This window comes from Nyctereutes procyonoides, unplaced genomic scaffold (assembly GCF_905146905.1).
Source record: "Nyctereutes procyonoides isolate TBG_1078 unplaced genomic scaffold, NYPRO_anot_genome, whole genome shotgun sequence".
Taxonomy (NCBI): Eukaryota; Metazoa; Chordata; class Mammalia; order Carnivora; family Canidae; genus Nyctereutes; species Nyctereutes procyonoides.
In genome coordinates, this window is record NW_026575030.1 from 39,970,792 (window position 1) to 40,114,970 (window position 144,179).

At 34.4% G+C, this 144,179-nt stretch overlaps 1 long non-coding RNA gene across 1 annotated transcript; it reads right to left on the bottom strand.

Moving 5' to 3' along the window:
- Window positions 1–25,265: 25,265 nt before the first annotated feature.
- Window positions 25,266–103,007, bottom strand: LOC129503904 (uncharacterized). The gene is made up of 4 exons (XR_008663256.1): window positions 102,806–103,007; window positions 101,357–101,380; window positions 96,464–96,568; window positions 25,266–25,714 (listed from the first exon to the last, which is right to left on the bottom strand). It is a non-coding gene; the product is annotated as an uncharacterized LOC129503904 (long non-coding RNA).
- Between the last annotated feature and the right edge of the window lie 41,172 nt (window positions 103,008–144,179).

Genomic DNA, 144,179 nt, shown 5'->3' on the forward strand with positions numbered 1-144,179 from the left:
AGGTGATATAAATTAGACTAAATTAAGGTAATAAATGTGGCTGTGTCTAAGTTTCATTTGACTGTGGGTTACATCTCCCTGATTCTTTGTATGTCTTATAATTTTTATCATATTATACATACCATTATGCCTTACAGAGCTAGATGTCAAAATTATATCTATATCTATACACTTACACACACACGCATATTTTTTCCCTCTCTCTCCTTTTATTCCAAAAGTCAGCATTCTTTATTCTAAGCAGTTAGAATGAAGGACTGATCATGGTGGCCAGAAATGGAGGTTGGAGGTTGCAGTTAAAACAGGACTTCAGAATATAGGAAACTTGGGAAGACTGAATTTCAGCTCAGTATGCAATTTCTTCTACCTCTGCTGGGTTAATATCTTTGATCCTATTGAAAGTTGAACTGGATTTGCTTATCATTGCGACTTTGGTTAGACAGCACACCTCATTTTTCAAATACTTTCTTTCTTCTTTTAGGATTTTATTTAAATTCACATTAGTTAACCGACATCGTAGTATTAGTTTCAGGGGTAGAATTTAGTGGTTCATCACTTGCATATAACACCCAGTGCTCATCCCAGCAAATGTCCTCGTTATAATTCATCACTCATAAAAAAAAAAAAAACCTCATCACTCATTTAGCCCATCCCTCACCCACCTCCTTTCCAGCTACCTTCATTTTGTTCCCTATATTTAAGAGTCTCTTATGTTTTGTCTCCCTCTCTGTTTTTATCTTATTTTATGCTTCCTTCGCTTCCCCTATGTTCATCTGCACTTTAAGGATGAGTTAGGACTTTTCTTCTGGGAAAGCTATCTTACTAGATTCTGTGGAACTGACTGATCTTGAAACAGTAAGAATACAAATCAGTTGGACTTCAAAACTGTAAGATTATCAGGATGCTAGACTTGGAACCTGCTAGACCTCAAGAATATGAGATCATAAGATTTTGAGATGAGTACAGATTAAAAGTAATAGGGGATGCCTGGGTGGCTCACTGGTTGAGCATCTGCCTTTGGCTCAGGGTATGTTCCTGGAATCCCAGGATCGAGCCCCATATCGGGCTGCCCGTGAGGAGCCTGCTTCTCCCTCTGCCTATGTCTCTGCCTCTCTCTATGTGTCTCTCTTGAACAAATAAAATCTTAAAAAAAAAAAAAAGAAAGTGATAGCTGACTTGCAGTGCCATGTAACTTAGAGATTGCTAGATGTTGATGGTGTAAGACTGAGATACAGATGTCAGGAGACTGGCGACTACAAAATCCTATGACTTGTTCCCACCATCCAGGCCTGTCTGGGGGTCTCTGCTTTCTCAGCAAAATTCCCATGTAGGAGAATCTTACAGAAAGTATAGTCTTTGCTTCAGGCTACTCTAGATCCAACATGTCAACCAACTGATTTGTCAGGATTTGCTGGGGTTTCCTAGTCTAAGCAGAAAGTATTTTTCTATGCTAGGCCTGCTTTTCCTGCTCAGCAGTCAACATTATCATCTGGCTCCAAGTATCAAAGCCTGTTTCATTTCTTGCTCATCTAGGAATGACTCATTCCTATGCAATTCAGTTCTTTCAGATTTCTTCATATCCATAGCCATCCCATGGTTTTTAAGAGAAGGGTGATCAAAACATATATCTGTATTGTTATTGTGATGGTATGAAGACTTTCATGTTCATTTGGTTTATAACTCTACCAGAACCTGTATCATATGGTTTAATATTTGGTAATTTTATTGGTCAGGGATCCCTATAGCTACAAGTAGTTTTGTTTTGTCTTTGTCTTCTAATTGCTATTTTATCTTTCCGAAAAATAAATTTAAAAAGGTAGCAGTATTAAGAAATAACTACTATTATATTTGATAAGAATGTATCATATGATTTTTAAACCTTATTTTGACATGTCCTACTTGTATCTAAAACTAGAGTTTCTTTATAACTGATGGCTGTCCATAAACAACAAAAATACCCAGTTAATACACTTCCATGTCCATGCTATACTTGTCATAATTTTATAATAGTGTATACCTCAGGAGTATGAATGAATTTTAAATAAATGCATTATGTCAGTAACATGAAGTGCTGTCCTCCTACAGGGACTGTTACGGGCAAAGATCAGAAAACTTTTCTCACTGGTAGTAGACAGCAGCGATCCCAACAGTGGATATGAGAATCTGGTGCCCTGGGTTCCAGTTCAGAAACCACAACCAACTGTTTGTAATCTTGACCAGTTTATCCTCTTTATTCTCTACTATTTCGTTTCTTTATCTGCAAATTAGACATAGTGACACCCTACAACATTATGTGGGATGATATGATATAATGCTGACAAAGTACTTAGAACTATGCCAGAAAGAAAAATCTCAGTAGATGTTAAATATAATTATTTTCAGGAAAACAACAACAGAAACAATAAAGAATGACTCTTTTATGAATGGTGCACAACTTTAACTGCTATGCCTGTATTCAATAGATTTTCATTCTAACTCACTTTCTGTATTGTCTCCAGAGAGATATTTCTAAATGAAAATATGATCCTGTCATTCCTGTATACTGCTCTTCTTTTGATCCCTTTGCCTTTATAAATAGATAAAAAGGATGCTTTCCTGAATTTTTTCTGTAAATAGTTTTAAACTAAATTCTAATTATCTAGTAGTCTTTTTTAATTCTCACAACTTACAAAGAATAATGCTTTGGTAGGAAAATATAAACTAAGTTACTTAATGTTTTAAAACATTAAAAAGATTCTATGATATATTTTCTTCAAAAAATATGTTCTTGAGGCTTGGAAATAGTCTTCAATTTGTAATTTGCTAAAATGGTATAAATACAATTTCATGTCAACTGCTCATATGACCTTAGATTTTCTCTGTTATTCTCTGGCATATGCTTCTTTGACTATACATGAAGGAATTTGAAAGTTTTGATGTAAGGTTCTATTCATTTTTTTAAAGTGCTTTTAAAATTAGTAATATTTTCTCACTATGGTTAATTAAAAAAATCAATTTAATTCTGTTAAATCATGAGTCTCTGAGAATATTATTTAAATATTGGTTGCTTAAAATTACTAATTATTTTAGTAGTTACTCAAAACTGTGTCTTGCCATAATTAAAATATGTATGGAGATTTTGAAGTTTTAGATTTTCTTAAAACAAACTGGTCATTCTTGAAAATTGTTATTAAATTGAGGGAATCTAAAATTACTGTAATAGTAATGTTATTTGACAAGGAATATTTAAGTGTGTGACAAATAATAGTAACTGTAAGCCTTTGTCTTCAAAGGAAAGAAAATTTGGGGCCTAGAATGAAGTCTATGCAATAAGCTTACCTGGAGCAAGAATTATAATCTTTGATCTTTCCCTTTGCTTAGTAGAACTCAAGGAGCATACAATAAAGCCCGGTAGATGTATGAATGCTGAAGGCACAGTATCATCAAAGTAATGTGCTCACCCTTGCCACTGACAGGGATGCCTGACTGAATCCTGCCCGAAGCACCCAAAGTGAGTTTTGGTGGTCACAACTGAGGTATTATTTAGGTCCTGTTCAAATGTGACTTGTCCTTTTGTGGAAGAGATTACCAAGTCTTTATTTTTCTAAACAAGCTATTAAAATTTGAGTGAGGAATATATTCAGTACTTGGGACTTTCTTCCTTCCATTGCCAGAACTTAGGAAGACTTCTTAACCAGGTAATGTTTAATATAGGTATTCCTATTACAGAAAAAGTTAAATCTATCAGTAGATAATATTCTAAAGGTGTATGTATGTGTGTGTGTGTGTGTGTGTGTGTGTGTGTATAAGACAAGAAAATCCCTGTCATGAGAAGCATTATCTAGGGAGCATAAAAGAATCTACCTAATAATGGCAAATATTTCTGTGGATGGATGGACTTGGGACTTACAGCAATTCAAATAACTTCTTTTTTTTACTTATGAGCTATGAAATATATATTGCTTTTCATTTATTTTATTGAAATTGTCTTTTTGTAAATTGTGGGTTTTTTCCTAAGTGTGCCTGAGTATAGTGATCTATAAATTAATATCAAAAAATTACATAGTTGTAGTTATCACCTAGGAGAAAGAGCACATTTTATCTCTGTGGCCGTGTATGGTATGGGCTTTCACTTAAATCTGTGTGATGCTCTTAGAGGTAAAACAAGCAAACAAAAAAGCTTCAACCTCCAAGGTTGGTCAAACTATGGACAGTTAGGGATCTCAAAGGGAGATTCATACCATTCAAGTCTATTACGTGGCTTTATCATTTTGTTAAAAATATGTAAATGTTGAAGAAGATGTACTTCTTTGTTTAGAAAGCACAGAATATTGAATTGATACTTGAATTGTTTGAAAAAGAGAAACAGAAAGGATATAATGAAATTCATGGTATAGTTTTCATAGTTTTATTTTCAAACACTGAGATAATATTCTTTCTGCTGCCATTATGAATTCTGTTCAAGAATGACTTCTGTTTCAATCAAAAAATTGAGATAAGGTTGGGGAATGTTGTATACTGAATTATATCTCCCCAGAATTCAAACATGAAGCCCTAACTCCCAAGTGAGTATATTTGGAGATAGTAACTGTAAGAAGGTAATTAACGTTAAGTGAAATCATAATTGTGAGGCCCCAATCCAATAAGACTGTTGCCCTTATAACAAATGGAAGAGACACCAGGAGTGTTCACGCACAGATAAATGGCCAGAGGAGGACAGGCAAGAAAATAACTCTCTGTAATCCAAGGAGAAAGTTCTCACCAGTAACCAGTTCTGCTAACACCATTAACTTAGAATCCCAGGCTCCAGAAACCTGAGAAATTAAATTTCTCTTGTTTAAGGAACTCAGTCTACACGGTATTGTCATGGTAGCCCTAGCTGACTAATACAGAGGATATAGGATTCTTCGCTGGAAAGACATAAAAGCCAACAAAAGGTTATGGTGCTAACATCTGTTACATAAGATGCTACAGATAAACACACGAAGCAATATTTTCTTGTATTTTCAGTAGCTATTCTCAGTAAAGTGAGGAAGTCAAATGAACAAATAATTTTTTTTTTGATATACCGACCTCCCACATTGTTACGGAGTTTTGAGCTAACTCAGCAAATTAAGATTCAGTACTTGGCAGACATAGTTCTTCATATAGTACTTCTGATTTAACTTTCCCTCTTAGAGCACAATGGGATGCCTGAATGGTATATCAGCAGAGTTGGCTCATCTCAACACAAAACAAGATCCCTTTACTTTAGCATAGTTATCTGTTTCTGAACAGAATTTCACATATCATGGGCTCTTTGTTGTGTTAACTAACTGACTGCCATGGAGCTGTTCTTTTGTAATAAATCTAGATACTCTATTGATAAATGCTCACTGCAGTGACTGTCTTGAGAAAGAATGAAAAAAGAACATTGAATATGAGCCATAATCTGTTGGTGATGGAGAGATACTTTCTCCAACAGTCCAGACCTTAGTAATAATACAGCCTTATGATCTTCTGATTCTTGACAAAAGAGAGGGGAAAAAAAAGTTAACAACTGATAAATTCAACTTTGGAGTTGGTGTGAAAATATGAGGTTATCAGCAAAAGATGAGTTTATTGTCACCTGAATTCTTCCCACTGTATTTTTATAAATTTGTCTTTATTTATAGTTGTCCAACAGAGACTTCTGGCATTTTTTTGCCCCTTCACATGAGCATATGCTAGGCACTGGATTTGTTGACTGTTATCATATTTGTCTCTTTTGAGAACTTTTTCGTTTATGAAATTTTACTTTATCTATATGATTTACCAGATGCATGACATATCAATACCATAGTTACCACTAGGAACTCAAAGTTCTGACAATATAGAATGCACATTTTACAAATATTCTATAATCTAAATTCATAGCAAGAAATCATTACAGGAAAAATTCAGGTGTTTCAATAAGCCATCAGGGATGACATTTTTAAGGGACATTTGACCTTTTTAATTTTTTTTGTCAATTTATTTTTTTAAGTCACAATCCTGAGGTCAGGACCTGAGCTGAGATTGAGTCAGATGTTCAACTGAGTGAGCTACCCCTGCACTCTTCAGGGACACTTTATCTCTTACATTTCTTACTAAATATAATAACAATACATTCTATTTATCTATGGTGTCCCTAAAAAATGAAAGGAATTTACTTATCTATTATAGTTTTCCAGTGCTCACTTTGGGAACATATATACTAAAATATTATAGTGTTCCAAGGGCAAATCATATCAATATCAGACTAAGGTAACAAATCATTTGCCTGGAAAAGATAATACATGAAACAACAGTAGAAAGAGGAGACATGACATTGTTTATCCCCAATTCTTTCATGTTTAACATGTTTCTCACACATACATATGCACAAATGTTTAGCAAATATTTGTTGAATAAGTGAATGAAAATATACTTTAAAAGACTATGCAATAACAAATTTCCAAATAGCACTGGTGGGGGGGTAAATCTATTTGTAATATATAGTTGGGACTTTCAAAGGAGTATTTGGATTAATACACATCTTAAGTAATAAGTGATGAATTGTTAAAGCAATGAAAAAAATACTTGAGACATGGAAAACTGATAAAAATAAACAATAACATGTAATTAATAGCAGCAACTTTAATAGATGCAGAGGATAATAATGAGTGGTTTTGCACATGGCATTAATACCAACATGGTTTTTGTGACTAAATGTGTTAAAACATGGACTAACATTCAAAGTCAAAATTTTGTTCTAAATGATAACTTTGTAGAATGAAATTGGCTATATTTGCTAGAGGCAGCATCTTTTCCTCACTGATCAAGTTCCTACAACTTCTTCTTATAAAAAAAAGGAGGGCCTGGCTCAATGTCTTAGCATATTGTGGGCATAATTTCTGAATTTGTTCATTAAACAAATCTAGAGCAAGAGATACGTCATTCTTGTTCTTGATAACAAGCAGATGTTCAGAGCAGCTTGTGTCCAATTATGATACAAATATTTAAAATCTGCATTGATATACAGTCTTCAGTCTTTGTAATCAGAGGCAAAGATGAGAGTGCTTTTCCATAGAATTTATTTTAATGATACTTTAATGGATAGCAAAAGCTACAATGAATAAAGTCAGTGTTGGCAGGTGGCATAAAATCCAAAGATGAACTATCCTCCCAAGTTCCACAAGGAAGGTTTAGTGGTTGCATTTTATTCACGCTGCTTCTTAATACCGCTTAACCACAATGGCCACATCAACCACCCATCACCTCCAATGTTTTTGAAATTATATTATGGAATAAATGGCTTATAGTTGAATCTCTTGTGGAAAGCAACCAAATGCCACAAGATAAATTAGGTTACCTTGGGGGAATCATATGCAATCCCTTGGTGATGGGATTTCGGACCTATTATTCCAAAATATGGCAGCTTAGCATGTTGAATATTTTAAGATGAAAAAGTTTTAGAAAATAGCATAAGTAGGAAGATCACCCTAGTTTTCCCCTAACCCTTCCCTCCTGAAGCAGATTGTTGAGACTTGTGTGAGGTGTCCTCCCTACACCTGGAGGAGAGAAGCATTTTTGTCTTGGAAGACAGGACTCTGAGAAGAATCCAAACAGTCCTTGCTAAGTTTTCCACAGTTTACTATACCTACGTCATATTTTGCCCTATCATATTTCTCCATAACAACCCACTCTTCATCAAGCCTGGTATAAAAATACTTAGGTTTAGCTGTTTCTGTGGGTCTTCATTTCCTAATGAGAGTTCCTGTGTCACATTTTTTCCATCAGTCTCTTTGTCAGTTTAATTTTCAGGGCCTGCTAGGGACCCTAAGAGTTTTGGGGAAGACATTTTCCTTCCCTACTCTAGGAAAACCAAAACAACAGAAATTAAGAACATACCACAGACACATTTTCTTTAGTATTTACAGGTTTAATTCTCATCATTTGTATGAAAAAGCTTGGGTGTGTAAATGTGTGATGTGCGTGAGTTACGATGTATGGGCTTTCTGGACTTCGTACTAACAATTTAAAGAGTTTGTCAGGTTGGAATGCCCTTTACCCAGCCAGAACTCTGTCAAAAGATTGTGATGTGCCTACCAGAGAGCCTGGAAGACAGATGCTTAATAAGTATTTTTAGAATTGTATTTTCTGAGGCCTTGGATTATTGACTGTATTCTCTTTTAGTAATTCACTCATAAAGACCAAAGTTCCATTTAGAATTACTTAAGAGCAGAAAGCTATTGAATTTCTCAGGATTACCTTCATCAATCCTGGCTTATAATGATCTTTTATTTCATCCACTATTCATACTTTTGTAAGGTTGTCTCATTTATCAAATAAGTTCAAAATCAATATTAATTAATTGAACAATTAATTTACCAGTTAAATTCCTTAGGAATTATTGAAATGAATAAAATCTGGTTTTCTCTGTTATGTAATTATTTTTGAACATACACTGTAAAGATTATATTATATCATTTCCGTTAGATTCCACTAAGTTTGAAACATTTTGAAACCATATGTAAGATTATACTTGACCCAATCATTCATTTGTTTTGTTTTGTTTTTTAGATTTTTTTACAAAGTATTAGTAGTATAAGTGAAATGCAGAATATGATAATTATCAGGTAAAACTTTTATATCTAATAATGGTAAGAAAGGCTACATCATGATTGTGTAAGACTATGTTTATAGTGATTATTTTCAAAGTGTTAGTTTATTAGTCCATTATTATTAAGTAGTTTCAAAATAATTTCAATAATAAGTCTATTTATTGGAACAGATGACTCCAGATAGATTAGTCATTTTTGTCTGTCTATTTGTGAAAGAAATTATTTAACCTTGTTAATAGGCCTTCTGTCTAGAGCAACATTTTCATATCTGTATCCATAAATAAAATTTATTTAAAAACATTATATTTTACAAGCGAAACATAAAGTAGAAGTACTAATTAAGTAATGTGATAGTTGTTATCACATTTATAAATATCTGATGAACATTCTGCCCTAATAGCTTATGGTATGTGGCATTAGGTTATAGAAATATTTATATTATGCTATACTGTATTATACAATAATATTAGGTTTCAGAATTATTTGTATATGTTTCTTTACAAGAAAGATTCAGTGATTTTATGCAACCCAACAGTGTCTAGAAACAAAATATTTGAATAGAAGAGGATAACCAGATCACTTATGAGATAATCACTGTCCTAATAAGTCAACCACCATAGGAAGATCTGCAACAGAAGGAGAAACTACTTAAAGGTGGAACATTTAATAATCACCATGATTGGGGCAAAACAATATTGATATGTGAGTGTTTCTTAGCATTTGCTTTTCTTCTCAACTCATTCTTAGGTAGTATGTACCACTGAATTAAAACAATAAGGAAAAGACAAAGGACATTTGCTTCAGAATAGGGTGGAAATTACTTAGGCAGTCCAGGAAAAGTGATGTGGAATGAAAGAAATCCATATGAACTAGATAACGGGTTGCTAATAAGGCTGTTGAAACCTGAGCAGAAACCTTACCATGTAGAGAAGAGGAAGAATGGTTGAGATTTTGAGAAAAGTTTTTTTACAGATAACTTTTCATGCATTTAAATTGTTTTCACCCTGATTTCCTTGTCCTCAAGAAATGATTTAGAGATTAAAATGAGTTTTAACTAAGTGTTCTTTGCTGATTTGTGATTTTTTGAAACTACATTACTTAGGGACTCTGCTAGCTGAGTATCCACTTATAATTTGGTTACATGTGATGATGTCCGTAATGGAAACTAGGCATTTCAGTTTGTTAAAATTACTTAATATTTTCAGGGGAAAGGGATTGTAAATTAGCTTTCTTTGGAGGATTTTTTTTTAAAATATGAAGATGATTTCATTAATGTATTTTGGTTGTTGGAAATAAAGTTTGGGGCAGGGAACAGTTGGATTGCAAAGACTGTAAGTGTCAAACTCTTGCTTTTGGCTCAGGTCATGATCTCAGGGTCATGAGATCAAGTCCTTTTTCTGGTTCCATGCTTAGCATGGTGACTCCTTAAGATTCTGTCTCCCTCCGCCTCTGCCCACCCCCTCAAAATAAATAAATCTTAAAAAAATAGAAATAAAGTTTGGATAAAAATGCCACTGTTGGTATCATAATAAACAACGATTGTATGACAAAATGGGAAAATGTTAATCAAACTGAAACGATTGCAGTGGAAACAAGAATGTTAAAATTATGAAATATTTCACATAAGTTCAAATATATAGAAGCTGTTATGTATAAGAAGCTAGGAAATTATCTATATCAATATCTGTCTACTCACTTACCTACCCAACTATTTATGTAAGTTTATAACAGAATTTTTCAAAGGTGCAAATATCTGGAAAAACATGAATGTTCTATAATGGAAGAGTGATTAAATAATATGATTCATTCATAGTATAAAACAGTATAGGAGACTTTAACAAGTAAGTTAGATATTTATAGATGTATCAGAGACAAATCTATGATTTATTATTAAATTAAAAGGCTCTTTATACTAGCGTGTTTAATAAAATTTAATTTTTATTTTTCAAGAAAGCAGAGTATGTATATGTTTATGTATTTCCTTTTTTTTTAGGTAGATAATTATATACATGACAACACACCAAGCTAATGAGTAGTTTTAATTTGAAGGAGTTAAAATTTGAGTATATAAAAAATATATTACCAATTATATTACCAATTTCTTTCTTTATAAATTTTGTAGAGAGTTTTTCTTACAATTAACATTTAAAAATTATTTTACAAAATTCAATAAAGTGGTAATCAACATATTTTTGACAACCTAAGTATTTGTAATTGCTATAAAAACAAATACTGTTTAATTATAAGTATTTTTAAGCTAAGTATGCTCTCTCCAAATTTAAGTGGCTTATAGTACGTTATGTTACAATATGTTATATTACCTTACAGTACCCAAATAATATCTACTAATATTGATTAGAGATTAAATATAACTTCCTTTATGATTGTACTATTTTAGTGGAATTATACTTTAGCCAAGATCAAGTTTTATTACTTTCTCTTTCCAAATCCAGACATTGGGTAGAGAGAAAGGAGAGCAACTTTCTATATTTTGAAAGTAATGGTCTCCTGGTAAACATTGGAACTGTAGAATAAAAACAAATAGAGAAAGTGAAGAACAATGGCTAAAAATTTACTGTGCAAATAGAGTGACTTTTTAATTTATCGTCAGAAAGTGAAAAAAAAGGTAAAGACATTTTTTCTTCTTCCTCTGTTGACAATTATGAGCAGATATATGGCCTTCCCAGATACAAAGTTTCATATTCTGAGATTCCCTGGTATTTCACCCATTTTAGAGTTGCAGAGAACTTTTAAAGTTATCTGTTGTTTCTTCCTGTCTTCTCACCCTAGGCAGCAGCAGTTCTGCCTTTCTATGAGAGCAAAACTGGAAACTAAGGTGGCCACATAGACTTTTGTCTCCTAAGGTTTTATAAGCAAATAATTTGCTATTTCTCTCTTAAATCAATCCTAAATGATTGAAGCACAATTAGAAGCAAATAGATTAATTCTGTGCCTGTTGTACTAATCCAGATGGGAAAAATTGATAATTAGGGAAGTAGCAATGAAGGTCTTATTTAGAAGTGAAGGTAGAGGCAATAGGACTTTCTTTTTTTTATTATTTAAATTTTGTTAGTTAACATACAGTGCAATATTGGTTTCTGCAGTAGAATTCAGTGAATCGTCACTTACATACAGTACTCAGTGCTCATCACAAGTGCCTCCTTAACATCCATCACCCATCCAGTCCCTCCTCCCACCCACCTCCCTCCATCAACCCTCAGTTTGTTCTCTATAGTTAAAAGTCTCTTATGGTTTGTTTCCCTTTCTCCTTTTGTTTTTGTCTTTTCCCCATCCCATATGTTTATCTGCATTCTTCAATTTCACATGTGAGTGAGATCATACAGTGTATGTCTTTTCCTGACATATTTATTTCACTTAACATAATACACTCTAACTCCATCTATGTCCTTGCAAATGGCAAGATTTATTTTTTTTTGATGGCTGAGTAATATTTTATTTGTGTGTATACATGCATATATATATTTATATATATCACACCTTTATCCATTCATCAATCGATGGACATTTGGGCTCTCTCCGTAGTTTGGCTATTCTTGATAATGCCACTGTAATATCGTGGTGCATATATCCCTATGAATCTGTATTTTTGTATTTTTGGGGTGAATACCTAGTAATGCAATTGGTGGATCACACAGGGTAGTTCTATTTTCGACTTTTTGAGGAACCTCCAAACTGTTCTCCAGAGTGGCTGCCCAAGTTTGCATTCCCAACAACAGTGCAAGAGGGTTCCCCTTTCTCCACATCCTCATGAATACCTGCCAACGGGACTTTCTGATGAATTAAATGTAGGATTGGAGAAAGAAGCCAAGGATAACTCTAACATCCCATGGAATGCCAATAGATGTCAAAAAGAACAGAAGAGATAATCAGAAGTGAAATAAAATACAAAACTTCCAGAATTTGAGAGAGCTGTGGAGAGAGAGCACAAGTACCTTCAAGGAAGGGCAAATTTCCGTTTGAGTGATGAAGTTATGAGCACGATCAGGAAGCAGTTTGAGGATGAGTATCAGAAAGCAGAAAGGAAGCATTTCAGGAGCTGAGAAGGGGAGACCTAAGGAGACCAAAGGGGTATTGCAGATTTATACAGAGATTGGCTACAGGGAATAAAGGATGACCTAAGAGTTTGGGCCATCTTATGTTGACTGATAAAAAAAAGGATAAAAATCTTAATGATTTCCTGAAATGATGTCATCTAAATATATATATTTTAATACTCAGTAATATTTCATTATTTTATATAATACTAATATGGCTATAGAATATATAGTGTATATTCTGTTATAATTTAATTTTACGTATACATTCATATACATATATATATGCACACATATGTATCTGCCTGTTTCTTATGCCCTATTCTCATCACAGCTGGATTCTGATTATTCCCTTTTCATAAATGCTAGTCCCACAAACTAATCATTTTTCAAGTGCCCTGTACCTTTCCCAGAAGAGTGAATACCTGTTACCTTCTCTCTGAGTGATTGCTTCTGTTACAGCCCTTTCTAACTGGTGCAGATCCAAAGCTGAAGGAAATGGCTGTTTGTATTGTCCTCCTTTTGTGAGCCAAATGGAAAATAGCAGTGTTTTTAAACACCTGTTTCGAGATTTCTCTAGTTACAGGAAATAGTTGAGCATGATACAGATGAGCAGTGAGAACAAACTGAACCCTTAAAGAATAATACAATGATCCTGAACTGTGAAACAAAATTAAAACAAACAAACAAACAAAAAATTGCTTGCATTTTGTAGGAGCAAGTGCACTGAATGTTAAATAAAATATATCCTAAACTGCTGTATTTCCCTAGAACCCAGGATGTCGTCTGTAACTTGGAGTTTGACTTTTCTCTTTTTGGGGACGGGAGGGGCAGGGGCCTACACGTTGATTAGAACAAACACATTTAAACTTGCTTTGGCCACATTAACCAAGATTTTCATAAGACTGAATTAAGGTGGAGTGTGCAGGAAGGGAATAGATTTTAACTACATATTAATCTCCCCTGGATAACGTATGTGGCTTTTCTGTAATCTGAATAGCATTCAAATAGGCAGTCGTATTTGACCATATATGCCTAATGAACACAGTAAAAGTACAAGTCAAAGGTGGCTTAATTGGGATCCCTGGGTGGCTCAGTGGTTGAGCGCTTGCTTTAGGCCCAGGGTGTGGTCCTGGAGTCCCGGGATCAAGTCCCATGTCAGGCTCCCTGCATGGAGCCTGCTTCTCCCTCTGCCTGTGTCTCTGTCTCTCATGAATAAATAAAATCTTAAAAAAAAAAAGGTGGCTTCTTTAACAGACATTTTAACCACTACATTTTCCTACTAAAATCACATCTGTAAATCTGGTATTTTCATGTTAAAATTTATTTTTTAAGAAAAGCTTTCTTGAAGCTGTCGAGGGGAACCTACTTTTGTGCGATATTATAGTGACATTGACTTTTTAGGAGAATCCTTGGGCTTTGAGAGAGGGTGGGATCACTGATCAGACATGTAGTATCACTCAAGTATAAACTTACCCTCTATTGCCTCGTCTCATCTCACCTATGATTAATTCAACTTGCAGTATTTCCTTAATTTACCAAAATATGCAGTAAAGACAATTCGTATCAAATTGCATTGTAGTGAATAAATGCAATCACCCACACCAGACTTAAATGCACACAGAATAAACTGTTGCCTTTCAAAGTTGTTTTTTAATCAGCCATTTCCAATCCTGGCTGTGCTTCATGAACAGATTCCCAGGTCTTTCCCCATTTGTGACAAACTAGAGTCTCTGGAAGAGTCTCATGATCTCTAAGTGATAAAGAAGCCCTAATGCACACTGGAGTTCGAAAAAACACTGGTGCAACAAAATTTTAGGTGGAGCTTAGCCCTTTTCTTTAGCATGAGCTATGTCATGCGCAATTGTGAAAATGCCTGCTCCACCCTCCTTTCTTCATAATTTGTCTTCTCTTCACCCTACACTACTTATAAGACAACTTACCACCCCAAAGAAACTATAAGATAATAAGGGTTAATAAACTAATTCAGTCTGAGGTGTCAGTGTTTCAAAATGGTTAATCATATTAATTTTGGATACTGGTTAATACTTTAACTGAAAGAAAGACATCTTACATGTATGATGGTGCATTTTTTTCCAAATGTATATTTAAGCAAGAACAACTTCTTGTACCAGCGTTTGGTTGACTTCATTACAAATACGTTTTCTAATGGGAATAATGACCAAGACAACTAGGGCGGAGGAACGACTTGCGGGATGAATGGTTTTCTAAACCATGTGCTAAAGCAGAAATAACTATTGCAAGTGATTTCTTTCTTTTTTTTTTTTTTTATAAATTAATTTTTATTGGTGTTCAATTTACCAACATACAGAATATTTCTTTCTTTCTTTCTTCTTTCTTTCTTTCTTTCTTTCTTTCTTTCTTTCTTTCTTTCTTTCTTTCTTTCTTTCTTTCTTTCTTTCTTTCTTTCAGATTTTATTTATTCATGAGAGACACAAAGAGAGAGGCAGGCAGAGACACAGGCAGAGGGAGAAGCAGGGTGTATGCAGGGAGCCTGATGTGGGACTCGATCCCGGCACCGTGGGATCAGATGCTCAACCGCTGAGTCACCAGGCGTCCCTGCAAGTGATATCTTTGTGGTCTTGACCATGTTGTAGTTATTCTCAGTAGTTAAATATCACAAAGCACTGTGTGATGTACCCAAGTAAGTGGAATCAAATGCTGCTGGCTAATCTGTCAGAAAACCCATGCCACATTTCTTCACTGAGTTATGAGAAACCCTAAACTGAAGCAACATACACAGCAGTCTGCATGGAGAGACATGACCATGACAGGAGCCAGAAAATCAGCCATCCAAATCAATAGTAGTTCATAAATTCTGAAATCCCACTGTTATTTTTATTATCATTCTGTCAAACACTGTCTTCTATGTTAAATGGAAGCACTCATGAGGATTAATATATCTCTTTGCAGGCTCATTAGTGTGTGTATTCATACACAAATATATGAATTATATATATAATTGTATAGTACCAGATAGGAATAAAAAAAATAAACACCAAAAAGAAAGAAAGAAAGATCACCATTTTTTATATTAATACTTTCTCTAGGGATCCCTGGGTGGCCAGCGGTTTGGCGCCTGCCTTTGGCCCAGGGCGCAATCCTGGAGACCCGGGATAGAATCCCACATCGGGCTCCCAGTGCATGGAACCTGCTTCTCCCTCTGCCTATGTCTCTCTCTCTCTCTCGTGTGACTATCATAAATAAATAAAAAATAAAAAAAATACTTTCTCTAAATTGGGTCCTTTTTCTTAGACCATATTACTAAAAATATGCATTTCTTCTGCCTTCCTAGAAGAAAAGGTGATATTTGGTCACTACCATTTTCTAGGCATCTTATATTCAAACTCCTCAGATACCTTTAACGAATGGCATTCCTATTCCCATCTCACAATGATGATGTGTGTTTTTAAGAAAAATTCTCCCAAAAAACCCTGATAAACTGCTTACCTTATTGGAATAAAGTTAGGTTTTATATTTTGCTTTGTGCATTTGGATATCTTTGGTTGAATAATATTTGTGGAAGAAAAAATATACTGTCTTCTTTAGAAAAAGCCAAAATAAATTTAATTATTAATATGACATTGTCTATGGAATTTAAAAAACAAATACCCTGAAACTTGCTTAATATATCCCTTGCACTGGAATTTGAACTAAATTTGTGAAGTGATGGATGTGGAGAGAAGAGCAAAAAAGCAGAGTTCAACCCAGAGACATATATTTTTCTCTGAGCTAACAGTTTGTTTTCCACAACCATGACACAACTTGCCAGGATTCTTCCTCTACTTTCTATGCCATTCCTTGCAGGGTCAGTGGTTAATAAAGTTTCTCCCAAACATTATCTAATCATGGGTAAGGCTTCTAGCTTTATTGCAATTCTTGTACTGGATGATAGAATATGACTAGTATTGGCTCAGCTTCCCTGGACTGGTAAAACATGAGTTGGGAAGAAGCGTTGCTCTGTGAATTTGTTTCAGCTACAAAAGACATTTCTCTCCTTAGTCAGACTTCTGCTTATCCTATGCACACATATAACTGGGGACAGGAGTAAATCAGTAATAATTTAAATTGATTGAAACATGTTTTGCATGCACACTTCTCAACTTAGTCCAAAAAAATCAATCTTCAGAGATAAAAAATACTCTAAATAATACAGTAACTAGTTTTCAAGATCATAGTTAAATTTGAAAGCATTTCTTTTTTTTATGTTATTGATTCTAAAAATGTTGGTCCAAAATTTCAAGTTGAAATAAAGATGAAAGTGTGAGAATGATGGTTTGAGTTAATATTATTTTCAGAATATCTGAAGGACATATTGAGTATAAGTCAGATTTAGATACAGGTTTTTATTGTTTCTTGAGGCGATTTTCTTATCTTTAGGCCTTAGGTAATCTATTAGAATTCTATCACATCCCAAAATATAAAATTAAGTATTGTTTTTCTATACACAAACTAATAATCAGTTCTACGTCTTCAATGAATGAGATTGTAGGAGTCTGACATTAAACTGGAATATTTTCTAGCTCCTAATCTTTTGTAATAACATGACCCATTTATACTTTCTTTAATGCCCCATATATTCTTTTTGATTTTAGAAGTTACCCATTTCAAAAAGAGAAAGAAAAAAATAGTTTACAGTAAAAATAAGATTAAATAGTTAAAAAAACTAAATAAATTTATTTTATTTTATATTGAATATGGAATACATAATTTATCATATATGACATAATGAAGTCGTTTTTGGAAGTCATTGATAAATACCACCAGCAAATGATTTTTTTTTAATCACATTGACAGGTTTTATACAATGTGATCAACATGAGTTTCTTTACAATTTGAACATAATGCATGTAGAAGTGAAATGGTTATTTGTGTGCTCATTGCTATTCAGCTTAAGCTACCATAACAAAATACTATGAATAGGTGACTTATGAGATATTTATTTTTCTTTTTTTTTTTTTTGATATTTATTTTTCTCACAGTTCTTAGGGCTGGAACTCTAAAAGAAGGGACTGGTAGGGTGTGGCTCTTGGTAAAAGTTCTGTTCCTGACTTACATGTGGTCACCTACTTACTGTGTCTTCAAATGACAGAATTTCCCAAAGTTGCTGGGGACAGATTTGAATATCCAAGTTCTTGAAGCTAATATATTATCTCGTTATTTCAATCCAAAATTATCTTCTCTAAGACAAATTATAATGCAACTGTCAAAAAAAAAAAAATCAAAGACAAAGAGAGAATCCTAAAAGCAGAAAAAGGAAAAAAAATTAACGTACAAAAGAACCCTTACTAGGCTATCAGTAGATTTCTCAGGAGAAACTTTGGGACCAGGAAAGAGTGGGATGTTGATATATTCAAAGTACTGAAAGAAAAAAATTGCCAGCCAAGAATACTTTAGATGGCAAAGTTATCCTTCAGAAATAAATGAAAAATACTTTTCCAGACAAAGGAAAATTGAAGAAATCTGTTACCACTAGACCTGTCTTAGAAGAGATGCTGAAAGAAATTATTCAAGCTGAAAGGAAAAGACACTAATTAGTAACCTGAGAATATATGAAACTATAAAACATGCTGGTAAAATTAAAATTATATTCTGATTCAGGAAACTATTTTTAATATTGTAATGGATTAATCACTTAAATGTACGATGAAGACAAAAATAAAAGAGTGTTTTTTTCAAAGATTTATTAATTGGAGAAAGATAGCATGGGGCAAATGGGGGGAGAAGCAGAGACAAAGTCTTTTTTTTTTTTTTAGCCATATATATATATATATATTTTTTTTTTTTTAAATGACTGACTACTATAAATCCACAAGCAATGGTTCAGACACGGTGCTTCTTAAGCAGACTCGTCACTGAGCTGGGTGCCCAACCCAACTCTGGGCTTCATCTCACAGTACTGAGATCCTGACCTGAGTCAAAATCAAGAAAATCAAGAGTCAGCCACTTAATGGACTGAGCCATCCAGGAGCCCCCAAAGAAAATACTCATTTGTCAATGAATACACAATATAAGAAAGAGGTGAGCTATGACATTAAAAACATAAAGGGGAAGAGAAAGGGGCTATTTATATGTAAAATTGAAGTCGAATTGCTATCAGCATAAAATAGATTGTTACATCTACAGCATGTTTTATGTAAAACTTATGATAACCACAATGCAAAAACCTGTAGTAGTTTCACAAATAATAAAGAGAAAAGAATCATAAAGTACCAGCAAGGAAAATCATTAACCCCCAGAGGTAGGCAACAAAAGAGGAAAAGAGGAACACTGAAACTGCAAAACATTCAGGAAGCAATGAATAAGATTACATTAATAAGTCCTCAGATATCATAATTACTCTAAACATAAATGGCTTGATTTCTCTAATCAGGGGGTATAAAAATAGGTGGATGGATTAAAAAAAAGAAGACTCAACTAGATGCTGTCCATATGAGATGAATCGATAAAGATGATATAATATGTATAGACACAATGAAATATTAATCAGTCATGAGAAAGAAGGGAATCTTAACCATTTGTAAAAATATGGATGGACTTTGAGGGCATTACATGAAATGAGGTAATTCTATCAAAGAAAGGCAGATAGTATATATCATTTATATGTGAAATGCCTGTGGAGACAGTGAAATGATGGTTACTGGGAGCTTAGGGATGGGAGAATTGAGGAGAGGCTGATCAATGGGTACAAACTCTCAGAAGATGAGTAAGATCTGGGAATCTAATACACAGCATTGTGATTATAGTTAACAATACTGTATTATGTACTTCAAGTTGCTGAGACTAGTTCTTGAATATCCTCACCACCAAAAGAAAAATAATTAAGTAACATGATGGATGATTTAGCTAAAACTATAATGGTAATCATATTGCAATATGTAAGTGTTTCAAATTAACACTTCATATACCATAAGGGATTCCTAGGTGGTTCAGTGGTTCTGCATCTGCCTTTGGCTCAGATAGTGATCCCGGAGTCCTGGGATTGAGTCCCGCATCAGACTCCCCACAGGGAGCCTGCTTCTCCCTCTGCCTGTGTCTCTGCCTCTATCTGTGTCTCTCATGAATAAATAAATAAAATATTTAAAAAAAATTAAACTGATGCAATGTTATATATTAGTTCTGCCTCAATTAAAATAAAATAAAATAATAAAGTTAGTGAGCTATGTGCATGAATACCAAATCTGTTTTAGTACTAGATATGAGTTTAGTATTTAACATAGATATTTAGAAGTCTTGTCACGTCAGTGGTTTTGAGCAGCAATTCCCATTTTCAGCTTGCATTATACTTACACATGTGTAGTTAATAGTTTAAAAAATGTACACTTTTCAAGTATCTGTATTCTTCAAAATCCAATTTTATTTTTGATTTATATAAGTCATGTCCTTAAATTATACAGTCTTCTTGATAATAGAGAATCTGTGTTATAGGGATTTTCCATCATGCAATTCAGTGAAATAAATAATGCTTAATTATACTCATTGAATTACATTAAATTAAATTGAAATGAGATCAATGTAATTTGCCATTTGCCAAAGAAAGCTGTTTAACCTTTATTAAATGTTGCTGTTTTTGCACAGGTAGTGATATTGTTCAGGATTTTTAAAATACAAAATACCACATCCAACTTAACAGAATTTTTAAATGTCATTTTTACATTATTAAAAGTAAATAGACCCCTTTTGCCAAATATTTTATAGGAGCAGGAGATTTGACCAATGCACACTAAGGTCTCAGTTCTTACCAAGATTTTCATGCCACTACTTTTACATATTTGTAAATATATGTAGATTTAAAATAATGCAAAACATGTGGAGACTATCAATTCATTCTCAAGACATATTTTTATGAACTCTGTTGATTTTTGTTTCAATAGTTTTTTTTTATTTCACTAGGAATTTAATAGTAGTCATGATAATGAGCTCATCAGGGTTCCTTCGTAGATTATAAATGAAGAACTATCTGTATTTCCAACTGTGAGAACGTTTTTTTTTTTAATCTTTTGAATAATGTTTAGGATAACTGAGAGGAAAACAAAAAACTATTTGTCAATAAGAAAATAAAAGGGTGAGGATGCTGGCAAAATAATTTCTTCAGAGCAATTTTGAATGAAGCTTTGAAATACAGACTAACAGAAGAACTCAATTCAGTTTCAATTCAGAAAAAGCTTTTGCCTGGGGTTGATTTGATATAATGGTCAGGAAAAGAACGAAGATACTCTTGAGTGTAGAAGAGATGGACAAGCAAGCACACAAAGTTCTACAACCAGCTAGAAGTGGGTACTTTTTTTTTTTTTCCTTCTCCCAGACCCATGTAGTGAAGCCAGAACATCATCCTAGGAAACTTGTTTTTATATAAGGACAAGAGTTCATTTGTCAAGAAATTGGGCAAATAAATAGAATGTGCTACATGTTAAAAGAGAGACACAAACTATAAGGAAAATTATCAACAAGAAAGTGATAATGATTAGAAGTAATATACAACTAAGAATAAATTAAAAGGAACTATACTGTTTATTGAACTATGTAGAATAGGCATTTCTTAGAAATAAATTAAAGGTAAGAACACTGATGTGTATAAGGTTAGGGTACACAATGAATAAGCATCATTGCACTTCAAAAATATTAGATTTAAATTCGTAGTGATCATATGACCTCTATAAAAAAAACTTCAATGTATTATTTTACAGGCTTCCTAAAAAATGTTTGATCAGAGGAAATCTAAGAAAATGTCAGCATGCTTTTGTGTGTGTTCAGAAATAAGTTGCACACACTTAAGCTGGTGTGTTGGGATGAATTTTCCCTGAACTTAACAAAATTCAAGCTTCAAGATCATTCACTTGTACTGGCTCTTCCAAAGCCCTGTACCTAATTTTATGTTTATAATCTTATATTCTTGTAGAGGTTCCATGATTTTAATAGACTTCAAGGCCCACAAAACTTAGATCACTAAGCAGATATGGCCTAGATAAAAGTTGCATTCAGAATAACAAAAACATTGTCTTCATTATTGTCAAATATTCATGTTTCTTTTTCTAAGTATTAATTTGTTTCATGTTAGTAAGACATTTCAGATCACTCATTTTCAAGGTGTTCTGAAATATCTTTCCAGGATCTGTGTAAGAAAGAATGAATTGCTATAATTGCTTTTAGATCAAACTGACAAATGCTCATTAGGATTGTTAACAAACAGGTGAATTGCAGCAGCACTATTCATATTTCTAATGTTGAGTACCTATAGTATTTCTGCAATAAGCCATTATTTTAAGAGAATAGTTCTAGCTTGGAGGAAAGCGATGATAATTTTCCAATAGGCAGAATGTTGACTGTAAAGAAATACGTTAAATTTAACTTGATGCTAGACATATTGTTAGACGAAATAGCAAATGACAGTTTTACCACCAAAATGCCAAAGTTTGTGTGCATATGTTTCTGTGTGTGTGCAGAGAGAGGGTGAGAAGAGGAGGGTGGAAGAGAAGGAAGAATGATAGGAGAGTAGAGATCAAGGCAAGAGGGAAAAAGGCAGCTCACAGAGGGTAAAGATGTCAGTTCTCAGATGCAGGGCTAAGCTGTTATTATCTTAGGGACTTCAGAGGAAAGCAGAGTCCTATTGTACCAATATATGAGTCTTAAGGTCTTTGATCTCATCGCTAAATAAGATCTCCCTAGAGTCCTGAGAATCATATTCACCTGGGTCTAAAGGAAAGTCCAGTGAGTAAGTCTCTCCCATTTTAGCAGTTGTTTTAGTTCCTTTGGGCTGATATAACACAAATACATAGACTGGGTGGCTTAAGCAACAGACATTTATTTCTTGCAGTTCTAGAGGCTGGGAAGTCCAAGATCAAGGCTTTAGCTGATTTGATGTTTGATGAGAGGGTCCACTTCCTGATTCATAGACAGCTATCTTTTGCTGTGTCCTCATGGCATATGTCACACAGTGGCAGAAGGGATAAGGGAGCTCTCTGTGGTCTCTTTCTTAAGGGCATTAATCCCATATGTGAGAAATCTACTCTTGTGACCAAATTATTTTCCCAAGACCCCTCCCCCATATACCATCTCACTAGGGATTAGGTTTCAACATACCAATTTGGGAAGGACATAAAAATATTCAGGCTACAGCAGAGCAGTCAACTCTTGTTCTCACTGGATTGTATCAGAGACTATCTTCTGATCTGGATATACAAATGAAGAAATTTGTCTTGGAAAGATTATTTCTTTTGCATCTTTAAAGGGTTAATTGCCTAAATTCATAGGAATTAAAAATAATCATTTTAATCCTCCTACATGCATTCTCATTACTCTTACTATTTTATTACACTTATAATAACGTCCTAAGTGTAAATTGTGTAGTGAAGGAGGAAAAATGATATTTGTGTTATTTCATGTATAAAATAATGTGGAACTATTTTTTTCCGTTGACATATATAGAACTTATTTTACAACCTGCCTGTGACCTATGTAGCCCACCCTACTTTCTATTGCTATATCTGCTATTTGCCATACATTTTAAATATTTATGCTACATTTGGATTAAATCTTTGGTTCCTAGAGGTGTTATGCATTCCTACATATATAACATTTACCTAATGTACCTGTGTAAATATCAATTATTTTTAAAAGACCGCCTCAAATGTATTTGTCCCTGAACCCCAAAGGAAAGCTCTTCTATGCTTAATCACCCTACTACTTTGTAGCACTCCTTATATAACTATTTTACTATATCTTTAATTATAGGCACACATGTGTCCTACTTTCACTGTGACTGATTGTACATGAACAAAAATCAGAGGCTGAGTCTTATTTATCTTTCCACTTCCGCCTTTGTCCTTACCATTCCACTTCTTTCTGAAAATATGCAGAGGTGATATTTAACAGATACAGGACAACTACGTGCTAGGTGACGTTTTTTATCATTTACTCTATTAGGCATTTAATCTATTATTTAATCATTTAATCTTTTATTCCTTTTAACTCAATACCTATGCAATAGGTATTAAAAGTATTTAGTTCTACAGAGAAGAAAACTAAAAGATACTCTAGCAAGGTTAAAAGAGGTGCTCAAGTTCACACAACTGGAACATGACAAGAGTAACATTCATGAATATAGGTCCACTAACCCCAAGGACCCTGAAATTTCCATATGCTCTCCTATTAAGTATTATGAGGTTAAGAATTTATTTAAACACTCTGAGTTAGTTTCACATGTCAATCTTCTTGCCATTAATAACATCTAAAGAGACAAAGGAAAGTAGTAATCAATTCAGATACTAATATGATTATGCTATGAATAACCTTCTAGGGAAAAAAGGTTAATATTTTATTATGAAATCTCTTATACCTTGCCTTTCCTCCAGAAAAAAAACACATGAGTTTAAAGCCTATTGTTTAGGCTTTTTCCTCTTTCAGAGGGAAGGGGTATACATTAATATGATGAAGCGTGCAAAATACGAAATGAATTAATCCACAAGCATTTACTTTGTATTTTGTACATGTACAAGTATTTTTATATGTGTAGATAATCACGTAACTGCTATCAAGATATGGAACATACCTAGCACTCCTGAGAGATTTGTTAATGGCCTTCCCTGTCACATCAGAAATAACACATTTTCTGTCTCCTGACCACATATTAACCTTACCGATGTTTTGAATTTCATACAAATGGAATTCCACACATGTGCATTTTTCCTTTCTCTAAACATAGTGTCTGTGAGATTAATCAATGTGGCATGTGGCCACATTTTTATCACTCCTTTGCATTTAATTCAATTCCAGTTTTTGCCAATCAGGGATGAAGATAATGAGAAAATTTTGATATATATTTTTCTTAATTATTTTATTAGTTTTTAAAAATCTTAATGTGAGTGTATATATAACACGTTATGTTAAATTAGTTTCAGGTGTGCAATATAGTGATTCAATTACTCTATACATTACTCGGTGCTAATCATAAGTGTGTTCTTAATCCCTATCACCCATTTCACTGATCCCCCACCCATCTCCCCCCTGATAACCATCAGTATATTCTCTATAGTTCAGAGTCTGCTTCTTGGTTTCTCTCTCTCTCTCTCTCTTTCTGTCTTTTGTTTGTTGTTGTTTCTTAAATTCCACATGTGAGTGAAATCATATGGTATTATCTTTAGATCAACCCATGTACCCATTTTTAATGGGCATCTCTCTAGGAATGGAATTGTTGAATCTGAGAAGCAGGTACATAAGCATCTGTAGTAAATTGATGTTTTAATGGAAAGTACAGCATGTTCATTGATAAGAAAGCAATGACCAGAACCATATATTAGAAATCACAGATTTGACCTTGGAGTTTTTCAGCACCATAGATATAATATACTGAGTTCCTTGAATTAGTAATTTTGATTTTTAATGTATTTATTGATAATCGAAATTATGCTTTTTTTTAATAAATTAATTTTTATTGGTGTTCAATTTACCAACATACAGAATAACACCCAGTGCTCATCCCGTCAAGTGCCCCCCTCAGTGCCCGTCACCCAGTCACCCCCACCCCCAGCCCTCCTCCCCCTCCACCCTCCCTTAGTTCATTTCCCAGAGTTAGGAGTCTTTATGTTCTGTCTCCCTTTCTGATATTTCCCACACATTTCTTCTCCCTTCCCTTATATTCCCCTTCACTATTATTCATATTCCACAAATGAATGAGAACATACACTGTTTGTCCTTCTCCAATTGACTTACTTCACTCAGCATAATACCCTCCAGTTCCATCCACGTTGAAGCAAATGGTGGGTATTTGTCGTTTCTAATGGCTGAGGAATATTCCATTGTATGCATAAACCACATCTTCTTTATCCAAATATGCAGAAAATAGATGATAAATATTGGTACATAATAGTTCTGTCCTCTATAAATTGTTTTTATTTTTATAAATCATGACATGCAGGATAAATAATTTAGGAGTAGCTTTAAAATTTTTATGAAATTGCTGGATAGATTTCCTTTATTGACTTTTCATCCTTTGTAGTCTTCTCATGCTTAAAATAAGACCTTGATACTTCATTACTTCATGGTGAAGGTGTGTGGGTTCTGTTTAGAAACAAAAGAAAAAAAAAGACTCGTGCTAGTGATGGATGTAGAGAAGGCTTTGGATGATTAAAAACAAAACAAAGAAAATCATCTATTCCTATCAGAAAACCAAACTTTCATCACTTTCCATTTCTGAGCTTTGGTCCATAAAGAAAAGTAGAAATTAATGAGAAAAATGGAAACCTCAGGTAGAGGGAAAAGCTAAAAGCAGATGGGCATGTGGCTTTCTCCTTTTAGATTCTGGGAGAAACAACATCACAGTGTATCATGCAGAATGTAATACATTTTATAGGCACTTAGGTCCCTTCCTGAGATAATGACACCATAGTCTGATGTAAAAGATGATTGAGAATTGAAAATGTATGCACCTGCCATAGTGTTGCTTTGGTGTGAAGTGAGACAATTTTATATCGTTAACTTTAAGGTCAACTGCTGAAGCCAGAGATGGGATGAGGCACATGACTCATGGGCAGAGAATCAGCACTATTATAAAGGCTGTAGGCATGGTCAACCTTAACAGAGTTGAGTTGGAAGGGCAGGGGAATAACCAAGCCCTGAGTGTGTGCCAAGGGAATAGAAACTTCAAAAAACAGGATACAAGATTAAAAAAAAAAAAGGAGATCAAATGTCATAAGTCAATTTTTAAGAACTGAGATAGAGACGAATTCCCTAGGATCCAGATCTCTTAACCCATCACTGTAGAATATGTACATTTTGCTTGATATCAAAAAATCAACTTCACAAAATATCTAGAGGGGAAATTTATGTAGATGGGGAAGCTAAGAAAAATGAAGATCTACAGTACAGAGTTTGAGTCATAACTTGAATGAAAGTTCAAATGAAATGGACCTATGATGAAATTGTTAACTTATCCAGCCATCTAAATATCACTGGTTTGCCATTTCATTTATTCTAAGGAGAATCTCATATTTCCCTTCCTACCCCTTTCTTTCTCTCCCTCCCGTTTTCCTATTTTCCTTTCCTTTTCTTCTCCTTTCTTGGTTTATTTAGATGATTTTGTTTATGTAGTTTATTATGATAATTTAGATATTTACTCATTTATTACTTTTGGGATAAATAACTGTACTTAGGATTTTAAGCAAACTGTAAGTTGTGCCTTGTACTATAATTATGTGATATAGTCAAAATGCCTGTTGCAAGAATATTTTAGAGGGCAGTAAATGACAACATAAAATGTGCACCTCTTTTAAATAGGCAAAGAATCTTTAAATAGATGGCATGTGGGCTAATTGACTAATTAAGTAATTGCAAAGCTTTAAATGGTGTCAAAAATTCTATGTCAAATAATGCCTCCACATTATGTTAAGTTTATACGGCCTGCCTGTAAACTTAGACTGTTTAAAATATCTATACTCCAGGACACCTCTAAGGAGGGCTAGATGGGATCTTTAACAAGCGATCAGGAACATGAAAGACATACATTAATTTTTGTGATTTCTTTCCTCCTCCCTGAGAGGACATTCACCACATGCCAGCAGCCTGCTCTGTTAGTGTTCTCTGTTGGCAAGTTCTCTTCCAGGATTTAAGGCAGAACAAAGACAGTTTCAGGAGGGAGGGGCAAGACGGCGGAGGAGGGGGTCCCCAGGTCACCTGTCCCCACCAAATGACCTAGATAACCTTCAAACCATCCTGAAAATCTACGAATTCGGCCTGAGATGTAAAGAGAGACCAGCTGGAACGCTACAGTGAGAAGAGTCCGCGCTTCTATCAAGGCAGGAAGACGGGGAAAGAGAAATAAAGGAACAAAAGGCCTCCGAGGGGGAGGGGCCCGCGAGGAGCCGGGCTGAGGCCGGGGCGAGTGTCCCCAGGACAGGAGAGCCCCGTCCCGGAGGAGCAGGAGCTGCACCAACCTTCCCGGGCGGAAAGGGGCTCGCAGGGAGTTGGAGCAGGACCCAGGAGGGCGGGGATGCCCTCGGGCTCCCGGGGACACTAACAGACACCTGCGCCCCGGAGAGTGCGCCGAGCTCCCTAAGGGCTGCAGCGCGCACGGCGGGACCGCCGGAGCAGCTCGGAGGGGCTCGGGCGGCGGCTCCAGCGGAGGGGGCTGCGGGGCGGGAGCGCGAATCCCACAGCGCAGGACCCGGAGCACAGGGCGCCGGGACACAGCCCAGGATCCGGCCTCCCCCGGGACAGGCAGAGGCCGGGAGGGCCCAGGACAGCGAGGACGCTCCTGCCCCGAGCTGAGCAGATCAGCGGCCCCGCCCCGGAGCCTCCAGGCCCTGCGGACGAGAGAGCCCCGGAGTTACTGCGGAGGCTGAATCCAGGCTTCCAGGGCTGCCGTAGCCACTGGGGCTGTTCCTCCTGGGGCCTCACGGGGTGAACAACCCCCGCTGAGCCCTGCAGCAGGAGGGGGCGGAGCAGCTCCCCCAAGTGCTAACACCTGAGAATCAGCACAGCAGGCCCCTCCCCAGAAGACCAGCTGGACGGACCAGTTCCAGGGGAAGTCAAGGGACTTGAAGTCTACAGAATCAGAAGATACTCCCCGTGGTTTTTGTGTTTTGTTGTTTTTTTTTTTCTTTTTGATTTCTGATTGCTTCCCCCACCACCTTTTTTTTCACCTTTCTTTCTTTTTCTTCTCTTTTTCTTCTTTTTTCTTCCTTTTTTCTTTTTCTCTTTTCTTTCCTTCTCTCTCTCTCTCTTTTCTCCTTTTCCCAATACAACTTGCTTTTTGGCCACTCTGCACTGAGCAAAATGACTAGCAGGAAAACCTCACCTCAAAAGAAAGAATCAGAAACAGCCCTCTCTCCCACAGAGTTACAAAATCTGGATTACACTTCAATGTCAGAAAGCCAATTCAGAAGCACTATTCTACAGCTCCTGGTGGCTCTAGAAAAAAGCATTAAGGACTCACGAGACTTCATGACTGCAGAATTTAGATCCAATCAGGCAGAAATTAAAAATCAACTGAATGAGATGCAATCCAAACTACAAGTCCTAACGACGAGGGTCAACGAGGTGGAAGAACGAGTGAGTGACATAGAAGACAAGTTAATGGCAAAGAGAGAAACTGAGGAAAAAAGAGACAGACAATTAAAGGACCATGAAGACAGATTAAGGGAAATAAATGACAGCCTAAGGAAGAAAAACCTACGTTTAATTGGGGTTCCCGAGGGCGCCGAAAGGGCCAGAGGGCCAGAATATGTATTTGAACAAATCCTAGCTGAAAACTTTCCCAATCTGGGAAGGGAAACAGGCATTCAGATCCAGGAAATAGAGAGATCCCCCCCTAAAATCAATAAAAACCGTTCAACACCTCGACATTTAATAGTGAAGCTTGCAAATTCCAAAGATAAAGAGAAGATCCTTAAAGCAGCAAGAGACAAGAAGTCCCTGACTTTTATGGGGAGGAATATTAGGGTAACAGCAGACCTCTCCACAGAGACCTGGCAGGCCAGAAAGGGCTGGCAGGATATATTCAGGGTCCTAAATGAGAAGAACATGCAACCAAGAATACTTTATCCAGCAAGGCTCTCATTCAAAATGGAAGGAGAGATAAAGAGCTTCCAAGACAGGCAGGAACTGAAAGAATATGTGACCTCCAAACCAGCTCTGCAAGAAATTTTAAGGGGGACTCTTAAAATTCCCCTTTAAGAAGAAGTTCAGTGGAACAATCCACAAAAACAAGGACTAAATAGATATCATGATGACACTAAACTCATATCTGTCAATAGTAACTCTGAACGTGAACGGGCTTAATGACCCCATCAAAAGGCGCAGGGTTTCAGACTGGATAAAAAAGCAGGACCCATCTATTTGCTGTCTACAAGAGACTCATTTTAGACAGAAGACACCTACAGCCTGAAAATAAAAGGTTGGAGAACCATTTACCATTCAAATGGTCCTCAAAAGAAAGCAGGGGTAGCCATCCTTATATCAGATAAACTAAAATTTACCCCGAAGACTGTAGTGAGAGATGAAGAGGGACACTATATCATACTTAAAGGATCTATCCAGCAAGAGGACTTAACAATCCTCAATATATATGCCCCGAATGTGGGAGCTGCCAAATATATCAATCAATAACCAAAGTGAAGAAATACTTAGATAATAATACACTTATACTTGGTGATTTCAATCTAGCTCTTTCTATACTCGATAGGTCTTCTAAGCACAACATCTGCAAAGAAACGACAGCTTTAAATGATACACTGGACCAGATGGATTTCACAGATATCTACAGAACTTTACATCCAAACTCAACTGAATACACATTCTTCTCAAGTGCACATGGAACTTTCTCCAGAATAGACCACATACTGGGTCACAAATCAGGTCTGAACCGATACCAAATGATTGGGATCGTCCCCTGCATATTCTCAGACCATAATGCCTTGAAATTAGAACTAAATCACAACAAGAAGTTTGGAAGGACCTCAAACACGTGGAGGTTAAGGACCATCCTGCTAAAAGATGAAAGGGTCAACCAGGAAATTAAGGAAGAATTAAAAAGATGCATGGAAACTAATGAGAATGAAGATACGACTGTTCAAAATCTTTGGGATGCAGCAAAAGCAGTCCTAAGAGGGAAATACATCGCAATACAAGCATCCATTCCAAAACTGGAAAGAACTCAAATACAAAAGCTAACCTTACACATAAAGGAGCTGGAGAAAAAACAGCAAATAGATCCTACACCCAGCAGAAGAAGAGAGTTAATAAAGATTCAAGCAGAACTCAACAAAATGGAGACCAGAAGAACTGTGGAACATATCAACAGAACCAGGAGTTGGTTCTTTGAAAGAATTAATAAGATAGATAAACCATTAGCCAACCTTATTAAAAAGAAGAGAGAGAAGACTCAAATTAATAAAATCATGAATGAGAAAGGAGAGATCACTACCAACACCAAGGAAATACAAACGATTTTAAAAACATATTATGAACAGCTCTACGCCAATAAATTAGGCAATCTAGAAGAAATGGACGCATTCCTGGAAAGCCACAAACTACCAAAACTGGAACAGGAAGAAATAGAAAACCTGAACAGGCCAATAACCAGGGAGGAAATTGAAGCAGTCATCAAAAACCTCCCAAGACACAAAAGTCCAGGGCCAGATGGCTTCCCAGGGGAATTCTATCAAACGTTTAAAGAAGGAACCATACCTATTCTACTAAAGCTGTTTGGAAAGATAGAAAGAGATGGAGTACTTCCAAATTCGTTCTATGAGGCCAGCATCACCTTAATTCCAAAACCAGACAAAGACCCCACCAAAAAGGAGAATTACAGACCAATATCCCTGATGAACATGGATGCAAAAATTCTCAACATGATACTAGCCAATAGGATCCAAGAGTACATTAAGAAAAGTATTCACCATGACCAAGTAGGATTTATCCCTGGGACACGAGGCTGGTTCAACACTCGTACAACAATCAATGTGATTGATCATATCAGCAAGAGAAAAACCAAGGACCATATGATCCTCTCATTAGATGCAGAGAAAGCATTTGACAAAATACAGCATCCATTCCTGATCAAAACTCTTCAGAGTGTAGGGATAGAGGGAACTTTCCTCAACATCTTAAAAGCCATCTACGAAAAGCCCTCGGCAACTATCATTCTCAATGGGGAAGCACTGGGAGCTTTTCCCCTAAGATCAGGAACAAGACAGGGATGTCCACTCTCACCACTGCTATTCAGCATAGTACTGGAAGTCCTAGCCTCAGCAATCAGCAACAAAAAGACATTAAAGGCATTCAAATTGGCAAAGAAGAAGTCAAACTCTCCCTCTTTGCCGATGACATGATACTCTACATAGAAAACCCAAAAGACTCCACCCCAAGATTGCTAGAACTCATACAGCAATTTGGCAGTGTGGCAGGATACAAAATCAATGCCCAGAAGTCAGTGGCATTTCTATACACTAACAATGAGACTGAAGAAAGAGAAATGAAGGAGTCAATCCCATTTACAATTGCACCCAAAAGCATAAGATACCTAGGAATAAACCTAACCAAAGAGGAAAAGGATCTATACCCTAAAAACTATAGAACACTTCTGAAAGAAACTGAGGAAGACACAAAGAGATGGAAAAATATTCCATGCTCATGGATTGGCAGAATTAATATTGTGAAAATGTCAATGTTACCCAGGGCAATTTACACGTTTAATGCAATCCCTATCAAAATACCATGGACTTTCTTCAGAGAGTTAGAACAAATTATTTTAAGATTTGTGTGGAACCAGAAAAGACCCCAAATAGCCAGGGGAATTTTAAAAAAGAAAACCATATCTGGGGCATCACAATGCCAGATTTCAGGTTGTACTACAAAGCTGTGGTCATCAAGACATGTGGTACTGGCACAAAAACAGACACATAGATCAATGGAACAGAATAGAGAACCCAGAAGTGGACCCTCAGCTTTATGGTCAACTAATATTCGATAAAGGAGGAAAGACGATCCACTGGAAGAAAGACAGTCTCTTCAATAAATGGTGCTGGGAAAATTGGACATCCACATGCAGAAGAATGAAACTGGACCACTCTCTTGCACCATACACAAAGATAAACTCAAAATGGATGAAAGATCTAAATGTGAGACAAGATTCCATCAAAATCCTAGAGGAGAACACAGGCAACACCCTTCTTGAACTCGGCCACAGCAACTTCTTGCAAGATACATCTGTGAAGGCAAAAGAAACAAAAGCAAAAATGAACTATTGGGACTTCATCAAGATAAAAAGCTTCTGCACAGCAAAAGAAACAGGCAACAAAACTCAAAGACAACCTACAGAATGGGAGAAGATATTTGCAAATGACATATCAGATAAAGGGCTAGTTTCCAAGATCTATAAAGAACTTATTAAACTCAACAGCAAAGAAACAAACAATCCAATCATGAAATGGGCAAAAGACATGAAGAGAAATCTCACAGAGGAAGACATAGACATGGCCAACATGCACATGAGAAAATGCTCTGCATCACTTGCCATCAGGGAAATACAAATCAAAACCACAATGAGATCCCACCTCACACCAGTGAGAATGGGGAAAATTAACAAGGCAGGAAACCACAAATGTTGGAGAGGATGTGGATAAAAGGGAACCCTCTTACACTGTTGGTGGGAATGTGAACTGGTGCAGCCACTCTGGAAAACTGTGTGGAGGTTCCTCAAAGAGTCAAAAATAGACCTGCCCTACGACCCAGCAATTGCACTGTTGGGGATTTACCCCAAAGATTCAGATGCAATGAAACGCCGGGACACCTGCACCCCGATGTTTCTAGCAGCAATGTCCACAATAGCCAAACTGTGGAAGGAGCCTCGGTGTCCATCGAAAGATGAATGGATAAAGAAGATGTGGTTTATGTATACAATGGAATATTCCTCAGCCATTAGAAACGACAAATACCCACCATTTGCTTCAACGTGGATGGAACTGGAGGGTATTATGCTGAGTGAAGTAAGTCAATCGGAGAAGGACAAACCTTATATGTTCTCATTCATTTGGGGAATATAAATAATAGTGAAAGGGAATATAAGGGAAGGGAGAAGAAATGTGTGGAAAATATCAGAAAGGGAGACAGAACATAAAGACTCCTAACTCTGGGAAATGAACTAAGGGAGGGTGGAAGGGGAGGAGGGCTGGGGGTGGGGGTGACTGGGTGACGGGCACTGAGGGGGGCACTTGACGTGATGAGCACTGGGTGTTATTCTGTATGTTGGCAAATTGAACACCAAGAAAAAAATAAATTTATTATTTAAAAAAAGACAGTTTCAGCTCTCACAGGAGTCACTTTTTCTTTTTCCCTTTAGCATTTTTAATGAAAAATTTCAAGTATAGAACAAAGTTGAAATAATGATACAATGATCACCCACATACCACCCACTACCTACCTATCCACATGATTACTTTATCACATATCTATCCTCTCTACCATCTAACCTTCCATCGTGATTTTTATATTTCAATGTAAGTAATGAAAGATTGAACTTCTGAATTATGTACACTACATGCCATAATTAAGTCAATTCTGTGCTGTACCCACTTATTCAGACTTTCAAATGTTCATGAATTATAGAATACATATATTAACACTCTGGCCTACTGTTAATCTATACCCAGAAAAACAAAAGATATGAAATGTTGAATCAAAGGAAACATCCCTCCAGAATATAAATCATATTCTCACTTGGCCAATAACTCCTTTGTAACTATATGGTACTTCTAATTTCCAAATAACTTTGGCTTATATATAATGCGTCGTAAGTCATTGTCCTGAGTCTCCGCCACCATTTTATGGCTTTGGCTTAGAAATGCCCAAGCCAAAAAATCAGAAACTGAAAGCTTATCTTTTGATTCCAATTCTGTGCTCTGTCATTCTACTCCAGCATCACCAGTTTTTCTGTTGTAGATTAAAAATAAAATTCAGTGTGTGAAACATTATATCCCACTTTGTCACACACAAAAGCCCATCCCTTTCATTCTTTATTGAAATTTTGTCACTACGTTCACATTAATATCATAGATATCTCTAGGGTTACTGGAAAATGCTTGAAGCTTTTCATACAAAAGTTACTTTTTAAGGTTTTTATAAAGTGGTTTCATTAATGAGCACATTGCTTGGAATTATCAGGTATTCTCTGTCAAGCATTTTTAAAAATCATCCCTTTTCTGCAGAACATGCTGGTTTTTGATGCAGTACACAGACTGTCTCATGTGTAAAGTTAAAGGAAGACATTTTTAAAAGAACGTGAGCAGAGTTTAGAAAGCCAGCATTTTTTTTTTTTTTTGGTGTTAAGTAGAATGTGCTAGAGTTAGAGAAAATCTCTGATATAAGGGTCCAGAAGCTTCTCTGGTACTGACTAACTCAAATGTCCAAACATGGCATCAGGAAGTAACAGAGCTTCTGGCAGTTTTCTTGTACCTGCTACAGAGGCAAACCATGACCTGTCTTCCAGAAATTACTACTTTGTAAAGAACTATTTCTGGCAGCCTCCCAGAAGACAAAAACTGCTCCCCCTGAAATGTATCACATTGGAAATTTGAGGGAGAAAATTGGAAATAATTCCAGCAAATACAAGAGTTTCTCTAGGCCATATAGCATGGGCTGACTCCGATGTTGAAGGAATGCAGAAGGTTATATGAATAACTAATTTTAATAGAAATACCAAATTGTTTTTACAGGATTTACATTATTTTAAACTTTGTTAAAGTTGTATAAATGTTGTGATTTTATTCCATCCTTGCTATCACTCAATGTTGTTATACTTTTTAAAATTTACCGATCTCCTGATAGATGTAACATAGTTTCTCTCTGGGGTACTATTTCATATTTCCCTGCCATATATGCAATAAGCATTTATTTTTGACATTTAGGTATCCTTATATTTGTATCTTTGTATCTGATGCTATACTAAACAAACTCATATACTATGAACTGGTGTATTGTGATGTAGAAGTAGAAAGTGGAGTGGTTAAGAATCAAACTCAGCAGTCAAACTACGGAATCATGCCTCCTTTGCTCACTACCACAGTGAGCTTGGGGAAGTCATTAACTTTCCGTGACTCATGTACCTAATCTTTAAAGTAGGCATGTGAATATACAAATCACAGATTTACTGTGAGGATTAAAAGTGTTATTATACAAAAAGTACTGAGATAAACATGTTGACTAAAAAAAAAAAATACTGAGACAGGTGTTGAGCACATAGTAAGCACTATATAAAAGTTGACAAAGGAACCCAGTATTTTATTAAGATTGCATTCTCCAAATATCCCAATGAAATAATTTTAAAAAGCAAACCCCGTAAGAGCTAAATAAAAGATACTTTCGGTGACCTTCTCCAAACTTCTGCTGCCAAAGCCTAGAAATAGATTGCCACTTTGCTAGATGGCCTTAGGTGCCAATTTGACATCAACTCAGTGTATACAATCAATTATCTATTAATCAACCATTAATATGGTAAAAAGAAATAACAATCATGGGTAATACTGCTTGTTGCTCCTTACCAGTATCTCATGATGTTGAAAACCATATTTAGAGACAAGTTCATTTGTAAATTGAATCAATCGTCCAAAAGTTAGCAGCTGGGATTTTTCTTTTTTATTCATGTTTTTAAATAAGATTCACTTATTATTTGAGAGAGAGAAAGCATGCATTAGTGGTAGGGAGAAGTGGAGGGAGGGGAGAGAGAGAATCTCAAGCAGACTCGCCACTGAGCTTGGAGCCCATAAGGGCTGAGATCCTGAGGCTTGGAGCCCTGAGATCATGACCTGAGCTAAAATCAAGTGTCAGATGCTTAACACTTAATGAGATTTTCTAAGATAAAGAGAAGATTTCCTCTAGGGTTTTAAAAGACATTATTTTATTTTTTTGAAGGCATTTTAAAACGGGAAAATAGTAAGTTCAAACACAGTGAATTTAATAAAGAAGACATTGATCTTGAATAATAAATGCAGTTGTTTAATTTTTTAAAGGGTTGTCTATTTGAAGATATTTATGTATAAACTGTTATTTCTTTATAGAATAGATTTTACTCCCACATGGGCAGACTTCAATTGCCAGTTTTCAGTAGGACTACTTGGAAATGGGCTGATGTCTATAGATAGACTTTACTTTTTCTACTCACTCATTTAGGTTTTTATTTTTTTAAAACACAATGTTTTGAAAAGAAAGGAATTCTTTAAATTATTTCTTATGTTCTCTTGTTGATTTATGTTTGAGCACAACTAGTAAATATTGATTATCAGGGTTCTTATCAACTGACAATTCATTCCAATCTCTAAGATAATTATGATGGTCTAAGATACTTTCATGTGTTCATTTGGCTGGGCCATGGGGTACCCAGATATTTGGTCAAACATTATTTTGGGTGTTTCTCTGAGGGTAATTTTTGATAAGATTAACATTTAAATAGAGGGATTTAAGTAAAGCAGATTGCCCTCCATAATGTGTCTGGGGGCTCATCCAATCAGTTGAATCCCTGAATAGAACAGAAAACTGGGGACACTTGGGTAGCTCAGCAGTTGTACGTATGCCTTTGGTTCACATGAGGCTCCCTACAGGGAGTCTTCTTCTCCCTCTGCCTGTGTCTCTGCCTCTCTCTCTCTCTGTGTGTCTCTCATGAATGAATAAATAATAATAATAATAATAATAATAATAATAATAATAAAGAACAGAAAGACTGGCCTCCTCCAAGCAAGAAATAATTTCTCTGGCACACTGCCTTTGGACTTTATCTGCAACATTGATTCTCCCTGGTACTATAGCAGAAGCTCTTCAGATTCAAGCTGGAGCATGGGCTGTTCTGGGTTCCAGTCTGCTGACCTTGGACTAAAACTGCAGCATCAGCCTGCCTCGGTATCTACTCTGCAGATTTTTGACTTGCCACCCTCCAGAATCATGAACCAATTCCTAATAATAATCATCACTTCCTTACTTTCTTCCTGCCCTCCTTCCCTCCTTCCTATATACTCTTCCACACACATATTATAACAGATTTATTCACTCTGATTCATCACAGAATAAGCTTTAATCTAATTTTTATGTAAATAGTTGTAGATTAATATCTTAATTCAGGGCAACGATGTAGGTCTGGAGCCAATCATTTATGTCCATCTAAAAATATGACAGATCATTAGGGTACAACATCCAAAAGGATAATCAAAGTTTTTTTTTTTTTACCCATGTTGTTTACATATTTGAAAACATTGCTTTCCAGCACTTTTTTGAAAAGACAATACAAAGTCTTTTTTTTTAATTTTTATTTATTTATGATAGTCATACATAAGAGAGAGTCATACAGAGAGAGAGAGAGGGAGAGAGAGAGACACAGGCAGAGGGAGAAGCAGGCTCCATGCACCGGGAGTCCGACGTGGGATTCGATCCCGGGTCTCCAGGATCCCACCCTGGGCCAAAGGCAGGCGCCAAACCGCTGCGCCAACCAGGGATCCCTGACAATAGAAAGTCTTAAGCAATTTCCAATAAGATATGATAAATTCAAGGCATGCTTACTCAACTCCTACCCTTGAAATCTTTCAAAATGGTCAAAAAGATGCAACGAGATAAAATGTTCCATTTGTATTTATTGAGCAGAGGCATTCTCTTTAATAGTCTTGTGTTTTTTTTTAAATAGTAATTTAAGAGAACTCTACATTTTTAAAAAGTGATTCAAAAGAATTCTTTTTAAAAATATAATGACTAAGGTTTGAGGGATTGTGATTTTTTTTTGTAGTGTCCTTGTTCCTTACCACAGCCTGATATTTTAGACATAACCCAATAGCTCTATTCATCCCAAGGCCTAATATTCCTGAAAGAAAGCTTTGCTGGAAGTGAGGCATTAAGGATAATACAGAAAACTAAAGATGCCTTTACTTGGAGGTGCTACCTGGATTTGATTTTTAAAACTTTCTAATTACCAAAAAGCAAAACAAAAACAAAACAAAACAAAACAAAACACATCCTGTGAGTAGGGAGGCAGAAAAATGAGCCCTACTAAATATTTGTCCTGGTTATCTGTTTGCTTTCAATAAGAGACCAAATCTGAATCAGAAGAGTTATCATACTATGTATAAAGGTGGAAAAGTGACCTATGTTCATATCCAGTCAATTATTGGGCAAACATACAAACAAAAAAAATGCAATTAAAACAAAAAGGCAAATTGAAATGCCCCAAGTCAAATCTGAATAAGTTGGTAGCTTTGAATAGATACTCACACATATTATAATAGCATCAAAGGTAAGAATTATTTAAAATTATAGGTGATTTGGGGCACCTGGGTGGTGTAGTTGGTTAAGCCGCTAATTCTTGATTCTCAGATTTTGATCTCAGGGTCATGATATCAAGTCTTGCATCAGGTTCTGCACTCAGCAAGTAGTTTGAGATTCTTTCTCCTATGTCCCTCCCCAACCATGTGCTCCCTCTCTCTGTCTCTCTGTCTCTCAAATAAAATAAGTCTTTAAAAACACTAAAAGTAAAATTATAGGTGATTTATGAATTTCAGACTCCAGATATAAGAATAATTTAGTCGTTCTTTAACAATCTAAAATAAATTAATGAAAAAAGAACTCTTCTTACAAATAACTTGAACAGAAGAAGCAACAAGAGGTAAAAAAGTTATAAGGAGATAGAAAAAATGTTCATTACCCTGGCAGTTATCAACAAATAAAAATAGTAATAAACTAATTACATGAACTTAAAAGTATTGGAGTTAGAAAACAGACTACTGAAATCAATTATTGGTAGTAAGATATTTGGAGAAATAAATAGAATACGGAAAGAGAGGAGAATAAAAGGCATTACAGAGAAAATAAATGACAACTTAGCAGACATATTAATAGCTAAAAACTGCATTTTTTGGCCCTGTTCTAAGCACTTTGCATATATGAACTTAATCGTCACAAAAGTCTTCTGAGGAAAATTATATTATTATTTACCATTATATCCAATCCAGATAAACTCAGTGGATTAACTGAGGCTCAGAGAGATTGAATTATTCTGTGGTCACATAGCAATTAAATTATGGAGGTGCCATTGAAGCCTAATCAAGCTTTCATCAGAATGCATTCTTAACCCTTATGCTAACTACATCTCATGAGGCAGCACAGAAATGGCCAAAGAAATTCAACACACACATAATAGGTGATCCTAAAATAGAAAAAAAAGAGAAGGAACAATTAAAATAGTTTGAATAAAGTTATCAATTTAATTACTTCTGAATAGGCACATTACACACCAGAAAAAAATCATAAAGAGAGAATTATACTGAGATATATCCTAACAAGTTACCAAACAAATTCAACTAGGAAGTACCCAGATAAAAAATGCAAGGCACCTGCCAGGTGTAGTATCACTCTGAACTTAACCTTTTCCATATTAATAGTCATTTTAGAAGACTTAGTAGATACAGGATTGAACAGGAGGAAGAAAAAGTTTCAGTTGAAATATATATATATTTAATTTTACATATATATAAATATATACATATATAGTTATATTTTACATATATATATATATAGCTAGAACAAAGACATTTCCAGTTATACAGGAGCTTATTCTCTGAGGAAAGGGGAGATTTAAAAAGTGACAAAATTCAGCTAAACAGGCACAAAATCATTATGTATATATAATCACTATAACTAACTATAACTTAAAAATTTAAAACAAAGGAAATGGAAAGCCAACAGAGGATAAAATACAAATATTGAAAACTAAATATATTTTAGTAATATCTCTGGGACTTCATATGTTGAAATGTTAATTTTTTCTTTAATCCTCAAAACTTTCATTCTACAAAAATAATAGTAGATTAAAATAGAAAATTTTGATGCATTGACATATAAAATAGGATGCCAATTTTGGGGGAGTAGGTAGGTATATTAAATTACTGGAGTGTTAAACTGTTAGCTTCAATCATTTCTGAAAAACAGAATTTGAAGATGGAAGATCTTCTAGTAAACATTTCTGTACTCTCTGTAGTTTTTATATAAGTGGTATGTGCTATTTAATAAACTAATAAAAAAGATCAGACAGCTTAGGTTCAAGTCTCATAGACCTTAGGTAATTTACTTAAATTTTCTAAGTCACAGATCCTCATCTGAAAAATAGTGATAATGAAAGTACACACCTCAGACTACAAACACAAAAGAGACATGTTTAAGTATTAAATAGTGCAGGTAAATAATTTGGCATGGTGTCTGGTACCTAATGATCATACAGTTATAGTTAAGAGTTGTTGTGATGATGCCTATTTGTTTTTCTTTTCATTTTACCTCAATTGTGTTTTAGAAATTTATGGTAAATATAAAGACAAGAAAAAATTTTAAGGCCATAATTGTGTTAGTCTGTCTCTTTTCAAATTGTATTTCAAAGCTAGAACTTTAAGTTGACTCCTTGCAGGGTATGTACCATGATCTCTGTTTGAAATTATACATTATGACTCAGGAGAAAAGGTGGGAGTTTTTCCTTGTAAGGCTCTAAGTAAAAACACAACGTACAAGCTGATCAAACACCTTCTATTCAATCCTAGTTGAACTCGAGCTGCAAAGGACAGTAGGAAATTCAATATTAGATCCTTCTATCCTGGCCCGGATCACTTGGCATTTTACATCCTAACTTGGTCCTTTTAGTGAATTCACCTGTGGTTCCCCCCACTGTTTTCAATAGACTTGAACTCTGAAAATGACTCAGCTGATTTCTTAAACTCTGTATCCTCTCACCATGTGTTTTGGAAAATACTTAATACCTTTCCTTTTTCCTAGATGTTTATATTTGCTTAGCAAAGAAGTGATTTCTGTGGTAGTTATTTAACACTCTAAAGGAATCTTGATGGAGCCTTCCAGTAGTACTTTAAATTAAATGAAACACATTTTGACAGAATAAATAAAATTTAAACTCTTAAAATTTAGACTTCATTCATTAACTTAAGTTTCTTCCAAAGTTGAGGTAGGGGTTAATACCTTGGAATTCATTGTGCTTAATATACCTCTGTATTTTATTCATTATTGCTGTTTACTCCTAGAAATCTTGCAGTATTTGTTCTTTTAGGGCATAAGTGCAAAACTTTGCAAGGACTTTGCTTCTCAGTATCACTTGACTCATTTTTGATTCCCTCATTGTGATTGGAAACACTACAACACAGTTAATTATTTTTGTTTGTTTTTACTTTTTTACGTTAATGGTGACATAAACCTTTGAAAGGAAATCTTATGTTTCAAACTGAAGAAAAGTTTTTTTTTTCTTTCTTTTTGCATACATTTTAGAACATCTATTGGCTACTGTCATTTATATAATCTCAAACGTGAGCTGCAGTTTGAGGAATATGGCACCTGCACAACTCTTACAATAATTGCTAAGAGAATCCAAAGTCACATTAGAAACATGGGATACCTGTGCTGTAGAAACCTCTACTTCTATATGCGTCAACATCTGCTTATTTTGAGCATAAAATATATTTGAATGAATAATCTGGACGGATTTAGAAGTGTTCTGACCTTCCACATGAGCATTTTTATAGCTAGATGGGAAAAAGTCATTAAATATTTTTGCATATTAATGAAATACTTTCAGAGCTGTGTTTATATTGAAGAATATGCAACCACATTTAAAACATTGAAAAGTAAGTCTTCTTGAAGCATATTTGTTATAACTACTGAAATATTTTAGGCAGGTGTTTAGAGTAGGTGATAACTTTATTTTTCAACTTTGTTCTTCTAAAGAGACTGAGCCCTGAGTTATTTACTTATAATGAGATATCAGTAACATAAAATAATTCAGCCAAAAATTAAGATAATTCATCCTTTTCTCATTATCTTGTTATTGTGGTATTGGTAACTTTTTTTTCCTTATTCTTTCCTCAACTACGGGGATAACCTATACATCAGTTTTTACTTACAAAACCCTCTTTCCATTTAAGAGTCAAGCCAATTCCAATTGTAATGTTCACAGTGAATTCAGTAGTTAAATATGTCACCTTTTGACTGATAATGACCCATATTTTTACTATAACTTTAATTTCCTGTATCTCTGCTTCTGGTTTACCTATATTTACTGTTCTATTAAAGCAATGTGCAGAGCACTTGGGTGGTTCAGTGGTTGAGCGTCTACCTTTGGCTCAGGTTGTGATCCTGGGGTCCTGGGATTGAGTCCTGCATTGGGCTCCCTGCAGGGAGCCTGCTTCTCCCTCTGCCTATGTCTCTGCCCTCTCTCTGCATGTCTCTCAGGAATAAATAAATAAAGTCTTTTAAAAAAATAAAGTAATGTGCATGTACTGGAATGTATGCAGCTATTCTTGATATTCACACAATCATGGACTAGGAGATAATCATATAATAAAACAGTATTGTTGGAAATAATGGACTTGCATTTATTTGAAAAATCAAAAAGATGAGATTAGTTGTAGATGAAAAGTGATTTGAATGTAACAACTCAGAAAAAGGGCAATGGTGATTGAAATTTAATAGCTTCACCTATATATCCCTACCACTCAGCAGTGGAACTCGGTTTTAAGATAATCAGGCTGGTACAGAGCTGTCTGAAACTGCCTCCTATTCTAACCAACTCCCTGTTTGTTCTGGTTCTTGTCTATCCTTCATACTTACTGACTCATGATAACCTTAATCCTTTCTTAATTCTCTAAGCTACAGTCTTTAACCTTTCTTAATTGGGTTTACGTAAAATGGATTCATGCTTTTGGAAATGGATATTTTTTGTGTGAAATAGAGCTTTTAGGTATGCATTTCTTAGCAAAGTGTGTTAATTGAATCTAAAGGTCTTGCTAAATACTTACTAGTCATAATTCCACAGGTATGCCAACAAGTCCAGGGTTTACAAGTCTAGAATTTGTTGGTTAATTCAGTTAGAATCTAATTTGGCACTGATTGCAAAAGCCCTGTGTTTGTCTCACATGGTCCAGTAGTCCTTAGCAAAATATAATGTATCTTCCTATCAGTCAAAACCTAATAGAGATATGAAATCTTAACTTTTGTTGAACCTAGGATATACCCTTCTTTCAATTTTTCTGTAAATTCAAAAATACCTCAAATCTTAGGGAATAAACATTTTTTTTACAGAAACTGAGCCACTTATCAAAACAAATTAAAATATAACTCAATTTAATTACATCCCATTTATTAAACATTTTCTATGTATAAGATATTAAAATGAGGGTTATGGAGAATGGTATAGTAAGGAAAGCACCGTAGTCTATTCTGTTAAGGAAATTAGATCTAGTAGTAGAGAATGATAGGCACACAATGCCTAAATTGTTAAAATGGCTTGTAATGTACTTCACTTCCAAAGAAGAGCAAAGACAAAAAAAAATAATAATTCCAACACATGTAACAGAGGAGGTGAATTCATCTAAGTAAATTTACTTAATGTTGGGATAATCTGTATGATCAAAGTCAAAATGGTCAAGAGAGTGCTTTCCCAATGCTCCTTTTTTTTCTTTCTCTATTCCTGCCCTCAACAAAAATTGAACTATATTAATATCCTTTTCTGTTATACCATGCATCTACTGATGATCTGAAAGCTATTTTAAATAAAAGAGTTAATATTGACTATGGTGTTGTTAGTAGTTCAAAATGTAGATCAATAGGAGGATAAATTTCTGGGGGATCTTCCTTCTGTAGAATGAAAGAAAAGTGTTGTAGGTTAAAATAAAAGCACAAGTATTTCAGCCTCTCCAGAAATAAGTATTGCAAGTAAAATAAGATAAAAAGAATTGGACATTTAATATCTGTCTGATGTTAAGTAATAACTTAATCTCTAATAATATTTTTAAGACAGGATCAAAGACATTAAGCAAATTGCCTAAGGATGTACAGCTAGTATTTCATAAAAAGAAAATTAAATTTGCTTCTGATGATTTACAGCAAATTTCTGATCTTTCCTTGATTTTTCTTTCTTCTTTCATTCTTTTTTTTTTTAAGATTTTATTTATTTATTTGACAGAGAAATAGCAAGAGAGCACAAGCAGGGGAAGCAGGCAGAGAGAGAGTGAAAACCAGGCTCCCTGTGGAGCAGGGATTGGAGATCATGACCTGAGCCCAAGGCAGATGTTTAATCAACTGAGCCACCCAGGTGCCCCTCTTCCTTTATTCTTTTCTGTTTTTCCTCCGTATTTCCAGTCTGATGTGTATATTTGTTTACTTCCCTTTATGGAACATGCACTGTCCTGGGCAACTGGGTTCATTTTGGAAAACTTCATATATTTATTTGGTCCCTGCTGTAATGAAAGTTAGATTAAGTTCTATGAAGGAACTTGGTGATACATATGGACTTTAAAGAATAACACAAACAACTGTGTGTGTGTGTGTGTGTGTGTGTGTGTGTGTTTCCTGATGTGACATATATCTTGAAGGGAGCTAGTTTGCTAGGTAATTATTCGTACCTAATTTGAATGATTACAGAAAATCTCCAGGACTGAAAGACATTTACCTTAACTGCAGGAGAGAGCCGATGGACCTATTCTGTTACTAAATTTGTATAAAAACAATATTTTTAAGAAAATAGTATATGTCATATACTGTAGTAGTGTTTAAGATACAATGACAAAGCTATCAAAATGGTAAAACAAAAGCAAGATTTCTATACCCACATACCTTTTAGTGGAGGGAACAGAAACTAATCAGCAAACAACATGAATGCATGTGACATGCTCTACATTCTATTCTAAGAAGTACTTCAGCATTTGAGTGTACTGATGAGTTAGGGAGGCACAAGCAGAAAACTGATGAAAAGTTTCCAGAAGAAATAATTTTGCAGCTACCCGAAGGAAGATTTAAATAGCCAAGGGAATAGAAATAGGCAAAATATTTAAGTAAGGGGAGTAGGACATAAAGTGGGCAAAAATATGTATGTTTATAGAACTAAATAAAGACCAATGTGGATAGCATGCAAAGATAGAGGTTTGCTAGAGGTACTTATAATGGGATATTATGTTATCCAACAATGAGGTGTGTGTGTGTGTGTGTGTGTGTGTGTGTTTCTGAGAGAGATAAAGGAGTAACAGATGATGATGGAGACGATGATGGTATTTTATTTAAAAAAAAACATTCCTGCAATAAAAGAAGAATTTAAATACATATTTTACATCTGTCACACACACAAAATAATTCAAAGTGGATCATAGACCTGAAGGTAAAATGAAAACCTAGGTAACTCCTAGAGGATAACATAGGAGAATTGAAGTAACTTTGGATTTAGCAATGATGTTTTAGAAACAACACTTTGTGTTTTTGTTTGTTTAAAGATTTTATTTGTTTATTTGAGAGAGAGATAGAGCACAAGCAGGGAGAGTAAGAGGGATAAGGGAGAGGAACAAGCAGACTCCCCACCAAGTAGGGAGCTCTATGCGGGGCTTGAACTCAGAACCCGGAGATGATGACCTGAGCTGAAGTCGGTTGCTCAATTGACTGAGGTATTCAGGGGCCCTAGAAGAACAATCATTGAAAGAAAAGGTAATAAGTTGGACTTCATTAAAACTGAAAATGTCTGCTCTGTGAAAGGATTGCTCAGAGAGTGAAAAGACAAGACTGATGAATCACTGACGTCTACCTCTGAGACCAATACTACAGTAAATGTTAATTAATTGAATTTAAATTAAAAAGAAAGAAAAGACAAAGCCTTGGAGAAAATGTTAGTAAGCATCTCATATAAAACTGTCCACTAATGGGAACTCTGGGTGGCTCAGCGGTTTGGCGCCTGCCTTTGGCCCAGGGCACGATCCTGGAGAACCAGGATCGAATCCCACGTCGGGCTCCCGGTGCATGGAGCCTGCTTCTCCCTCTGCCTATGTCTCTGCCTCTCTCTCTCTCTCTCTCTCTCTCTCTCTCTGTGTGTGTGTGAGACTATCATAAATAAATAAAAAATTTAAAAAAACTGTCCACTAAAATATACAAAGGACTCTTAAAACTCAATATTTAGAAAATGACCCAATTAAAAATTTGGCATGAGTTCAAAGCAACTGGAGGAAGCAAGACAGATAAGTAAGCACACAGGAGCAACAATCAAAATAACAGGTTTGTCAGTAGCAATAATAAAAAATCAAGAAATTGTGGAATAATGCTTTCCAGATTATAAAATGTATTTGGTGTCAGTTTAGAATTATATCTCAAGATAAGGATTCTTAAAGCACTCTTAAGATATTTTCAGATGAGAGAGGGAGAGACATACAGAGATTTCAGGGATCAGTTCCCAGCTAAAAGACTCCCTAAAAATATACTCTAAGACAGAAATTGAACCCAGATGGAGAAAATACAGTGACAAGAATAAAACAAAACAAAATAAAACAACAAATAAAATCCCAGATAAGCCTGTGGGTGAAGCTAAACAATATTTAATGAATAAGTATAATAATTAACATCACTAATTTATGAAATAAAAATTTTAGGTGATTCTAAAATAGTGGGCAACAGTGTCTATAAAATGGGACCAATCAGAGTTAAATAATAACAGATTTTTCATGTTGTACAGAAAGATAATAGTCATATTGATACATTTTAATGTTGAGAAAAGAAGTAAGACAAAATTTATAGTAAATCAGTTGAAAACTTCAAGTGGATATATAACCAATTCTATTTTAAGTATAATGCAATTAAAATAAACCTTAATTTTTACAAATGGGAAAAAAAACATATAGAATCAAGTCAACGTTAAGATATCAAATCAAGCTGGTAGAGATAAATGAAATACATAAGTAATAATAATGAATATAATATATTTTTCTAATAAAAGACAAATGCAAATTAAATTTAAAAAGTGAGGCTCATAAATAGTATACGAATCTTAGATCACTTACATATTTGTTCTTCACTAGATAGGAAGAAACTAATTTCTACATATTCATATTTCTATTAATTGAATCTTAGGTTCCTTTGTAGGCACATGAGTTACTTACCCAAATAAATATTAAATTCTTAAGAATAAAAAAAAATAAAGTAAAAAGTACAAATAAAATAAAAGTGAACTACGAGTTTCAAAGAGAAATGCAACATAAAAATCCCTAAAGATTGGAGATGAAAGAAAAAAAGATAAACTGAGAAAACTAAACAAAGGAACATAATCTGTGTATCTTATATTATAAAAATTTTATGAAAGAATGTATGCAAAAAATCATTATTAGAAATAAAGTGTCATGTCATGTTATAATGATAAATTTACAATTAACTAGAAAGACAATAATTCGAAATATGGTTAGCTTTATATCTATGCAGAAAATTTTGATAGAATTATGAAAAAATTGTTAAGTGTAACTATAGGTATAAAGACACCTATCTTTTTATTGTTAAGAAGAATGGAGCACTGCACTGAAAATATAGATATCACCTATTCATCTCAAGTTTTAGAATTATTTATTAAAAAATTATCGTGTCATAGGTAATTTTTTTCACAAATTTCAGTAAATCAATAACAGTTTAATTTATCTAACCATAGCTTAATAATGTTAAAACTAAATAACAAAAATATGCATTAATTAACGCTTTCAAGTTAAAAACAATTCTAAACAACACAAAATTAAAAGAGAATCATTATTAAGATCTGCAGTACTGCAGAATAATAATGATGATGCAATATATCACATCTATAAAATGTACCTGAAGCAGTGTATCGGATGGAATTTGTGGCCTTAAATGTCTGTGTTTGGCAATAGGAAAGGCTGAACATGAATGAAGAATCTTACTTAGAATGTGAGTAGGCAAAATGAACAATACAGATGAGAAAAGAGATTTCAAAAGAAAAATAGGAAAGGTTTGCAAAATCAAATGTCATTTTGAGAAGTCTAATGAAATAATAAAATCTGATAAAACTATCTTTAAAAAATCAGAGGAAAAGAAATTAATAATCAAATTACAGAAATATTCAAAGTGAAAAATGTGTGAATGCATAGGCAGTTTCATTCTATTAAATTTAAAATCATAGACAACGTGAAAAATTATTTTTTTAAATACAATTTGCCACAAGTTATAAAGAAGTAGAAATCCTGACTAGATTATAACTATTAAAGTTATTCAAGACACATTTGAGATTCTTAAAACAAACAAACAAACATAGCTACAGATACTTATGTGACCAAGTCTAAGAAACACTGGAGTGCCCAATGTAGGTCAAAATGAAATTACTGATTAAAGGACAGCCATTCCTGCCATCTAGTTTTACTGTTAGTATTCTATTGAGGACAAGATATATATATATATATATATATATATATATATATATATATACCAGCTAATCTCACTTGTGAACATAGGTACAATAATTCTAAACAAAATATTCACAAACCAAATGCATGCGTAACACAACATATTCCTGTTTGGGGTCTCCAGCTATTAAAATACAAAGGAAAAATCTTATAAAACTAGAAATAAATGGGATTTTTTAAAGAAGTTAGATAAATGTATAAAAAGTTAACAAATATTGAGTAAAATCACAGATCTAAATGGAGAAATTTTCTTTGTTTATGATTTAAAAGACCCAGTATAATTAGTATGCCAAAATACTGCACAGGGTTCTGTAGATTTAATGACCCTTATTCTACTAGAAATAACCTACTAGAATAACCTTTATTCTACTTTATTCCACTAGATATTCTGTTGTTGTTCCTTTTTGTCCCTAGAAATGGGTAAAATGTTTAAAAATAATCTCGATAGGCAAAGGACCAAGAATAGCCAAAGCAATCCTGAAAAGAAAAAAAAATTGGAAACTTAGCTTGATGTCAATATTTACTATAAGGATAAAAATATCAACACAACATTGTATTGTCAAAAGGATAGATTTATCAATATAACAATATCAGAAGTATAGAAATATGTAATTTGTAAAGTTTGTAAAGTTTCCAGAAAATCATAATAGAACAACTGAATATCTCTGTGGGGTGCAGGGAGAGAAATCCTCACGTCACTGGTCACAATTGGAGTAAGTAGAAACCTGACTCTTGCTCTGAAAATTGTCAATAGAAGAAATATTTAAGCTTCTTGTTGTCTTTCCTATTGAAATTGTATTTCAGAGTAACCAAGCGTTAAACAATAACTGTTTTGCAACTCCCATTGCCGTCTTTCACTCACTGACCATTCTTCACATCAGAAAGGTTGGAACACAAAGACTTCATGTGCCTTCTAATGTGATAGAATATAAAGTGCTTATCACCAATTGTATAAGATTTTTCCTCCCAAAATAGGACCTAGATGTAAGAACTAACTACCAGTTTATAGGAAACATGGGTTATAAAGGAATAAGTTACACACCACGAAAGAACAAAAATTCAAGACAACTGCATTCCTGGCTCCTTCCACATAACAATAACATTAAAAAAGAGGGAGATTGGAGGAGTTTATTTGGATCTTAATTGTAACAAACTGTCTCTAAAAATATTTTTTGATACAGTTGGGAAACTTTGAACATAAGGTGAGATCTCAATAATACCAAGTAATAAAGGTTAATTTTGTTAAGGGTGATAATGGCATTTTCAAACAAAGATTTAAATTTTTAAACAAAAATATAAATGTTTACATTGTAAAATACACAATACGAATAAAACTTTTAAAAATTAACAAATTCTAGTATTGTTGCTATATGCAATATGTATACAAAATTTGGTTTCTTATTATGTACCAGCAATAAATCCTAAATAATAATGATTTGCCAAGCAACAAATACCTTTAACAAAAACAAGCATAAATTATGGAGAAAAAATAAATTTTAATGAAAAATATTTAAAAGAATCCAAATAAATTGAGAAATACTGTGTTTATAAAAAGGAAATTAAATTTTACAAAAAGAATCTATCCTCCCAAGTTTGTGTATCTATTTAAGTTAATCTGATAAAAATCTCATCAAGATTTTTAAAATTTCCAGTTAGCTGGGTGGTTCAGTGGTTGAGTGTCTGCCTTTGGCTCAGGTCATGATCCCAGTGTCCTGGGATCCAGTCCTGCATCAGATTCCCTGCAGGGAGCCTGCATCTCCCTCTGCCTATGTCTCTGCCTCCCTCTCCATGTCTCTCATGAATGAAATCTTTTTTAAAAAAATATTTTTTAAATTTCCAACTGATTTTAAATTTTTAAGTTAATTTAGATATAAACATAACCAAGAAAATCAGGATATTTTGAGGAAAAACAAGTTGGGTTAAAAAAATAAACATTATATGTTCTCATTCATTTGGGGAATATAAATAATAGTGAAATGGAATATAAGGGAAGGGAGAAGAAATGTGTGGGAAATATCAGAAAGGGAGACAGAACATAAAGACTCCTAACTCTGGGAAATGAACTAGGGGTGTTGGAATGGGAGGAGGGCGGGGGGTGGGGGTGAATGGGTGACGGGCACTGGAGGGGGGCACTTGACGGGATGAGCACTGGGTGTTATTCTGTATGTTGGTAAATTGAACACCAATAAAAAATAAATTTATTTTAAAAAAATAAATAAATAAAAATAAAAACAAGTTGGGGAGAATTTCCCTATCAGAGATCAAGATTGTGTTAGAGATTTAGAGGTGAATACAGAGTATTATTTGTGCAAGGATAGTTACGTCAATTAATGGAATAAGGAAGAAAGGGTAGGAACACAATAGGGCATGTATGGATATTTGCTTTAGGGACCTTGGAAATTAATTGTGGAAAATAATACTTTTTAAGTGGTATGAGGCAGATATATTTACTTTCTAAAGCAATGGATCTCCCTCCATTCTACATCATACAGAAAAATGTATCCCACGTTGCTCATAGACATTAACTATTAATGCACATTATAAAATTTCTAAAACAAAACATAGAGACAATGTAGGACCATATTGGTCAGGCAAAACTTTGGATTTTATTCTAAATAAAGCAAAAAGCCATAAATGCCACCCCCACTCCCGCCCCAAGAATGACATAATATGAGTTACATTTTAAAAATTTCACTTTGCTGCTATCTGGAGAATTAGATATATGGGAGAAAGAGAAGAAATAATGGAGCCAGTTAGAAGACTTAATAGTCTGAGTGAAAAATTATTATTATATAGCGTATGGTAGTAGAATGGTCACATCGAAGTTAATTTTAAATGCCAACATATGGTACTTGCCATATTTATATAATCTGAATATTTTGAATTTTGGGAATATTTTTATTATAAATTAGATATATTACAACCTTAGTATCATAAAAGTCAGGGCCTTGTAACAATTCAGTAATATAAATTAGACATTTAATTGATATTTTATCTTTTTCCTAAAGCTAAATATGAGCCTTTCAAGTTCATATTTAGATTATCTCATGATAATGGTTTTGCTATGCTACTATTTTCATCAGGGTTTAGTAACATTAATTCAGATTGTATTTATTCACTGCTATATATGTGCATAAGAATCACAAAGATCCCTAAGAAGAGGAACCCATGATTTACTGGACCACTGAACTATGGTCTCACTTCACTCAAGTGTCTCTCTAAGGGAGATTTATCATTGTTGTTGATGTTCTTATTATTATTTTGCCACAGTTCATAAATCTGTGGGAAGTAGTGGCAAGAAGCTACAACATATTGTCCAGATTAAGAGTCCATCAAGATTCTTACGCTGAATGGCTTTGTTTTCTAACATCTATGGGAGCAGTTTAAGAAACTGGAAACTTTCCTAAATTCTCTTTTCTGATATAAGCAAAATGCTGTCATTGCACTACAGTTTCTCCGACCACCCAGATAAAATTTGTTTTAGATTCTTGGCCATGTCCTCTGACCCTCCACTTTTGAAGAATTTGGGGCGGTCAATTATTAGTTTATTTTTGCAGATTCACAGATACAAGGAATAAGCCACCGGCATTTGACAACACCAGCGATAGGGATATGCGTGATTGACAATAAACCGACCCCATAACCACGCCTTTTCTGAGTATATTCTAGTAATACACATCCTTCTTTTTTTCTATTTTATTTTTTATTATTTTTATTTTTTATATAAGACTTTTTTATTTTATTTTACTTTTTTTTATTGGAGTTCAATTTGCCAAGATATAGCATAACACCCAGTGCTCATCCCATCAAGTGCCCCCCTCAGTGCCCGACACCCAGTCACCCCCACCCTCCACCCACCTCCCTCTCCTTCTTTAGACTGGTACTCACTCTTCTCAGCTTTTATTTTCCCATCAAAACTTGCTTCCAAAGTTAATGTTTAATATTAGTCCCTTGCCACTTGGTGTATAGTTAAGATAGTGTTTCATTTGTCTGAACTGAACTTCATTTGCACTGAGCTTCATTTTTAATGATAGAATCGAAAGCTTTAACCCCTCAACATATATATAGTTTTGTTTTGTTTCTGGCTAAGCATCTATATGCAAATATCTCATTAGGCTTGATTTTATTCCACTGTCCCTGAAATATTAGCTTAGATTTCCAGGACTTGGAAACGTTACAGAGTAGATTAAACAGGATCCTCACTTTCCACACATAATAGTTTATAATATGGATGAACTCATAGATATGTCTAATTTTTTCGAGCCTCAAAATTGTATAATTTTATTGAAAAGAAAAATTTCCAGTTATCTGTTCCTTGTGTGTTAAGTAGCTGGAATTTAAATTTAAAAACTTGAGAAAGAATAATAGCAACTTGCTAGGGCATGCCTTTCGGGAAAAATGCGTTAAAGACGTTTTGTCTAAAACACATAAATATATACGTGCATACAAACGTATGTACTTACATATATCCATACAGTGAGCCAGTAAGAAAATATGTGTCTTTAAAAAGAAGAATATGGAGCCTGAGCATGTTTTCTTTCTTTAAAAATAAACAGAACAACTTTTTTTTAAATAACATTTTTAGATTCACAGGAAAATTAACAGGAAGATACAGAGACTTCTCATGTATTTCCTGTCCTCTGACATGCGCAGACTCACCCATGACCAATCCTGCCCACCAGAATGTCATATTTGTTACAATTGGTAAATGTACATTGACACTCATAATAATTCCAAGGCCGTGGTTTACCTTAGGGTCATACATTCTATGGATTCGGACAAAAGCCCAATGACATGTATTTATCATTATGGTATTGAACAGAGAATTTTCACTCTAAAATCCTTAAAATCCTCTGTGCTTCACCTATTCCCCCCTTCTTCCCTATTCTCTGGCAACTACTTATCTTTCTACTGTCTCCATAGTTTTGCATTTACAGAATGGCGTGGTTGATACCATGTAGTATGATATGGAGACTTTTCAGATTGTTTTCTTTTCCACTTAGCAGTGTATAGCTAAGGTTTCTTCTTGTGTTTTCACAGCTTGATAGCTCATTTCTTTTTAGTGCTGAATTGTCTGGATATACCACTGATTACTATTCACCTACTGAAGGGCATCTTAGTTGCTTCTAAATTTCAGCAATTACTAATAAAACTCTTATAAACATTATTTTCAGGTTTGGGTGTGGGCAAAATTTTTAACTACCTTGGGTAATTACCAAGGAACATGATTGCTGAATCATATTGTTAGGATTATATTTAATTTTATAAGAAAATGAAAAACCATCTTTGAAGTGGCTGCACTATTGTGCATTACCACCAGCGATGAAGAAGATTTACTGTTGCCCGGTATCCTCACCAGAATTAGGTGTCATCAGCGTTTTTGGATTTTGACTATCCTAATTTTGGCCAGGACTGTTTTAATTTGTATTTCCCTGATGTCATATGATGTGGAACATCTTACTTACCATCTGTATATCTTCTTTGCTGAGTTGTCTGTTAAGGTCTTGGGCCCAATCTCTCATTGGGTTGTTATTATTTGTCTTCTTATTGCTGAATTTTAAATTGTCTTTGTCTTTTTTGTATAGCAATCCTTTCTTTGATGTGTCGTTTGCAAATATATTCTCCCAGTCTACGGTTTCTTTTCTCTTGCTGTTATCTTTCACAAGGTTTTCAATTTTAATGAGATCCAGCTTATAGATTCTTCCTTTCATGAATTGTGCCATTGGAGTTACACCTAAAAAGATATTGCCAAAATCATCTAGGTTTTCTTTGTTATCTTCCAGGAGTTTTATATTTTTGAGTTTGGCATTTAGGTCTATCATCCATTTTAAGTTATTTTGTGTGTGTGTGTGTGTGTGTGTGTGTGTGTGTGTGAAGGCTGTAAAGTTTGCATATAAGTTGATTTTATTTTTGCATGTAGATGTCCAGTTGTTCCAGCATCATTTATTTAAAGGACTATCTTTTCTCCATTGCATGGCCTTTACTTCTTTGTCAAAGATAAATTGGCTGTCTTTATGTAAACTCATTTCTAGGCCACTGGACTATTATTTCATCAAAACCATATTGCCTTGATTACTGTAAATTTATAAGTCTTAGAGTCAGATCAGATAAGTCCTCCAACTTTGTTCTTCTTCAATATTGTTTTGGCTATAATGGGTCTTTTCCTTCACCATAAAATTTAAGAATCAGTTTGTTGATATCCACAAAATAACCTGCTGGGATTTTGATTGAAATTGTTTTGAATCTATAGACCAAATCAGGAAGAAATGGCATTATGATAATACTTGAGTTTTCCTTTCCATGGACATGTAATATCTTTCCATATATATAATATATATTATATTCTTTTGTAGCTTTTCTTATATAGATCTTGTACATATATTGTTAAATTTGTACTTAAGTATTTCATTTTTGGGGTGCTAAGGTAAATGAGATGTATTTTTAATTTTAAATTCCACTTGTGGGCAGCCCGGATGGTTCAGCACTTTGGGGCCACCTTCAGCCCAAGGCGTGATCCTGGAGACCCAGATCAAGTTCCATGTCAGGCTTCCTGCATGGAGCCTGCTTCTCCCTCTGCCTGTGTCTCTGCCTCTCTCTCTCTCTCTCTCTCTCTCTCTCTCTCTCTCTCTCTGTGTGTGTATTTCATGAATAGATAAATAAATAAAATCTTTAAAAAAATTCCACTTGTTCCTTGTTGTTATATAGGAAAGTGATAGACTTTTATGTATTAACCTTGTATCCTGCAACCTTGCTATAATAACTTATTAGAGCTAGGATTTTTTTTTCTTGGTCTATTCTTTCAGATTTCCTACAAAGACTGTTATGTCATCTGTGAACAAAGACAGTTTTATGTTTCCTTTCCAATCTGTATACTTTGCTTTTCTTGTCTTATTGTATTAACTGGGTCTTCCAGGACAGTGTTGAAAAGCAGTATGAAGACGAGACATTCTTATCTTAATCTTCACCTTTGTAGAAAAACTTCAAGTTTCTCACCAATTAAGTATATTAGCCATGGCGTTTTGGTACATATTCTTCATCAAGTTGAGGAAGTTCTCCTGCACTCCTAGTTTACTGAGAGGTTTTTTTCGTGAGTAGGTTCATTCCTTTGAATCTTTCAAAAATATCATGTGATTTTTATTTTTAGTCTGTTGATGTGTAATGGATTGCATTAATTGATCTTTGAATGTTGAGCTAGTTTTGCATGCCTGGAATAAATTTCACTTGGTTGTAATGTAAGCAAGTTGTCTCTTGGTTTAACACATCAATGATAATAATTGAGAGTGGCTATATATAATGATCCAAATGTTAGTGGAAAGTATAACTATACATAGGTATATATATAATAGTCATGCCACGTGGATTTATACCTATTTTGTCTGGATATTCTATCTTAATTTTAAATCTAAGAAATTGGGATCCCTGGGTGGTGCAGCGGTTTGGCGCCTGCCTTTGGCCCAGGGCGCGATCCTGGAGACCCGGGATCGAGTCCCATGTCGGGCTCCCGGTGCATGGAGCCTGCTTCTCCCTCTGCCTGTGTCTCTGCCTCTCTCTCCCTCTCTCTGTGTATCTCATGAATAAATAAAATATTAAAAAAAAATAAATAAATAAATCTAAGAAATTTAATATAAGTATTTTAATAAAATGTAAAGTGTTATTTTCTTAAACATCCTTATAGAAAGTCATGCAAAATTTAATTGGCTTGAAAATACAGATCAGTTAATATACATTTAGTTGCGTGCAATAGTTTTTCTTTGATTGATAATTATGTTCATCTGCTTGCAAATGTGATAAGATTTTAGTCATATGTTACCAGTTTTCAGGGAACAGTTCTTCATTTTCAGTATTTCACACAATGTCATTTGTTTCTATTTATGTTATCTTTGGCATACAGGTAGAGGTTTCTATGTAGTGAGATGCATCATGGTGTGGAATGAGAAGGCAACACAGCTACCCCAAAATTTCATTCTCACTCATTTATCCCGTGAGTGTTTGTTTCTTTTCTTTGAGTTTCAAATGTTTTGTAAAAATGTAAAACTATTATCGTAGAGATAGAATTCAGGTAATTTCTGGCCTTGAATAATTTTATTAGTTCAATCATCTACTCAGTTACTTAGTTTAAATGAAAGCCCACAAGAGGAAATCAACATCACCTTTGCCACAATTTGTTCTAAGTCTCTCCCTTTTATTTAGTATCAATGTTTAGGGAGTATTCTGGACTTACTTTTGAAAATATAAATGACTGAGATAAATATATATCATAATTCACTTAGTTTAAGAGAAGTTTAAGTTTCTTACATCCAGGAGCCAGAAGGACCTCATGTTAATGTGTTATCTCCTAAATATATATACATATATATTTTTAAATATATATTTAAAGTAATTTTAAGTATATATTTATTTAAATATATATTTTATTTAAAAATATTTTATTAAAATGTATTTAAAATATATTTTATAATATATTAGCTATGGGGTGCTAATGTATAATATATTATATGTATTAGATGCTAATGTATATTAGCTACATTATAAAATATATTTTAAATGATAAAATGAATGTATTATTATATTAAATACATTGAATATGTGTAAAGTTCATGTAATATTCAAGACATAAATATTACACATTTATGATATTTAACATATATACTTATGTTAAATATAATAGATATATTTATTTATTAATATATAATTATATGATAATTGTATATAATATAATAATATAGCTATTATATTTTATATAAACATATTAATATGAATATACTAATTTCAAAATATATATTTAAAATATGTTTATATATATACATACATAAATATTTAGTATCTTCACCATTCTTTCAGAAATCCAGTATTTATGTGTCTGTGATTCTATGTATTTTTTTTTACTATTTATGAGATTCAAATATATTCATACTATCTTTGAGGGCTTTGATACCCTTTGTATGGATAATACATTTTTTTCATACATAAGCATTAATGTACTTCCAATGTTTTAGTTTGATTTTGTTTTTCCCATGGCTGAGCAAATAGCTCATCTGCTTTAGAGTCTTTAATGTTTCTGCTGACAAATGTCTTTCAGTGGCAAGTTCCATTTTTTTATTGCTTTTATTTGTAAGCACTAGATATGATAAATGATACATTAGAAATGAAGTCTCTCTAATCAATATTTTTGAGATATAAAAGTATATTTTTATTTAAAAAACTACATTTATGGATTATATTATAGAATTCTATTTCCTCAATTTCCTACAACCCTACAATATGATAACAGAGGTTTTAGAAGCCATCTGAATAAACTTTCTCTTTTATATTTTGACATTGTGACAGTGAAGAAATAGAAACTAACTCCTTCATGTATATTTACCCTGTTAATGACAGAGCTAGAACATTAAGATAACAACTTGCAGTGCTATTACACTTGTGAAAAAGTTATCAATCGCAATAATATGCTTTGCAATAAACCATCCTCCAATCCTCAAATGTTAAAAAAATAACATTTATTTGCTTATTAGTCTGCAGGTCAGCTGGGGCATTTTTTTCTATTCAGCTTGACTGTTCTTAATTATGCTTGTTCAATCATTTGTGGTTAACTGGTTAGTTTGCTGAGGTTTTAATGTTTTGTCTGGGATCACTTATATCTCTAGGGTATGGATGGGCCATCCAGGCTGATTTTGACTCCTGTGACTTTTCCTTCTTCAGCAGGATTGTCCAGGCTTCTTCACATAGTGGAATCAACACTTTTATAGTAAATGAAAGCACAGAAGTTCTCTTGCAGCCTTATTTTTTTAACTCACATACCATCACTTCTGCTGCAAGTCACAGACTGGCTCAGATTCAAACAGCAGGGAGATAGACTCTAATTCTTGTGTTGACCAAGAAAGAGTTCACCGGAAATTAATAGACTATGATGAACCTATTAATTTTCCAACTGTATTCCTTGAAAACTCCCTTATCATTGTATAAACCTCCAAAATGTCATCATCTATCTCCAAATTTTCTGCTTTTAACTAACATATGCAATGCTGGCAGATTACTGTCCCATTATGTGCTCTTTTCAATGATTTTCTTTTTTTTTAATTTCAATCAATTAACATATAATGTGTTATTAGTTTCAGAGGCAGAGGGCAAGGATTCATTAGTCTTATATAACACCCAGTGCTTATTCCAACAAGTGCCCTCCTTAATGCCCATCACCCAATTACCTCATTCTCCCACCCACCTCCCCTCCAGCAACCCTCAGTTTGTCCTAGAGTTAGTGTCTCTTTTGGTTTGCCTCCCTCTCTGTTTGTGTCTTATTTAATTTTTCCTTCTCTTCCCCTATGTTCATCTATTTTGTTTCTTGAATTCCATTTATAAGTGAAATCACCTGGTATTTGTCACCTGGCATTTGTCTCTCTCTGACTTATTTTGCTTAGCATAATATGCTTTAGTTCCATCCATGTTGTTGCAAGTGGCAAGATTTCGTTCTTTTTGATGGCTGAGTAATATCCCAGTCTATGTGCATACACACACACACACACACACACACACACACACACACTGCATCGTCTTTATCCATTCATCAGTCAATGGACATTTGGGATCCTTCTATAATTTGGCTATTGTTAATAATTCTGCTATAAATATTGGGATGCATGTGTCCCTTTGAATCAGCATTTTTGTATCCTTTGGATAAATACCTATTAGTGCAACTGCTAAGTGGTATGGTAGTTCTATTTTTAACTTTTTGAGGAACCTCCATATTGTTTTCCACAGTGGCTGCACCAGTTTGCATTCCCCTTTCTCTGTGTCCTCACCAACATCTATCTTTTCACCAACATCTAACGGCTATAGATTTTAGCCATTCTGACAGGTGTGAGGTAGTATCTTATCGTGGTTTGATTTGTATTTCCCTGATGAGTGATATTGAGCACCATATTCTTTTTAATACTCTTCCTAAAACTTCTCTGTGGTGGATGAATAGTCAATTTTGCTACTCTGTTAAGAGCAACAGCTTCAGAGCTGGTATATCTGGCCTTGATTCTAGGTCTCCCACGTAATTGCTGTGTGGTTTGGGGGAGATTTCCAATGTCTGTGATTGTTTGCAAAATGGGGGAAAAAGAGGATGAAAATAGTGTGTACATTATGAAACTCTTGTGAATATTAAATAATTCAATATATTTTCATGGACTTAAAACAGTACCCAACACACTAGAGGTCTTTTACCTTATGTGTTACTATCATCATGTAAAATGAACTATTGGAAAATAGACATTAAAATGAAACTATGGGGATCTCTGGGTGGCGCAGCGGTTTGGCGCCTGCCTTTGACCCAGAGCGCGATCCTGGAGACCCGGGATCGAATCCCACGTCGGGCTCCCGGTGCATGGAGCCTGCTTCTCCCTCTGCCTATGTCTCTGCCTCTCTCTCTCTGTGTGTATGACTATCATAAGTAAATAAAAAATTAAAATGAAAATATGAAGTTTCTTTATATATAATTATATATGTAGACATATATGTGTGTGTGTTTAAGAGATTAGAAATATAGACTGCATGCTAAATTAATGGGGTTACAAATGTCATTTTACACTATTTTATTAGTTATTGGTTAATGGTTACTGAAAACTTTGTTTCCATTTACTATCTCACAATCACTACCTCTCACAGTTTAAAGATGTTATGTTTTTCTTTACTTTTAATAATATACACTGCAAGGGACATTATTTCTTAGTCTCAAACTATATCAAACATCCATTGTCTACATAAGGATTTATAATGGGCATGTATTTGACAAACTATAGTGAAGTGAATTCATATATTGTAGGACTTTGGGTAAGGATACGTTGTGATGGGAAAGTATACTCCTGTGGGGAGCCTGATGTGGGACTCAATCCCAGGACCCTAGGATCACAACCTGAGCCAAAGGCAGACGCTCAACCATTGAGCCACCCATGTGCCCCTCCAACTTGTGAATTTTATAATTATTAACATATATCAGATACTTCAAATAATGGGTAAAATGGATAAAGTTATAGGAAAATGTATTGGAAAGGGCACTGTGAGAAATTATACCTCATCTGCTACTTCTCAGTCAAGTGCACTTGCACTTTCTCTGCTTTAAGTGACACTGATGAGAAGGATAAATGAAGAGTTCCTCTGGATTCATAAAACAAAGGCAGCAGCAAGTAAAACATGAACTCAAAATACATAAAGTAAATCAGTTTACTTCAACTGAAAAAACACTTTGAGGAGCAATTTAAATGACTTTAATAAAAATCTATTCTAGTTAAAACTACTTACCATATATTTTTATTTTCCCCCAGCATAGTAATGTGTCTCTTTCATGGGCTCAAAAATGATAAGATTTATATTCTATGTCAACTTTAGAAATACTGTTTTTATTCATTTATGTTACTATTTTACATTTGGCTCAATCAAAGCATATGGGAAGTATTTCCGACACCTCTACCAGTGCAGCTGCCCGGGTGGCCAACTACATTAAACTCTGGTTTTGACTCCTAGAATAAGAAGCCCCCAGCTACTACATTTCAGGCAGCACAGATTATAGCTAACAGGTGGCATGAAGAGCCTGTCTTAGTCCATTTGGGCCACAATAAAAAACGTTTATTAACCACTCAACGTGGCTAATAACAGAAATTTATTTCTCACAGTTCTGGAGTCTGACCGATCAGGATGCCAACTTGGTTAGGTTCTGCTGAGGGCTCTCTGCCAGGCTGTAGACTGCTCATTGTATCCTCATATGGTGGAAAGAGCTAGAGAACTCCCTAGAGCCTCTTTTATATGGCACTAATCCCATTCATGAGGTTATCTAGCCTCATGAATTGAGCACTTTTCGAAGCTCCACCTCCTAATACAATCTCTTTGGGGTTTGGGATTTCAACATATGAATTTTGGGTGAACACAAACATTCTGACTATCTGAAATGGGCCCCCTCCTTGTATTAACTACAAAGGATAGGATAGAAGAGCAATGAAACCTCAAGGATTTAGGAAATGGAAAACTCATAGTTCTCTCAAGAGTATACAAATGACAAGCTGAGATGCCATTAACATCTAAATTCATATATCAAAACAGATGATATAGTGATTGAAAGGAAGAATGAAGAAAACTAGCCCAGAAAACAAAATTGTGAAGGAAATGAGAAAACTAAAACATGGTATATACTGACTTGGATAGTTGAACAGTGCGACAAATATATCTGAATGCTATTAAGTTTTCCAGGTTCCTGTTGTTGTGGAGACACAGCTTAAAAGCTTCTCCTGGACATTGGTGATGATAGAAAGCCTTGAAAACAGTAAGGAGGATACCGTGAGTAAATAGAAGACAATAAGCATTTATGTACATCTATAACTTCCATTAATGCTAATCACAACTTTGCATAAATCTGAGCACATCAGAGAAGATGAAGAGAACTTTCCACTAAGATTACATTTTAAAATGATGGTAAACAGGGCCTGTCTCAGGTCACTTGTAATTTAAATACATTAATATTTTAGGACATGTAGCCCTTGAAAAATTTTAGATCGCGAAAGCTTTAATTTCTTGGGTAGAATAATTTGCAATCTGCTATAACCTTATGGATTTTTCACAGCAAATGAAGCAATCAGACTTAAACTAGTCATGTTTGGTAGAGGAATCTAGTTATCTATGAAATTTACACAAACCATCATAGAGAAGAAAGCAGGAGGAGGTGGTGGGTGAGTAGTAGGAGAGGAAGGAGGGGAGGGAAGGAAAGAAGTAGGGAAAAAAGGAGGAAAGAACTCTGCAACCACATATAACAGCAACCAAAGTAGACTGTGAAGCCCTTGAGAATGAGTCTTTCTTGCCTTCATTCCTTTGAATCTTTGCAGACTTGGGTAGTGCAAGGTACAGTGTAGGTGAGCAGTGTATTCTTATTAAACTATATTGGACAGAATGACAAAAGAATTACTGATGCAAACATTGTGTTTACCCAGTCTTTTATCTTGCTGTGGATTTTAGAGAGAGAAGAAAAATGAAAACTATTTTTTCCAAATTCATTGGAGGTAAATATTACCCTTAAAATATTTTCAAGTAAAGGCTGATATCTGTGAAATAAGAGGAAATATTAATTGTAACAATACTAAGAAAGCTTTACTTGACTTGGAAATTGTGGATTTGGGGTAGTTACACTAGGAATTCCATAATTCCTCAAATGTTGTACAAACCGTAATATTTATATACGTATGCCATATTTGGGAGTGGAAGTTATATATGAGGATGACTGGTAAATTTAAATTTCTGTGGTTTAGAATGCCAAGATAAGGAAAGACGCCCTCCGTCCCTTCGTCCTTTTCTCCTTTACCTCTTTACTCATTCTCTTCCTTCCTTCTAATGCACAACTGGGGATGGGACTCTGTGCCAGAAATCGTGTTGTGCTGGGCCCTGGAACTTCTATTATGATACTTGCCACAATCATCTAGTTATTTGCTAATCTCCCTCACTCCCTCAGAAACTGGTGTATCTCTGATTTTCACATGTGTTTATTGGAATTCAGTCAACAGTTTTTGAGGTCCTGTGCCAGAATGAACGTATGCTTTACAAGATTTAAGGTGAAAAGACAACATAGTCTCTGACCTCATGTAACTTATCTAAGAGATGGAGGAGCCATTTAAACAAAAATATAAAAAGTTAAGCTGTTATATTTTTATGATGGCAATATATACACAAAGACTAGAATCTTTACATTAACTGACAGCTATTTGCTAGAAATCTTTGAAAGATCCATGACAAAGATTCAAAGCTACTAGAATTTTTTGGGGCTCGTTTTAAATAGAAATGGAAGAATATAAATGTTGGAACTCATTTTAAATCTTTCCTGAAATACAAGTGCATCTTAGACATGTTGCTCACAGAGAAGGAGCAATCAGAAAAAAATCTAACGGTCTTTTTTATTACCAGTGTTTAAGGGAAAGGACATGAGAACAAATTGGTATACATGACATTTCCTTTTGGGATAGCTGGGAATATTAATAAATTTGCCCAAGGTGAATGAATTATATTAGCTAGTTATTTACAAGTGAAATACCCTAGACATTCAGTCCCTTGTTGATATGCTATCATCAATTTTCCATTTTTTTTCTTTCGGGTTTATTACTGACAGTTAAAGCAAAGCATATAAAACTGATATGCTCATAGTTATTTGATTTCAAAGGGTTCATTTTGTTCTCCAAATTTCAGTTTAACATAATCTCTGATGGGATTTGTTTTCTTATTTTCCCTTCCTTTCATTTTTTTTCCCATGACCTCAGCAGTAGTAATGTTGTTATCTTACATGGATTGAGCTTCTTTCCTGAATATTTGGCAAGTGCCACTTTTCACACATATGTTATGACTTTTTATGGACCTCACTTCTCCATAATAGGACCTTATTATTCTTCCTAAATACTAACACTCTGCTACTGGGTCTACTTTTGAAAGAAAATTGAGCATAGACTATTTTATAAAATAGCAAGGAAAGGAGGAAGGAACAGAGTAATACAATAAGTTAGGGTACAAAGTCTGGTTACTAGAATAATATTTCAGTACATCTTGCTTTCAAGTCCAAATTGAATATAATAAATGCCTGTTTTTATAATCTTTTCTTAAAGTTCAACATACTTGTTTATATTCTTATCTTTATCCTCACCAACTAGTGTTCTAGTCCCAAAACTGTTTTATTGAGGGTCTCCAAAACAGAACTGGTACTTTAAAAAATTTTTTTTAATGTTGCCACTGTGGTTACCATTCCATTGGCCAGAATGGCATTCTCTGTTCTCTTTTTTTATATACTCACTGTATAAAGAATGGGTACATTCTTTAAAACTAGTAGTCCACTACTGGTTCTTTATGGATTTTTCTTTATAAAGAAAAATTTTTCCTTTATGATTTTTTGAAAATTTTTCTTTATGATTCTTTAAAAGCTTCCCATGACCAACCCAGCCTGAACTGATTATGCAGACTTCTAAGTTTGTTTTTATATCAAGGCAAGTTTCTATCATTGTCAAGAAATTATATACTGTTGAGTAACATCTCTACAGTAAATTTTCAAAATTTCTAAATAGATCATTTTGGGAGGACTATTCAAGTTTGCAAATATCCGTGTCATAATACCTCTCTGCGAAAGATTTTGAGGGCAAGAATAACATCTTGTGCATTATTTTTCCTTCAGAATACAAAGCAGAATGCTGAGGATGTGTGTTGTTTTTAAATCTATGAAAGCTACTCTGTGGTATAGTTCCATCTATGGAGAAATAAAAAACTGTGGTTTCTTTCATTTATGTGTTTACTCATTCTGTACTTGATCTTAGCCAAAAGGCTGAGAAATGATATGTGTTCATTCATTCTATCCATATTTACTGAGTACCTATTAGGAGGTGTAAGACGGTGGGTATACAAACACTAAAATGCCACTAATGTATCAGGACAAGGCACAGTTGTCCTTTTTACCTGCTCCACATTGGCCAGGCTCACAAGGACTACATCCTTATACATTCAGTAGCTGCTGGTCTGCAAGATCAGAGGATGAAACTACAGTAAATATTAAGCATATTAGTTTCCATTTTCAACCTACCAAAAAGAGGTTTAGTTTCTAGAAAAGTTGGATTTTCCTTTCAATATGTTGACTTTTCCATATAAAACTCTCTAAATGTGTCCCTCACATTTATTGGGAAAACTAAATAAAAGTAAATACCAACATTGTTTAATAAAATTAACGAAGCAATCATCATGTGAAAATGCTTCGCAGCCTTTTGAAATAAGCAATATTTTTATGGTTTTCTGAAATATGAACATGTTTTTTTCTGAAACATAAGGAATTGAATCAATGACAAATTCACTTTAGGAAAGACATGCCATCACATTAGGATGTTTTCCACAATTGAAGAAACTAATTCATTCTAGCTGCAGCATAATAATTTCATGGTTAAAATGCAACCATTAAAATAAAATTGGAAAGCATAACAAAATTCAAATTACCATTCTATTATTGCTTGTGTTAATAAAAGTCTACATATGCATGTACTTGCACACATATATTCCACTACAATATCTTACTTTTCTACCTCTTTTACTATTTTGAAATTTTTATTTTGAGAGGTAATTTCCTTTGCATAATAGATTATTCTTTCTCTGTTGAAATTGATGTAGAAAGCGTAAACTGTGGAATCAGATATGACTGGCTTTGAATGTCACTTGTACAATTTTACAGCTGGATAACTAGCAAATTTAGTGAAATTTGTTTGAGCTTCAGTTTCCTCATCTTCCAAATTACCACAATAAAGCATATTCATGATGAAGATAGACTAGATTGATATGTAAATTATGTGGCAAGAAGTCGGGCACATATTGTGCACTTGATAGCATGTTTTTTCAATTATTATAATGTGTATTTTGGATAAATGAAATCGATAACCCATGTGAATACTGGATTGGCAAAATGGTTATTAAGAGAAAAAACCCATTTCTTGCTCTGTTTCCTAAGAATGAGTCTGGGTTTGAAAATTAAGTTTCTCCTTGTTAAGTGGACCGATTGTTTTAATCTTTCTATTGTGAGAATATCTGCTTTAATCCAATTATTTTGACCGTTCTATAAAGTATGCTGTTTATACGGGGCAAACCAAACATTATAACCTTTGGTGGTTATTAAAGGTAGTTTAAAAAGCATAGTAAATTGACATAAGATGTAATATGCTGGGGTGCCTGGGTGGCTCCTTTGGTTAAGCATTGGACTCTTGGTTTAGACTCAGGTCTTCGTCTCAGGATTCTGAGATCAGGCCCCATGTCAGACACTGCACTTACTGGAGAGTCTGCTTCTCCTTTCCTTCTCCCTTTGCCCTTCCACCCCTCCAAAATAAATAAATCTTAAAAAGAAAAAAAAGGATGTAATATACTAGCATGTAGGAGGTTTACTGTTAATAGTTCAGTCTAGCCTTTTTTATGATCTCAAGCTATTCAATTAGAATTTTAAAATTTAAGTACTTCGATTTATCATTACTTTTAGTTCTCTGTTATGAATATTGCTTTTTTTGCAAATAACTTTTTTCCACACATTGCATTTACTGTAGGTTTCTAATTGCTACAAAAAGAATGAATAAACATTGTAAGGAAGATTTGGGATTTGCATAATTGTGTTTGCTGGGTACTAGTAGACTAGGAACTAGTAGAGAAAGGCAAAGGTGGTTACTGAAAAAAAGCAAATTATAATTTTTAGACCAACTCACACTGTGATCTTAAATGTGTGCAAAGCCATCTCGAGGTTCAGAATAAAAGCATATTCTTGAAACTGGCTACATGCATTTATTACTAAAAACAGTTTGGATAAGCCTACACTTCTAAGGGATCTTTCCAGCTTTATGAATCTATCCCACTGTTTTAGACCAGAAATGTGTGTTTATTTCCATTTATTTATGAGGCAAATGAAGCCCAAAAAGCTAAAAATCCTGACCAGTGCATTAATATAGCTTTGTCAAATACGTAAGGGTGGTTCCAAAGGAAAGAAAAAAAGTGTGTGATACTTAAAAGTGTGGCTTTTCTTAGAATAATACTAAACTTAGAACAATTAGAATTTTGTTTAGTGGTCTTATTCCTACATCATATCATCATCACTACCTTTATTAATTCCAGTTGATTAAACATCCCACTACCTTTAGTGAAGGTAGGTCTACACTGGAGAACATTAAACTTGAACGTGCAATCTGCAATGCATGTTGTTTAACAAGCCTAAATAACTACTTTCTTATATAGCTGCTTTACAGAGCCACATAAAACATCCCTCTCTTTCATATTAAGCTTTCTTGGGTTTTTACATGCACAATATCTTAGTGCTTTATCTGGATGATGACAGTGCAAAGAGAAAAAAAAATCCTTACTAATCCTTCTAATCTTTGTTCAAGATTTGTGGTTTTGGAACATTTCAGTTATTAAAATGTGTCACTCAAATTTTATATATATCTAAGTTAACATTTGAATAATCTTCTATGTCTAGAATATTTAAACAGTAAAGTTCATTTGAAAACTAAAGCAGTGTTTTAGTCATCTCTTAAAGTGAAAGTTGAAACAAGGTTAGCCAACGTTAAATTTCTGTTCCAGAAAACAATTTATCTTTACTCAGATAACAAAAGGGAATCTTCAAGCCAAAGAAACAGTGCTAACCAGGAGTTTCAGTTTGCAGAGGTCCCTCATTATCAAAATATATTACAAGAATATCTGGTATGTTCTGTGGTTTAGGGAAGGATAGAGCAGCTCCTGCATTTAGTGACCATATGGCCATTCTCCTCATGGTGTCCCTTTGCCATCCCAAGTGCCCTACCCATGGAGAAAATCCTCCCCCACAACAGCCTTCATCTGTGATTTCATCACAACCATATGTAGAAGCTGAGTCATGATTTATTTAATATTTTTTGAATGGCTTTTTACTGGCATTTTTTTTCTCCTAGCTCTTTTGGGAATCTGGACATGGTATCCTATTACAAAGATCAGCTTTAATATTAATTTTTAAGTGTTCTTTGATAATGTCAAGTATAAAATATAATTGTGCCCCTTATATATAAATATTAAATATCACAGGATAATATCGAAGTGGCATGAATGTGAACCTTTGTTTTTTTTAAATCTCTGCTGAACAATGTCAGTTTAGGGAATATTTGGTTGTATATCATTGCACAACAGGAAATCACTAATTCAGTTATACCTATAGGTATAGATAGGTAACCTAAATGCTACAGTTGGAAGCAAGCTGACTCCAGGACACAGTAAGTAGGTAGTGGGGACAGTGGTGAACTGGGGGGCACATGTTTGCCCTAAATGGGTCAGCTGTTTGTCTGCAGCAGATATTTGCCCTGGAGAGAGATGGGGCTTAGTGTTATCAAAGAAAAAATTGAAGTCCAGGGTGTTTGCATGTGTTATGTGAAATTCCACTGGAATTTACCCAAGATGAACACACATGCACAGGCCCTCACAGACAGAGACTGTGTATACCCCATAAAATGATATTTTGCAATGAAACGAACTATGAGTATCTGTTAAGTGATTAATACTCAATATATTTGGAGATGACTAATCATATAAGTTCCGATTCATAGTGTTAATTTATATTTAATTAACTTCCACCGAAGGCTTACTATATATAAGATACTCTCCTAGGTATTGTGTCAACATAACCATGAATGGATCATGTTTTTTTTTTTTACATGTCCATACACTCTGCTAGGATATAGCTAAGTAATATTGAAGAAGGGAATCTATAAAAGGAAGATATCATTGCAGAAAAAACATGACTAATCATAGGAAATTTGGCTTGACTTATGTCTCTAACACTTATTAACTGTGTGCCTGGAAAACCTATTTACGTTCTCTGATTCATACTTTTCCTATCTGTAAAGTACTACTTTGTTACAATGTGAAATTATTAATGGTTGCAAAACTCTTAAATACTCAACAAATACTAGCAAAAACGTAAGCACCCCCAAAACTACCTCCTTTTGAAGATTTGTATTAATAGAAATAGTATATATATAAAGTGCCTGCTCAGTATATGGACTATTAGGTGCTCAATAAATCACAGTTTGGGGGACTATTCTGATACCTACATTTTTATAACATGTAGATGAAGCATTCTAACCAGAATGGATCATTTCCATGTGATGACACTATCTGGTCTATTTGCCAATTTTCTTAATATTCTGAGTATCCCAGAGATATAAACTTTTTGAAGGAAAATGTTCAATATAGTTACAACAGCAATTATTTATTCTCCAATTGGGTATTGTTGTTGTAGGTAAATGCCTGTGTTATTGCAAGATGCTTGTCAGGCTAAACATGACCGATTTTTGAATACAGGTATTTTATTTCTGGAAAAGTTCTTTATAAAGAAAGATAACATTTTAGAATCCCACCCAAGAATAGAAATCTTACTTAATTTAAAATAAAATGAATAGACTTATAAATCTAGTCATTATTTTATTTTATCTCTTATAATGATGGAATAAACTCATCTTAGAAATAGGTCTTCCAAAATACTAAGTTAATTTGTTTCATAAAGCTCTCAATAAATATATATCTTAAATTTCCTGTCTAGAAGAAAAAGAGAAAACTTCAGGCTCACAGCACACTCTATCCTAGAAAACTCCCCCTGCCAATTAGAAACTGATGCATGAAGCAGAACTATATATCACGAATCCCTGACCATCAGTAAATTTGTACTGTGTCAGCCTGAGATGGAAAGGAAATATGAAAGCCAAAGGCCCTTTCTAGAAAATGCTTTTCATGATCTGGGTCTTAAATCTTGGAACCATTAGCAAGAGTGCTCTGGATGATCAAAATTGTCCATAGGTTGCATGGGGTTTTATTTATTGTACCATTTTCTACATTGAATTTCAATTCTCAGGAGCATTTTTTCACACTCTCTGATTTTCAGACACTCAGGGAAAAGTAAAATATAGGATCAAAATAAGATTAGTCTCTACGTGGCTGAATCAGTCATGCTTCATGGAATGCCTAATGCAGCTTTTGCTTCAGTAAATCCCAAGCAACATTTCACAACTTCATGTGGTGCCCTGAGGCTGGGGCCTTATTTGTCAGCTGATGTTAAGTCACTGTGCATCTGTGTGTGCGTGCATCTATGTGCATACGTGTAGAACATTCCCTTGGTTCACTGAAGCATACTATAATTAGAAGGTATTAATGAGACCAAGTGTACATGTGACATCATCATTTGAAAATGAAGTGTGGAATTACTCCAAAATTTACTTCAAAACGGTGAGTCGACAATATCTTGGCAGCAGACACAGGGGTGCCAGAGGGAACAATGTCTCTAGGGGCTATACCATCTGCACATGCAGTCCGACTTTCGTCTCTGATAATTCAACAATCTGCTCTGTACTTAAAAATCAGAGACAATCAGATTCAGAGATAATAAAGACAATTGTTTCCAAAATCAAATGATCTAGAAGTATTTGGCCCTTTGAATTACTTTATTTTTATTTAAGGGTACATGTCTTTTTAATAAAATTGTTTTTAAATATAGAAGTTGTGCTTATACACTGTGCAAAGTTTAGAAATTAGGGGGAAAAAGTGAACATTTTCTCTTCTAGATTATTTTTTAATTTTTTTCCCTTCTAGATTTTTACATCTACATTTTATTTACAAAATTAGAATCCTATTAATATACCATTTTGTATCCCTTTTTATCATGTCATAAAAGGATAATATATCCCCATGACACCAAATGGTTTACTAAAACTTGCTTTTAATCAATGCATTGAAATTTCAAAATTTTATCACATGGATCTGTTATACATAGCATTTTACCAAAATCCTATGTTCACTAGTTTCTTTTAACTTAAGCGAAACATAGGAAATAAGGGTCCCTTATTTAAAAATAAAAATATTTGTCCAAAATAAACCTGCGTTCCTAGTAGGCTATTCTCTTTTTTAAAGAAAAATAATATTTTTCTATTACTATTATAAAATCTCATTCTCAGCTATATTGAAAATCACACAACAGTCTCTACCCTAATTCTGAATTTGCTTAAGCATATTGTTGATTATTTATCAGACAATTAAGAAGAAACAATATATTAGGTTAAAGAGTGGTGTATATACATGCATTAAGTTTGTATTTTAATTCCAGTTAGTTAATATAAAATGTTATATTAGTTTTGAGTGTATAATAGAGTAATTCAATACTTCCAAACACACCCTGTGCTCTTTACAAGATCCCTCCTTAATCCCCATCCCCTCATCCACCTCCCCTCAGCTAATCATCAGTTTGTTCTCTATAGTTAAGAATCTGTTTCTTGATTTCTCTCTCTCTCTCTCTCTCTCCTATTTTCTTTCCCTTTGTTTGTTTTGTTTCTTTTTAAAATATTTTGTTTATTTATCTGAGCAAGAGATAGCAAGAGAAAGCAGGAGGGAGGGGAATGTGGAGATGGAGAAGCAGGGAGCCTCAATCCTAGGACCCTGGGATCATGACCTGAGCTGAAGGCAGACACTTAACCAAATGAGCCACCCAGGTACTCCTGTTTTGTTTCTTAAATTCCACATATGAGTGAAATCATGGTATTTGTCTTTCTCTGATTGACTTATTTTGCTTAGCATTATACTCTGTACAATTATATTCTCTCTATACCATTGCAACCGACAAGATTTCTTTTTCTTTTCTCTTCTTTTCTCTTTCTTTTTTTCTTTTGAGAGAAAGAGAGAGAGAGAGAGAGAGAGAATACATGAGTAGGGTAGGGGAAGAGGAAGAGAGAGAATCTTAAGCAGATTCCATACCCAGTGCAGACCCCAACATGGTGCTCAATCTCACCACTCTCCGATCATGACCTGAACTGATATCAAGAGGCACTTAACTGACTGAGCCACCCAGGCACCTCAAGATTTCATTCTTTTTTATTTCTGAATATTTCATTGTGTGTGTATATATGCATATGTATCCTCTTTATCCATTCATCAACTGATAGACACTTGGGCTGCTTCCATATCTTGGCCATTGTAAATAAGGCTGTAGGAAACACAGGAGTGCACGTACCCCTTTGAATTAGTGTTTTTGTATCCTTTGGGTAAATACGCAGTAATGCAATTATAGGGTAGTTCTATTCTTAGTTTTATGAGGAAAAGCCATTACTGTTTTCCACAGTGGCTGTCCTAGTTTGCATTCCCACCAACAGTGCACAAAAGTTCCTTTTTCTCTACATCCTCACCAACACCGGTTGTTTCTTGTGTTGTTGATTTTAGCCTTTCTGACAGGTGTGAGGTGATATCTCACTGTAGTTTTGATTTGCATTTCCCTGATGATAGAGCGATGATGAGCATCATTTCATGTGTCTGCTAGCCATCTGGATATCTTCTTTAGTAAAATGTCTGGTCATGTATGCAGGCCATTTTTTTATTATTAATTGTTTTTTGGGTGTTAAGGGTGTTAAGTTTTATAAGTTCTTTATACTTTTGGATACTAACCCTTTAGCAGATATGTCATTTGCAAATACCTTCTTCCATTCTGCAGGCTGCTTTTTAGTTTTGTTGATTGTTCCCTTTACTCTGCAGAAGCTATTTATTTTGATGTAATTCCAATAGTTTTTCTTTTGCTTCCCTTGCCTTAGGAGACATATCTAGAAAAAAATTGCTACAGCCAATGTAAAAAGAAGATACTGCCTGTGTTCTTCTCTAGGATTTTTATGTTTTCAGGTCTCACATTTAGGCCTTTCATCTATTTTGAGTTCATTTTTATGTACGGGGTAAGTAAGTGGTCCAGTTTCATTCTTTTGCATGTTGCTCTCCAGTTTTCCCAACACCACTTGTTCAAGAAACTATCTTTTCTCCATTAGATATTCTTTTCTGCCTTGTCAAAATTAATTTACCATATAATTGTGAGGTTTTTTTTCCTGGGTTTTCCATTCTGCTCCATTAATCTATGTGTCTATTTTTGTGCCAGTACCATATTGTCTTAATCACTACAGCTTTGTAATATAACTTGAAGTCTGGAATTGTTATGCCTCCAACTTTGCTTTTCTTTTTCAAAGTTGCTGTAGCTATTCAGGGTCTTTTGTGGTTCCATACAAATCTTAAGATTGTTTGTCCTAGTTCTATGAAAAATGTTTTTAATGTTTTGAAAGTAATTGCATTAAATGAACAGATTTCTTTGGGTAGTATAGACATTTTAACAACATTCATTAGTAGGTTATTCTTAATGGAGAGGGGATGGAACCTAGAAAAAATAATGTCAAAAGGAACTATCAAAAGGAACCAAAAACGAACATTATTCTTCTAACATAATAACATTCTTCTAACATAATTCTTCTAACATGATAAAGAAATCAAGACCAGATATTCTTGTACTTCAAAATAATATTATTGACTGCTAAACTATTAAGAAAAATTGACAAAGAGATTTAATGTTTAGCATCTCCAATAATATGCTGAACTATTTTGGCAGGAGTTGGGGTAGCTTGCAAAAACAAATTACATAATGATGATGATCACAGACTTTTCATGGGGAAAATTTATCAAAATATGAAGTCAACCCCTGCCATATTTTCCCCTCTCTTCTGTCTCTGCCTCTGCTTCTGTTTCTCTCTCTCTCATGGTGATAGTGAAGGTTAGAAAAACAAAATCCTTGAAAAAAAGCTTTTTTTTTTTTTTTTTTTTTAGAAAGGAGGGAGGGGCAGAGCAGAGAGAGAAAAAGAATCTTAAGCAGGCTTCATGCTGGGTGTGGAGCCCAATATGAGTCTCAATCTCACAACCCTGAGATCATGACCTGAGCTGAAATCAAGAGTTGGACACTTAACCAACTGAGCCACCCAGGTGCCCTGCTAATTCCTTTTTTTTTTAATTGAACGGAGTGATTTATAGATTTTCAATGAAGTATTAGTTCATGAGTTTTTTCTATCAATATGTGAAACAGAAAAAAAAAATTAAAACACTAATATGAAGAAAGAAATACCATTTTCACATCAATGATTAATGATGAGACCTTGCCATGGTTTAACAAGGGAACTTCAGTATGGTAACATGACTTATACAAGTGTAACAATCTAAAGGTAAAGTATAAAAGAATATAATATACACCAAAACTTGTGCCCTATATGCTAAGACAACAGGTCAGAAAATAGAATGATAAACATTGACTTGTTAATGAAAAGGTATGAGGAAGGAGTTAGGGTTTGTGTTGGAACAGAGGAGTTGAGGAAGGTAAAGCAATGGGGATTAATTTTCACAGATGACTAACCTATGTACATAGGAAATAATTCTCATAGACTAATAACGTTGTTTTCTCACCTGAATGGGACTTACTGAGTATTTTTGTTTTCTAAATGATGAATTTCCTGACTTCTCTGATAATTCTATTGTAGATAAGGAATAAAACTCTAAAGCTACTGTATTGAAATTTCTTGGCAGAACAAGAGGCAATTTGACTTTTCTAAGAACATTTGCATTACACTAAATTCAGCTAAACTAGGAGGGGAAAAAATCCATGTGAACCTTGGGAAAATTACTCTGATTTCTAAAATCATTTAGCAAAACTCTGTAGTTTCAGAGCTTTCTTAAACTCAATAAGCTGTGTTATAAGACGTGAAAATGTAGACAGAGAATTATATAACACATTGATCTTAGAATGGGCTGTATTTCAAATCTCATTCATCTTCACTCTTTCACTTCATTTCTTCTCTTGCAAATATTCTAACTTGAAGGTACTTATAATTTATGATGTATGCATATGAAGCCATTTAAAAAAATCTGTGTGTCCATTAAAAGTATGTTTTAGTAAAATATATAATGTCATGAAAACATCTACTCCCTAATTTTGAAACTTAGGAAGAATGATATTGGTATATAATCTCAACTTTGTATTTTCTGTTTTTCTTTTTTTTTCTTTTTTTAACTGTCATATCCCTTCTCTGATAAAGATTTCTTGGACTGTGACAAAGACACAACACCAAAAAAGACTCAGATCAGAATTGTGAACAAAGTATTTATGTAGTGGGATTAAAAATAGTATAGACTATAGTATAGTGGGCAATAATTCCCTCACAGTAAATTCTTACTACTTATGAGATATATCAGTTCAAAAAATGATCTTAAAAAACAGATCAAAACATATTTTCCTGTATATACCGTTATATCTGATCTACAAACAACTCTGCTTCCCTACCAGTTCACTGAGTCCCCAGAGATCAATGTCACTAATTCTAAATCCAGTGGTGACTCTCAGACTTACTTTCTTTGTGCTTCTCTGTCTGCTCCATTCCAATGTCCAGTGCTAGAATGTTCCCACCTCTCAGTTGACTAATGTTGGTTTGCCTCAGGGCTCATCCTCAGCTTTCTGTGCTCCTACTTGCATTTACTCTATTGGAGATCTCATGCAATCATGTGATTTTAATTCATTGTGTTTGGTTCAAATTAGATTTGACTTCTTACAAACAAAAATTCACCACAAAAGGTGGTTTAAGCAAGATGAATATTTTTCTCCCCATTTACAAAAAAAAAAAAAATCCAAAGTGGCCAGTGTAGAGCAGATATGGGACCCAGCCTCTAATAGCAGTGTTTTTGTCCATCCTCACAGTCACAATAAGGCTGCTGGATCTCTTCACATTCAGTTGGGGAGAAGATATGTGGGAGAGAAAAGCACCAAACAAGTGTCCTGGCTAAATTAGGCCCCTTGATGGGTCTTCCTGAAAGTCTCACTTAACAACTTGTAGGAACATCTAATTGAAAATGCCAATCTTCTAAAAAGTTTAGAAATTATGATTATGATTATTCCTGATAATATTGGGACTCTATTAGTAAGGTAGAATTATAAATGGATATAATAGAGTACCTGGGTGGCTCAGTTGATTAAATGTCTGCCGTAGGCTCAGGTCGTGATCCCAGGGTCCTAAGATCCAGCTCCCTGTTGAGCAGCGAGTCTGCTTCTCCCTCTGCTCCTCCCCCCTGTTTATAATCTCTCTCTTGTGCTCTCTATCTCTCTCAAATAAATAATAATAATAATAAAAATGGATATCATATAGGCAACCTGCAGTTTTGCTATAACATCTTACATCTGAGAGCTCTAAAATTTCACTCCATTCAGATAAGCCAGCCACTACTCAGCTGGCTGATGGGTGTTTTACTCAACCCTGTCCAAAAGTAAAACTAGGGATCCCTGGGTGGCGCAGCGGTTTGGCGCCTGCCTTTGGCCTAGGGCGCGATCCTGGAGACCCGGATCGAATCCCACGTCGGGCTCCCGGTGCATGGAGCCTGCTTCTCCCTCTGCCTGTGTCTCTGCCTCTCTCTCTCTCTCTCTCTCTCTCTCTCTCTCTCTCTCTCTCACTATAATAAATAATATATATATATATATATATATAAAACAAAAACAAACAAACAAACAAAAAAAAAAGTAAAACTAAATTGTACCCACAGACCTGTTCCTTCTGTGGTTTCCTCATGTTCATCTACCCAATTTCCAGTCCCTAACCTTGGGTTCCCTCTTTGTTTGTCTCCTATCATAACCTGCACACATTCTAATAGCAAATCTGTTCACCTGTAAAATAGTAACTGAATCTAACCATTCCTGAGCACAACTACTATCACAATATCCTTTTCTCTAGATTTCCATTCTTGCCATAATCTGTCATACTATTAGAAAGGTAAGTCTGATTATGTCACCCCACACACATTTAAAATCTTTCAGTGGCATACCAATAAAAGAAACTTCTCACTGGGTTTATCTGTATAGTCTCCCTCCAAGTACTTTTTCTGACATAATTTATTTATCTCCAACTCCCTACCCACTCAATCTTCATTCACTCTAGCCACACTGAACATTTTGCTAGTTTCAAACAAGCAAATTTGCCCCTGCTTCACGATCTTGTATTTTATTTTCTTGTCCCAGAAAAGCTCTTTCCTCAAATATCCACAGATATCTGCAGAGTCAGTCCCTTGCTCCCTTCTTGTTCATTCAAATGAAGCAAACCTCTCCTGAAAGGTCAGCCCTAACTACAATTTCTAATAAAACATACCCCCAGTACAAACATCATATCCTTTCCTGTTGCCCAGATTTAATTTTCTTCATAGCACTAACCAAACCTTGTCATTAATTTATCTGATTATATAGTTTTAATATATTTATTGTTTGCATAAGCTCTGTGAGGTTAAGGACTTCATCTCTTTCACTCAATATTTATCGATACTACCAGAAGAGTTCTTGGTACACAAAAGTTATGTAATTTCCTCTGTATATGCCTGATTTCCCTCATTTATATCAGAAAGTCTAATTTTTAAGGTCACTTCCAGATTTCAAATTTTGATATTCTGAAAGGAAGGTTTCTAAGCAGGAATGTGTTATGTTTGAGCGAATATTTTGGGCTGATTAATCTGATGTTTATAATTTAAGAGACAGAATGGGAATGGGTAGTTAGAAGAACTGATTATAAAGAAATAATTTAGGAAGTTTTTATAGTTGTTTAAGTATGAGGTCATTCATATTTAAATTGGAATGACAGTAGTGTCAGAAAGTGTTAAAATGAACTCCTGAAACTCAATAGCAAAAGCACCTAACCGAATTTAAAAATGGGCAAAGGATCTGAGAGATATTTCTCCAAAGAAGATACATGAAAATGAAACGAGTATATGAAAAGATGCTCTGAATCTTTAGTCATTAGGGACATGCAAATTAAAAGCACAATGAGATACTACCTTATCTTCTACAGGATAAGAGATAGCAAATGCTGACATGGATGTGGAGAAAGGAGAACCCTGTGCACTGGTAATGGGATGGTAACTGGTTTTTTGGAGACTATGGAGAACAGTATGGAGGATCCTCAACAAGTTAAAAATAGAACTTCTGTAAGATCCAGCAATTCTACTTCTGGGAATATATCTGATGAAAATGAAAACAGTAACTCAAAGATACCTGTACCTCCATGTCCATAGCAGCATTATTTACAATAGCTAAAACATGGGAAAAACCTAAAAAGAAACAGACAAACTAATAGAAAAAGAAGTCAGATTTGTGGTTACCAGAGACATGAAGAAGGATGAGGAGAATTAGAGGAAGGTGACCAAAAAGGAAAACTTTCTCTTATAAGATAAGTAGGTATTAGAGATGAATGTATAACGTGATGACTATAACTAAAGTTGCTCTATAATATATGGGAAAGTTGTTAAGAAAGTAAATCCTATGAGTTCCCATCACGTGAAGATTTTTTTTCTTTCTTTTCTTTTTTTCTTCTCTTATCGTATCTATGTGAGAAGGCGGACATTAGCTGAATTTATTGTGGAAATCATTTCCCAACATATGGGAATCAAGGAACCTGTGTTGTATGCCTTAAAGTTATTCAGTGATGTATGTCAATCATTTCTCAATAAAACTGAACAAAAATACTGTTAATGAAGTACTAGTAGAGTTTAGAGACAAATTATGTATGAGAGTCAAAGCCGTGGAAAAGAATAAAAAATAATTCCAAGATTTTAAATCTGAGTTATTAAGTACTATTTATTGGTACCATGTATAGTCTGAGATGAGTTATATACAAACTATTTTACCTAGGGATAAAACTCAGAGGTGGCCAAGGAAACTGGTTTGTCATCTTTGGAAATGAAATGAACAACCGAGTTACTTAAAAATTCCACGCATGAGTGAATACTGTTAGTTTATTAGAAGGCCTAATATTTTAACTTGATTTCTGCCCACCCACTAAAAAAACACCATATAATCAATTCCTGAAGCTTACTACACTTAATTCTTGTCAGAAAAATGAAAAAAAAACTTTTTTTCACTGTATCAAAGTTTAACTGAGTAAAATTACATTAGATTATTCACTGTATTCAAATTTATAGATAGCATCTACCTCTTTTTCTATCTTGCATACGTACATCTATAAGTATAAATTATATATATATATATATATATATATATATATATATATATATATATGTTGCTGGTGTGGCATATGGCAAAAGACTGAAGAATTATAGTCAAAACTATCCTTGGTGATGATAGTATCAACAAATAACTAGTTAACAAGCTCCTGAAAATTTAGGAAGTGCCTTTCACTACATGAAAACTTAGATAGTTCATGGTGATAGAGCATAAAGAGCGGCCACAGGATTTAGGATCTAGGACACAATGAGTGACACTACATGTGTGTAGGAAGACATCTGGAAGACAGGAGTCCATATTGTATTACTCTTCATAGACCTATTGGGGGTAAAAAAGCTATACATTAAAGTGAATTGAGTGATTACCATCATACTGACAAAAAAAAATCACATACTTATGTAAATTATCACCAGTAAAATTTAATGGCCTCTAGTCCCAACTTAGCTTTTATCACTGCTTCACCTGTTTCTTGTTCAGTTATATTTCATTCTTCTTTTTAAGATTTTATTTATTTGAGAGAGAGAGAGAGAGAGGCAGAGACATAGGTAGAGGGAGAAGCAGGCTCCATGCAGGGAGCTCAATGTGGGACTTGATCCCGGGTCTCCAGGATCATGCCCTGGGCCAAAGGTAGATACTCAACCACTGAGCCACTCAGGTGCATAAGTTATCTTTCATTCTTGACAATGGCTCCTATCCCTCCAATTCTCCTCTTGCTCTTGATTTATGCCATATATATATTTCAAATAATACTATTTATACCTAAGCCAGAAGCAACTGACAAATATCCTCTATCTATGTCTTTCCTCGCATCACTCCTCTTGCTTCCCCATCAATGTCTTTACTTCACTTGAAGTTCTTGGATTTTTCAGTTAGCGCTCTCTTAAAGTACCCACTACTGAGTCTTTCTGTCAGATTTTAAACAGGCTTATTTTCTTCCATTTTCAAAACAAACAAACAAAGCCACAACAACATACCTTCCCCTACCCCGGGCTGAACTTACCACCTTATCTCACAACTCTTGAATGAAGAGCTGCTTTCTCAATCCAAATATACTCGCATACCATTATTCATTTTCTCACACCACATGTTAACAATATGTCACAGGCAAAGATTCCACAGAAACCATATCAATCCAAGTTTCTAATTGGCCTCGTGTGATCCACTGCTGACTCTTTCATCCGCTTTGAAGCTGTCTCTTGCCCTTCCTTTACTGACGCAATGTCTGCTTGATTTCTGTTTTCTTTCTCTAGCTGGTCTCCATCTTAGTCTTCTTTGTGTGGTCCTATCTCTCTCATGGTCTCTTGTGTGGTACTGTTTACCAGAGACATTTTTTGACTTCCTTCTCTTACTGTACACATTCTCTCATGTTAATCAAACTTACCCCCTTTTTTTCTTTAACTATTATTAATATTTGATGCATCAAAAATCTGTTTATTCCTAATTATGTATCTTATCCTATGCCTAAAAATGCATATCTGTTATCTTTATTCTCATCTTTAGTTCCATATATTACCTTTTCCTGAGTTCCAGACCCGTATATTCAACAGTTGAATAGAGGGCACAAGGCATACACAAAAAATTATTTGTGGATAAATATTTTAAAAAATAAATATCAGCACAATGATACATATTTAAAAACTAACATAAATAATATTTTTGAACTTCATTTATCTCACTGAATTCTCCAATCCTATGTAGCTAAAACTGTGGATGCTCATTTTATTATACATTTTCATACATCTCTAAGCCCATAGTGGGTGCTTAGGAAATGCTGAGTAGCAGCAAATGCAAAGACAGAGTGTGTATTTCTGTTCTAATCTATTTTCAAAATGATATGCAAAATCACTTCTACTAAATATTGCTCAAATTGATGATGTAGTCTCAATATTGAATTTTGTAAGATTTCTACTTATCACAGCAAAATCAAATTTTAATCTTTGGTTTAAACAACTCTTTAGAAGCATGCAGTTCATCAACATCCTATTGGCTAAATATTTGACAAGACTTAATCACCTGAATTTTTCCATTAGGAACTATTTATGACTTTGATTTTGGAAGTAGAATCAAAATCTATCTAAGCAAATTGGATATACAGCATACAGAAACACTCTGGCATTTAGCTTACTTGATTTAGTTTGGATCAAAACATACTCCCATGGGAATCTCTTATACTATTGATATGAATATCTGAAGAAAAGAAGGCCTGTGCATTTTGGAAGATGAATAATTCACACACCAAATTAAAATATCGAGACAACTCATCTAGTTATTACAACTAAAATGGAAATCTTCAGACTAGACCTCAAAGATGGGGGATATGGGTGGTATTAAATTGTTTGAATCTTAGGAAGAGAATGTTAAGAATCAATTTTATTAATAGTACTTCTTTCTCTTTCTATGAATGAATATTGCCTAAGAAGCTAAAATATCTTCTGTACTCAGGATTCAATATCCTAATGGAGTTCATCAGGATTAATTCAACCTATAAAATCACAATATATATTCTTGAAGAAGTTGAGGTGAAAGCAGATTTTACATAAAAGATGCTTTTTTTTTGCATCAAAAATAGTTGAGCATTCCACAAATAGAATAGTTTAAAAGGAGGCAATTTATAATCAGAATTTTACTTGTTATAAAAATGGATTGAATATGGAAGAAGGTATATAACATTTATTTTGAAATGACCTTTTGAACACCAGTAGTTTCTCTGCCAGCTCCACCCCCATTATTCATGTATTTATGTTAAAGAAATTGTATTGGAGAATATTCAACTCTGTACGGATTTTTATATCATGTAAAACTATAAGAACTGAACATCAATAGGTAAGGTAGAAAAAAATAGTTTATCATGAAACGGAAAAAAATTAACTGACTTCAGAGAAAATAAACTCCTTTGGGGTCCAGTATCACATATTCCACGAATCATATACTCTTTTTCATTTTCTTCCTAATTTTTGGTTTTCAAGGTCTGATCTAAAAAAACTTCTTCTAAAAGGAAATTGGAGAAGCATTTGGGAAAATAAAAGGATAATGAAGAAGCCAGATAGATGGAAAATAGGAACAGATGCGGCAAGTTCTAGGAAAACAATCCTGAAATGAAGATACATCATATTGACAATAAACATGCAAGGAAGTTCTTAGCATTTCCATGAAATAATGAATGATCTAAATGTAGTTTGGTAAGATAGCAAAATATATAATTCTTGCTATATTGCTGACATAGTATGCACCATGAGTCTAGAATAGTGATTCTCATGATGTAGTCTCCACCTTTTTTATGGCCTGTTTCCTTCTCCTAATTGCATAGAATGTAAATTTCAGGGTCCTTTGTTTCATTTTCCCACCAAAATATCCCAAGATCTAAAATAATTCCAAGCCCTCAAAATATTTTTTGAATAAACAAAGAAACAAATGAATGAATTAATAAATGAATGAGTGCAGCTCGGATATTAAGTAATATTAATATAATTCAAAACTATGTAAAATTTTGGCAATTTGGCTAATGTAGACATATTTAAGCTTTCACACTAGCCACTTGGTGATTTATTTAATCCAATTATATCTAGGTCTTTAGTATAGTTGTTTATGTAGTAATTCATTTAGTGAAGTATTAACACACACTGATATTTCCAAATGCTTTCAGGGGTATAGGATTGTATATTAAATGCTAAGGAGTAATGGGTGGTGATATATAAATATTGCCACGGCAGAAAGAATTACTAGATTTTTTATATTGTTCCTATTTTCTTCCTTTGTTTGTTCATTTCTCCCTCCCATCCTTTAATTCATAAAATTTGTGTTGGACACATTCTGTGCTATGTCCATCATTATGTTATGTACTGTTAAGGCAGTGGTGATTAAACATATAGTCCCTGCTCAAATGCAATTACAACATACGACTGTGTATCCTGTACAAATGCAGTACAGTAATAGAGACATATTAATAAATGGGTATATAAGAAAAAATTACAGTCTGTGGCATTTCCAAGGAAAATAGTAGAGTATAGTGATTAAAACTAAATGGAAGGTAACCATTTAGAAACACCTGGCAAGGAAATCTCTTTAATGGAATACATTAGTTTATTATGGCCACCATGACAAAGTTCCAAAAGAATGAGTAGCTTAGATAATACCTTTATTGTTTCACTGTTCTGGAAGATCAAGGTATCAGCACTGTTAGTTCCTTTGGAGGACTATGAGAGAGAATTTGTTCCATGACTCTTACTTAGTTTCTGGTAGTTGGTAGGTTTTTGGCAATCTTTGACATGTTTTGGCCCTTAGAAGTGTCACCCCAAACTCTCCCTTCATCTTTGCCTGGATTTCTCCTTGAGTGCATGTCTGTGCCCAATTTCCCCTTTTTACAGAGATACCAGTTATATAGGATAAGGGGCCCATGCTGCTACAGTATGACCCCATCTTGACTATTCATATCTGTATGTAAGCCTTAGCTTAGCTAGTCTCTGTCCTGGACCCCATGTTTTAGTAGGCTCAACTTTGGCTTTTCTCTGGCCTTAACTTTCCCTACAGTGTAGATAGACCAGGTAGCCAATAGGATGTGGGCCTCCAAACATCATTCCATCCTTCCTTGATCACACTGAGTACCTGGGACACTGGATTTCTGTAGTTATAAGGCCCTGGATCTGCTCCAGCATTTGCAGAAGACTCATCTAAAAGTTTGATCCTCCTAAGACCAAACCTTACACTTCTAGGTAGGAGGAATAGATAAACTATGTCCTTCAGGGAGAAAAAGAAGGAGTGAGAATTGAAAGAAGGTGAGAATGACATTTGTTCTCTCTACTGTCATATCTGAAGTGGAACTTCAAGAAGACCTAAAATTCCAAATTTAGATCTGGCTGAAATTTCAAGGTGTCCATGGAGTGTATTTGTCAAGATTAGAGAAAAGTTATTTCTTTAACATGCTTATACTTTTTAAAGTTTAACTTATAGATTTTAAATATTAAACAAAAGCCATGTGGACACTTTTATTAAAAACTGACTTTTATGATGGATAATATTACAATACAGTTGAGTGCAGTTAAAAATTACCCGATAGAAGGAGAAATGAGAAATGTATCATTTAAAGTAGGCGTCAGACCACTACTACCCAAGAGCCAAATACAGACCACCATCTGTTTTTGTAAATACAATTTTATTGTTATTCAGCTAAATTAATGCATTTACACATCGTCTATGGTTGCTTCCATGCCACCTGGGCAGATATGAACAGCTGTAACAAGCTATTGCAACATGTCCTATGGCCCACAAGCCTGAAATATTTACTATCTGACCCTCTAAAAAACTTGCCTGCACTTTCTTTAAGAGACAGAGGAGAATACCAAAAAGTAAAACCCATAAAATATGTGAAAAGATGGCTGAGAAACACATCTGGAGTGATAAGACAAAACAGGCCCATCATCACTTAGAATAGGAAGGAGGAAAAAGAATGGTCTGAGACAGATATGTGAATTTAGTGATGATGAAATGGTACTTACCACAAAGGATGTAGTATGCACACATACAGACATATACACACACCAATATCCATCTTGATTACGGGGTGGTAGGGTAGGAGAGAAATAGGAATGAGACAATTCATCCTTATTCCTCATTAGTTTATTTTCCTTGAACCCACCTCACTCTTCTTAAATATTTTTAACACTATTATATCTATCTGTACAATTACTTATCAGACCTCCCCAGGTAACTAAGAAGCAGGATAATTAACAGCTAATCTTAGTATCAAATACTCTTATGAACACTATTTATACACGTATTTAAGGCCATTCTGAAAAGTTTAAACATAAGGAATACGGTGTACTATTTATCTATTTATTTAGATCGTATGTATGTATGTATGTATGTATGTATATATTATAAATGACCCTATGTGATAAATGTCTTATGGCACTTTTTATCTAATATTATGATGACGGGGTTTTTTTTTCTATGTTTAGTACTAGGCTAGAAATTCTATCAGGCAGAGGCTTTGATCACATTTATCTTTATTCTAAGGTCTAACAATATTTTTCAGATAGTGGATGTTTAGTAAATACTATTAAATTAGTAATGTGTAGACAAATAAGTGACAATGTTTCAAACATAGATTAGATTTTAGACTCTCTATGCAACTTTTCCCAAATTGCCAAAATGCCTTTTCTATGATACAACCCTGGCAGCTTTTCAATATATTATCCTACCAGCCTGATGTAAAAGTTTTTGTGTCTGGTCCATCTGACAAGAGTTTAGATTTAAGATTATCATTTTATTCTAATATCTTTAGTTTATTGACAGATGAAAATTTGTAGCCTATCAAGGGACAAAACCTATAAAAAAGTAGTAGGAAGAAAGTATAATCTGGAGAACTTTTTGTTTGCCTTTAAATTTAGATTAACTATTAGCAAAGAAATATTTACTTTGTACATCAGAATATATTATTAAAAATAAGAAAATCCAGTGCTTTTTAAAACAAATCGCTAATATTATAATCATTTACTAGTTATTTTTTCTCCTTTTCCTAACTTTATTGCTTTTCTGTATGTAAATTTTCTTTCAGATTTTTGTTTGGGGGACCTATTCCTCCTTTTGATCATAACATATATGTTCCCTTGTATGCTGTCACTGTGAGTTTTATCAAATATACCTCTGATTTGCATAGTATAATTCAGTTTATGAAGCTTGCTCCATCTACTGATTCATTTGATCTCATAAATGAGGAGACTATGGATCAGAGATTAAGTAATCTAAGCAATATCATTCAAGAGCAATTAAAATGTGATTCTATGTTGGACAGTTCTACCCTTTCAGAACAGTGATGGCTTCCAAAAATCTTTGTATGAACATTCCCCTATTAATATCAAAGATGTTGGTCATCCCCTTGTATCATCTAACTTCTACTTATGTTTTGATATTCAAGTTTCCATTAGTTCTTCCCATCTGTTTTCAGAGATAATGAAAGTACCTGAATGTTTTTCATGTGACCAAAAGTAATTCAGGTATTGAATTACATAATGAAGAAGCAAACATGGGCAAAATGTTATTTTATGTAAAAATCAAAATTTGTTTGGCAATAAAAATGCTTTTTTTTAAAAGATTGTCAATATATTTACTTTCATGTCAAGCAATTTGCAGGTATTTTATGAATATACATTATCATTAATTTACATGCATATGTAAATTTTTGTATAATTTACATATATGGAGAGACAGAGAGAGGGAGAGAGAGACATGGCCTATAACATCCATTGGAAATGGCCTAAATGTCAAAATGATTAAAGATTTATCTTACATATGGAAAGTAATCTAATTTGAACACTCACATTTGTTGTACTGATTTTTCAAAATTATACATGAAACATTACATTTTAGTATATGTGCTACTGAAGCGAGCACCATGAAACATCCCATATTAACTTAAAAATGTTTAATTCTGCCAAAGAGTTCTAGAGAGATTAACAAAACACAAACCCTTACAACTAAACTATATTTGAGACTTTTTAAAAAGATTATATTTATTTATTCATGAAAGACACAGAGAGAGGCAGAGATAATAGGCAGAGGGAGAAACAGGCTTTATGCAGGGAGCCCAATGTGGGATTTGATCCCGGGACTCTAGGATCACACCCTGAGCCAAAGGCAGATGCCCAACCACCAAGCCACCCAGGCGTCCCTATATTTGAGACTTTAAAGTCAGGACCTTAGATGATGTTTGTAATGTTTGTATATATTTCTGAAATTTTAAATTTAGATTTTATTCCATTTTGGCCAAGTCAAATCTCAATCAATAACTGATCCAGAAACTAATGTATAATTTCACTATTTTTTTTGTTTAAATACTTTATCTCAATTAAAAAAAAAGAAAAACAAAAACATAATTTATTTATTGAATATTATTCAGGCTAAGTACTCATTGTAACTTAATATCCAAATAGCACATTGCAAATGCTTTCCATAGTTTAGTTAGTGAGATTTGCATAAGGACCTTCTGTTGAGGGCATTATACAGGTTTAGAGATAAAGATAATGAGCCTTAGAGAAACTATGTGATTTAATCTACTTAAACAGGTTGTATGAATAGTTGTGTGGAGACTTAAGCCTGTATCATTTATTACCAAGCTCAGTGCTTTCCAAATATTAACAGTAGCACACAAGTGCTTACAAGTTGTTATGAGGGATAAAGCGACTTAAAAATGATTATTTTTCATTAATTAAAGGCCAAAAGAGACATGTAAACAAGATGTAATGAAAAAAAAATCTCCTATTCAGTTGGCAACAACAGAAAATACTTTGTTTTGGTGAAAGTATTGATGCTGTTCTTCCCACACACAATTAAAAACTTTCAATCTGGAAATTTTAATTACAACTTGTATTAGCATGCCTATTTGCACAGTGCCTATACAAGGAATCGTATAAATCAAAATGGAATCTTAGACCCCAGGTATCTTTGAGGCATTAGACATGTGCTAATACTCCTTTTTTACTTATGATCTATGGGTCTTGTAGAAGACATGCAACTTATTCAAGCAACAGGGACCTTATGAAAGAAGCGTTGTCAGTAAACACCAATCTATAAACTCTTCAGGAGAACAGAGTACTCACATTCATTGACTTAGCTGATGGCAAGAAAGTTTATTCTTCTAGATCTTTCTTCATCTGCAAATAATTGAGGCTTGAGACAGATCAGTAGTTTTAAATTTTGTTTGGTACAACTTACAGAAACTTAAATAGATAACATTTTTTCCTGCTCTAGCTAAAGTAGGGTTGAAGGCTGTCACAGAAACCTCTTAAACACCAACTCGGACTTCTTGGGTTCACCTGCATTGATTCAGTTATTCTGGTGACTAGTTTTCCATAGTTCACTGTCATTCAGATACGCTTGACAAAGCCTTGTCTCACACATCCTGTGAACCTCTAGTCTCTTGTTCTGGAGCTTCTCTCTTAAGAGCAAGTCATGAACAATGTTGGGGCAAAACTTTGTTCAGTTGAATATGGAAGCCACTGGACCAATTCTTCCCCTTTTCTTTTTCTGCAGGGACTGTCACAAGAGCAGTCATTTAAACAGCCTCTTAGAAGATGACTTCACAAAAGGCAGAAATCTATTGTTTTTAATATCACACAATAGCCAGATAGGCAGTATACCCCCAAGTGAGGTCTCTATTTCTCATTCTCTAATTCATCCTGCCTTTTTCTCCCTTCTGCTTCCAAGATTCACACCTTCTAATAGGTTGGTTCAGAGAACTTTTTTCTTCTGACTCTATTTTCAGGGGAACCCAGACTAAGCAAAGAACCTGGGCCATTTAAATAATCCAAGCTATAAGCTCTTTAGCAACTTGAGAACAAACAATTCCTGGATCAACCTTCACTAAAATTTCATCATTAACAGCATACTAACGATCTGACATACTATAATTAATTACATATTCCCTTTATGTTAGTCTTTCTCCCTCCACTAGAAGATAAATTTGTATGAAGCCAGAAAATTATGTCTATTTTGTTTACTACTGTACTTTCAGTGCCATTAACCATTCTCATTCTCATATGTTGACTGTGAATTTGATTAGGCTCAATGAGAACATAGCATATATTCTCTTGCTACAAATTTCATTGCTGAATATATGATTCAATCAAGGGAGAAATCCAAGTGCAAATGTTAGGTATCACAGACATCTATATGAGTGAGAAAAAAAATGATTAGAACATGTTTTCAGAACTGGTCACCCCCAAGGTAATAACTAAATGTTATTTTAAACACTTCATTATTTTCGATCCTGAGGGAGGAATGCTTCTTATTTCTTTTCTTTTTTTTTAATTTTTCAATTAAAACATAAAAGTGAAAAATGTTCAGACTTACAAATAGATTTTTTTTTTGCTCTGTCAAGCAACTGACTCATAAGCTGTTAGATACAATAGGGCATGTGAAAAATAAATTAGTTTAACTATGAATTCTCCCTCAAGTATTTCTAAAATGGCAGTATTATGTTTATAGGTCAAATTATTAGATAATGTGTTTTTGGTCATATTTGTGAGATTACAATAATTAGGAACTAAAAATATCATTGTAACAAACTATTTTAAAGGTACTTGATTCAATGCAAACTACTTTGGACTTTATGATGAATCCTAACAGAATATGCTGTCTGGGAGAAATGCTGCAGATATATGAACTAAAAAGAATGCTTCAACAATTTGTCCTCAACCAGTTGATTTGTAGGTATCCAATTAGGGTTTTACTTGGTGCTTTTGAGTAATTAAATCTTAAATTGCCCTTAATAAAAATACGTTGACTGATAGAGTCATTAAGTGAGTTCTTTATGGAATCCCTACTATGTATCAAGCATTGAATCTCTTTCTTCAAAAAACCTAATCTAGAAAAATAGACACTTTCGGGTAATGCATATCTAAGGTATTAGAGTTATCAAAAGGAAAGGGAAATATATAGGGAAAAAGCTTCTCACTGCTGCTCACATACTGTAGTGTATCATCTCATTGGATGTACTTTTCAGTCTCATTCCAAGTAAATGCCAGTCCCTTAATAGCCTACAGGGTGATACATCACCTGGATCTTCTTTAATTCTTGGATCTTATTTACTGTTAGTATCCTTGTTTGTTCTGATCTAGTGATACTGATCTTCCTAATGTTCTTCACACACATCAGACCTCCTCCCACCCAAAGGCCTTTTTTGCCTTAGCTCTTCCCTCTGTCCCAAAGGCTTTCCCCTGAAGTGCCACATTTAGTTTCACCACCATTCCCACTCCCCCCAACACACACACACAACCTGCATGTACTTGCTGAAATGTTAGCTTCTCGGGGAGGCTTATCCCAACTAGTTTATTTAAAATTAAGCTAACCCTTTAGACACTTTCTGATGATTTTCTAGTCCCTTTTCTTGCCTGTTATCTACATAAAACATTACCTTCTACTATATCATATACTTCACTTTACTATCTCGCTTATTGACTGTATGAAGCCAGAGGATGTTGTCCCTTTTATTTTCTGATATATGCCTAGTGTTTTGAAAAGTGCCTGGCATAAAAGAGGTGTTCAATGAACGTTTGTTGAATGAATGAATAAATAAATGTACATAATATGAACTCAAAAATTTTTGCTGAATAAATATGAATAAAAGAACAAAAAGATTTTTGAATTGGGTTTTGAGTAAAAGTTTTCTAACAGCAAGGAAATAAAAGCCTGAATGATGCTGGAGAGATAAGAGATAAGCAAAGCTTTGATAAGTAGTTGCCCTGCAGATAATAGCCACCTTAGTTAAGTGGGAGAGTAACATGATTAGGTCTCTGCTTGTAACTTTGCAGAAATGTACAAATTGGATCTGAGGGGAGGAAGTCCAGAGGCAGGAAGACCAGCTACACCATGGAATCAGGTATGAGGTCCTGAAACAATATGGGGGTGGGGGAACAGACCGCAGGGGAGATTTGAACATTTCTGAAGAATAACTGACAATTGAAATTGTCTTTGTGAAGCTGCCTTCACAGACATTTAACTTAGGCAGAACTTAATTCATTCTTGCAACCCATGATGTTAAGAATTTGACGAGTGTTAGATAACCTTATAATCCAGGAAACAGAACTCTGTGGAATGCTAGACTCCTTTGTAATGAAAATAATCTTGGAATGGGCAGAGATTATTACTAATGCTTTAGCAACTCAATAGATTCGGATTCATTGCCCTAAGGGAACAATTTTAGCATCATGAATAGAGTTCATACCTGGGAAGAAAGTCTTTATTTACTAAATAATTACCATTGAGGACTTGCTCTTTCCTCTTTCAATACTGTGGAAACTTTGCAAAGCAGGCCTGGAGATACTGTAGAGTCTTAACACATAGTCTCATCCACTCATCCCCTTGCCTTTCCTCCAGGATGAGAGAGAACATAGGAGATTAGGAAAATGCCAAGCAATAAAAATCTAAGACATAAACAAATAGTTCCTCTGAAAAGCTTTATTTGGGCATTGCATGTTCTGAGGGTTAGACCTATGATGACTTAAACAAGCTGTACAAAAGAAAATCCCATATATCTCTGCAATTTTTTTTCTAGAAGCTGACACAATATATTGAGTGCTTTTTCTAGTTATAGATACCACTGAGGAAGAATATCAATTGTGATTGGATAGTTTCAGTCATAATTTAAGAGTAAGGAAAGATAAAACTGAATATTTTAATAAATTTTAAAATAAGAAATTGAAGGAGTTAGACTTTTTGTATCTACAAAAGCCAAAAAGAGAAGAGGATCTCAATGATCTAGATTTCCGAAGCCTAGTCGGAATTTGAAGTCAGACAAAAGACTATAATCCCATGGCAAGAGTCCTTAGGACACAGTAAATCATTAAATGATGATTTTTTTTTCCAAATATGCTTTTAGTCAACTAAATTTGGAAAATAGTCCTATGCCGCATCTCCAACTCTGAAGGTTTATACACTGAAGGTTGTACAGTGAACATTAAAAATTTTGAGAAATTGCAAAAGATTGGGAGAAACCACACAAATACACAGAAATACCTTAGCTTCTCAATATGTGTTAAAGGCTTTTCAGATTTACTTGACAGTGGAGCCTTTTTTTGTCAGGTAACATGTAGCCTTCTCCAAGGAAGAATGGAAAATTATACCCTGGGTCAATATCTGGAAACAAAATTACATCTTCTTTATCTTTGCGTTTATAACATTGTCTTAGCCCTTTTGCACAGCATTAAGAATTACTGTGTAGACTGGGTGGTATATAAACATCAAACATTTATTTCTCAAGTTCTAGAAGCTGAAAGGGGGAAGTCAGGTGTCAGCATGTCCAGGTGAAGGTCCTCTTACAGGTTGCAGTGTGTTCCTATATGGTGAAAAGGGCAAGCTAGCTCTTTGGAGCCTCTTTTTTAAGGGTACTAATCATATTTATGTGGCTTTCCTTAATGTCCCAATCACCGCATAGAGACCCCATCTCCTAATACCACCCTGTTGGACATTAGGTTTTCAACGTATGAATTTTCGGCGAACACAAACATTCACACCGTAGTAAGCATCCTTCATATTTGTGGTATGAACACACATGTATCTCAAATATCTCATCTAAAATTAGTAATGTGTATAGTGGGTAATAGGCAAATATTCTCTCAAGATATTTTGTTTTCTTTCATATACCTTCTTTTGTCCTGTTATGCCATTTCTGATCCTTTTTTTAATGGCTACCAGGTTTCAGGGAATGCACATCATAAAAAAATCAGTAATTTTTGTTTCAAAGGTAGAGTTATAATACCTAATAATTTTGAAGAATTTAGAAGAAAAGTGGTAGAAAATTGCCAGTAACTTAGGAACAATATTACAGAGTATCAGCACCAAGACAAAATACTACTCTCCTAGTATTTAGTATTTACTTAAATAATAAAATAATAATAGAAAATAATATAAATTAGATACAAACATATGTGAATGTTCATATATACAAATATAAATGCAAAATAGGGAATTTTTACTATGCTAAAAGTTACTTAAATAAGTTATCAGACTTGAGCATCACTACAACTCTAAGAGGTATGACTGTTTTACAAACTATAAAACCAAGCCTTAGAGAAGTTAAATTAACTTGCCATAGTTCATGTATTAGGAGTGATATTAGGGGTGAATGAATAATTTCTGCAAGCATTCTTAAGGTGATGAGTGCCTGGAAAAATCCCAGGTTATCCATATTTTCCTGCCATGATAATTAACACTATTTCTTTTTACTGTCTGTGTGCCCGCGTTAGACGATAACTTACTTAGTCAAGCCATAAATAATGGACTGAAGCATAAGAAGAGTATCATTACATATTGTAATAAAGAATTACTTTTAGACTGCAGAAGGATGCCTTTCTAATTTTCTCATAACCTGAGGATGCATGCTGTGTCTTCTCAAAAAACAAAATGTCAACTCTGGATGTAGCCTGCAGAACTAGAGGAAACTTAGTGTTACCTGATTTAAAAGTAATCTTCACTCCTGATATTTGTGCTGAGATTGTGTGTGTGTGCATGTGTGCATGTGCATCCACCTGTCACATGATATTCTCTTTCATAGGCTCATCTGAAACTTGGTCATTATACTAATGGGAAGCACTGAGATGAGTTTTGCTCTTTCTTTTGAGAAGACATTACTGCAAAGCAAGACAATTCCCTTGTAAATAAAAACTGGATACTTCAGATAGTTTCTTTAATTAAAGTGAAAAGTCGATTAATTCTACATCTTCTCAGAGTGTGGGAAAAAAACAAGATTTTTGAACTATGTCCTGCTCTAAAATGCCCTGTGGATATTAGTTTTACAGAAAAACTTTCTCAGGACAAGTGTAAATTAATGCCTAACTAGTAATGAAGTAGATGTCTTCATTTGTCTAATTATTTGTGCCTTCTAGGGAACATTGAAAGATAACATATTTTATGGGAAATTCTGTCATAAATATCCATTAAATTTCTTAAGTATTGTTAGGTGGTCCTGTGAGACATAATAAGGTTCCTTTCACTTGAAATCAGATGCTGATAACTTGCTCAAATGTACCAGCTGGATTGTGTGAAATATATGTGTTTAAGTAGGTAAAAGGTCATTAATAGGTACATGCAAGCTGCAGTAGAAATGACTTTTAACCTGTCATGCTACTCCCCCAATCCCACCCCCACAGTTATCTTACCTACCCCCCTCTTTACAACCATACACCTCATTCAGCACATTTACTTCTTAAAAAAAGTCCCTTCCTTTTGGTGATACTTCTTATTTCCCTTCTGCTCTGCCAATTCCTTCTGTATCTTTCCCCACTCCCCTGTTATTGTTGTCTTATATTATATGATCCAAGCTTATATTGTTAGCATACTCCTTAGTCATTCTATATACTCTAAGGCCTCAGACATTATCAATAGGCAAGTGACTCCCAACTTTTTATCGGTAACTTATTTCAACATATTTTTTGAATATCCATTATTTTCCTTGTATACTGTGGTCAGATGAGAGTATGACTATTGCCTAGTAGAAGAAATATAATAAATCAATAAACTGCCCAAATAAAATAAAAATATACCCATAATTATGATAAGGCCTCTGAATAAAAATTATAGTATAATTAACATCTTGGAATCTTAGGACTTGAAGTTCAAACTGCTCCTTTGAACTGGATGTGGTCATTTTGGCCAATTTGCAAATGGGCTAATGGGGAATTTAACAAAAATATTCTGAAAATGGACAGTGCTTATTAGATGACTGCATATTAGTCACCATTAAAGCAAGCAACAGTGAAAACCCTCTTTCAAGCTCATGTGTTTTGTAAGAACGAATGAAAAGTACTGCAATTAGACCAAAAAATGCAAATTAAGGGGACAAAAAAGAACTGAGTCTGATTTGTCAGAGAAAATAATGACAAAAGCAAAGTCTATTATAGGAAAAGCTTTAGAATGAAATCCATGAAAGTAGCAATATGAACAAGGGGAACAATAATCAGGGAGGGAAAACTGGAACAATTGGATGCTTCTTGGGGCTCAGGATAAATTACAAGGCCAATTCTTACATAATGACAGTCAATACTTGATATTTGGAAGGTCTAAGGCACCCCTCCTTTTCAACAAAGTCACATGTAATAATAAAGCAATTGATGAGAGGCTTACATACATTTGCTAAAACCCCAAGGGGAAATTTTTTCCCTCTCTTATCCTAACTCTGCTCATATAATATGTTGAAGCAACTGCAAAAATAATTTTATTTTATATGTAACAATTTCTAGTTTGAATGGCTTTCATTTAGCATATGATCTGCTGAAATTAGCATTGTGGTAGACACAGGGATGTGTCACCATAGCCTTTTAAAGAATGGGTTTGCTGCTCAGCTCTGGAATAACGTCAGGAGACCATTTCTGCCTGTCAGCTAAGGGTTTGCTGCAGCAGCAGAGGGCTGAGTCACCCAAGGGCTGAGTCACCCAAGGGCTGACTGGATAAGGTGAGGGAACAAAGAAGGGATTCATAAACTTTCTCTGTAAAGAGTCAGACAGTAAATGTTTTAGGTTTATGCGGGCTACAGTCTTCGTCACAACTGTTCAACTTTGCTGTTGTAGCTTGAATACAGCCAGAGATAATAAATTACGGATGAACATGGCTGTATTCCAATAAAATTGTGTTTATGGACCTTGAAATTTGAATTTCATACAAGTTTTACATTTCACAAAATATTATTCTTCTTTTGATTTTTTCCCAATCATTTCAAAATGCAAAAACCCATTCTTAGCGTACAGGCAATACATATTTAGATGGCAGATTAGTCATAGTTTGCTGAAGGTCACATCCCTTTCACCCTAATGTGGGACAGTCTAACGGGTGATTCGTGCTCCAGAGCTCCTCACCAATTTCTTTGAGGGTTTAATGGATACATGGTGCCCTTCGACTTCTTTCTCTGTTCAACCTGCTTGCTCCCCTTCCCCTTGCAGCTGTTGACTCCTAAGAAATATCTTGCATTCCAAACTGTTTCTCGGCCTCTGTCTCTCTACAACTCAACATGAAACTCACATGAATTGATGTGTTAGGTGTTTTCTCCTCTAAAAATGGGCAGCTTTAATATCCCATTTTTATGACCATCGTTGACTCAGACAGAAATAAAGAAAGCAGAGCAGCTGTGTGCATGGAAGTCTAGGGAAAAAGGAGAACTAGAGATAAGGAAGGGGCCGGTAAGCTCCAAGCCCTAGATTGGATTTCATATATTGTTATTTACTCACCTGACTATACCCTGTTCCTATTCATTGTAGACCCATCTAATCAACTCTGTTTTCTAGTGGACTGCCCTTTATGTTCTTTATGTTCTACCTCCATCAACCATCTACCTCTAGCCACTTTTTATTAGCCTAAGTGATCTCAGTTACTATTAGCTCAGATAAAGTTTATTTTCCAGTAATAAACTTCCTTATCTTCCCATAATCCTCATTTATACAATTAGGTCCCCATTCTACCCTGCATGTTTCCTTTATCCCACCCTTGGCATCACATTGAAGCCCTTATGGATCTCTCTACATGTAGCCTATCAGTGCTTATCGACTATAAATTGTATTCCAAGTCACTTCTTGCTCTTGGCTATCTGCCATTTGGAAAGTATCTGATGTGATTTAATAACGTATTTAATATGGACAGAAGTTTTACATTTGACCTCTTCTTTATATTAGCATTCAAATACTTTATAGGAAAAAAAATTCCACTACTAGAATTTCGGGCTATGTGCAGGTAGCCGGAGGGGTAATTTTGAGTGTGGAAAGTTACCTGGTGACCCTCATTCAGACCACATGGAGGACTTGCCAACAAGAAAGAATAGTCCTGCCATCACACAGTATCTACCCATAAATTATTGACTCTGAACTCTGGATATGATGATCGTTTTATTGGTAGCCACAAATCAGACATACACCTGAAAATGGGTTCACTTTCAGCATACCAAAGATCACTTTAATCAAACGAAGAAACACAATTTCAAGTGATTGCTACTTTTATATCAGTTTTCTTCATTCATTGATTCTAAAGAATGAATATGGATGATTCCCAAATCATTGTTCACCAAAAAAAAAAAAAAAATTAAAAAACATTGTTTGCTTTTGCTACCATCACTTACTACATGATAGTTTTCATATGTCCTTTGCTTCATGGTACCTGTTATTAAGCATGTGTTCAACTCTATAATCTGTCTACCTCTTTTTTAAATTCTACTTAGTCAATAGCACAAAAATATTCAAGGTGTGTACTTACCTACTCATCTACTTTTGTGCATCAACTCATCAACATTTGCAGTTATATTTTTTCTCATTTGTTTTCCGCAGAAGTCCTCTTCCTCAAGCAAATAATGTTACCTTCCTAAGGTAAAAAGAAAGTTTGATTGGCAGCTGTGGCAGGAAACCATTTAGAGGGTCAAGTAAAAAGGCATATGGGAATATGAAAATGAGAAGCAATACTGTCCTGTCTCCTCACATCTATTGTTCCCAGTTGGCCAGGAACTCTTTAGTGCATGTGAGAATCACTGTTGAATTCTGGCACTTTCTAAACTTGATATAATCTATGAAATTCTGTCCCCTATCAATGCAAATAGAAGCAGTACTAGCAAATGTATAATACTTCCATAGTAGATTTTGGGGGGTGGGGGGAGAAAAACATAAACCTTTGTCATAAGGAAGACTTAGCATTTTAAAACTATTTATTTATTTGTTTGTTTAAAAAGTAATACCTATTTATTCTAGAAATCAAAAACATACCAAAGCCCAATGAAGGAAACAAAAAATATCTATGACCTCATAATAAAATGTATACTTTGTGCATATGTATCTGTGTGTACATATGTGTATTTACATACAGAATGGAAGTCACTCAGCAAATTCTTTTTTCATATTGTAAACTGGCCTACCCTGAGAAAATGATAAACTTATTTGCGTATTATATCTTGACAGCTAATTAGAAAGAAGAAATAAGCCTATCAGATTCTTTCTAATACTTTTTCCCATTGGTTGTAAATCTATGTTAACCAGTCATAACATGCCTATCATCCGTTTTCTGTGGCTGGAAAAACATGCTTCATTAGGGCAAGATCAGCCACATATAGGATCATTACTTTCCCAAGAATGTTAAGCACAAGTCAGGTGTTTTGTGACTATTTGTGGGTGAATATGGATGACTGATTGCAGTGAACTATCAATTGCTCAGTGGACCAGGAGCTGATACAAACTTTGTAGATCCTGAAATTTATACAATCAGAGACACTCTTTAAGAAATGCAATTAATATATAAATAAATATAAGGGACGAATACACAATTACAGAGCATTGGAGCACACGTGTGCCTCAGTCAGTTAAGTCTCCTCCTCGTGATGTCCGCTCAAGTCATGATCTCAGGGTCCTCAGATTGAGCCCTTTGTCAGATTCCACACTCAGTGGGGAGTCTGCTTGAGCTTCTTTCCCTCTTCCTCTGTCCCTCCCCACCCCCGACTCACACACACACTCTCTCTCTCTCAAATAAATAAATTTTTAAAAAATCACAAATCATCTCACAAAGCCTACAAAAGAACCCTTGGCAAGAAAGGATCCTTGAAGCTTAAGCATTATTAACTCTTTGATAAATTCATCCCTGCCTCCATTGTACTTGGTATACTAGTTTTTAGTATTTCTGTCTTGACACAATCTGTCTTGGTCCATTTTTTTTGTCTTTGTCTCTGGATTTTCTAGTTATAAGATACAGAGTTCCATTGAGCCTTCTCGTTACTGAGTGCAGAGATTTTATTTCATAAGAATTTGATTTGGGCCTTCCTCGTATTCTCCTCCTTTGAATTGCTGTATATTTTTATATGCTTCATGATTACTGTTTCTTCATGGTTATAAAAGGAATTGTATGCTCATATAGTAGTAGAAATTGAGATTAAATCTCTCAGAAATTCTATTGTTTTCTGTCCTGAATCTTTAACACCCATATAAGGTTTGAAGTGCTTGTATAGAACAGTGTTATTTTGTCAGCATCCTATGCTTGTTTGTCTTCTGCATCATTAGGACATTTTGGCACTATCTTGGACACAATGCTCTCACTCCCTGCTTTCTGCATGACATTGTTTTCCCGTCATGAGCTAATTAGGGAGTCATGACATTATGTCTTTTTGTTTTCTTAGAGAAGCACTGTCCAGTAGAAACATAATGTGAGCACTAAGGGAGAGCCACACGTATAAATTAAAATGGCTGGTAGTTGCTTTTTAAAAAGTAAGAAAAAACAAGTAAAATTATTTTAATGTTATATTTCCCTAATCAAAATGTTATCATTTCAAAATATAATCCATATAAAAATTATTGAGATACTTTAAATTTTGTTTACATGCTATTTTGTTGTTGTTGTTTGTTTTGAAATTTGGTGTATTTTTCACTACGTTAATTGCTTCCAAGTGCTCAATAGCCACAGCAGGTTGTGGGTACTGAATTGGACAGCACAGGTTTTAAATTCCTTATGTCAGCTATAGAGAGGTAGCATCGAGCTCACCTCTGGGTGAGTGATGTATTCTCCAATGTGTTTCCAATGCCCTGGGGTAACGTAGATGGTAAAATCTACCTTCCCTTTACGCAAACATGGTCTTTCCCTAGTAAGAGTTTTAGCAAGTTCATTCTATCATAATGTTTATTTAACTCCCCAAACAATAGCCATTCTGTTTACTATAGTAATTTAAAACTCCGTTTAGCCCTTTCTTTAAACTGATGCTAGTTGTATTGCATTGGTAGTATTCTTGTTTTCTTTTTTTTCTTTTTTCAGTATCTAGCACAGAACTGCCATTCTTTCTTAGTTTCTAGAACAGATGCTGATTTTTCTATATTTCCATGTAGTTTATTATTCTTTTTTTTATTTTTCAGTTCCAATAATAATATCCAGCTTTTAAAAGGTTAAATACCTGCATGCAATTTTCATCTTACCCAGTAAACCATATGAGTTTACTTTAGAAACTCAAAAGAGATAACCTGTATATATTATAGAAAAAATATTTCTTCTTGAAAATTATTTACTGTGAAACCAGGTGCCACTAGAGAAAACGAATCAGTGTGTGCCAGGCATATCAGCCTGTGGTATAGAGAAAAGCAACAGATAGCAAGATGATAATTCCAATTATGAAAAGAAATTTTGTTTTTGATGATGTTAAATTTTCTAGATTTCTTAACGTTAAAGTTACTTTCAATATAGTACATTTTATTTAACACTCTTTGACATAGGGATGCCTGAGTGGCTCAGTGGTTGAATGTCTGCCTTTGACTCAGGGCGTGATCCCAAAGTTTCAGGATCGAGTCCCACATCGGGCTCCTTGCATGGAGCCTGCTTCTCCCTCTGCCTATGTCTCTGCCTCTCTCTGTCTCTCATGAATAAATAAATTAAATAATAATAGTAATAAAAAACACTCTTTCACATAACGTGTTTTTAAGACATCTAGGGTAATACTTTCCTTCAGAACTTTCAATGTATGCATGTGTGCGTGTGTGTGCTTCAAAATATAGAAAAAGCTAGGGCAGCTCGGGTGGCTCGGCGGTTTAGCGCCTGCCTTCAGCCCAGGGCGTGATCCTAGAGTCCCCAGATCAAGTCCCACATCAGGCTCCCTGCATGGAGCCTGCTTCTCCCTCTTCCTGTGTCTCTGTCTCTCTCTTTCTCTGTGTGTCTCTCATGAATAAATAAATAAAATCTTTTAAAAAAAAGTTACATATACTAACTGACTTTCAAACCAAATATATGTTCAGTGCTTGGAAAATACACTTGAAATTGTTGGATGTCAGCTGTCCAATAACATAACCAAAAGGTTCTTGGGCAATTATCTAAAAAATTCATTGAATAAGTCTGTATGTAGTTATAAAATAAAAAAATATTATTGATAAGTCCATATTTTATTGCCATTTATACAGTTCATTCTATGTGTGTAGAACAGTTTACAAATCATCGTATGTAATGTGTGCCATAGCAGTTTGAGTTAGGTATCGTCCCTACTTTACAAATAAAATTAAAGGTTACTAAGAATAGGTATCTTGTTCAAAAATACAGAACTCATTAAGCATTTCACTTCTATACTTAAGCCCAGAGCTCTTCCTAATGCACATTTTGTTCTGAGCTTTTTTTTTTCTTTCTTCCTTTTTTTGAATAGTTGCAGTGATAAAAGAAAAGAAGACAGGCGTTACTTTCCATTGCCCTTATTTACAAATTGGCTGAAATCGTGGTGTAGAAAAATGTGTAAATGGAGCATGGTTAAAAGAAAGAGAAACACACATCTAGCTAGCAACAGGGGGTATATTAATAACAATATTAATGACAAAACAATGCATTTTTGTTACTTCTTACATTTGAATAAGCTTTTAAAGCATATTCACAAAAAAGCTTTTAGAGAAAGGACACCTTGACTTCAGGAATGTTATTTTTAAGACAGATTAGTGCCCCAGAAAAGGTGGTTTGGAAATCTCCTTCACCATTTTCTTTCCTTGTGCCCATCCTGTGCTGGATGTACATTATTCAGTTGGGGTCAAGATGTATTAAAATGTCCTTGATTTTTATCAATGAGTCAGATTCATATAGTAGCATACCTTAAAACCACTCACTAATATTACTTAGTGAAAGATGTAGAAATTTGAGTGGGGAAAGAAATTGGAAATAATGGAGGAATTAGAAAAGGAAGTGGTGAAGGACAATAAGGGGAAAAATAAAAGGATTTGGCTTGATAACAATACAATTGAAAATGACCCAAACTCCGAAGTTTGGGAAAGTGTAATCAGATCCCATTTTCTGTCAAGACATCACTTACCATTACAGAGGGGTTTACATCTCCTTCCAATTATCATGCATACTTGTGCTCCAGTCTTGCCACTTTAATTTTACAAGTCAGTGGGCTAACAATTATTTTAGCTGCTTTAATACAGATTGTTTGATGCCCTTGGTGTGACTCACGGGTAGTAGCGAGGCCTATGACAAATTCTCCATTTGTTTCAATTCCTGCGGTGGATACAGGGATTACTTGCCAAGGCTGCTAGCCAGCCTCTCCCTTCCTACAAAAAGTCAGGTCATCCACGATGACCATTTCTTCTTAGGTAACTAGAGGCAGAGAGAAGTACAGACAACCTGACCATGAACTCTTCAGCCAGTAACGTTACTCACCAGCATGGAAGTCCTCTTATTTTTCTGTAATGAAACAAAACAGTAGTTTTAAATTACCAATTGCCTCTTTGTACCTCAAAATGTTACCTGACCTGTATTTTCAGCACAAAAATTTCATCAGTTTGTATAATAAGAACTCCAGTCTCTAACAGAAAGTTATAGAAACTCTTAATGGAATTTGGGCACTAATCTATGTTCAACTGTGAAGAAATTCTTTCAGAATTGAAAATTACAGCCATATTAATACATTTCTCTTGTGCTGTGAACAATAAATGCCAAGAGGCTTTTTCCCCTTTAATGATTAACTGCTTTTTGGAAAGTACAGCCATTTACCACATGCAAATTTCTTGCTTTGTAGATCAGATGTGACTAAGAACACTAGGTGGTTGCCTCTTGTGAATAGATTTAGAAAGTACTAATTATAAGACTAACATACCACAATCATGCTTAATTTGTGTAACTCCCTTAATGCCAGATGAGTGAACTCTGTGAAGCAAATTGAGATAACAACAATAGGATTTTTACCTTTTGTCTATTTACTTTCTTACAGGATAAGATTGACAGCAGGGAATGAGAAATTTTGAGTATATAACACTTTTAAAAAATTATTTGTTACACTCAGGTAGAATTTAGACGTTTTATATATCTTAAATTAAAATGGCTTTTAAATTTAACTGTGTTTTTCAAAGTAACCAGATGGATAGTCAGTGTTGATGATTAGAATGGCTACCTCTATCAGAGTTTTAAATATTATTTGGTCTCGTGTCCTTTTTTTAAAGGTTAAATACCAAATATATAAGTATTCTATGTTAAAACTAATAAAATACATGCTAGAAACTAAGTATATCTGAATAGAATGCAAAATAGAAATGTTACAGATTTTTTGTTAGAATTTTAGTAATTATGTAATTCCATCAGTTAAAAGAGGGAAATGAAGGTATAAAAAAAAAAGGTCCTTATAAAATCTTTTTAAAAAAATATGCTGAATTGTAGTTCCATCAATGTAATTTCATGTTTGAGCATCAGGAAAACCTACCAAAAATCAGTTAATTGGAACTTGCAATTCCAAAGAAAGACAGATATGCTAAAATTAATAGATTGTAGAAATGAAAGAATATGATTTATTTAAAATAAATTAAGGTATAGATTTTCATGTTATGGTAAAATTCAAATAAGCACATAAAATTCTAAATGCATATTTCAACAGAAGTTAAGCTCTAAGCGTGGACATATGCCAAGCAGGCTTTTAAAAGCAATAAAAAGTAAGCTGAGCAGTTGGCCAAAGCAAACATACAATGAGACAATCTTAAAAATTAACTTGAAAAATTTGACATTTAGGTAACATGATAAAGATGATGATTTCCAAATAAGAAATGACTAAAAATAATAATATTTAAACCAAATCATAATAATTGTGCAAACGAACACACATACACATATTTAAAGTACCTTCTCCTATGGCGCTTAATATCTTTTGAGAAAAGAATTCAGGGCACCTGGGTGGTTCAGTGGTTGAGCATCTGCCTTTGGCTCAGGTCTTGATCTTGGGATCCTGAGATCTAGTCTCTCAGTGGGCTCCCCGCAGGGAGCCTGCCTCTCCTGCCTGTGTCTCTGCCTCTCTCTCTCTTTCTCTCTCTCTCTGTGTGTCTCTCATGAATAAATAAATAAATCTTTAAAAAAGAGAGAGAGAGAGAGAAAAGAATTCAACTCCAATTACATAATGGGATATCTTATCAAACTACCACATTGTTGTAATGCAAATATATATCTTTAAATGTTCCTGTTCTTAAAGACTGCCAACAGATCTGGTGTTTCTGCTTTTGTTTTTGTGGGGGTTTTCTGGTTTTGTTTTGCTTAGGTTGCATCACAAAAAGAGATTGCCACATAAAAGAAATATTTTTAGAAATTACTTAAGCTTACTTATTGGGAGAAATATATCAAAGGCATATCTACTTAGTACACATGAAAACAGAGTCTAGTATATGTTAGATACTCTGCTGGGGTCTGAATGCCAGAAAGAACTAAAACAATATACAATAGATAAAATGTGTTGGGTAGGAAATGTGTTGTCAACCTAAAAACAAGAGACAAGTTCAAGTGGCAAAGTATTTTTTGGAGGGGATCAAAGAATTACATTTTGGAGTAGACAGATTTAGGTAGAAACCCAAGTTGTGTACCAATTACAGTAGGTGGACCCAGGGTTTTTTCATGGGTGGGGGAAGGAAAAGAAGATTCAATATGTTGTTTTTAAAAGTTCATTGGTGGTGAAAAGCAGAGTTAGATTTCCACTTCATTGATTGGTCAGGCTCATGGTCACTGGGCAAAAGTTCATTTTTATCAGTCTTTTCAAACAGGAGTTTCTTGTCCTTGCTGACATTATCGAGATGATGCTGGTTTGGCCCAGTGAAAAGTTTTGAAAACAGAATGTGCAAGGCAGTTTCTGTGATATGGCTCCTCCAGTTTCATTTAAAATTGGTTCTGCTTACGTCGTTTTTCGCAATGTGCCAGCCATTATTCTAAGAACTTTATACATTTATTTCATTAAATTCATTATCTCTTCACAGCAATTCGGTATGTAGTAGGTGTCACCATTTTCATATTACAGACTAGAAATTTAAGACTGAGAGGAGTTTATGACTTTCCCAAGATAGGCATCAAGAATTATCCAAGATAGAAAATGTAGGGTCCAGAAACACGGTTTATAATTCCAAGGCAGAAAAGTTTAGGAAATAAAGGATCTAGGCAAATCTGTTGAGAGTACAGCTATGAGTTTGGAAGCATAAATCAAGAACATTATTAAAGTCTACGAAAATTAAACTCCTTTGACAATATCATTATAAACTTGCCGCTAGGAAAAGGTCAATTTGAATGTTTCGAGAATTTTTTTTCCAGTCCACTAGAGGGACTAGTATCCTTTGACTATGTGCTGTCTCAGCAAGCTTGTCCTCCTGTAGTCTGCTGAAAGTCATTCCAGTTTCTAGGAAATCATTAATGCCAGGTGCCTACTGTCTCTCAGTAGTCACTTGTGAAATGTCAAGGTTCTTTCCAGTCTGGTTTAAAGATCGAGGAGGAAAAAAATAAAAAAAATAAAAAAAAATTAAGATTGAGGAGGAAGAAGGACAAAGGATTACTGACTCTAGGTCATATAAAAGGACCTCCTGGAATCCACCAGCCAGCTTGCAAGAGAATCAATATACTTTTATGACTTCAACTCACTTACCCTATTATACTGGCCCAACCCTGGTTCATTCCTTAGATATCCTGGAATTTGAGAAGTTACTGTAAGCAATTACAAACACTGTGTCTTCTACAGCTTGTTACAGCCACCTTCTCTTTACATCTGGCCTCACATTTCCGCTAATAGATTCATTTCTTTGAGTTACAGCACAACGATAGGGCCATCCAATTGTCTCTAGATGTGTTGGTTAAAATGGACACATTTTGAAAGATGTGGAGAAAGTCCTTTTACTCCTATTTCACAGGGTACCTTTAGAATTTTGAATAAATTACTTGATTTTTTAAAGATTTTATTTATTTATTCATAAGAGACACAGAGAGAGGGACAGCGACACAGGCCCAAGGAAAAGCGGGCTCCCTGCAGGGAACCTGATGCGGGACTCGTGATCCCAGGACCTCAGGATCACAACCTGAGCCCAAGGCAGATGCTCAACCACTGAGCCACCCAGGTGGCCCAAATTATTTGATTTCTTAATTTCACTTCGCTATACTCCACTGAAATAATAGGAGAAGGTGATCTGTTCATGTATTTTAAAACTGACATAGCAGGAATCTGTGAGGCTAGAGAGTAGTAAACATGAAGGACCCAGGATACATCATTTATTTACTAAAAAATGTATTAAGCAAGAGTCTCTTTATAATTTGTCAGGGAAATACATAGCACAAATGTTGATGGATGTGTCCTGGATGGTTTCGTAGGTAACATGTAGAATGGGAGGAAGCAAGCATAATGACTTTTGTTTCCTTTAGGTATTAGATTCTTAAAGATAAAATAAAGAAAGCTGGAATCTTTCATGTAATAATATGGGATGTCTGCTGCTTCTCCACACTTGCGGAAAGGGTTTTATTCATCTACTTGTAAGACATGAATAGCTTTGGGAATGCTTGAGTCATCATGAAGTTGAACTATTGCTGGACAGTATAGGCAGTAATATTTTATTTTGTTTTTATGGGCCATACTTCTGAAATAATTATTAATAAACAACTTGCAACTTGAATGTATAGGAATTATACCCAAAATTTGGACTGCAATACCACAAGTTACAATTGCATCATTTTGTATAGGTTCTGTGGTCATCCTTCCTATAGAATTCCATGCTATACCATGTCCTTTCTATAACAGTTGACATTTGGGCACACTAGTTTTGGAAACATGCTAACATTTAGTTATGCTTTCTTTTAGTTAGTCATTTTTTCTTAAATCTATTATTCATATTCTCTTTTTAATAAATATTTTATTTATTTATTCATGAGAGACACACAGAGAGAGGCAGAGTCATAGGAAGAGGGAGAAGCAGGATCCCTGCAGGAAGCCTGATGTGGGACTCGATCCCAGGACCCCCCGGGATCACGACCTGGGCCAAAGGCAGACGCCCAACCACTGAACCACCCAGATGGTCCTCTATTATTCATATTCTGAAAATGTGCCACTTACTGAGAGACATTCAACTCCTTCCTCTTCTTTTTATTTTGATTCATTCCTTCCCTCTTCACTTTGTTTTCTCCCCTTCTTTCCTGCTTTTGCCTTCTCCTTTCTTTTGGCAAATAGAACTAATTCTTGAATTTGTGAATAACTTACACTGAGAAGTAGAGTCAAACTTTTTTAGCAGACCTCAATTAGGTGATATTATATTGTGTGTGCCTCAGTAAATATCATTCTCTTTATTTTTCCAAATCCAAGTTATAGCTTGATTGTGGTTATTGTTTTTATTATATAAAAATAGTAAATTATTCACTTTCTATAGTTTCATTGCATCTCAAGCAGATCTAGTTTTATTTACTTTATAAATAAATGGACTATTTCACGTGGTCCACCCACTTTTTATATAGAAACATTTTGCCCCTAATTTTGTCAGGTTTTTTTTTTTCCATTGGGCACACTTTATCACAGTAAACTCCACCACTTTTTAATGCATAGTTTTGAGAGCATCAGCAAATACATGTTTGTGATAACTACTGTAACAAAATACACAATAGTTCCCCCTGCTGCAAAATTCTCTGTGCCACCATACACTCAATCATTCATCCTATCCTCAGCCCTGGGAGCTACTGATGCCTCGTTTTGCTTTTGCAAAATGCAATAAAATGGAATCTTACAGTACCTAACTTTAAATTTGGCTTCCTGCACTTAGCATAATTCATTTAAATTTTATTCATACTTTTATATTAATAGATGGCTACTTATTCTTTTTCAAAGCTAAGTAGAAATATTTGTATTGATGTACCTTGGTTTATCTTTTCTTAATTAGTGATATTTGAGTTGTTTCCAGTTTGTGCAATTATGACTAAGGCCTCTATAACACATGCATACCAGTTTTTGAAGGACTAAATTTTTGTTTGGATAAATTCCTGTGAGTCAGAGTGTTGGTTCATATGGCAAGTGCTTAACCTTATAAGAAACTCCCAAACAGTTTTCCACAGTGGTTGTACCAGTTTGGATTGTATGAAAGTTCTGGTTGCCCTGCATCCTTGGCAACTTTTGGTGTTGTCAACTTATTTTGATTTCAGCCATTTTATTAGATATGAAGTGATATCTCACTACGGTTTTTATTTACATTTCCCTAATGACTAATGATATTGAGAATATTTTAAAATGTTTATTTGCAATCTATATTCTTTTATATATAAAGTGTGTGTTCTATTCTTTTGAGTTTTGAAATCTGTGTTATTCCTTTTCTTATTAAAGTATTTTTTAATGTGCTCTGGAAAAGGGAGTATGTATTCTGGGAATTAGCGTTAATGTGCAAGTTTTCTGCCAGCCTGTGACTTGTCTTTTCATCCTCTTAACAATAACTTTCTTGAAGAAAAAAAAATAATTTTGACAAAGTTAATTTTTATATTTTTTCTTTCATAGATTGTACTTTTCATTTTGTCTGTAACAAATCAATACCCATCTGAGGTGACACAGATTTCTTATATATTTTGTACTAGAAGATTTAAGTTTTACATTTTACATTAAGATTTCTGATCTATTTTGAGAAAATTTTTGTGTAGGGTAAGAAGTGAGTATTGAGGTTTGTTGATTGCATATGGATATGCAATTCTTTCAGCAACATTTGTCAAAAAGACTATTTTCTCACTGAATTGCCTTTAAGTCTTTGTCAAATATCAGTTCACTCTATTTGTATGAGAATTTTTTTAATGAGTTCTCTATTCTCTTTCATTGATCTATCCTTTTGCTAATGTCATATTGCTTATCATTAGAACCTAAGAGTAAGTCTTTAAATCTTGTAGTGTGAGTCTTCCAACTTTGTTCTTCAGAATTGTTTTGATTGTCCTAGATTTTTTACCTATGCCCTTAGCTCTCTTGGGAATACAAGAAAATTGTGAATTTTTAGATTATCTGGTATATTTTTGTCATGTGGATGGGAGTGAAGCTTTTCCTAGACTTTTATCCTAAGTGGAAGCCAAAAGTCTTCAATTTAGTTTGATTACCATGAAACTAATTAGAAGCATTTTGTTTGCTATTCTTTATAGGGCATTAATTTTTTAATTCTTTTCTTCTTAAATGTTGATATAACTGAAACAACTTATTTTTTATATAAAGTTTTATATTTTCTTCTTTTTTTTTATAAATTAATTTTTATTGGTGTTCAATTTACCAACATACAGAATAACACCCAGTGCTCATCCCGTCAAGTGTCCCCCTCCGTGCCCGTCACCCATTCACCCCCACCCCCCGCCCTCCTCCCCTTCCACCACCCCTAGTTCGTTTCCCAGAGTTAGAAGTCTTTATGTTCTGTGTCCCTTTCTGATATCTCCCACACATTTCTTCTCCCTTCCCTTATATTCCCCTTCACTATTATTCATATTCCCCAAATGAATGAGAACATACAATGTTTGTCCTTCTCCGACTGACTTACTTCACTCAGCATAATACCCTCCAGTTCCATCCACGTTGAAGCAAATGGTGGGTATTTGTCGTTTCTAATGGCTGAGGAATATTCCATTGTATACATAAACCACATCTTCTTTATCCATTCATCTTTCGATGGGCACCGAGGCTCCTTCCACAGTTTGGCTATTGTGGACATTGCTGCTAGAAACACCGGGGTGCAGGTGCCCCGGCGTTTCATTGCATCTGAATCTTTGGGGTAAATCCCTAACAGTGCAATTGCTGGGTCGTAGGGCAGGTCTATTTTTAACTCTTTGAGGAACCTCCACACAGTTTTCCAGAGTGGCTGCACCAGTTCACATTCCCACCAACAGTGCAAGAGGGTTCCCTTTTCTCCGCATCCTCTCCAACATTTGTGGTTTCCTGCCTTGTTAATTTTCCCCATTCTCACTGGTGTGAGGTGGGATCTCATTGTGGTTTTGATTTGTATTTCCCTGATGGCAAGTGATGCAGAGCATTTTCTCATGTGCATGTTGGCCATGTCTATGTCTTCCTCTGTGAGATTTCTCTTCATGTCTGGGTGGCGCAGCGGTTTAGCGCCTGCCTTTGGCCCAGGGCGCGATCCTGGAGACCCGGGATCGAATCCCACGTCAGGCTCCCGGTGCATGGAGCCTGCTTCTCCCTCTGCCTGTCTCTCTCTCTCTCTCTCGCACTGTGTGCCTATCATAAATAAATAAATAAAAAAAGTTAAAAAAAAAGAACAAGTTTTATATTTTCATCTGAAATGTTGATATAACTGAAACAAATATAGTTAGCTTCCTCTTCTCACTTTGAAGTAAGATTTTTACTTGAGGTATAATCCCTCTCTCAATAAAATTAGCATTACTAATACTTTTGTAATTGTTAGGAAGATATGATCAATTTATTAATAAAAACTATTTGCATTGTATTTTAACTTACATTTTCTTTTCTCAATATACTAAGTATTTTTGTGAAATAGATGTAATTTCCTTTTGTACCCAAGGAAACTAAAGCCTTTCAAGATTGTATAAATTGGCAAAAGATTACACTGTGTTAAAACCAAGGTGTTAACCAAATATCCTTAGTATCTCATCATCTATGAGGTCTAAGATCTAAAGTTGATTACTAATATAAAATATAATCACAAATTACTGTGAAATTTTAAAGAAGTAGAATCATATGGTCTTAGGGATGTATATTTTAAATGGTGACCCTGAAAATACAAGTAATTCTATAATCTTTCAAGTTGGAAGATCATATAGTTCCTCATTTTCTGTGATTATTTGGAATTGATGCTTCATAGATTGAACCTGAATTTGAAAGTAACTAGAAGTGAGAAGAACAATAGAAAATTGAAAACATTTAAAATTGTTTTGGAGAACTTCCATTATTAGTTCTTTAGATACAGCAGCTAGTTAATTTAAATTATCCATGTAATTTAAGACATATCCATTTTCTAGCATTTAAATGAATATAATGTATCTCCCAGTATTCCTATGACTAGAAAATAAAAGGTCTATTTATACTCATAGCTCTGAATTCTAAAGAAACATTACACATTAACAATCATTGTACTAATAGGTGTCCTTTGGGAAATAAATGATGATCTCTTTTTTTTTCATTTATGTTGTATAGATTTCTCAAAATATTCTAAGATTATTTTATTTAGAAATTTCTTTAAAATTAGTTTTATTATAAATGGATTATGTCACAATTTTTCTCCTATGTAAATATTCAAAATTAACATGTTTGTTTTAACCATGTATACATATAGATAGAGTCTTCTTCTAGAAACTTCTTATCTTATGAGGTTTCATCAAGTAATAGTGCATTCTCATTATATATGTCTTGAAGAAGTTATAAAATGATTCAATTGGATTGACTATTAAATATTACTCAATATTTGGACAGAGGACAAAAGAGATGTTCTTTGCAAATTACAAAACAGTAACAAAGAAGTAAAAATTTCGCTATGGCAGTGGTTGTCTTAGGCCAATCATATGGCATATTTGGTTGAATTTTTCTTCTTTGGGATGCCAAGGAAGGATTTTAAGGAGAACTTGCTTTGGGATTTAAGTGATAGGAAAAGTAGATTCAATATAGAGGAAAAGGAGAAGCACTTTTTTTTCTTTTCTCTCTCTATTTTTTTTTTTTAGATTTATTTATTTTTAGAAAGAGAGGGAGAGAGACAGTGTGTGAGTGAGGAGAGGGGCAAAGGGAGAAAGAGAATCTCCAGCAGACTCTCCTGAGTCTGGAGTCCCATTAGATGAGGGGGACTGGGGACTCAATCTCAGGATCCTAAGATCATGACCCCAGTCAAAATCAAGAGTTGGATAGTTAACCTACTAACCCACCTAGGCATCCCACACATCGTATTGTTATGTGAAATGTAATGTAGCAGATGGGCCTGAGAAAACTATGAAGAGAAATGAATAGGAAAGTGAAAAAGTGACATAGATCTATAGGTATAGACTTATTAGGGTTGAACCTTATAGTTTATACAAGATAAAACAGAAACATTTGTGATGTTTTATACAAGAAAAGTGATAATGACGTTTGAAGTGAGAAATTTTTAAAAATCACAAACTTTTGTGATTATATTTAGAGGACATACAGACTTTATGCTGGACAGATAATGAGAAAGGGTAAAGAGAGTGTCCTACTATCCCAGGCATGGTAAAGGTACAAGCAAACTACACGGAGTACCTATCTGATGCATTTAGGACTACTTGTCTTCATGCTCCTTTCCCCATATTCTAAGTACAGGCTCACGAATAGACGTGGCAGGTGCCATTGTCTGTGTTTATGAAGAAAGCCTTAGCTGCTGTTACTACAAGAACTTTCATTCTATACTAGAGCTATATATCGTGATAGGTTCAATGGTTCGTAATTCTACACTAGAATATCAAGATGAAATTTCCCCTGCCTATCCTATGTTTTCCTAAATAAATGAACAAAGTATTAAGGTCCATCCTTTCCACTATTTGTTAAGCATTTTCTGTTACGTTGTCTTCATAATTATTTACCTTTTTATAATACTCACTTAACTCCAATTTCCTCCTTTTTCTTCCCAAACCTACCACCTCAGTCTCCAAAACTCTTATATTCTAATTAGTCAAACCACTTACATCTTTGACATCTTTCAGACAGCATTTCCATCTCTTTTCCAAAAACAAAATTTATATTTACCTCAAAGACTATTTCTTGTATAACTCTATGAAAATCAGGATGGTTTATTTTCATATCCTCATGACTCAGAGCTGAGCCTGATGACTTAATTGCTTATTGATGCCAAACTCTTCCATTGAATTATTGGAAAAACTTTTTTAGCTCAGTATTTATCTCCACCTCAGTTTCTATCTTTGTCCTGGGGGGGTTTCAGCCTCAACATGACCCACACTGGACCTTTGGTCCCTTGACGTCCTTATCTCCGATGATCATCTCCATTATACCATAGCCACCTGCTTCTAATAGAGCTCCCCTGGTTTCATGAGTTCAAATATGCCACTCTAATGACATTTCTGTTTCCTGCTTGTTTGGCCAACCACCCTGATTACAACTGCTTGCTTTCTTTCTTTCTTTCTTTCTCTCTCTCTCTCTCTCTCTCTCTCTCTTTCTTTCTTTTTTTTTTTTTAGATTTTATTATTTATTCATGAGAGACACACAGAGAGAAGCAGAGGCATAGGCAGAGGGAGAAGCAGGCCTGCAGAGAGTCAGGACTCGATCTCAGGACCCTGGGATCACGACTGGAACCAAAGACAGATGCTCAACCACTGAGCCACCCAGGTGCCCCGATTACAACTGTTTTATAAAATTAAAACATAAAGTCATGGGATCCCTGGGTGGCGCAGCAGTTTGGCGCCTGCCTTTGGCCCAGGGCGCGATCCTGGAGACCCGGGATCGAATCCCACGTCGGGCTCCCAGTGCATGGAGCCTGCTTCTCCCTCTGCCTGTGTCTCTGCCTCTCTCTCTCTGTGTGTGACTATCATAAATAAATTAAAAAAAAAGAAAGTTTAAAAAAAAAAACATAAAGTCATCTTGTCTGTAACACCCACATTCCACCCCTAATACGCAGTATCGATTCTAATGCTCCACAGTTCAGGGTTGCTTTTTGACCTCTGTTTCTCTTCTGACCATGTATCTGAAGCCCAAATGTGACTAGACTCTGATGCTTGTTATCTGTTTTTATTTTTTTTTCTTATACTACCAAAAATGAGTGATACTTAAAAATATTTATACCGTGGGACAGATTGCTAACACTTCATATTCGTTGTTCACCTTATGTAACAGTGTATTAAATCTTCTCATGTTTCTCACACACCCAATTCTTGCCCATTCCTCACTGAGCAAAAGGTCCTGTATTCAGAAATAACAGAAGCTGCCAGATGGGAACCCTTTTGGATTCCTATCAAGCATTCTCCTCCACCCCTCACTCTTTCCAGTCATCCATAAAGTATTTATTGCTTGGCACTGGAAGCCTTTTTGCTGAACAAAACAGATTCAATCCTCATATATTTTACAAGGGAAAAGAGAGATTAATCATATATATATATATATACACATATATATGTATATATATCTATATATATACACACACGTATACTATCAATTATAAGTGCAATACATTAAAAACATATAGTACCCTTTTAGATTAAACAATGATCTGTAAATTTTCTAGAGGAGTGTCATTTAAATTTAGTCCTAAAGGATGCATACAAATAATCACGAGGACAGTGGGAGGAAAAGCATACCAAGAAGATGAAACAGCAAGTGGGAAAGCCTGAAAAGGAAAGGAGTTAGATACATTGTAGAAACATTAAAAATACCAGTGGGGTTAGAACATAGGGATTACTGTTCGAGAAGCCTATGGAGAACTATGCTGAGCCACAGCCTGGGTAAAGCATGTAGATTAATATTGTCAATTCTGGAATTAGACAGCCTGTGTTTGAGTTCTGACCGTAGCAGTCATTGGTTATGTGGGTAAATTGTTTGATCTTCTTGTGCTTATTTTTCTTATTTATGAAATAATAATAATAGTAATAATACAATTACATAATCGAAGGCATAAAGTCATTGTGAACTATGAATCATTTAATATATGCAGAGTACTTAGAAAAATTTCTGGCTTCAGATAAAAGGTGAATAAATGTTTTTGCAATTGCTTTTGTGTTCTTATTTAAGTTCGTATTAAGGAATTTAGTTTTCATTTTCAAAAGTATGAATAGTCATCAAAGAGTTTTAAGTTGCAAAGTGGCTTGATACTGTAGACATTTTCAAATATTAAATATTACTTGGACTGATGATAAAGACTGGACCAAAGAAGGCTATAATTAAATCTGAGAGGATATTAGGAAACCAGTCCAGGAGAGAAATGGTAGTAAATTAGCTAAAGCTAATGATTTCAGGGTTGGTATAGTGTATGTACAAAGAGAAATGAATTGACTTGAGATATGTTTTTGTGCTAACAGGTGCCAAACTTTGTGAAATATTGTATATAGGGACTTAAGAAAGGTGATATAAAAGAAAAGAAAGAAAAGAAAAAAAGGAAAAGAAAAGAAAAGAAAAAAAAGAAAAGAAAAAAGAAAAGAAATCCCCAGGTATCTGGTTACAGGAGGCATATTTATACAGATTGAAAAAGAATGAAATATCTCTCGGGCACCTTGGTGGCTCAGTGAGTTGGGCATCTGACTCTTGGTTTTGGCTCAAGTCCTGTTCTCAGGGTCCTGAGATCAATCCCTACATTAGGTTCTGCACTCAGCATGGAGTCAGCTGGAGATTGTCTCTCTCCCTCTGCTCCTCCCCCCTGCTCTCTCTCTCTCTCTCTCTCTCTCTCTCTCTCTCTCAAATAAATAAATAAAATATTTTAAAAAGAGGGAAAAATGAAGTAACTCTTAAGTTATTTTTCTCATACAATTACCTCTTTAAAGATTGAAAAATCTTAAAGTTTATTTACTGTCCCTCATGTATATTTCCAATTGTGAGCCCTTCCAGGCTTATTTCTAAGCTGATCCATTACTCTAACAATTTTGATAATTCTGCTTATCTACATTATTAGAATATGATATCCTCTCTAATTAGTGAATGATTAGTCTTCCTTATTTCTTCTCTTTAGCTCCAAATATATTCACAATAAAAGTCAGGAAAATGAGATATGCCAAAAGCAATAGCCACATAACTCCAATTCTATTTTTAAATTATGTGGGTAACACTGATTGTTTTAGGCACTCATTTTGGTTTCTTGCTGCCTGTGCCCACTCACCTGACACCAAGATGACCAGAAGCTTAGAAAAATATAAATAGAGATGGAAAGATAAATAGAGATTTCACATAGAGGAAATGTGAAACTTTCCTGATACTAAATGGTATCTTTCAGTATCACAACTCTGTCACCAGAAACTTCTCTCACAAACGCATATGCTGTCAGAATATTGCAAGAGCATTGAATAAGTTGGGTTTAAACAGGAGACAGAAACCACACAGTAACATGTATAGCATAAGCTGAACATAAAATTATTAACTCAGACAAGTGATTTGATTAATGAAGGACTGGCTCAGAGTTCTCCAGGGAAACAGAATAAATAAGATAGAGAAAGACATGGAAGGATGTGTTTCAAGGAATCAGATTGTGAGAGTGGCCAAATGAAATCTGTAGGGCAAGCTGGTGGTCTGGAGATCTAGGTCACAGTTGATGTTGCAGTTTTATACCAAAGACTGAAAACTTAGGCAGAATTTCTTCCATTTAAGGGAACCACAACTTTCTCTTAAAACTTTCAAGTGATTGGATGAGGCCCACCCACATTATGGAGAGCAATCTGCTTTTAAAGACAACTAAATGTAAATGGTAATTATATCTCCAAACAATTGTTTAACAACATCAAGAGCAGTGTTTGACCAATCAACGGGTTAGCATAATCCAGCCAAACTTGACAAATAGAATTGACCATTATGGCTAGAAGACGTAATAACTCTAAAGAATTGAAGAATAACAGTTATAAGGAGTAGCCAACTCCTTGAGCTCAGATAAACCACCTTAAGAAGAGACCTCCGGACCCCCAGAGCTGAATTTCAGACCTTGCAAATGAATGGCTGTTCCTCACTGGATGACACAGAAGTAGCTGTGTTGCTGCACAGTGGAACTTACTTGGAATTTATTTTCTAAGTTGCCATATAAAGTAATGTCACCTTAGAGTCACTCTGAAACTGCTGCAGTGGGGATCTAGGAGCCTACTGGTCACTGGATGCATCTGACTGCTGTGTACTACAGAAGCTGAGCATTGAAAAGGCTGCCTTTGCTGCAGGGGCTGGCGGTAGGAAACTGTCCACACTGTAGGAGTGGAGCCTGATAAAGCCTAATGTGCTGCAGGAGCTTGCCAAAAAGACAGCAGAACCATGAGAGTGTCTCTGTTTCCTGTATTTATCTCTATTATCCTGTACTGACAAAGCTTCATACCTTGCCAGCTGACAAAGGAAAATCATTCAAAAACTTTAGATCCCTTTTTGCCATGATAAGTGGATTTAGAGCTGAGATGCAATAAATTAAAAACTAACACAAGTATTGTGTGTGATGACTTATGGAAGCTACTCCATGCAGCAAGACCTACAACTACAGAAGCAAATTTAATCAGGGGCCACAATGGAATTGGGTAAGCAAATGTGTGCCTTGTAGTTCTGTCCTGTGTCCATAGGCTGTACGGTAGAGCTGTCTATGGGAAGATAGCAGAGAACATCACCAGTGAGAGTGTCATTGTATTGGAAAATATTGCTACAGGCAGATGCAAAGAACCAAGATTATTAAGCCAGAAGAACTAATTGTATTTCAGAAGTAAAGATTCTATCAGAGTTAGAAAATGCATGGTAAGGATTTCTCCCCTACTCACTAATTGTCAATCAGGACATGTCCTTGAACTCTTCCTTAATACAGACTGAAGGGAACTGCTTTACATTTATTGCAGTTACAGAGGACTTGCATTCATGGGTGATCTTTCTCAAAGAAGCAAGCAAATTGAACTGAGATTCAAGAGACAGAAATGGGGCAGCCCCACAAGACAGTCCAGAGCACCCTTTGGAATCCTCCTTTTGCATGTCCCCATTTTCCTCAATAAGCAGCAGGTGGATCTGCAGCATTTTGAGCTAAGGAGACCATAGGAATATAACCCAAATACTCACTGTTGAAAACTCCAGCCCCTATATCCACGTTATTGCCCTGAAAAGTCTTATAGACAATGTCAGTTTTTCTTTCCTTTGACAACAATCCTGGTATTGTGATACCAGGTGATATTGAGCTAATGCAGAAAATATTCATACGATTGATTTTTATAGATATTTTTAAATCCTACTAATCAACTAGCAATGGATTTTTGTTCTTACTTTCTCTCTAGGAGAATTGGATATATTTAGCGTTTCCTATGATTAATCTTGGTGTGTGCATAGCTTGTCACATCAGGAACCTCCAGTTCCTGACCCCTGAGGACTAGCAGCACAATTAGCAGTGACACTTATCTCAGAGACTTTTAGAGGAAGAATATAAAATCGTGCACTGTAATAGTATTTTATTTGCTCCTGCACAATATTGCACTTCCTCTTACTGCAAAACTAAATGTCAGTCCAGGATTTCTTGCCTTGTGGAATTAGGAAACTTTATTAAACGGAACATGAATAAAGTCATCTATATTTTAGTTTACATTGGTTTTTGGATGAGAAATGCTAGCGTTTTAAATAGTATTTGGCAGACTTTCCTTGAAGTGGATCATAGGTTTTCTTTTCTTTTTCTCGTTAGAATATCTTTTTATTCATCAAAACACTCTAGTTGTAACAGATATGAAATTATGCTCATTGAAGTTACACTGAGTGGAATGGGAAATGGGTTGTGAAATCACTCAGCAGCATATAGTAGAATGGGGTGCAGATGAAGCTGTATAACAATGGGAAGCAGGTTTTAAAGCCAGAGATTTAGGATCTATTTTCTTTAACCTAGATTTTGGTTACAATAGGAGTTTACAATCTTGTAGGTTTTTTTCCCCCTAGTTCTAATATTTCAGAATATGTTTTTGGGAATTAAATGATTAAATATTATTATTCTAGTATAAATGTAGAACAGAAACACTATGGAATTAGTGACTTCTAATAAATTGCACTGCCTTTTGATATTTAGTTTATGGGATATCATAATAAATAAGGAAACAAAGATGTTAATGCTTCCCTAGTGAAAGTGGACAGGAAGAGACATCTAAGCATTTTGATGAAGGGGGCTCTCTGGATCATCGGTATTGTTCTTATTTTTATGCCCACAACTATTACTGCCCAAGAACCTTCTCTCTAGGCTTTGATCTTACAGTCACAGTAGTATCTAGACCCAGCTATTACATCACCATATATATGAGAATTTTCCAGAAATAAATTGTATGCATACATAGAAAAAAAAGAGTCTAGACTCACTCAAGAGAAAAAAAAAACAGACTTTATAGAAAGATTCATTGCTCTGTAATATTTTGTTGATTCTCCTCAGTTACATAATTCCTAATCTAAAATCTCTCTGCCTATAGTTTAGGGATCATCCTCCCACCCCCCCTCCCTCCTTCTCTGCCTCCCTCCCTCCTTCTCTGCCTTCCTTCCTTCCTTCCTTCCTTCCTTCCTTCCTTCCTTCCTTCCTTCCTTCATTTTTAGCCTAATTTTAATCTCACCCTTCTTAAAACACTATTTCTAAGCTCCTGATTGATGAGGAGCCATGCCCGCCACCTCCTTTTTTTTTTTTTGTCCTGCAACTTTTGTCAAAACTCAGATTAAGAGGCATCCAGATTAAAAGAATTTTTGTTCCTGTGTCTCACAGCCCACTGCTCTTTTCCAAGAGAACTCTGGTGCCCACCATTCTTTTCTGAAATCTCCAATTCACATAAGGTATAAAAGGAGTGCTTGCACAGGTGCTCTGTGCTTTTTTGAAAAAAAAAACACAATTTACTACAAAATATCCATTGTTCACAAATCACAATCACGGAGTACAAAAATTGCAATACATTAAGTGCTTTCTTAGTCATTTTACTTATGATGCCCAACTCAATGTCCCCCAAAGGATTTTCAGCAAATTATTAATTCTGGAAATACTTTTTATTGAAAAATCAGTTCTATGGATAAATAATTTGGGGAAAAAATCCTGCCACATCCTCCCTGGGGATGTATAATTCATATTAAATCCATCCGATAAATACTGAAATAAAGATAATTCATCTCAAACATAGTTTATTGTGGAACCTTTTTATTGTTACTGCATGTAAATAATTTACATGTTACTTCTTGAATCTATTTTATTGGATTCTAATCAAATTCCTGAAATGTGACTAATATTACAACCAATTTATATATGGAAAGTACAATTATTAGGTACTTCAACATTATTTTCAAGATGAATTCTATTAAGTAAAAGAGGTAGGATTTGAAGACTTGTATGGGTGATTTTTATTTCACACTCTCTCCAAAGCAACCAAAAGCTACAATTCAGTGGAACTCAAAGTTAAGATTGTTTCTTTTTTTCATGTGCCTACATTCTACATACACTAACAGTTGGCCTCAAATAGTCATTGCTCTCTTCCTCCTGTGGAGGCACTACATCTCTCCCTTACTTCTTTTCCAGAGAGGAAGACTTGCAAACGAATTAAGCAAAACCCAGCACACTCTTTGAGCCAGGTTTAAAAATGGACAGTAATGTTATTCTTTAAAGAAAGGAGCAAAGACTTTACCCACTGTCTCACATATTCTGGTCCTGGCTTCTAAGACCAGGTTTTGTTGCCTCAGGGCAGTGTATTTGGCCATCCTTATCCATGCAGGTGGTTAAGGAGGAAGCCAGGGACTGCTCTATAGACCAAGTCACCTCAAGGTGAAGAGAAGTGGCATGAGCCTGGCAAAACTTACTAGTCCTGTGCTGGGCCACAATGGAGTGCTTGCACAAGTGCTCTTAAAGAATATTTCCTTCCCAAAAGAAAAAAAAAGAATATTTCCTTCCCCTTTGTCTGTTATTTTCTGCATAGCCACATTCAGGAAGGACTTGTAGGGTATGAGGACCAAATTCACACTTTGAAAGGGTGTTGGTAAACAGAACCAATCCAAGCACATCCTTGTAGGCTAGTAGCCTAAGATAGCACAGAAATTATAATCATCACCATTAATAATGAATTATTATTATCTGTTTACCATGTATGAGGCAGCATGCTAGGTAATGTAAACAAATTACATCCATTTAAAACAAAGACTCTTAGCTTGCTTCCTACCAGAATCACCAGGAGGGTTTTTAGGATATGCTCGGACTCAGCAACTGTGAGTTTAAAAATGATGGTTTATCTTAAAAACTGCATTTAGGTTAGCTATCAATTCAAATTTGCTTACAAATAACTCTGGTAATCTTGTGTACAGAATATGGATGTATCTCCAATCCAGCATCATTGAAGAAAATTAGTTACATTCCCTGGTATAGTATGCACAAAATTGTTTTCTACAGCATTATTTATCGTTACATATATATTTTCCTTATGGATAGCATTATCATTGAGATAGTAATTTGATCACTGCTGTCCTTGGTCATGTTTGAAACATAGCTGAAGAGCTGGATTATATTTTTCCAATTATAAACCTCTGAGATTCATAGTCCCTCATCAGCCAACTTTCAAGTACTATAATTTTACAATAAACTGGAAAGTTGACATGGTTTTATTTGTTCTGTTACTTACAAAATGCCAGGAGAGTTCCAAAGTCATGGTAATTATTATTGTGAAACAGAATAAGTAATAAAATAAGGTTTTATTACTGCACAAAAAACAAACAAGCAATCCTACCTTCTGTACATATCAAGAAAAGTCCTACGATTATTGCAACAAAAATGAAAAACAAAAAGTTACTGCCTCTGAGAAATAAAACAATAGACATATTATAGTCTTGAGACTCCACATTTACATAATATATTTCAGTATACAAGCATCAAAGTAACAAGTACTTTTATGTCCATGGTTTTCTTCAAAGATGTGAAGGTGCTTTATATGCATTATTTCTATAATCCTTTCACATTACATCTGAATGAAGCCTGATTATTTACAAAGAATGATGCTATTACATGAATCACCAATATGTTTATATAAGAAACTGATGAATTAGAAATAAATGAAATGAATTTAAAAATGTACTTATCAAACTGAAAAATAGCAAAAATTATATTAATGCAAGTGTATATCAAGTCAGTGATATTCTGAATTTATTTACATTAAACTCATTGTTAACCAAGAACAGTAAATATTAAACTATTAATTATTCTCAAGAATCAAAAAATATTAAGTTTAGCAGACCCACTTAAGAATATGCCTATTTTGGAAATACAAACTTTAACATATTTATAGCACTATCACCACTATTTCATTTGATAAAACACTCAAAACTTGATTTTGGCATTATATATTCTATGCAAAGTTTTCAACCTAGAAAATTGGTATCATATAAGTAATGCATTATCCATGCATGTTTATTTTATTGATAAATCCATTAAGAAATTGAAAGCATTTCCTTTGTCTGGTCTAGTATCCTTATTTATCAAGCCAGTGACTTATACTAAATTTCTCAAGTCTAATCCATTGCTAGCAATTATATGATTACAGTGATATGATCTGCACTGAATATTGACAGTTTAATAATCATAGTACTCCAATACAGGCAACCTGTAAAATCCTCAAATAATAAACCATTCCTGATTACACACTATACTGTCATCCTCACATTCTTTAAAAAAAAAAAGATTTCTTTATTTATTTGAGAGAGAGAGAACAAAAGGGGGGGGGGAGGACAGAGGAAGAGAATCTTCAAGCCGACTCCCCACTGAGTGCAGAGCCCAATGAGGATTCCATCCCACGACCTGGGAAATCACAAGATGAACTAAAACCAAAAATTGGGTGCTTAACTGATTGGGCACCCAGGTGCCCCTCATCCTCACCCTCTTAAGTCTTATGTTTTTCTTACATATAGTATTTACATCCATTTTCATACTCATGGTCTTTATTGCCACATCCCGGCCTCTATTCTCTTACTTCCTATCCCAACTAATTCCTTTAATACTGAACACATATTAAGTGTCCACCATGTGTCTAGCACTGGCTTTCATCTGTCACTAAGATATGGTCACTAATAGTCTAAGGAAGAATGTGAACATTAAGCAAATTAATAAATTAAGTATTTAAAGTTGGTCAGTTGTTTTGAAGCAAAAGTTAATCTGAGAATGTGTAATAGGGATCTTTAAGTTCAGTAAGGGTTAGAGGAGCTGATATTTAAACATCAACGCAGAGTATGAATTAGAGTTAGCTAGATTAAAGCAGGTTGGGAGATAAGAGTTTCCAATCAGAAAAAAAGTGAGTTCAAAGTATTAAATTGAGAAGAAATAGAGAAGGAAAGATGGAGGTGAGAAAGAACATACTAGACTAGTGAAAGTTTTGGGGAGTTATGATAATAGAGCATTGGTTATAAGCTTAGAAATCTAGGATGACAAGCAAATAATAAAAGGATGGATGATAGAAACATTGGACGAGGATGCATGGTTTGTGTAGAGCTAATTAACTGGACAGGGATGCATGGTTTGTGTAGAGCTAATTTAGTGGTTAATTAAATTTCATAATTAAAAGAGATGAAATATTATTCTCATTAATGTAAAACTCTAACCAATGAATGAACTCTTACAAAAGATCATGATAGAATATTCTTTAAGTAGATACTGCATAGTTAGGTCATTCATGAACATGACTATGGGTGTACATACTATAAAATAGTAAATAAATTTCAACAATACAGTTATACATTTACTTGCAAATATGTAAAGTCTTAAGATGTTTAGGAAGTATTACGTATTACTAAATGTCTTCTATGATTTTTTATCACGTGGGAATAACTGCTTAATGTTTATGACTCATTTTTCCTCCTTTTTTTTTTTTTAACTTTCTTCCTACTCTCTTTTCTCTCTGGTTCATACACACACACACACACACACACACACACACACACACTTTCACATAGCAAACGGTTTCCTTGATCTATCCTGCTAAAATTTCCTGTTCTTGGTTGTTGTGCAATATGCTTAACATTGGAGAAAAAATCATGGAAACTGATTTAGAAAGAATTCAAATTCTTGAAATAGCAGTGGTAAATGAGTATAGCACAAGCAAATGCCAAAGAGATCGATTTAGCAAGTAAAGAACAAGGTTATTTTGTTCTAAAATATTCTTAATTGGGATTCTCTAATGCTATTTGATCATATACTTTTTTTAAGAATTTATTTGTATATTTGAGAAAGAGAGATCAAGAGAGAGAATGCGGGGTTGGCGGATTGGGGCAGAGAAGGAAGAGGCTCTGTGCTGAGCAAGAAACCGGAGGGATCATGACTTAAGCCCAGCCTAAGGCAGACACTTAACTGACTGAGCCACCAAGCAGATTTTTTTTTAATATATAAGTAGGTGCCAGATCCTAAAGATTAAAAAAAAAACAGTAAAATATAAGTGTGGTTTAATCAGTTTTATCAAATGAGCACGAAAGCAGTTTTAGTAACCTCCAACTATTTTTTTTCTAAATTTGCAGTCATAAAAATTAAGTGATATTTAAAAAGTAAGTAGCAAAGAGAATACCATGTATTTATAAAATGATTTAAATAACTTAAAAGATTAAAGTTCAAAATGAAGGTAGGTGACATAATCCATAAGAATTTCTTAAAGTGTCGTGGAAAAAATAGAAGAGCAAATATTGTTATGTTTTGGCAAAATGTATTATTAAATATTTTCATGAAAATAAGATTTATTTTAAATCAATATTGCATTTATACCAAGTTGATACAATTTTCCCTATGTGATATTCAAATCCAAAGTAGGAATATGGATGTTCCTAAATTGGTCAGAAATTTTGAAATAAGAATAGGCAAGCTGTTTGAAGCTATAGGTTATATAAATTTCATCATGGAATAATCCTATGCCATGTGGCCTCGGGTAATAATGTTGAAAAAAAGAGTAGAACATTCGGATTGATTCAGAAGCTCACTATTGAATAAAGAGAGAGTCTGTTTCTATTTCTTTTAGAGTTTTTATCCATAATTATGTTTAATTTTACTGATTTTTAAATATATGAACCAATTGGTCATATGATATCATATTTATTAATAGGATTAATTATATTAATATATTTCCTTCTATTGAACCATTCTTATTTTCCATTTTATGTTTCTTATATGTATATTTTTTGGTCTAATAATTATTTAGGATTTTACCTTCTTTACCAATAAGTGAGAGGTCTAGGTTTTTGGAGAGACTGCTATATTCTTGAAGCTTAGGTGTTGATGGTCTGTTCTCATCAACATTGGAGTCTGGAAATTTTAAAAATTATTCTATGATCTGGAAAAGCTTCAATACTAGAAATACTGGTCCTTTGGGCACTCTAATTATGAAGGTCTTAGATCTCTGACCATGTTCAATGCATATACATTTATTTCTAAATTTTATAATGTCCTATGTTTATCACCCTCATTTTGTTTTAGATTGTACTTCCATAAAAGCAAACTTTGGAACAAAAATTTAGGGGCAAGGAGTATATTTGGGAGTAGCAAAGGGAGTAGAGAAGAAAGGGTAGGATAAGGAAGGAAGGAAAGGAAGGAAGGAAAATCAGAGAGAGTGTGCTAATGAGTGGGTTTTGTCAAACTCTGAGAGTTTGTGTAGAAAATACCCCAATTTAAGTGAGTGTGGGCCAAAGAAACTGAGATGTTTCTCCACCTTCCCATATCTTATTGAGGGTCTATTCTCTGACTTAATGCTCCAGCCGGCAAGCCACATCCCTAATCCAGGAAGAACAGGTTCCTGTGGCTAAATCCTTAGCAGAGTTATGCAAGTGCTGGAGATCTGGGGCTATGGGCCTCTCTAAGTCAGACCGGCTTGTCCCATGACTGCCAATAGGCCAAGTGGAAGGGGGCTATCCTGGGGAGTAGCGGGGTGGGCCCTGGGGAGGTGAGAAGGCATTGTCTCCCTGTCTCTTTTTGGCAATCTCTTCTCCCTTCACTCCTCTGACTCCTTTGTCCCCCCTTTTTCTTTTTTTTTCTCCCTTTTTCTTTCCTATCATTTGTATGCAACTATTCCACTGTTAAATATATTACATAAACTAACCTGAATGTCTTCCGTTAACTATTAAAAAATCCTGACTGATGCCAGGTGGTGTGAAATAATCATTTCTTCTTTCTGAGTACACATTTTTCATCCTAATTCCAGGAAACCATTTCTTTTCAATTCTCTCCAGTAGAGCTAATTTTTTTCTCCTTTGCTGTCTCCTTCTCTCCTTTTAAATATTGGAGTGCTCAGGGCTCTGCCCTCTGTCCTAATACATTCTCTATTTAAAATCACTTAATATGTGATTACTATAGAAATTATTGATACCTCAGCTAACTCCTGGCAATCCCCTTACTTTCAGCCTCCCCTGTCAAAGTAAACAATACCAGCCAGCAGCTTTTTTTAAATCATATATTTATTCTTCTGTTCTAATCACTGAAATACCTCTAAATGTGCCACCTCTAGAGTATATTATGAATATAATTTTCCCCCACCTGTGCTACTATCACCCTAGGCCAATCACGTCATTGTTTTCTTTGTTTCCATAGTTTCCTGACTGGTTTCCTTTCTTTCATACTGGTCCTTTATGGAATATAATTCGACACAGCAACTCAGGAATCTTTTAACCTTCTACTCAAAATCCCATCATGCTCTAGAATAACATCCAAATCACTTACCCTGAGCTACAAGTCTATAGATACCATTCTGCTCCTGGTATACCCTGACCTTCTCATGGTTTGTTCCTCAGTGTCCTTGGAATAAATTATATTATTTTATGCCTCTATGTATAAAATAATTTACAGTACATGTGAAATTTCAACAAGACCAATGTATATCATTCTGAGATTTAAAAAACAACATGTGCTTCATGCTCAATCCTGTCTTTTTTTTTTTTCCGCTGTGTTAATCAATGTTAGTTCACCTAGAGGCTTCTAATTTAGACTCAGATCTAGAATTAAAAGAGCATTGAGCAGAGAGATACACCTAACCCATTTTGTGTGAAAAACATATGAATAAGAAATAAACCCCTATTTCTGTACACCAGCATACAGGTATGTAAAGATTGAAAAACACACTATTTTTTTTCCATGAGGCACTGTGTTTGCTGTTCTATCTGCCTGGAAACATTTTCTTCTAGCACAAAAATGTCTTCTCCTTCTATGGTTTACTTCTTCACTAAATTTTGTTTCTATTTGAATGTCAACTCTTTAAAAAGGTCTTTTTTTCTTCTTCATATAATAAACTTCTCCTTATCTTCTTTTATGGCAATTACTATTAAATAAAATATGATCTCTCAATATATTATAAGCTAAATGAAGGCATAAATTTTGACTATTCTGTTCACTGTGGTATGTGTATTGACCTGTATATTCCTAGCACTTTGCCGAAACATTTACTGAATGGATGATTCTAACAAATATTTGTCAGATGAATGAGTGGATTAATTAAATAGTTATGTGAAAGTTTATATTGCATTCTATTGAAAGCTGACACAGAATTATTAACATCAAGCTGACTTATTAAACTTCAAATATAAAAGATTGCTTAGACAACTGGACAAAATGCATGAAAGATGAGAAAACATTGAGTTGACCTCAGACTTCACCACAGTGTGATATTCAACATCAAAAGACTATGATCAGTATCTTCATGGTTCAGAGAGTGAAGAAAATGTACTTCAACAGTACTCACCCAACCAAAATTCCATTCAAATATATGACAAATAATATTCTGAAACTTAAAAGAACACAAAATATGGCATCCATTAGTTTTTCCAAAATAAAAAGACTGAACACTGAGATGAAGATGATTTAGGCATAAATTTAAATGAAAAAAAAATCTGAGCAGAAGACTGACAAAATGACCTATGAATGGCATGCACTCTCTTTAATGTAAAATTTAATGTAAAATTCACACTAAGCTTTTGTACTTAGGATTATAGGGCACAACATAAAATGTTCTAAGTATTTAAAATGTAAAAATAATAAAAATGGATAAAATTGAGAAGTGGTTAGAAGGATGTGGAAGGAAATGAGAGACTGCTTAAGCAAATTCTTTTTCATTTCAAATTAGTTGTTAGAAATAACTAATGTTATTTCTGAGTGTAGAGTGTACCATTTAGGAAAATAATGATGCGATGGGTTTTTTTAAATTACAATTATTATTTTCTCTAGCAAAAAATGTTTCAGGAAATACCATCTACATTTAAATGAAGTTACAGTTATCTTTAGTGGAGTAATTCTTTTAGCATCGGTGTATTTTTTCCTTTTTTTTAATTTAAAGTTTTGCTTTTTTTAAGTTTTAAGAGGTATGGCAATATGATATTTTTCTATGAGTACATCTTTATATATTTTCTTTCTCTCTCTCATTATCTACCTCTTCCCATATATAGAAGAGGTATATAGATGGATGTATTATTAGGGTCAAAGTGGATTAGGAATCTTTTCATATGTTTGTTTTTTACATAAATTCCTTATAATTATTAGCATGTTTTCTATTTATAATAATAATGCAGTGATGTTTTAAATTGGAATAATGCAGTGATGTTTTAAATTGGTGCTCATGAGAGTTAAATCTTCATCTTTCATTATGGCTAACAGAATCAGCATAAAGTTATTAAATACTATTTAGAAATATGCATATTACCACCAGAATACCTCTTAAAAGAAGATGTATATTGATAACAGGAGTGGGATAATGGATTATTCTTCTTTGTAATTACTGCTGTAGTATTTTATTTTCCCCCCATGTACAACTTAATTGAATTCTTTGTAAATTTCTTTGCGATCTCTTTCTATTTTGAAATGGAGCATATAAACTTTCAGCCTATCACAGAAAGTGTACATGGAAAATAAGTTCACCTGGTGACACTGTACAAGAGGGGGTTAAATGAAAATGCTTCACCAAATACTTTGTTTAAACCTGGGGGGAAAATAATCACGTCATTTCCCTAGTCTAAGTAGGCTTAGTGTTGAGCATTTTTGTAGGTCTCATACAAGCTCAGGTATTTCAAAACACAGCCACTCGGGTTTGAGATTAGCAAGAGAGCATGATTATATTCTGTTTTCATGAGAATGTATTTTTACTGTGAGTCTCCTGGATTAAAACAATTATATATGTGTATATATAGCAGAAATATAAATATAAATAAATCAATATAAGAAATAGAAATTAAATAAGTATCTAAAATTATACACATATAGTAGATAAAGAGTACATGTAGTTTTTATTATAGTAGGGTATTTAATAGAGTATATATACATTCATATTCATAAATACACTCAGATGCATTTTAGGACCATGTGTGAAGTTATGCTGATATTCAAATTAGCATCCATTTTGTCCAGTAGTATTCATATATGAGTTTAGTGACTTCTCATACCATATATTTAGTAACATCAAATTCCTGTGTATTTCAAATTTGTTTCATCAAATTTCGGTGTGTTTCACAATTTGTTTTTTGACTAATTGATGATTTCTTTATAATAAACTTTTTGCTGAATTTGATTTGGATGGTTTTCAAAGAGAAGTACAAATGCAGGATGATCTTTTTACATGTCCCAAATTGTTTAAGGGAAAGTCTAAAGGGGAAACCACCAAGTCACAATATTCAGGAGTGGTAGAGGAGCAAGAAAAACAATCTCTGCCTATGACTGCAATTTAAGCATAGTTACAAGGAGTGTAATTATCCAATAGCTGTTATTATTGCAACATAATTTTTTCCCACTAACCACCACTCTGATATTGTTTCATCCATTTATCACAGCTAAGAATGACATAAACATCCACATCTTCCTGGCATCAGGGTAACTCATAGGCATGCTTTATCTCCTTATTGTTTCACAAGTCTAGGAAAAGGCAATTAGTAAGATCTTTCTCCTAGAATTGGAGTGAAATACAGTTTTTAAGGTACGGTGATGGTATTAAGGGCTTCTGTTTAGGATGGAAGGTGTAGTCACTGAGAAATTCAGCAGTGACTCTGAGTGTCTTTTGCCCTTATTTAGCTTATGAGGACAAAGTAATCAGTATGACAATCTTCCGCCTCTAAGTATGTTTTTTTTTCCCCCAATGAGTTCTATGACTAATAAATTCTTTTTCTGTCTTGTCTTTTCTTTTTCACTTTAAGGCATATACCATGCTTTAATATTTATTATTTAATGTGCGCATTGTCCTATCCACCTCTTTCTTGACCTGAAATTACTCCTGCCCCACACACTATCTACATAATTATTAAAGCTATCATGTGAATAAAATATGTTGCTACCCCTGACCAATGCTTATTGCTCTCCGGGGGAGAGAATCTGACTCATTCAAGGAAATGAGTCCTTTTCTGTGATATTTGCAAATGTAATCTAAAAAGAAAAATCCATCTCTTTTCTCAGTGAATGGACTGTTAAATTTCTATGTGGGAGCTATTGGCAACCATATTTTCCATACAGCTTCAAGAAAAATTCAGTGAGTGGAAATAGAAGGAGTCACACAGAATTGGCAAAGACTGAAAGAAAGGGCTGGCAATTTTGAACTCCACAACATCATTGTACCTGACTAAATTTTATTTCAGTTCGCTTTATAAAACATTTTCCAATTTCTTTAAGTTATTTCAGGTCAGGTCTTGGTTATTTATAATCAAAAGAATCATTATTGATTCATTAGATGTATGCAGAGTTATATATTCAATAAACTTTTAGAAGATAATTTAAAAATTTCCAATTAAAACCAGGTCTTCCCCCGGGGTGAAGAAATCCTTAGTCCCATAAGGAAAATAATGCTAATAATTAAAAGCATTGCAGCTGTTAAGGGACAACGAGATGCCATAGTTCATGTTCCCAGGATTTGTGGGCAGTGTTTATTGGGAATTATCCTCAGAAATAATATTATAAGTGGGAGAAGAAAGCACGTTGGGTTAAATGCAGTGCAGTTGATAGCCCATGGGGACACTATCAAGTTGGATGGCCTTCAAAGATGTCTGTATAGTTAGGACTTACCCTCAGGTCAACTAGGCATTGAATGCAGTCACTGACTTCTAGTTGAGATCAATTCCTGAGAAAAGGATTCAGCTATGTTTTTTGGGTGTTGAGTTTGTTAAGTTCTTTATAGATGCTGCTGGATTCTAGTCCTTTATCTGAATAGACATTTGCAAATATCTTCTCCCATTCCATCAGGTAATGGGCAGATGACATGGGCAGACATTTCTCCAAAAAAGACATACACATGGCCAACAGACACATGAAAAAATGCTCAATGTCACTGAGCATCAGGGAAATACAACTCAAAATCACAATGAGATACCATATTGTACTAGTCAGACTGGTTGAAATTAACAACTCAGAAAACAACAGAGTTGGTGAGGATGCAGAGAAAGGAGAACCCTCTTACACTGTTGTTGGGAATGCAAACTGGTGAATCATTCTGGAAAACAGTATGGAGTTGCGTCAAAAAGTTAAAAATAGAGTTGTTTTATAACCCAATAGTTGCACTACTAGGTATTTATCCCAAGAATACAAACATAGTGATTCAAAGGGGCACCTCCCCCCAATGTTTACCATAGCATGTTTACCATGACCACAGCAGCAATGGTCACAATAGCTAAAATATGAAAAGAGCACAGATGGCCATCAACAGATTAATCAATAAAGAAGAGGTCACACACACACACACAGGAATATTACTCAGCCATCAAATAGAATGAAATCTTGTCATTTGCAACAATGTGAATAGAACTAGAGGGTATTATGCTAAGCGAAATAAGTCAGATAAAGACAAATACCATATGATTTCACTCATATGTAGAATTTAGAGGCAAATGAATATACGGGAAGGGAAGAAAAATAAAACAAGATGAAAATTAAGAAGGAGGCAAACCAAAAGAGATGCTGAACTAGGAAACAAGCTAAGATTTGCTAGAGGGGAGGCAGGTAGGGGGAAGAGGTAATTGGGCGATGGGCATTAAGGAGGGCACTTGATATATGATCCTTGGTTGTTATATGCAACTGATGAATCACTAAATTCTACCACTGAAACTAATAATACAGTATACGTTAGCTACATTGAACTTAAATAAATAATTGTTTAAAAGAATGAAAAAAAAAGGATTCAACTATGTGTTAGTACTAGGCAAAATTTGCAGGCTGATGGGAATATTAGTACCTAGGCCAAAGCAGGGAGTTTTGGGCAGCATACCACAGAACCCACAACGTTAGATACAGTGACATTTCTAATTCTTATTTAATTTCTGTTTATCTAATGATTTTAAGATAATGTTAGTTAACAATATATATGCCCTGTATGATTCCTGGCAGGATAATAAAATGTGAAGGGAGGGGGCCAGACTACCAACAATCAAGCATATGAAAAAAGAAATCATTCTGTCTCATAGATACTTTCACTTTTTCATCTGATATTCAGGGACAGAAAGTATATAGAGAGGGATGTCTATAATTGGAAAATATTTGGCATATTCAATGATTAAATTATTATCATCTAAACCTAGGATAAGTTAATTCCTCAAGAGATGAAGAGAGTTATAATTTTAAATAAGATAGATTTCATAACATACAGCCTTTTATTGTTGTCAATTTGACAATAATAGCATTCATTGTGAGTGTTGTATAAAGAGAGAGATAGAGACCAGAATGGAAGTTAAATGTCATCCATATGTTCCATAACAGTCTCCATACTCACTTCATTAACCAGTCCAGCCCTATGACACAGGAAAAATAAGATAGACAATTATTTTTCATGTTTTGCAGCAAATGTACAGGTTCTCTAATTAGAAAATTATTATAGTTTCAATTATAACAATTTTCTAGATTATCTGCTGGGTATCTTCACTGAACATTATTCACTGATATTCTCACCAAATATAATTACTTTAAAATTCCAGATTATTCAAAAACTAAATGGCATAGAACCATGGTGGTGAGCCTGTTTACCAGCCTATTGGCCATGATGGCAGCACAGTAAAGGAAGACACCACTTGCAAGCATTAGGATGTAGTAAGAGAGCTCCCGGCGGAGCTTGCACATCTGAGCTTTGCAAAATTAGTCATAAAAATCTGAAGTATTCTTAATATTTTTGAAAATCTAAAGTAAATTACATTTTTTTAGTATTTTGTGAACTAGAGGCCCATTTTCCTTTTTAAAACAGGCATTAACTGATTTTATTTTATTTTTTTGCATTAACTGATTTTAATACCTAATTTCTCTGCTGATAAAATATATTATTAAGCATCGTTGTTGTTAACCGAAAGGCAAGAAACATTTTTTCTAAGTTAAAAATCACTTTGTTTTATAGAAATGATATTTTAAAACTTAAGACCTATGGGAGAAATAATAAAAGCCACTTTATTTGGCGAGTTTGAAAAATGTTGATGTAAAACAAAAACGGATGTTAGAGGCTAAAAACTAGAGTTATAATTCTCTTTCTGCTACTAAACAGCTGTGGTTTGGGAGGTCACTTAAAATGTGTGCTCATCTATAAAATTAGGTATTAGGATAAGCCATCTTGAAAAATCTCTTTAAACTCTAATGTTCTGTCATTTTTCAACTTGGTTGATATTCCATTGTCTTTCTACACTCCACTTCCTTTCTCTGACCCTAGGTAAAGGAGTGGGGCAGATCATTTGGAACATTTCTGCTCTTTTGCACACTTCAGAGAGTTAATTATCTTCCCAAGATTCAACAAATGTCCATTTCTCATCCATTCAAATTCAGTTGTTCATCTAGCACATGTTCCTTCAGAAATTTCTAATTATCATTTTATCTACTAGATACAAGAACAAATGTGTTCTTTTTTTTCAGATGTGTTCTTAATGTGCTTAATATCAAGTAGGAGAATCAAATGTGTGTATGTAAGTTACAGTATTTGTACTATATTTTAATTTGCAAGAATGGAAACTTGTTCAATATTCATAAAGAACACAAGAGAAAAGCTAACCAACTACAAAGGAGATATTTGGGCAATATGGCTGAGGAGCAGCGTACAGCTGGCTGGAGCATAATTCTTGCCTAAGATCCTAGTGACATTTGTTTTTCCTGAGAGAATATGAGATTCCTGGGTTGAGTTTCCAACACAGCAGTGACAATCTCCAGCTCTTATAGATGATCCATAATAGAGATTCAAAAATTTATTTTTGCCCTTTGTATTTCAATAATATTTCTGGCAGAATCCAGTAACAAATAAGAAAGAAGAATAATTAAATTAAATTATAATCATTCATTTTTGAGTTCTTTTAAACTTGTGAAAAGTAATTTCAGAAAATTTCTTCATTAGGAAGAGAATTGAAACATTTTTGGGGAAAAACATGGGTTATGGTGTTGGGGCAGTCCAATCTGCTCCCATTAATTCTTTTTTCTCTCTTACAATGCTTCTTTGTACAAAAGCTTATCCATTTTCTCCCCTAGCTCCTCAAAACAAAAGCTTCAGTGTATATTAACTCTGACAAAAAGTCCTGACATTTCTGCAGACATCCATGTTCTGGAATCTAGTTAGTGTTCAGTCATTTTACCCAATCACATGTTGAGAGTCCATCCTGAACACCAAGCTCAGTTCTTTTAGAAAGTGTCCAGTATAAATACAAAATATAAAACAATGGAAATAAGTAAAATACGGTTTTATTTTTAAGGAGCACTTAGATGTTAATCATGGAGGTGAAAGCCACGTTTACTATGCAAGAGTCCTTGAAGAAATTGTCATTTTTATAAAGACGCTATATCAATCCAATAAATTCAAATCCGGTGCCTATTTATATTTGTGGGTTTTGTTTTTGTTTTTGTTTTATTCCAAGCAGTCTTTTTTGGTGTTTCAAAAGGAAAACATGTTGGACGGTTGGATGGCTCAGTGGTTGAGCATCTGCCTTCGGCTCAGGGCGTGATCTTGGGGTCCTGGGATTGAGTCCCACATCGAGCTCCCTGCATGGAGCCAGCTTCTCCCTCTGCCTGTGTCTCTGCCTCTCTCTCACTCTCTCTCTCTCTCTGGGCCTCTCTTGAATAAATAAATTTTAGAAATCTAAAAAAAAGGAAAAATATTATTCTTTATCTGGAAATTATGTTTGTTTTTACAATGAAACTCTGATTTTATGTGAAACTTTGAATATTTGGCACTCAATCCATAGTATATGTTTAGATTTTATGAAATGTATCTTAGAATATAGAGATAGTCATCCAATTCCATGACTTCACTTGCCATCTGTAAATAGGTAACTTCCAAGTTTTTATCTCTAATAAGGACTGTATTACAAGAATTCAGTGCAATATGGATAACGGCCTACTTCACATCCTTACTTATATGACTGAGAGACACACAAAAGCTTCATTTATCAAAACATGAACTCCTGGTAACCACATGCAAATGTATACAAAGAAATATACACACCTGCCTAAAAGCATGCACGTGTGTAAGAAATCCTCAGCTTGCATAATTTCCCTTATGTTTGCAAGTATGATGGCCATTAAAAAATGATGATTATAAAATAAATATGTTTGTTGTAGACAAATTGCAAACTGTAGAAAAGTATAAATCCAATAACTTCATCTGTTAGACAGCATCCTAAAACTCCTATCATTTTCAGGGATTTCCTTTAGTACACTCAATTTCAATCAGCTCTTTTTTGGCCATTCACTCCTTAAACATAGCCTTTTTAAAATTCTTTAGATGTAATCAATATATTTTCAAAATTTTAAAAATATATTCCTTAAATTATGTGTTTGAATTTAATCTTTTTTCTTTTTCATACATATTTTTTTCTCTTTTATTTTCTACACTTTTCTTAAAGTGTCCGATAACCTCTATATATAATTTCAGATTTAAGCATAATATGAAGGAATAATTGATTATAATCTTTATTAATGGCTACTAGACCATAAATTGCCTTTGGTAAAATTTTATTTTATTTTTTTTAAGATTTCATTTATTTATTCATGAGAGACATAGAAAGAGAGAGGCAGAGACACAGGCAGAGGGGAAGCAGGCTCCATGCAGGGAGCCCAATGTGAGACTTGATCCTAGGATTCCAGGATCACGCCCTGGGCTGAAGGCAGGCACTAAACTGCTGGGCCACCCAGGCATCCCAACCTTTGGTAAAATCTACCTTGGGAAGTAGAGTGTGAGCAATGCTATTAGCCCCAGTAGTCTTCTTGATCAGACAACTTCTGTATAGTGAATGCTGTGGTCCTAAGGCTGCGGGAGCCTTAAATTCTAGATTGACAAGGTGCCAACATTCATGTGAGCTGTTTCCCTCCTCCAAAAAATTTAATTAAATGTCTCTACTCAAGAAGCCTCTGAATTATTTTCTAAGTTGAGGACTTGAGTACAATCATTCTATACTTAAGAGTAAACGGAAGTGGGAAAGTAAAATAATTTATGAAGCAAACATTACTCTGTCCTTTTGTTTTCAGCCTCATATCTTCTATTGCCATGTATGACGTGAGTGGCATCAGGAGGTTCAGCAGGATTATCCTAGGCAGATGTGCTCTCTTCTGTTTTGGAATGCACCTCCAAGAATTGCTTTCTTTACTTTCCTTCATTTGTTACTCTTCCTTCCTAATTTCCATCCTCCATAAATGAATGAAATAATTTCTAATGATACTGTCTCTTTTCTGTGGATATATACTTTTGTTCTTCTATTATCATTTTAATGAAGTTTTAGGAAAAAAGAGAAAGTAAAGCATTTGGCTCAGATCACCTCTTCAACCGGAAGCCCACAGGCATTAAAAAATGTAGTCATAAAAATGTTTCCCCAAACGAGCCATTCATAAATGTCTTGATTGTAATGTTTCCACTCACTTACTAGAGACACATTTCATAATTATCATTTTGTATTTACCTTATTGACTGAACTTTAAAGAGCTTTATATAAATCTTTCCTTTGGTAGCAGGATGGGTTTACTCTCTTGGGCTTCTCTCCTGTTTGTTGATTGGAAGTTGTGCACCTCCTCATTCCTGCATATTCAGAAGTTATTTTTTCCTGCCATCTTTTGCCATTGTGTCTGTTATCTATGACTGTTAGCAAACCATCCTGCAATTTAAGCAATCATGTTATCATTTCTTGGGTCTATGATTTGAAAAGAGCTCAGCGGGGATCCCTGGGTGGCTCAGCAGTTTAGTGCCTGCCTTCGGTCCAGGGTGTGATCCTGGAGTCCCAGGATTGAGTCCCACATCAGTCTCCCTACATGGAGCCTGCTTCTCCCTCTGCCTGTGTCTCTGCCTTTCTCTCTCAGTCTGTGTCTCTCATGAAATAATAAAATAAATATTTAAAAAATATTAAAAAGAAAAGAAAAGAGCTCAGCTAACACAGTCTCCTAGGCTTTCTACGGGTTTCCCATACACCTGCACTAGGAAATAGTCAGGCTGGGACATTTAAAATGGATTTACTTATATATCTGGCATCTTGATGCTCAAAGGCCAAAACTTTATTCAGTCTTGTGTGGTCTTTCTAAGAGTCCAGCTTCTGTTCCTTTGTTTAGTGGTAGCTGGCTTCAAAAATGAATGCTTATGTGTGTAAATATGTAGTAGGCCTTTGTTTGCATCTAGATGGTTATTGTCATATCCCGTAGACCATGCCAGTCACATGACTTAGCCAGAGTTAAAGTAGGTGGAGACTATAAAAGGGCATAACTACCAGGAGTGTTGCTCATCAGAGGTCATAAGGGTTAACAGGTCACTCCAGCCATCTACTACCAACACAGATGTCTTCTGTCATTTGGCTATTTGAAGAAGAATATATTACTAAGTAATTTGAATCACTACATGATTTATGTTCAGGAGAAATGCATGAAATATTCTGATATAAAAAATAGAAAAAAAATAAATCCAGCACTCTTATTTTGCTTCTTGTTTTTGCTGCTTCCTACTATTGAACTCACTTCCCGAAGTCCGAGAATTTATCGCTTTTGTATTTCTGCCTCTACTCTATTGAATTACTGTGAGTGAGATTTCATAGCAAGTGTTACAGAACATAATCCCATAACCTGTCCCTGCATCCATGAAACATTTATGTCAGCTATATCTATTTTCGTATGTTTTACTTCTCCATATTCCATATTTTTCCTGTTATTCAAGTGCCTCACCCTTCTTAATTACAGGAGCCCATTCATTCAGAGTTCTGTATAGGTTCTACTCTATTTGATAAGATTTCCTGTGATTAATCAATCTGATAAGAAGCCATTGCAATCTCTTCTCTTCTCCGATCTACTATTCTAACATTTATAATTCTGATAACTTTACCAACTATTAGACTCTAAGTGAATATATATTGAAAACTGAAATCAAAGTGTAATGACTGTATCTCATTTACATTTTATTAGGTAACTGGCAAAATAACCTACAAATAAAAGACTCTAAATTCATGTTTATCAAATAATTATGGTAATAATTATAATTATTTAATTTTGAACGCTTACTTGTATCAGGTACTTTTCTAAGTGTTTTATATGTATTATTAATTCCATCACTTTTTTCTCTTTTTCACACATTTAGACACAAATAAAGAGGAAGTACTTTTTTAAATCCCTATTACATATATAAAACAGAGTTAAGAATATTTCTTAAAGTCTCATTGTAAGTCAAGAGTGAGATGAGAATTTGAAGCCAGTTCTTTAACTAGAGCCCATGATCTTAGTCATCTTGCTCTACTGAATCATTATTAATAGGCTTGAGTTTCTCAAGGAAAGTGTTTTTTTTTTAAATAAAACAAATAAGAATTTGTAATGAATCTTTTCTCTTTTTAATATATTAATGTTGCATAAAAGGATAAAAATCCAAAGAGAAGACTTTAATGTTCACCTAGTGCTATTACCTCTTTTTAAGGAAGAAATACCATTAATGATTTACTCAAGAAAGATAAAAAACTTGTGGTGAGTTTCTCTAACTCTCTGACTAGCTTTTACATCTTACAACCCCAATTTAATATTACAAAGTCCTGTTTATGTAGCAATGATAAATGTTGGGTATAACAAGGAAAATAATTTGAGAGGATTGGAGTGGTTTGGAATAAGTTTAAAGGGGAAAAAAAAACATACTCAGAAGATTTTGGAACCAATTCAAAAGTTATGTATTTTTTTTCTGACATTCAGTAAATGCCTTTTAAAAAATACAACAGTAACTAATTAGTGGCAATGTTAACAACAACAATATACAGTCACATCAGAGATCAACAATATGCATAGTGACAGATTTTAAAATTAAAAACAAATCCAAAAAGATCATATTCACTATTTTGGATGAGCATGTGGTATAGAGGCATGCCTCAAGGTCCTGGAATTTCTCAATTCATATATATTTTGATGTTATTAGAACTCTGGAAATATGATAGTGGAAGGAGAAAAAGTTCATGGAAAATATGCATTATATTGGAGAAGAATGGAACAAATTGCCAATAAAAATTTTTTTTCAGCCTTATTTGAGGTTTGCTTTAACTGAGATCTTTAACCAAAATTAGCCTTAATATAATTAGAAACCTCATCACAACCATTCCATCTAATAAAAACAAAGTTTTATCATTGCTCTAAATGTCTGAGGATTTTTCTCCTTTCTTAAGGGGGTGTAATTATCCCCATTTTCCATCTTCAACTGATTTCCCAAATACATTACAATTAGAAAATGCACATGTTTTGTCATTAAAAAGTTCATGAAAGCAACATATTAATTTCAGAACTCTCTCAATGGAAAAATATGAACAAAATTTATTTTTCACATACTTAACCTCCTTTTTTTAGTCATAAAGGGTAACACTGAAATAGATTTTAGCTGAAAGACCCCTAAGGGATTCAGAAATGACTTCTGGGAAATTTTAGTTATTATAATTTCTATTTAGAATCTCAGCATAAAACAGTTATTTTCTTGTTGTTGTTGTTGTTGAATAAAGTAATTCAAAGTCATTTCTTATTCTGCAAACATACAAAATAAAAATATGGTAAAATTGCTTCATTTTAAGCTTCTCATTTTTCTTCTATTCAGTGTTTTTTGCCTTGAGAACATTGTACATTAATGTGTTATTTTAAATCACCTGGCTTATTAAAAACAAAATTTCATGACTTACTTGAATTAGTCTGTGCATTAATCAGGATCCAGTCAGTAAAGCAGAAATCAATACAGGTTTATAAAAGTAGAAGGAAAAAAAAAGGGGAGGGATTTAAAACAAGGAATTGGTTAAACAGATTTTGGGAGAACTAAGAAGATAAGCAAGAAACAGTGAGATAGTCCAGATAGTTTCAAGGACAGGAAGTCATTATTTTGCAATTGAGAGACAAAGTTGGAGGTGCTGCAGTTAGGACAGAGAGTCTGGGGCTGTGAAAAGGGAGCTAGAATCTTAGCAGTTTATCTGGAGTCCAAGAGGGAAGTTTGAGACCTTGCAGGGAGGAGACAGGTGTGGCAGCCAGAGGGAGAGAAGAGATGCAGCCACTGCAAGACATTTCATGAAGCAAAGAAACTTTCTCTTCTGGTCACATCAATCCCATGCTGCTAAATGCAATTCTCTTAGTTTACAGAGTGGAAAAGGGAAGGGTGGTCTATGGACTTGAAGGCAAACTAGCAATTGATAAGCACAGTTTAGGAATGTAATTTGTCTCAACTACTTTTAAATGTAAATTTAAATAATTCAAAAATATGTTTAAATTTTATTTAAATTCAATGAATTAACATATCATGTATGGTTTTGAAAAGTTTATGTTGTTGTTATTGTTGAAGTAATTTCGTAATAAGTTCAAAAGTAATGCACTCCAATTTTCTATGATGATGGAAATCCTCTGCATCTGCCCAATACTGTGTTTCCAAGTCACATGTGGCCATTGAGAATTTGAAATGTGGCTAGAGTGACTGAGGAACTAAAGTTTGTATTTCATTAAATTTTAATTAATTTAAAATTGAAGAGCCACATGTACATGTTGATTACTATATTGGTATAGCATGGATCTAGACATGTTAGGATAACCAAACTTGTTCAGACTTGTTGATCTAAAGTCTGTAATCACTAAAAACTGATTGGTAAATGTGTCGAAGCTATTACAAAATGAATTGTGTATTATGCAACTAAAGTAAATCCATAAGTGTAATTACTTTAGGATTTCTTTACTTCCCTTTCATTTTCTCAACATAAAAAAAAAAACAAACACAAAACCCTATATTCAGAGTTCAGTTTGGTCTATTCTACTCAGAAATCTTTCCTTGGTATAGAAATATTTCACTAAATCATTCATTTGTTTCCAAAGTCAGCAGAGAAACATGTTTTTCCCAGAAACATTAAACATTTACTTAAAATAATTTTTGACTCAAAATTTCATAGACAAAACTTCAACGAATAAAAATGTGTGAGAGAGAATTAAAAGAGAAGATAAACATCTAAGTGATCTCAAATTATAATACTTTGTTGGGATCCATAACACTTATTTATTATTTTGCCTTTAAGTAAAACAAATATGAAGTATTTTCTACTGAAAAAATGTATAGAGCTTTATTGAAGTATAATTCATATACAAAGAACTGCACGTATTAAATATGTGTACAATTTAATGACATGCAAACCACAATCAAGGTAATAAACACATCTACCACCTCCCAGAGTTTTCTTTCATCCCTTTGTTTTCTTTTGTGGTAAGAATACTTAATATGACATCTACCTTTAACAAATTTTGAGGTACAAAATACCACAATATTATTTATAGTCTCCACGTTGTATAGCAGATATCTAGAATTTATCATTCTGGTGTGAATGAAATTTTATAACCATTGAATAACAACTTATTTCCCCCACCCTTCAGACCCTGAATATTTTATTCTCTACTTCTACAATTTTGACTAATTTAGATACCTCGTATAATGAAATCAAGAGGTATATGATGTTATGTGACTCCTGTATTTCACTTAGCATAGTATAATGTCTTCTAGGTTTATCCATGTTTTCACAAGGCAGATATTTAATTCATTTTTAAGGCTCAGTAATATTTCATTGCATGTATATGCCACATTTTCTTTACACACTCAACTGTTGATGAGAATTTATGGAATGCAATGGAATATAATGGAATATATATTATTCCGTTATAATAATATATGTGATTCCGTTCCACAAATATATATCCATAATAATATATATCCATTCCATATAATATATATGTAATATAAAATACATAATATATCATATCTTCTTTATTCATTCATCAGTTGATAGACGCTTGGGCTTTTTCCATAATTTGGCTAACGTCAATAAGGCTGCTATGAGCATCAGGGTGCATGTATCCCTTTGAGTTAGTATTTTTGTATCCATTAGGTAAATACTTAATACTGTAATTGTCTAATTGTAGGGTAGCTCTATTTTTAACTTTTTGAGGAACCTCCATACTGTTTTCCACTATGACTATACCAGTTTTCATTCCCACCAACAGTACAAGAGAGTTCTCATTCTCCACATCCTCACCAACACCTGTTTTCTTGTGTTTTTGATTTTAGCCCATTCTGACTGGTGTGAGGTGATATCTCATTGTAGTTTTGATTTTTATTCCCCTGATGGTGAGTGATGTTGAGCATCTTTTCATATGTCAGCTTATATCATTTGTAAATATCTTCTCCCATTCTGAAGGATGCTTTCTAGTTTTGTTGATCATGTCCTTTGCTGTGCAGAAGCTTTTTATCTTGATGAAGTCCCAATAGTTCATTTCTCTTTTGTTTCCCTTGTCTATGGAGACATATCTAGTAAGAAGTTGCTATGGTCAATATCAAATAAGCTACTGCCTGTGTTCTTCTCTAAGATTTTAATAGTTTCCTGTCTCACATTTAGGTATTTAATCCATTTTGAGTTTATTTTTGTGTATTGTGTAAGACAGGGATCCAATTTAAGGTTTTTGCATGTGAATATCAAGTTTCCCTAACACCATTTGTTGAAGAGGTATCCTGTTATAAGTCTTTATATCTATGATATTTTCTGGTATTTAATCTTAATTTTTAGGCTTAGATTTGTGTATCATTTTTAAGGTTATAATTTTAGACTAAGCATTTTCTCAAATCATTAAAATTTCAAAAGGCATAATTTTGATGGAAATATAATACAGATAGATTTTAATTTACCTACTCATTTTTATATTATTCATCACATAGCTTGCTTTTTTTACTTTTAGCACTTTTGATAGTCTGATTTGAACATATTTTGAATTATTGTTATGTGATGACTTTCTGTAATTACTAGGTCAAATGTTATAATAAACTGTTTTTAAGACTCTGGTTATGGACTGGTAAACTGTCATCTGGAAATACTGATTAATTTCAACTCCCATCTGAAATATATGAGAATATATACTGAATCAAAATAAAGTAAGAACCTTAGAACCTAAATTTAAGTTATATGTAAGATATTGAAATACTAGTCACAGTTATAGACTCAGTGCTGAGGAACATTAATTTCAACTGTCTTTGAGTCAAATGGTTTTTAAGCCTTTATTTTGGAAAAGTATCACTTAGATAGCTTGTTTAAAATAATTATTGATATGTCTGAGACGTTATGAAGTGGTGTAAAAGAAATAAGATATAGCATGCCTTTTGTGCGCTCACATGTACACTCTCAAATACAAACCATCACAAAACTGTAATATATGTGAGCTAATGGAATAAGCTACAGTACCCATCACTTCAGCTGACACCAAGATCATAATTGATATTTTTATTTCTCTTCTCCACCATACTCTATGGATTTCTTTTATCCTAAGCCAAAATATTGCTGGTCCATGCTACTTTCTTAATAGGAGGAGCCTAACCTTCCTCCATGAGGAATCTAAGTTTTAATTTTTTTTATTTTTATTTTTATTTTTATTTATTTATTTTTTGGAATCTAAATTTTTGATTCACTTGTCCTTACTTACTGGTTCATTCAATAGCTAGTTACCATTATGGAAGCTTGAAGAGATGTTCCAGTGATATTGCTGTTTCCAGATATATTTCTACCTTCCTGAATTGTGTAGCTGCCATATTAGTTCAGCATAATACTCTGTGTCAATTACTCTATCCCTTGAATCCGTGCTGCCCCTGCCCACCCATCCCGCTATGAAATCCTTTTTCTGTACTGGCTCACTGGATGAGAAGTACAAAGTGACCACAAAGCAGATAAAGCATTGACTGTAAACACTACTGTGATCCTTTGTGATAGCATCCCCCCACCTTGAGAATCAAGATCTCTAATCCTTTGCAAAGGTTATTGCTGTAAAGATAGGAGCCAAAAATACAAGTAAGTCTTAGATTGACAGTGAGAGAAGAAAATCCTATTGTCTGTTTGTTTCATACACTCAGTTGCTGAGAACACAGCTATATCTATCTATCTATCTATCTATCTATCTATCTATCTATCTATCATCTATCTATCATCTATCTATCTATCATCTATCTATCATCTATCTATCATCTATCATCTGTCAATCTCAGAGTACTCAGAAGAATCTGGAGCTACAAGTTGTTTCAAACTCATCTCAAGTTTCAGGGTCCAATTCTTCTAGCAAGTTCTTGATTTTGACACAGGACATATGTTATGACTGCATTTTCAGGGACCTCTGTTGCTCTTCCAAATTTATGTGAGACCAGGCACTTGTTTTTAGCATGGTCTGTCATAAGCCTATGTGAGAAGAGAGACTTTTTAAAGGGTATCATAGAAGTTTTCTGGCTTTCAAGACATACCTTTAAATAAACTAACTCAAGGTATTAGTTTATTTATTAATTTAATTTAATTAATTTTTTAGTAATTTATTTTTTAATTGGAGTTCAATTTGCCATCATGTGGCATAACATAGTAATTTATTTTTAAACCATTTTATGGAGTTATAAATGACATGTAAAAGGAGTACACTATATATATGTATAGTTTATATATAATATAAACACACACACACAGAGCTAGGTGTACATTTGTGAAACCATCACCACCATCAAGGCAACAGACAATTCTAAAGTTTATTCCTTTGTCTAGTAATAGTAGTAGTAGTAGTAGTAGTAGTAGTAGTAGTAGTAGTAGTAATAGTAGCAGTAGCAGTAGCAGTGGTGGTAGTAAAAACACAACATAACATCTACCCTCTTAGAAAAATGTAGCTATACAATACAATATCATTTGTTATAGGTATGCTGCTGTATAGTAGATCTCCACAACTTACTTACAACTGAAACTTTGGACCTTTTGACCATCACCCGGCAATCATTATTCTACTGTCTGTTTCTATGACTTTGGCTATTTTAGATTCTACATACAGAGGAACTCATATTTATCTTTATATGTTTGTCTTATTTTACTTAGCATATTGCCCTCCAGGTCGACCCACAGTACGGCAAATGATGGGATTCCTTCTTTTTAAAGACTGAATAATATTCCATTGCGTGCATAATGCATATACCACATTTTATGTTTTTAAGGCTTCCAAAGGAGTTAAGAGAAAGCATACAAGCGCACACTCTTTATATAACCCTTGTCCCTTCATTTGAAATATCACAGCTTCCTTGTAACTGAGTACTTCATTTTCAACCTGCAGCTAATCACAGTCATTTTGTTAAGTCATGATCGTTTTGGTGCTACTACAAGTGGACAGTGATCATCATTCTAAATTACCAAAGAAATAGCGACTTCATTCTCTATAGCTGGCCAACTGATCCAGCTTCAAAATTCTATCTGAAGGTT